General features: G+C 32.0%; 1 protein-coding gene across 2 annotated transcripts; it reads left to right on the forward strand.

The window, feature by feature from the left end:
- The first annotated feature begins 5905 nt into the window (after nt 1-5905).
- On the forward strand, nt 5906-112590 carry LOC118185838 (activating signal cointegrator 1). 2 transcript variants are annotated; one of them, XM_035355757.2, is made up of 9 exons: nt 5906-6192; nt 15760-15974; nt 27784-27965; nt 43291-43579; nt 53207-53376; nt 74976-75094; nt 88408-88502; nt 111950-112046; nt 112385-112590. In XM_035355757.2, the coding sequence occupies exons 2-9, from the start codon at nt 15774-15776 to the stop codon at nt 112441-112443; spliced, it is 1212 nt and encodes a 403-aa protein (XP_035211648.1). In that variant the 5' UTR covers nt 5906-6192; nt 15760-15773; the 3' UTR covers nt 112444-112590. The 2 variants fall into 2 exon arrangements, 1 of the variants encoding a protein (XP_035211648.1); XR_015043025.1 differs by lacking the exons at nt 5906-6192; nt 15760-15974; nt 27784-27965; ... (3 more) ...; nt 88408-88502; nt 112385-112590 and adding an exon at nt 99476-103734 and having other exon boundaries at nt 111950-111996.
- The last annotated feature ends 2580 nt before the right edge of the window (nt 112591-115170 follow it).

Raw genomic sequence — 115170 nt, forward strand, 5'->3', positions numbered from 1 at the left:
ACTTTCAACTCTTTTCTATAAAAGCATTCCACGTTTTCTGTTCAGAACCGTGCGGGTACTCCATGGTGCAACATGCTTTTTCTCTCTCTACCTCATTTGCATCTAGGATGTTTTTCCTTCTTCAAGAAGTGGAAGTTTTTGGGAATACCTTACAATTTCACGATCTAGCTGTTTCTTATATTTCGAGGAGATTTCAATGAAATTGTTTATAGATGTCACCTATTGCAGATGGGGAAATAGTCTATACTGGATCGCTGGAGACATCTCATCCAGATAGGTCACGTTATATTTTTTCCTACACCTAAATAAATTGGACATGAGCCATCCTTTTGTTTTCTCATCCAACAAAGATAGACACTGCAGACCGTTTTGGGTTTTCACTCTTCGCGAACCGAGACGAGCCGCAGCCACACTTTGCGTTTTCTATGAGCGCAATAATGGATCACGTGAGCAGCCATTTTGTTTCCCATCTCATCCAGATAGGTCATGTTGTATTTTGTTTCATGCACCTAGCCAATTTTGGACATGAGCCATCCTTTTGTTTTTTTTTTCTATCGAACCAAGATGGACTCTGGAGACAATTTTGTTTCTCAACGGAAAAGTAAATTTTCTGAATGGGTACCGGTGTTCGAATACTTTTGTGACCGACTGTACCTCAGGGTTTAGAGTTGAAAGTAGGGTGTGTTAAGAGGTCTCGTTATGTTGAATTTTAACACGTTAGTGTTTTGATTGTAGGAGGAAGTGTGGCACACGTAGACAGAAACACATTCGTGTTTTGTGTTCTTTTACAACACATGTCAGAGAGCACGGGGAGAGATAATTAAAATAGTCATGAATGAAATAAGAATGTTAAGAGAAATATATTCTATATGTTACTTGCCATGTCATTGTGTAACATTTCATTAAACTAGTTTTCCTTCCAGATCTCTGGAAGAAACCAGAATTGAATAAAAGCTCCTGGTTAGATGCAGTACAGATGAAAAAAAAGATTGTTGTATATCCTGGGAGCTGCTATTGTAACAAATTTCTTTCTTTTAAATTTCTAGTTTCTAGCTAAGTTATGTTTGTAAAAGGTTGGCCTCGAGTTAGATTCTAGAGCTAAAAGTTTTCAACAAGGTCGTTTTAGACCTCAGTTTCAAACTAATTAACTCTGGCGGGAAGTATGTAAGGATCTTAAGTTTTACTAACGTTTATTTTATTTTAAATCTTTACTATCACTTCTTATTTTCTACTTCCGGCCAGAATTATAAGCGTGAAGGTTTTTATGCAAAGTTTGTCTGGCGAACGCCAAGTATTTAAGTGTGGCCTTTTTGCCAAGCGAGGGGAGGAAGCAGTGAGTTCGAAGCAGGCCGCTTACCTTAGAAGTTACGCAGTTGCTATTTGCCTTCCAGGCCAGAGGTTTTAATCCTCTTGATAAATTAAACGTATTGTAGTGTTCACAGTCTCTGTGCTACATACGCTTCCTGTTATTATAAGGCCAATCTTCCACGTGTATTATTCTAAAGTTGAATTAGAGTTTAGTTTTATTTTTTTACTTTTACGTTAGACCCCGAGTGGCGGGTCATTGTATTCCGAAGTACGGAAGTTATTGTATATAGAGAAAAATAAAGGGTTTTGTATACCCTTCGTCTGTATCCTGTCTACTTACTACAATTAGTGAACATAGCTTTAGTAAGCTCTCTGTTCCTAGTCAGGTCCTTGTATGTTCCCGAAGAAGGTTAGAAGGAACGTTGAACTTGTAACTAAAGAATCTTGTTTAACACATCACATTGTTTGTCAGATTTTAATGAATCTACTAATTCTAAACATGTTTGTTTTAGTTCATTCTTTCTGTGTTCTCAGGGGCATAGCTAGAGGGGGGCATCTGTTCCCGGGCGCAGAATCCAAGGGGTGCCAAACTGATGCTACGACATTTTAGAATTAAATCTTTTCCATTCTTGGCGAGCAGTAGCGGGCACGAAATCTTCAGTTGTCTCTGGGCGCTGAAAACCCTAGCTACGACTCTGTGTGTTCCAGTGAGAGTGTCTGCGATTTTTTTTTTCGGCTACTTAATTCAAAATTCATTTTCATCATCTATAATAAGTGGATAATTCATTATGTATTGTAGTTGTAGTATAAGTAGCAGTATTTCTAGTGTGCTGATGTAAGTAATGTATTTAATAAGTAACAGTATTTCTAGTGTGCTGATGTAATTAATGTATCTAATAAGTAGCAGTATTTCTAGTGTGCTGATGTAAGCAATGTATTTAATAAGTAGCAGTATTTCTAGTGTGTTTGCACATACTCCACCTAACTTATAAGGTATTTCTCCCGCCTTCTTGGTGTGGTGGTCTGCACACTGGGCGCATATTCCGGAGGTCCGTGGTTCGATTCCCGGCGAAGGCATTGCTAATTTTTCAATCCCTCTTGCTTCCAATGTAAAATTCTAATGTCTGTACAGTGGTGCCCGAACTAAAAGGGTGTTAGATGATTGTTCTCGACACCCAGGATTTGGCGATTAGGTAAAGTATTTCTCCCACCTTCTTGGCATGCCTTCATGGTGTGATATGTATCCAGAGGTCCGCGGTTTGATTCCCGGTGAAGGCGTTGCATATTTTTCATCTTGCCTGCTTTCAAAAAAATACCTAATGTCTCTACAAACTGATGAATCGATACAGCTGCATATATGTCATTGAATGCATAGATTACACACAGTGCACTGTATGTGACATGTACAAGTTTTGTTACTTTTATGTATAGTGTATATTTCTGTATGTATTGATGAAACAGACCACCCATTCTCATTCTCTATTACTTATAAACATAGTGTTTCAATTGTTTTATGTCTGATTCTTAAAACCCAAATCTTACTTGTTAATTTAACTTTATTTGCTGTAATTAAGCAGTTAATCATTTTATCTCTTACAAATCTCATAATACCATGTATAGTGTTATCCAATCTCTTAACATTTTTTCCATGAAGATAAATATATTTTAATGTTCGGTGAATTCATTCGATGTGCATGTTTGTGTTAACACCACTGTGAAGTCTATAACAGTATGCCCAGCTAGATGTATTTTATAAATAATACGTTTCAAAGTAATTTACAAATTCAATAGTGTCAGGATCTTCTTTAAGTAATTTTATTGCTGCTTCTGTCAGTGTATGAAAAGTATGAATGTCTTGTTCTTCTAAGAGAGATCTAATAATTTTATATGTTTTTGCCTGTTTTTCAACACCATTGATTTTCTTTTTTTTTTAAATTGTTTGTCCAGGCTCTATCAATATGCCATGCACAAAAAAAGACGTTTCTGTAGTGAACCCATTTCAGACATAAATATTTGTGGTTGTATTTGCCCAACATTTTCTTTAATACATGAAAAAAAAAATGATAGCACTGGCTGATCACATGGATTAGAAATTAAAAATGCACACGGGAATCCTTGGCACAAATCATCTATTGTAAGTAAAGTTACGAGTTCAAATCTGTATGCATTCGCCCCATGTGTACCATCAATACATATACAAGTCAGAACTAAATTTTTTCAGTATCTCTCTTTGTGCTTCTGTCATCATTATCAAAACAAAATCATTTCCTTTTAGAAATGAATATTGTGTACAATATTCACTCATGCTATGTTGATCCCTGGGTTTTATAAAATGAAATGCATGGATGTTCAGAATTTTGCATTTCAGGTACCCACGTATCTACACAAACCTAATCATTTTCATGTTTAACAGAATTAGAAGACAAATTGAAAGATTTTTTGGTGTTATGTAAATCTTGTTTTGTAAGTAAATGAACCTTCTCAAGCCCAGCATCTCATAGAGAATTTCTAATTTCATCTAAAATATTATCCAGAGAAATTTTTGCTGCTATCTTTGATGCAATATTTTTTATTTCATCTGTTGTTAAAAATAAGTGACCTAAATCATTCCGATGCCCAATATGTATTTTCTGATATGTGTGTGTGCGTGAGATTATGGCAAAGCCTTGAGGGCTATCTGCCTAAGGGGAGGGATGCCTTCGTGGAGCACTTTCGGTTTAATCCTAGTATCCGGTGCACACGGAATTTGGCTACTTTTGGTGACTTTATGATGAGCAGTAAAAACGGGACATATACGATGAGCAGTTAACGGGTCATTCAAAGAAAATATACAGTTAAACATAGTATATACTATGTATATAGTATATATATATATAGACGTTCTTTGGATCATTTTTGGTGTTGGCGATAATTTTCAAAGTTGCGCCAAGGCTGCACTGTATACTAGGACTTTACCGCACTTTCTAAGGGAAACTGGTTCGTATACACGTTACGCATGGGGAAAACCATGAAAACGCCCATGCAGCCAGTCCGTTCGCGGGATTCGAACCTCAGACCGAACTACCAGTGTTCAGCGACTTTACCGCTCGGCCGCTGGTGGGCCATATTTTTCTGATATGACACTACACATTTGCCATCTGTATGTTCTGTTACTTTTAATTCAGCTGGGCAATATGCATTTATTTTATTGCTATCAAGGATTTTTAAGTGACGCAAACCTTTACTTTCTGATATAAAATTTCCTGAACAGTGGCATTACACCATGTATATTAAATATGCTTACTCCATAAGAAATTTTGACTTCGTATTATTTTCAATTTCTGCCTTCTATGGCAAAAAATCATCAAATGAATTAAATTCCAGCTCAGTATGATTCAAATCAACATCATGAACATTATTGAAATGAAATATTATTTCTCGCTTTTCAAAATTAGCATAACATACAGGACACACATAATTACCTGTTAGAAGTATGAATTTTATTTTGATGGTATTTCCAATTTTTTAGGTCACTAAATTTCAGCTAGCAGTCCTCACATTTGTAGCTTGGTGATCGACCACTTTTTAAAGAATAAATAATGTAGTATTATTAGAGTGTAACGTGTTGGTATGGCGTTTCAAACTGCATTTATTTTGGTACGTTTTTAAGCAATCAGAGCATACAAAATTATTCTCAGCCACACTAAAATTATTTGCACAATCAACCATACTATTAGAACTTAGTTTTCAGAGACTCAATTAATGTAGTATTATTGTAATGAAATTTATATGCATGGCGTTTCAAATTGTATCTATAGTTGAAAGTTTTAAGCAATCACAGCAAACAAAATTACTCTCAGCTATACTAAAATCATTTGCACAATGAACCATATCACTCGCAACGCAATCAGAATTATCAGACATACCACAATTTGAATTATCGCACACGGTTATTCCTTCCTGATTTTGATTCGATTTAGAATCAAAAACACCTTCTGAGGAAACAGAAGTGGGCAGTTTTTCTTGATTTTGTGCAGAAGATATAATAATCGAAGCAAAATAAAAAAAGAGAACTGTATCAGCTATCACACGCTACCACAGCAGTCAAAGAGCAGAGTAAATAACAGTAAATACGAGGCGCCTTCAGGAAAATGACGACATGCGCAGTAACCTGCGCAGATGTTCAGGGAGGAACCAGGAGGAAACTAGCGTCTGAGGGGCTAGACGCTTGTTTCTCCCTAGCACCTATACTCCACATGATATTTACTTCCGTTGGCATAATGAAATGTCGCCCATATCCTTAAAGGAGCCAAGTTGGCGCAACCAAGGCTGAGACATTATAAAAATTAAGAAACCTTTTTTTTTTTTTTTTTTTTTTTTTTTTTTTAATATATTTTAGCTTAGAATTTTTTTCACTATTCACTATTTGGGAACTATTGATTCACTGTTCACTAGTTCAGAACTATTGATTCAAAATTACCTTGATAGCATAGATTCAGTTAGACAGCTTTGAGGCTTGAATTTTTTGTGCGTGAATCTCTTCAAAACTTAAATTAAAAAAAAATTACTATATCTCAAATAAGTTACTTTCCAAAATATTTCATAATGCATTCACAAATTCTTCTTTCTCGTAAGCTACTTTTCAAGCTATTATGTAACCAAATTAAATAATTATGATTATAGGGCTTCAAGGATGATTTCAGTTAACGAAAAATCATGTAAACCGCGTAGTATGACGTCTGCTAAAAAAGTGGAAGTTCTTTAAGAACGAACTCAAGAAGAAATATTATTTCTATGCTTCTCCAATATTCGTTCAAATAAAAAGGGTATTAAAGATTCAGAAGAATTATTTCCTTTGTTTTAACTGCCTACCAATCGGAATTAGCATATAAGTTGTTTAAAAAGGTAAGTTTACAGAAGTAAAGCTCTTTCGACCTCCCACACTTCAGTGTTCATTCATATCGCTCTCTACATAAAGAAAATTTCTTCCAAACGAAAATTTAAACAATTTAAAGAGAGCTTAAATGAACACAAATTTCATGAAATATGGTGTAGAAGAAAGTTCAATCGTTGAATTTTGAGGATGAATTTTTTTTTTGAGGTGATATATCTGGCGCTTTTCAGATCGGTATGGTGTTTTTTACGGCCATATTTTGGTTCTTTTGATTATTTGCACCCCACTAAGAAAGGAACAAAAATATATGTGGATGATAATTACATTTTTACAGCAGGTGGATACTATTAAGTTATGGCCTTTATCATTTTTCTTAAAAGCAGTTTTTCATTTGCCTGTTTGATCTTCTTAAATTCAGCGAGTTAAAATGGAAGATTATGTCTTGAACCTTGTGTTTCTCCACTTGAATGAATCCCAAAGTTGTTTAACATGTCTCGTATGGATCCCCTTTTTATGCTGTCAGATTTATGTCTGTGGTTCACTTTCCAGTGCTTGTAGTGGCTTCTTGCTGTTAATCACTGCTGTATCTCCTTCAGCTATCAAAAAAAAAAAAAAAAAAAATCTGATGTACCTTTGAATGTTTGCAGTGCTTTTTATTTGGAACGGATGATTATCAGGAGAGTTTCCAGTATTACTTGGTAAATTTATCCCAAAACCTATTACTGGGAGAACTCCTCAAACACTTTGTGCCTAATAATAAACACTTTCCTATTTAGACAATGCATCTAGTGCTGCTTTTATTTTTTCCCTCCAGCAAATGAACATTGAATTTGACTGATGGCTTGTGATCAAGGGGGGTTCTTTTCTCTAACGATTAATAAAGCAAATAGGTGTTACTAAGGAGATAATATCTTCAATCTTCCAACATGCATTCTAGTAGCTTGCTAATAGTTTTTAATTAAAATTTTGTATATTGTATCTTGTCATCTGTTTTTAGTGAGAAATTTCAGGGAGTATTGGAGTGGAATTTAAAGTGGACGAATAGTAGGTTGAGATATTGTTCTTAACATAGGTACTGGTCAAGGGGACAAAAACTGGCTCGATTCAGGAGTAGTTTTTGGCTTTGACTATATTAGCAAACTGGAAGTAATTTATTAATGATACTATTTTAGATTGTATAGAGTTGTTATCAGAAAAAATGGATGGTATTGTAAAGATAGTGGAAATAGGAGAAAATTCGGCTAATCTTTGGAATATGGTAACAGGTAGTTTGGCGACATTTTGGTAAGGCGATAAAGGTTACTAGCTAGGACTTTAGCAGTGTATGTACGTCGATAAAGTCAAGAGTGTGCACAATGCCATTTTTGTGCAATTCTGGAATTTTTTTTAAGTGAAAATAAGTCGACGTGTACATGGATGATACCGTGAATGTGCAATTCTTAAAAACGCGGCAAGCAGTGGGCGATTCTGCACTTTCTCCCAATTTCGCACCTAATCTTCGTCATGATTAAGCACTTTTGTTCCATGAAAGTTGTAGTATAAGCGTAATTCGGTTAGCAGATTGTTGGGAAAAAATGTTGAGTAAAAAAAAAAAAAAAAAAAAAAAAGCCTTTACTTCGTGAAAATAAAATGGCGTCCAAACAAAAACTAGCAGGTTGCTGTAGCAGGGTTGGTCACCAAATTTTCGCCAAAAAAGGCACCAAGTTACCATAATCCGAAAATCAACCAAAAATGAATTTGGCAAGCATAAATGTAATATAGGATTTTTGATTGAGGGGCTGAGTGGGAATTGAGAAAGCATTTTTGTTGGTGCTTCATGATAGGAATGAGAGCATGTTATTGGGCATTATTAAGGAATAGGTTAAACATGCAATTATAATTTCAGAGAGTTGGAAAAGCTATGACTGCTTAATCGTTTGATGGCCATCAGTGAGCTCTCATTCCAATTATGCGCCGCAGTGGGTGCAAGTGAAGACGACTTGTTTTACAAATATAAGACTGACAGATATTGTGCATATTTGGGAAGGAAGAGTTTTGTAATCTCGCAATTGGCGAAGGGTTAATTTTAAAAGTAAATCATAGCTTTAAGTTTGTTGATTCAGTTACATCAGTTCAATTTGGTGCATTTTACATCTTCATTATATCTTTCAAGGAGCAAAACATTGATGGCTTTAACAAGTTTCTAGAAATTTTAAGGAACATAAAGTAGACTTAAAAATTCTTTGCAAATTTATTATAAATTACAATATTTTAGTTAATCTTTGGATTATGTTAACTTGGCGATTTTTTGGCGACCAACCCTGCTACAGCATGCCTGCTAGTTTTGTTTTGGACGCCATTTTGTTTTCACAAAGTAAAGGCATGTTTTTTTTTCCCCCTCAACATTTTTTTCTCCAACAATCTGCTAGCCGAATTACGCTTATGCTAGAACTTTTATGGAACAAAAGTGCTTAATCATGACGAAGATTAGGTGCGAAATTGGGAGAAAGTGCAGATTCGCAAACTGCCTGCCGCGTTTTTAAGAATTGCCCATACACAGTATCCATGTTCACGTCGACCTATTTTCACTTAAAAAAAATCCCAGAATTGAACAAAAATGGCATTGCGCACACTCTTGACTTTATCTATGTACACTGCTAAAGTCCTAGCTGGTAACCTTTATCGCCTTACCAAAATGTCGTCAAACAACCTATTACCATATTCCAAAGATTAGCCAAAATTTTTCCTAATTTCCACATTTTTTTCGGTATTTTTTTGGGGGGGATGTGTGTGTTTTTTTTCCCTTAAGTCCTCTGAGGCTTTACTTGTGTACTATTGGGCTTTTGGCCTGTAAAAGAGCTTTTCTAAGAGCAAACCCATGACCACTGATAGACTCTGAAAGGAGTGGAAGAGGAATGGAAATCATTCTTCTATCATGGAAATCAGGATGGAAACTCATAGTCTCCCCTAAAAAAGCTATCAGAATAAACATTAAAAAAAAAAAAATCAATCTTTACATTTTAAACATTAATTAAATGACACACATTTGTTCAAAATGTTTAAACACCCTCTGTATATTAGGGCGTTTCATTTTTCAAAAGATGTGATTTCGTATGAATCCCAAGTCTGAGTGATGTAAAATAAATACAGTCAAAAGTCGTTAATCCGGACTCGTCGGGACTTCGGCGATTCCGGATTATCGATTTTTCCAGATTATAGATCATCAGTTTAAATCTAGTTAGATGGCATGCAGAAATTATAAAATAAAATATGAAAACATAATTTATGAAATAAAGAACAATTATGATCTAAAGGGTATCAAAATTTACAAAAAAAAAAAGCTTAATATTTATATGTTTATTAAACATTTCTTTCAATGTAAGTTGTTTAAATTGCTTCGTTTTATGTGATAATGCTTTCTCTTTAATTCTATAAACAGACATAATTTCTTCTTCAGTTACAAAGTTCCGCTGTTCAAGTCCTATAATTGCTACGAGGAATTTGATTTAAATTATATCAAGGATGGAGTACATCAAGATGAAATACTACATTTAGTAAGGAATTATAAGCCAAATAAAATAAAAGCATCTGCCCTGAATAGAAGGATAACTTCCTGACAGATTAACTTCCAATTCATTGCGTACCGCGGCGTTTCCTCTCTCTCCCCCCGCCGCAGAGCAGCGTGAAATTAATAAGCAGATTTCAGGATGGTTAGAGAAACAAAAGATATGCCTTTATCCATGTTTTTTGCAGCAATTCCACTTTTTGTTTAATGGACTTCAAAACATGCTTTTGCTTTGTAGATCCTTTACATATTAGTAAATATATATCGGAAATTCTATTTGACATAATCGAAAGTTCAAGCGTGCTTTTATAAAACTGCTTTAACAGTCTGCAAAAAATAATAAGCGGGATCCAATTCGAAGATTAAGGAACAACGCAATCTGCAACATTAACTGAATTAATTTTAGCTTAGCTTATACTGTACGTTATACATTAGACGCGCAAGCATAAACGTATTATGCGCGTGCGCACACGCATATTTGCAGCCGTAAAGGTCTTACTCGCATGCGTCAACACGATGCATGCGCAGAAAGTTTGTAGCTTTGAGGTTCGGATTATAGATCATTCCGGATTATGGGTGTCCGAATTAACGACTTTTTACTGTATATGGGAAGTTTCAAGAAGATTAGATAATGCTTAGAAGCTGCACACATTGATCACTTTTATCTCAAACTAGTGAAATTTCTAATACAGTCAAAAGTCATTAATCCGGACTCGTCGGGACTTCAGCTATTCCGGATTGTCGATTTTTCCGGATTATAGATCATAAGTTTAAATCTGGTAAGATGGCATGCAAAAATTATAAAATTAAAAATATGAAATCATAATTTATAAAATAATGAGCAATTATGATCTAAAGGGTATCAAAATTTACAAAAAAAGAAGCTTAATATTTATTTGTATACTTTATTAAACATTTCTTTCAACGTGCACATGCGTAAAGCATACATTACGCATAGCGGAAATTAGAAAATTGCAACCAGAAAACTATTTGATTTGTATTCGTGATATTTATAATGACGAAGAATTTGATTTAAATCATATCAAAGACTGACTACATCAAGATAAAATACTACATTTAGTAAGGAATTATAAGCCAAATAAAATAAAAACATCTGCCCTGAAGATAACGATAGTGCTGACAGATCAACTTCCAGTTTACTTGCGCCGCGACGTTCCCCCCCCCCCCCCCCCCCGCGCAGAGCAGCGTGAAATTGATAAACAGATTTCGGAACGGTTAGATAAACAAAGGATATGTCTTTATCCATTTTTTTTGTAGCAATTCCACTTTTTGTTTGATGTACATCGAAACATACTTTCGTTTTGTAGATCCTTTGGGAGCTCCAGCATCGGAAATTCTATTTGACATAATTGAAAGTTCAAGCTTACTTTTATAAAATTGCTCTTACAGTCTGCAAAAAATAATAAGCCAGATCCAATTCGAAGATTAAGGAACAACGCAATCATCAACATTAACTGAAATAGATAATTAGATAATTTTAAACAGCTCTGTATTCATCAAGCAAGTTCTTCATTTATAGCAACTGCAAAGAGCCTTGGCCATGATGTTTAAAATATTTCCATATCTCTAGCTGATGTTCAATGAGCTAGGGCAATCCATAGTAGTAAAATGGCAAAGAAAATTGAAGAGTCATTCTTAGAAATCCTCCTCACATGGTCTTTCATTTGCTGGCTGTTGCCTTCAGTTAGTAAACTGGTGCCCTTAGTTGCCCTTGGGAGTGTCAAAAACTTTGGAAGAGTTGTAGTTCTGGTGAGTGACAAAGATTTTGAGCATTTGCTTGGCGAACCTGTTGCCCTCAAAGGCACTGGTGAGCAGATGTCTTAAGTAGTTCTTTGGGAATTGGACCAATATGAGCCACATGGCAATATCATCAGTGTGTCTTTTGATACTATAGCATCTAATACAGAACTACTGTAATTTCCGGAAGAAAGGCCGCATCAGCGTAAACGCCGCACTCGAGAAAAATGGCGGGGAAAAAATTAAAATTACACAGAAATGCCGCAATAGATTAAATTGCGCGTGACATCGTCGTGGGCCGTATAGATGCAAAATCTCAACCTATGTCCTGATATATGACATATCAGTTAAGAGAAATGCATGAAATGAAACCATAATTCAAAAATAAATTAAAGGTAAGAAATGTTGAAAATATATTTACTTTCATGAATATACTTATATTTAACTACTAAAGAAGTCCATATTTGTAATACTCAGACTATATTATAAAAAATTTTGCAACAATGAAATATTAAATTTGGATGACAAAAGGAAATTTTAAATTTTACTTACAAAAGGAATTACAGCAAACTATACATCATATAAAGCCATCAAAATCTGATTCTTCGCTATCTGAATTAAAAAGATTTAGGAACTCCTGATCTAAGTCTTCCAGATCGTCACATTCATCCTCTTGGTTTACAGTCTCTTTATCTAAGGATATAATTTCAGCTTCTTTGAACCCTGCTATTATTGACGATGTTTTTACTGATTTCCAAGCACTTCCTACCCACTTTGCAACTTCTTCATAAGATGCTCTACGCATTTTACCACTTTTGGTATACGTATGCAATCCTTCACTCATCCAACATTCCCACCGCTTTCAGACTTCAGCTGTGAAGGATTTATTACCTGGCAAACTAATGGTTGTAAGATTTTTGTCAAACCACCAGGAATTATTGCTACAGTTGTAGACAGTTTTTGACATCTGGTTTTCACTGACTCAAGTAAATGAGCATGCATGGAATCCATTATCAATAATTCCTTTGGTTGGAAAAAAGATCACATACGACACTGCGAAATTTTTTGTAACCACTCGTGCACGATTGTTTTGCACATCCAGCCGTTCTCGTTTGCACAAATAATTACATCATTAGGAAAATCTCCCTTCGGAATAGTTTTTTGTTTAAAAATGATCATCGATTTTAGCTTGTCACCATTTGCGGCACAAGCTAACACACATGTAAATGATGTTCTTTCATGCCCTGTTGTAAGCACAGATACAGTTTTTGCACCAGTTTCATCAACAGTTCTGTTTGCAGGAGAGTCGAAAGCTGACGACGTTTCATCCATATTTATTATTTGTGACCAAAGAAGTTTTTTTTTTTTATCAATAATATCTGTCACATATTTTAGAAAAGATGCCTTTTTATCCTGCCAGTCCATTGGTAATTGTTGCCCGACTGTTGTTCTAGTACGCACAGAAATATTTTTTTCTTTTCATAAATCTGCTACACCAGCAAGGCCCTCCTTTGAAATCATTTATGTTAATTTGTTTTGCTATAAATTTTGCTTGTAAGTGAATTTTTACTGTCAAAATTGCCATTCCCTTTCCTCGTTGCTCCTTTATCCAGTTTGCAAGGTTGTCCTCTAGATTTGGCCACCTTACAGTACCACTTTTAGCTCGTTTCTGTTGTGCATATTTTTAAGTTCTTCTTTGTCAGTTCTCCAACATCGAATACATCTCTCGTCCATTTCAAACTCTCAAGCTACTGCTCTATTTTGTTCAGCACATGAAATTATATTAAGCTTAAAACCAGCAGTATAGCTTCTGTGCCTTTCTTACTTAAAAACTATCGAACAAGTACTTTTACCCAAACTGATGGGATCTGTTTCTGGTAGAATGCCAATAAAAATCATTTCATGCTGAAGGGAAAATACCTCAGAGTTCGTTATTGCGAGGCAGGTGGAGTCGTGTCCGCCTTTGAAAAAAATTTCAGAAAAGGCAGGGGGGGCAGAGAGGAGGGGTCCTGGAAGATTCATCGAATGGCAGAGGAGAGAGACTATTCAAAATGATGAGAATGCTGAATTGAAAGGGGGAAGAATGTTATTGTTCTTAGATTTCGTTTAGGGTGAATAAGGCATGTAGGTCTGTTCAAGGGAAAGAATGTAAACAAAATAAAATTTGCAAAAAGCAACTAAGTGGTCTTTTGTGTGGAAATAGCACCAGTCTATGTACAATGACAAGGCCATCCAAACTATGTACAATGACCACCATAGGAAATATTTTATTCTTAGTGCACCTAAATGCTGCATTTGTAGAAACGCCGCACCCGCTGAAAATTTAAGTTTTAAACACGTAAATGCCGTGGCGTTTCTTCTGTAAATTACGGTAATCCAAGGGGCATGTACCAGTATTGAAAAGGAATTTGGGTGAACATTGTTGTAATTGGCTTACCTTCATTACACCCATGAACTAATATTGAAAGGAGTGTTCAAGTACACACTATCAAGTGGTCCTGATGTCCAGATTTTTCTGGAAGTTTCAAAGTCTGTGGGCTTCACTTCATAAAAAGTCATGTACAACAATGCTGGATAAAGAAAGTTCCTTTCAAAACTTTCTAGAAGAGCCACCATTGAAAATGGTTAACTACATCCAGAATGCCCTAAAAGATGGAAGTCATCTAAGAGAAGACTACAAAGAATTGTTACAACTCTCACTCCTGTATCTAGGAGGTTGGTCTCAAAACGACTTCATTTTTCATTATGCCAAGGGCTCTGCATCAAGCAAAGTGGATGATGGATGGCAAAGGCAATATATGGACTTAAAACTGTCCTCCTCACTAAGCAGTGTAATATTCCTCAGTGAGAATTAAAAGGCATGAAACAGGTTGTACATTTTATCAGCCTCGTATAAGTTCGCTTTGGGCACAAGGCAGTAAAGTCAATCGGCTTCAAAGAACGATTTGGTTATGCTATAGCTTCTGCAGATGCAGATGTTAAAAAAAAGTGTGTTCACAGTTGCTAAGAAAAACCTTTCATATGTGTTCAGCAACAAACTTAGGATCAGCTTTTATGGATGAACGTATTACTCGGACTGATAAAGAAAATATGACTCAAAATTTAGAAGCCAAACTTGCAAAGAAAAAGGGGCTAATCTTTGGATTATGGTAACTTGGCGCCTTTTTTGGCGAAAATTTGGTGACCAACCCTGCTACAGCAACCTGCTAGTTTTTGTTTGGACGCCATTTTATTTTCACGAAGTAAAGGCTTTTTTTTTTTTTCTTTTTTTTTTACTCAACATTTTTTCCCAACAATCTGCTAACCGAATTACGCTTATGCTAGAACTTTTATGGTACAAAAGTGCTTAATCATGACGAAGATTAGGTGCAAAATTGGGACATAGTGCAGAATCGCCCACAGCTTGCTGCGTTTTTACGAATTGCACATACATGGTATCATTTATGTACACATCGACCTATTTTCACTTAAAAAAAATCCCAGAATTGCACAAAAATGGCATTGCACACACTCTTGACTATATCCATGTACACTGCTAAAGACTTAGCTAGTAACCTTTATCGCCATACCAAAATGTCGCCAAACTACCTGTTACCATATTCCAAAGATTAGCCAAAAAAGGAATCGAAACAATTAGTGTATAAAAATCTAGTTTTTAAATGAAAATACCTAAGCCAATTTGTTACTAATAAAACAAAAATGTTCTTTGAATTGTTTGGGATTTATGATATGCCCGAATACTGCAGTGATTCTCTAAGAAGCCATGTGAACGCTTTTAAGGTGGTCAGGTGTTACCACAGAAAGAGGAATTGCTCTAATGAAAACATTTAATGAATAGGTCAGGGATGAACAACAAAAAATTCTTTTAAAGGGTAGTCCATGATAGAAAGTTTTTGAAAAACGAATAAAAGAAGGGATTGCATTGTTAAAAATTGATTAATATAACACATTTTGCCTATCATACTGCCTATTAATAATAGTGTCTAGTTTTAATATTATTTTAGTTTGTGATTTCTAGTTTTCCCAATAAAAGTAATTAACATTGAAAAATCATATTTTTTTGCTTACTTTTACAAAATTAATGAAAGTGTGCGACCTCTAAATATTATCCAGTCTTCATGAAATTTGGCATATATCTTTTACATCACTGTCTGCAAAAATTTTACATTTTTTGCTTTTTTACAGAACAAAAATGATTTATTAAGCTTTATAGTATATTTAACTGTTATCATTTTAAAATGCATGATCATTTTACTTACAATTTATAATTTTGTAGCTGCATAGGTAACTATGAAGAAAAGCAGTGGGAAACATCAAAAATTTCTGCCAGTGACCAATTATGATTTAATGAAGGGTCAAATATTAATCCCTGGTAGGCATGTTTGCCTGTGTGAGGCCACAAAACATGAACTGATAAATAACTGCATTCATTGTGGACGCATTGTTTGTGCACAGGAAGGTTCTGGACCATGTTTTACATGTGGGGAATTGGTATGTATTTATATATCTGCAAATTAATTTTAATTTACTAAATTAATAATAAGGGTTCCAAATTTCTTAGTAATTAAAACTGCCAACTATGCCATTCAACATTTAGATGCTAATTGCTAACTTTAAAGAGAAAACTAAAATCGCGTTTCGTTTCATTTACATTCAGTTCCTGTTGGAATGTTTTTTTGCATGGGTGATTTTATGATTTTTCTCTTGAATAATCTATATATGAAGCAGTTTCTGTTGGCAAATGCTTTATAAATATACAGCACCCACTGCTTATTAAACTCGCTGTTTAATAAACTCAGTTACTTATATTCAAATTTCTAGGAACTAAAACAAATACATAGTAATCAATAGAAAAATCACCATTTATTAAACTCATTTGTGCTGCTGATTAAACAGATCGGCAAAAGACCAATTTTTCAGAGCTAGAATATCATACTAATGAAGAATCTGCTTAAATGTATGTATGTTTCTCACGTTGTGATAAAACAATAGTACCTAGAGCCATCAAATTTTGAATAACGTATGTCTCCACCTGAATATGGGCATTTGGAAGCCCAAATTTGGAATTTCTTTTATTATCTATTTCATATTTTGTAACACTTCAACGAATTTTTGATTAAAAAACTAAACGATTTCAAAGCGAGCAATGGCAAAACTGTACGAAAAAACCCATTTTTATTTTTAGCGCGTGGTACTCTATAAAGATATGCTAAATGGAAATTCTAAAGATACGCACATTTTAAAATTATTTTGAGATATTGCTGTTGAACTGAATTATGGTTTGGGCACGTAGAACATGATATTAATAAATAAAGGTAATATGCAAAACGTTAAAAACATCCCATTGGATGTAGTTTAAAATTTGAAACCTTTCAGATCTTTATTTATTAGTCCGAAGGGGCTTTGTCCCTGAAGGACTATTGTATTCGTTTTGCAATTTTATGTTGAATACTTTAAAAGGCTGTATCACGTTTCAAATCGTTGCCACCAAATACTATCGCCCTGTGTTATATTTGAAGAAATTAAATAAGGAAGAATCTTCATAAATGTGTGTATGTTCCTCTGCATTGTGATAAAACAATGGTACCTCGAGCCATCCAATTTTGAATGACATAATCCTACTGCGAATATGGGCATCTGAAAGCCTAAATTTGAAATTTGGAGTTTGTTTTTTTATCGATTTCATATTTTGTAAAACTTTAACGAAGTTTTGATTAACAAACTCAAGGGGTAAAAGTATAGTTTAGGGTACCTCTTGGCGATTTTTGGTACATGGATACCGATTTTGCGCAATTCTTTGACTCGTTATTTTGGCTTGCAAAGAGGCAATTTTTGCGCCAAAAATCGCCGCTACACAAAGCCAAAATAACAAGACAAGCAATTGCACAAACTCGGTATCCATGTACACAATGACTTATTTTCACTTGAAAAAAAAACCTCGAATTGCACACAAATGACATTACGCACTCCTTTGACTTTATCCATGTATACGTCGACCTATTTTCACTTAAAAAAAAAAAAAAAATCCCCAAATTGCACAAAAATGGCAAAATGGCACACTCTTTTAACTTTATCCATGTACACATCGATATATTTTCAATTAAAAAAAAATCCCAGAATTGCACAAACTTGCATTGCGCACTCCCTTTACTTTGTCCATGTACACGTCGATATATTTTCACTTAAAAAGTCAAAGAAGCATTAAAGTCTACAATATAGGCAAACAAAAAATACATAATCTCAATAAAATACATTTTAAATCAAACAATAAAATAACATAAAAAAGGAAAAACATGTTATACGTTTAAGCCCTACCAAAAGCAAATATTCACTTACCATGATTTTCGAGTTCTCTTCGTACACCCAGAGCCACATAAAAATCAAAATATCAATCATCTCAAATGACTTTTTTCAAACCAGGTATTCTTTCTGATCAAACGCTTCCTATAGTGACCATCTGAACCTTTCTTCCTACAAACCCATTCAAATCCATCTAAACGGTTTTAACACACACCACAAAAACGCTTACAAAACATCGTATGATTCAAAATTTCCCAGAATCATGCACCCGATTATGTCACAATAGGGTTTCCATAACATTCAACTACTCAGGCTACCATAAATGAAACAACTTGGCGATAAATCGAACAACAACTTCGCCATAATAAAAGGGGTACCTTAAAGTCTACTCTACCCAACTCAAGGATTTCAAAGCGAGCGATGGCAAAGTTGTACAGAAAAAAAAAAGTTTATCTACAGCGCATGAGACTGCGTATCGGAAATTATAAAGATATGCTCAATTTTAAAATTATTTTGCGATATTACTGTTGAACTGAATTTTTTGTCTAAGTGTGAAGAACTTGATATTTAGTAAATAAAGGTAACACACAAAATGTTAAGAATGTATGGATGTAATTATAATCGGAAACTTTTCAGATCTTTGTGGATTTATTTATTTTTATTGTTTTTTGAATGCATGTTGGTGAATGATGCAGTAGTCATATAGAATAAGCAGGAATAATCTGTGCTTTTTTTTTTTTGAAATGCATAGAATCCTCTAAAATAGTAGCATTCTTAGATTGAATGTTGTCTAACCAGTTGCAATGATATTTTAACTTACCACACCAAACAACATATCAAATACAGTTTCTGTTTAATTTAAATAACTTCTGCTGTCTGAAGCACTTTTTCGAATCATAAGACTTTTAATAAAATTTGTAGTAGTCCCAATTTTTATAAATATTCCGAATTACTGAAATAATAAAAGCTAACCTTTTTAAAATTTCTTTATCAAAGTATTACATCTTAGGTCAGCAAGACCTGATTAATAAAATCTGGGAAAGGATCTGAGATTTATAGACCTAAGCAGTAAAAAAAAGCTTGTCTGTGTACAGAAAATTGTCACGTGTGTTGGAAAAGATTTTGCAAGACAATATTTTAGCCCAAACATGATTTTTTAAATTTAATCTCTTGTATTGGAAATGGTTTTCAATCCTTTTACCATAATTTTATTTTCACATGTGCAGAATTTATATATTTTTCATTGATTGCTGTATTTTATCTTCCATAGTATAAATTAAAAAAATACACAAAAAAACTTCACCCATAAACAGATGACTTAAGAGAAATTTGATTTGACATGTTATGCGAAAGACAATAAATATTAAATGATTTTGCATTTATGTTACATGACAGTAATTAGAAAAGAATAACTGTAGATGTGTAAAAAGAAACCTGTACTTATAACCTACTGTATTTCTAAAAAAACTACAAAATTGTTCAGAATAGCAGATGGCTTTGAGATCATTCAATAATGCCATCATAAGTATATTCTATTCACATTTCGAAAGAATTGCAGCAGTTCAGATTTGTCATAAAAGAGTAATTACACCCCTGGGGATTGGCGTACTTATGGAACGAAAAACAAGTTTTGAAACATGCGTATACAAAAGTCGTACCTTTTCTCCACAGATAAATGGCAGTTGTGATAATTTGAACACATGCTTTCAATCAGTTGTTTCCTTCTAACAAAGCGTGCTTGCGCCACTAGCAGGATCCTAGCAAAGTCTTGTAATAGTCTCGTGTTTTAAATATGCTGTGTTCGAAACTTAAATTCAAAGATAGGCATTTAAAAATTTTATTAATGCTATTTTTTATATTCGATGATTCAATATTTGTTAAAATATTAAACACATAAATAAACTTGCATAGCAGATCAAAATTATGTTGCTGTGGAAATGTTCCATCAACAGTTATTTCTTGTAGTTATAACAGCATAACTAAATAAGCCCATTTCGAAATGTGGATGATATTGCATTCATTATTTTTTAATTGAAACAATATAAAGTTGTTATTACTAGTTAAAATGGCTTAAAAATAAACTGACACATTATATGAAAATTTTTAAAAATGAAAATTGTATTCACTTTCTTTCACATAATTTCTGATCAGTTCTTCCAAAATATTTGAAAGCTTACTTTACTACATAATAGAAATGTCTCCACGTTTATTGTTTTTAGTTAGTAATTTTAAGTTGGGGCTGTTACATAAGAAGGCTATTTATCTTTGTTGTTGTGTTACAGTACTTATTTTATTGTATAACACAAATTTTGCTCAATTGGTTGATATTATAATGCATAGAGGTACTTAAAAAAGAACAAAAGTAATTTTCACCATTATAATATATTTTTAAATGGTTTCCAATAAAAACATAGTTAACTAAGTAGTGTACTACATTATCTATTATTTAATTTAATAACCAAATAGCCAAAACATTTCAAATTTGAAATCCATCTTTTTACTAAGTACTTTTTTCAAAGAATAAAAATTCCAATACCTTTGTTGTTTAAATTAAAACTAAACAAAAAATGTTGGATTTTCATGAAATGCTAATTTTATGTTATTTGATAAAAACTTACAAATTTAAATTACTAACAGAAGGTAAATACAGAACTTGAAATCAGCATCTTTGGAAGAAGCAATAAATTTAGAATTTACGGCAGCTCCATTTCTTGTCATAGTTAACAAAATGAAAGAACTGTGAAAGATCAGAGTTATAGATAGCAGATGTTTTTTTTTGTCCTTGCAGAAAGGTAGTTGTCTTCCATATAAAGTAGAAAATGTACAAAGATGGAAGCTTTTAGTTCAGTACCCCTTGGAGGTATATTTATGTTGTAGTCAACTTGGAGATTCCGCTATCAGGTGTTTTCTTTGAAAAGGGTAATATCTTTTTCAGCACATAATCAGAAATAAGAGTTTATGTTTTCATTTCTTAATGTTCAAAGCTGTATGATATGGAGCATCTGCTCGAAAAACTGTTAACTTATTTTTCACCATTCATGAAAAGAATACACACCTGAGTAATTGTTTTGGAAAAACAATATCATTAATAATTTTGCTACAAAGAATTTTTTTTTTGGTTTCTGTTAGCATCTGCGATAATGCGCATAGTATATAAATAATTGCATTTGAACTCTTATGTAGCTAATAACAAGGAAATTGCATTGTAACTCGAAAATACATTTATTTTCTCAAGAAGCTCCTTTAAGAGAAGATATAAATTTAACATAACATATTTATAACATATTACAGCAGGGTGTCCGCCGATAACATCGCGGCAAAAACGTCGTGGAGAAAACAACGCAAGGCGAAAACGTCGTGCTACAAAACATCGTGGGAGAAAACATCGCAGTTCTAAAACATCATGGCACAAAACATCGTCATCGAAAATAAAGCTGTTCAAAAACATCGCAGTTTAAAAACATCATCGTCGAAAATATCGTGGTAAAAAATAAAGTATCTACAAATCATCGCATGACGATAACATCGCAGACATGCTTTTCAGGTTTTAATAATTGTAAATGGATATTCCCATAATGATTTGTGAGCGCAAGGTGTAAAGAAGGATAAATTTTACTTTCACATTTTTTATTAACTAATAAATTTTTGCTGAAAACGTAAGAAGGAAACTTAAGCATAGAAAATTAAATGTAACTTATAGATTATACTTTTCATGAAATATTACCAGTAAAAACTTTATAAAAATGATTTATTAATGGCCTTTGTTAGTTAACTATGTCAGTTTAAAATTCTATTAAGTGCTATAAGTTGCATTAATTTTCTATGCTTAAGTTTCCTTTTTATTTTCTCAGCAAAAATTTATTAATTAATAAAAATATGAAAGTAAAAATTATCCTTCTTTCCATCTTGCGCTCACAAATCATTATGGGAATATCCATTTACACTTATTAAAGCATGCCTGAAAAAAGCATGTCTGCGATGTTATCGTCATGCGATGATTTGTAGATACTTTATTTTTTACCACGATAATTTCGACGACGATGTTTTTAAACTGCGAAGTTTTTGAACCGCTTTATTTTCGATGACGGTGTTTTGTACCATGATGTTTTAGAACTGCGATGTTTTCTCTTTACGATGTTTTCTCCTACGATGTTTTGTAGCACGGCATTTTCGCCTTGTGTTGTTTTCTCTGCGACGTTTTTGTCCACGATGTTTTTGCCGCGATGTTTTCGGCTGTAACCTTACAGCAGTACTAATATCTCTGAATACTAGTATTTCCAGCCGGTGTCTAGTTCTGGCGAACAGGCAGACTCCATGGACGTTTTCATGGTTTTCCTTATGTGTTAATGTCAATGCCAGCCATTTTCCCTTGGGCAGTTCTCCACGAAGGCATCCCTTCATTAGGCAGATAACACTTACTTACTTTGCCGTAATCAAATAAATAAAATTAAGCCTAAAACATTTATGTGTTTTTGCCATCTTTTAAAGGAAGTTTCACATGCAACATCTGTAACAGAAATGAGATAATTTTACTTGATCACATATTTTAACCGTTCCAAAATTCAAGAGGATAATTACAACGCTATTTTTGCTGATCGTAGAAGATTTAGAAATGGATTATAGAATAGATGAAAATAAATGATAGAAATGGATCTTTACACAAACCTTGTGCAGTTGTTACATTGTGGTTGAACTGACTGCACATAATGTCAGGACTACTGTTCCTTCTAATTGCCTTTGGAAACATAACTGGAGTCCTGAGTAGAAACAGGGAATTTACTCAAAGCTATGTTCGTGTGTGTGTGTGTGTGTGTGTGTAGAAGATGCAACAAAGAAGGATTAAATTTACCCTTTATTTCTTTCAACGTACAGCCATTCCTGCATTTTGAGATATAGAGACCAGTACTTATGATCTAAAACGTAGAAAATGAGAAATAAACTAAATCAGAACTAAGATGCTTTACAGACAGTAGTAATGAGAAGTTTGGCCTTTTAATACTATGTATGTAGTGAGTGGAATGTAAAAAACTACAATGTCTTCAAATGTCAGCGAGAACTAAGGCAGCGAAAAGTCTCTCCCCTCTCTTTTGGCTAAAAGCCATATCTTAAATACTTATACAGTTGGCAACCTCATTTGCGTATACAATTCTACTAGTGCTTATTCTGGCCGGAAATGAAAAATAAGAGAGGATAACAAAGTTTTAAAACAAAATAAACATTAGTAAAACTTAAAATCCTTACAATAATATATACAGGCAGATAACACACATTTAAACATATCAAATTTACAAGTAAAAATATTACTTTAGAATGAATATTACACAAATATTTTTTTGAAAAACAGTTTAAGGGGGAAATATTGTGCAATATTCATTCCTAAACAATATTTTCCTCCTTAAATTGCCTTTCTGAAAACATAACTTGTTTTATATGTAATATTTTGTAAACAGATTTAAAGGAAATTTAGTCAATTATTCTTTAATTTTTCTTTTAAAAGGAAGTGTGTTTGATGTGTTTCTTAAGGTATGCTATTTAGATTATTTGTCTTCCTTGGAGAATACTTACAAACAAATAAATACCATATATTTGAAATCATTTGAAATATCAACCATATATTAATTAATTAATTTGCAAACATTTAAAAAAATTATAATAATAATTTCCTTGTAGGCTTAACAAACTAATCACATTTTTGCTGCACTTCATTTAAACTTATTTTGTTTGAAAATGAGATATGATCTTCCAATTCAAAATGCCTTTTAGCACTGCTGATTGCAATATAAAAGGGAGTTGCACAACTAGATATTATAGTAGCTCCATACAGAAAGTTTCAACATTATGTGGCTAATCGTTTTTGAATTATGCGAAATACATACATACATATGTACATACACACGTCACGTCGAAACTAGTCGTAAGTCCTTAACATAAGGTTTATATTTTATGACGAATCGTTTTTCTAAGTTATGCGACTTACGTATTGACATCACAACGGAACTTGTCAAAATGGATATTTCCAATGAAATCTGAAAATTGAAATTTTTCAGGATTACATTACTTTTTCTAATTTGCGCAAGGACTTAGAAATAGTTGGATCACTCATATATGTGAAGCTAACTTGTATTCAGGCCAACACATTATTTAATTTATTTATGAATGTAGCATTGACGTGCAGCATATAACATTAGTTGTTCGCTGATAGAACTTTTATAAGAATTGTTAGCTAAGGGGGGATTCAGTGAACAAGTTCAGCTATTCTTAAATTGCCAGTGAACACATTTGCCAGCAGATATCGATATTTGAATTAATCTGACTCCGTTTTCTTAATTATTAATAATAAAAATTGTTATTTAAAATAATTTAAGTTATCGAAAATGATATCACAAATAATTAACTATTAATAATTTTATAATGCAATATAAAGAATTATTTAAATATAATAGTTTAATCTGAAATAAACTTAAAATATTTGAAAATTAAATTAAAACATCATATTAAAATAAGTTGCGCATAATATATATTCGAAAAACTGGAATGCAAGGGGGAAAAGTTCTTATATAATTCCTTTGACTATGTATATTTAAAAGTATTTTCACAGAAAATGTCTGTAAAGAATGCAAGATTAATTTCTCACCAGTATCGAAGCAATTCCTTAAAGAAACTCGAAATTTAAAACATATTACGTAGTTTCTATTAATGATGCAAATTGACTATATTTCTGCATTCGACACATATCCTGATTAAGCTACGAGGTAATATATAGTGTAGATGTTAGTATCAAAAATATAAAATAGCCAAACACAAGCTAAAATATCATTCTGGCAACCACGTGTGTTTCGAAGATACCATAGGGAGAAAAACTAATTTCTCTCGCTAAATTCAAGGGAGGGGAGAAATACCTTAATTATTTTCGCATGTGGGGGCACCCGCTTTTCAAGTAGTTAGAGTCCAAATACTTGCCGTTTTTGCGAAAGACCAATCGAGTACACACGATCATTTTTAATGCAGTTTCCAGAAAAAGCCTTGCCACTCAGAGGGTTAAGTATCAAAATTTTAAATGTAAGAAATAGCAATTAAGAATGGAACAACTACAAATTATATGAATGGAGCAACTGTTAAGTTAAATCTTCCATTTAATTTATTTCCTGTTATGCAGGTCATAGCTTGTATGCAATTTTAATGCACTGTGAAAATACAGAATAAATATCTTGGTAGTGGTTTTTAATTTTCTGTGCTACATAAATTCACTAAATTTGGAACTAGATAGTTTTAAAACTTGGTAAGGGTAATATTGTATAATTCACAAATTTTTGGTCACCCTTATAAATTTAGCATTGTATTTTGAAACAATTAGTCTTCTGGTTAGTTTCATTTTTCAAATGGGTAACAAAATTTCGAATTTAGTTAACCACTTATTGAATTTCCAAATGCAAATGCAACTGAATGTAAGGACAAGGAGGAAGACTTAAAGAGCTGCAGATGATTTTCATTTTCATGTGCAAAGTTGGTTTATCATGTGGCTGCAGGATCCAAAACAAAAATATTCAACTGTGTATTCAAAAATCATTCTGTGCTTGTTTCATCCAGTGGCAGAAGAAACAGGTGACTTTTAACTTGCAAGGGTGCATGCTAGTTTTAAGCATGAAGATTCACGAACTCAAAAATCTTGAATACTCTTCATATTTAAGTTATTATAAAAGAATGGAACATGAAAAGTGTTTTAAATTCTGGGAAGAAAAGCCCATCTGAAGGGTTGCAATAATGATACAGCATAGGCAAATAAAAGCTAGCCACATTTAGCATTTCATTGCCTCTTTGGTGGTTTTTAAATTAAGCATCAATATAATCAACAAGCAGCTTAGGGTCTTAAAAGGCAGAATTTATGATTAAGGAATTTATTTTATAAAAACAAAAATGTGTCTTTAAAAAGAAATTTGTGGAGCAATTATATAACTCTATGCTGTGTTGAAGGTAAAAAATGATAGTGTAAGTTATTAGATTTTTTTTTTAGTAGGTACCATCTTACTGACTGTTATAAGCAAAAAATTTTGATAAGCTTTTACTTGAAAAGGAGGAACTGTAGTGAAGTAGCAATGTTCATAAGTTGTTGAATTCCTGGTAAGAATATATTAAAAAAAGAACATACTAAGTAAAAGAGATAAAATAAAAATATTTTTTATACCTTTTTTTTAAAAAGGATTATGAAGGGGAAAGCTAATTAAAAATGATTTCTGAAACACAGGTTATTATAAAAACATTACTTATGGATTCTGTTTCTTTAAACATTCATCTGTTTCTTTAAACATTCATCCTTGTGTATGATTTCAGTTACAAATTTTCTTAAACTAAGGAGCAAAATTTTTTGAAAACCTTACAACCTACAGTGAAGTTTTTCTGTAGCAGAACCATATAGTAAAACCATATAGTAAAACTGTTGTATTTTCCATACAGAAAAATCCTGTAAATAAAGCATTTATTAATTTTAAAAAATTACAAACCTATGCGGAACTCGCAGAGACTGGCCTAATAAATACTTAGTATAATAAATATAGTAAATAATAATAAATATAGTAAATAGTAATAAATATAATATAATAAATATACCTAATAAATACTTAGTACTAAATAATATCAAAAAATAAAGAGTAAATTGTGAATTCAGTTATTAATTTTATTGCTTAAAGAAACAGAAAGGATAAAATTATACAGTGTATGCTGTTTCTGAAGAGATGGCTTAAATGTGCACATTATGACACACAACATTATAGTATTACATATTTCAGAGAAATTATCAGTTTCAATAATATTCTTTTTACTTACATAAAATGCTTTTCTATTTGTACATACATTTTACATTGTTAACATGAATCAAAAGTTTTGAAATAATGTTCTGAGAAAACTAGAAGGAAAATATGTGAGAGGGAGAGTATATGAGTAAGTATGGTATGTCAGTTGCAAATTTTCTAGCTCAACTTCTGTACACTGTTTGCTTTCCGCATCCAATATAAAATCGAATGATGGTGATAGGATTTTGTAATAATTAACTGATTTTAAATCTCTTTATAATTTTTTCTTTCTCTCACACTAGCATTTTTTTTAATGTTTAATTCTATCCATACTTGTAATATGCCTTTTCAAGATTTTAATAAATGTCACAGCTTTTAAAACTGAAATTAATTCTGAATTGAATTTTATTTAAGGAACAAAATGATACATTAAAAAATTTTTGATTAAAAAAATTTCTTATTTTTTTATTATTCACACTCAAATTAAAAAAGTTAAGTATCTGCTGCTGACTAATTTTTCTCCAAGATAACATGGGAAATGCAACATCAATTTTCAAAATAGCAGCATCAAAACACATACTTAAAAGGAAAAGAAAAATCTGCCTCTCTGATCACTAAGTCATTCCATCTACTTAGTGATCCATTTTTATTAAAAAGAAATTGGAGAATTGCATAAACGTGACATCCTTTGGCAGGCTAGCCGAAAAGTACATGTGCAACATACATATGTGGGTTGCCATATAACTATTTTGGCAACATACTGCTTTGCTTCATGAATACTGTTTTGCAACTTCTCAGCGGGGCACAAATAATCGTAAAGTACAAACATTTTTAACAGTAAACTCTTCTTTGAAGTATAATCAGAAGTTTTCAGATCACAAATTAATTTTTTCCTTTCTGGATTTATATCCTTTTTCTTTTCTTATCTCTCTCTCTCTCTTTTAAATTCAGCATCTTATTTCTTTTAAAGAACTTTGTAATTAGGAGTACATATCTGGGTCCATGTTAAAAGAAATATAGCTGTTACCACCTTTTAAAAACAACCCGTATCTTGCATTCCAGTATCAGAGTAGTCTTTGACAGTGCTTTGATTTTATTATAAAGGTGTATGTGAATAGTTTGTATTTAAAAGTTAAATTTTGCAGTGTTATTATTTTTCATTTAGTTACTTAGTTTTTTTATTTCTATAGCCATACAAATTTTTAAAATTATAGGTATGCACACCAAAAGAACAAGAAATTATTATTCGCAAGTCTAAAGCTGGATGCAAATTGTATAACAAGTTAATGAATCAGGATTCTGATAAAGACAATATTGATAAATCAGTAGATATTGATTCAGGATTACAGAATGCTTTGGCACACAGAGACAAACTGCTTGAATTTGACCGCACTGTGTAAGCATTATTATTTAATTGTATTTGTAATTATGCATAAATCTGATATCTTAAAAATCATGGAAATATTATTTTAAAAGGTATTTTACTTGATTTTATTTTGGAATAAAATTTTATTTGTTGATTGGTTTGCATAATCAGTTGAAAAGGATTTTTCCTTATGATGTATTATCGTACTTTGATGTCTCAGACATGGACACATATAAACAAAGTAAGTGTTAATATCTATTTTATGCGTCAATTCATAAAGTTATTAGATGTCAGTTTGTAAGCATAACTCAAGTAGAACTGTAGATATAAGCTGAAACACTTGTACTGTGGTGCTTGGAAGCATTAGGTGATTTATCCTTAACATGCCAATGTTCTGGAAGTTTCCAGGCTATAAATTTTTGAAGCTGCTGGAGCAGTTATTCTTGCAGCTTCCAGAAGTGCTTACTCTTCCCTCGGTCAACTTATAAACAGGAAACTGGGAGTGGCCATGGTTCATTTGGATTGAGATTCTCGATGTGCAGACTTTTTTGCAAGTGATTTCAGTCATCAGCAATGATCCTTGCATTTTAAGAAAAGTTTCTGTTTCTATTCTCTGCAGTGTCATTTGTTGACATTCATTTTGCTTGTAACAGCTCTTATTTTATTATGTGCCTATCTGTGCATTATTATCTGCTAAAAAGTTCTGATGAACCAGTAGCATGCTGCTATATACATGTATACTATGTTTACTATTTTATTTACTTAGTATAATGGCTGCTGTAATTTGATTTAATTACTACCATAAGTAATTTTGTGGAAACTACAAATTCAGTTTCATTTCTGCTAATTAAAAATATTCAATTCAGATAATACTATATTCGAACTTTTCTGTTACTTGCCATTTCTTTCATGTTATTTCCTTGGCATTAGGTAATCCCAATTTGATGTGGCTTTTTTCCTGGCAATAATTGTTTTTATATCATTGTTCAAGAAGACACATTTTTCATATAATCAGTTTTTTTTTTTTTTTTAAACTGTAATAAATTTAATGACTAAGGATTTGCCTAGAGAGATAGAGAGACAGAGAATAAAATGAGCATTCTGGTTCTTAAAGAAACAGAATTCTTCACAAACAAAGATTCTGTTTTAATAAACATATTATGAAATTAAAATGTGATGCAAAGCTGAAAAGCCTTATAGCCTTCATTCATGCTAGAGAGAAAAAAAAATTTTGAAGCACCAATGTAGTTTGTTGAATCATGCATTCCTTTCGTTACTGCCACATGATTAATTTACATGTGGTATTAGAAGTTTAAGTCTACTAAGGTTTACCAACGAAAACTTGCTTTAAATGAATGCGTGGTTGGTTGGAATAGTTACTTGAGAAAGGTATGTGCCAGTGCTTTGTTATCTTGTTCGAACATTAAGTGTGATAGATGCTACAAGACCAAGGAAATTGATAAAAATGGCTTTAAAAAAGAATGTAGGCTGCATGCTAAACTAACTTAGGCCACAACTTTGGGTTTTTGGAGGATTTTGTTGTGAAATTGGAGAACATTACTTTGTCCTTGATTTTCCATTTTGTCTGGTATTGAACCAAAGGCGTGGGGAAAGATATAAGCCAAAAGGAGACAATATGGTACTAAAAATGCATGCTATGACTTTAATGGAAAAGTATTAAAATGTTTTTTCTTTTTCTTTGCTTGAGTTTTACTAAACGATAAATAATTTATTTTGTATCACATCTTGCAGTAATTTAAATGCTTGTGAAATATTTTTTGTTATACGAATGTGTTAAGTTTTTATATTGTGCATTATTTATAATTAAGGTCATGGTGCAGTCTTTAAATTGTGAATTTTTAAAACTTTTCTGTGTAGCAATGATAACTATTACAAAAATAAACAGCACAAAAATTGTTTGTTTCTAATGGTTTTAAGTTTGTTAGGTTAAAACAATAAATGTCAGAAAACATATTGGTTGAAGAGGATACTTTTCATTAATTTAAAATTATTCTGATAGTTATCATCAAGCTATGAAAGCTATGAACTAACTTATAGAAAAATTTTTTATTTGTTCTAAGTTAAATATATGGCTAGATTAGACTAGACTGGAGAAGCTTGTCAAATTATTTCTTGCAAAAATATTAGCATGTGTACAAATGCTAAATCTTGTAGTGATCTCGAGAACAACTCAATGCTCGCAAATTTGAAAGAATTGGAATTCTTGAACCTAGCACAACGTAGCTCTTTTTGGCTAGCAGTAGAGAATTTGACTCTTAATAAATTAACCCAGGTTTGGGTCCCGCTCATATGATGCAGCACTTCTCACCAGGGTTAATAGATGGTGACACAAGCAAGCAATTACCAAGGCTTCACCAAAACATGTGATCGCTACAATTTCTTTATTTGTGCAGACTTCTGATTTTTGACTTAACGTAGAAAAGGACCTGTAAAACCAAATCCTGTTTTTGAAAAAGCTCTAGCAGCATTCGCTATGGATATTGGAAGATTGTCCATCACCTGATTATTCTGTGTTGAGAGTGTGTTATGCATTTCTGATTTGAATAGCTGCTTGTGCATTAATAATCCAGTGTCTCTGCTTGATTTCTGAGTGCAGCATATGTATTTTGTATCCATATTTATAGTGACAACATTATATTATCGATTCTGTAATGTACTGAGTTTACTGTGTGATGATTTTCCTTTTTTAAATGAGTTTCTCTACTGAATTCTTGCATTTGCACTGTATTGATTATCAAAAAATGATCTAGAGCTGGCTATCTTATTTGGAGAAAATGCGATTTCATAGTCATGTTTAATCATCATCTGAGGTGGATAGTAAATCTAAGATGCCAAGCAATAATGCATAGGAGCTTTATCAAAGAAAAATTTTTATGTACCATTTTCTCTGTCATGTAATTCTTAATCACAACACTACGCACAACAGTTCTTTTTCTCTCTTAAATTTCTATTACTTCCGAAGCAATATGTTTAGCTGAATGTTTAGAGCAAAAACTATCTTTCTATTCAACCAATATAGACTGTATCTCCAACATTTGTCTTACATGTTCAACCAATATAGACTGTATCTCCAACATTTGTCTTACAACAAACACTTTGTTGACTTAAATCTACTGACTAAATCAGCATGATTATCTTTTCCTCTGTAATGATTCCAAGACCTAGGAACTGATTTTTCCTGTATTTAACTACTTTGCAACTAACAAACTGTATCCACTGTTTCTCAGAAATCTTATTCCAGTACAAAACAATAAAAAAAGTATATCCAAAACACAAACTTATTAAAATCATTAAAAAAAATTGACAAGGTATCTTCCCGTTCAAACTCCTATGATCACTGCCATTAGTTTTAATCATAGTGATATCAGTTTCTTCAAAGCGGCTATTCTGCTTTTTGAAGTAACAGATACCACTGAAATGTTGCTCTTATTATTAAAGTAACAACAATATGCAACAGCGTCATGAACAAGAGAATATGTGTAGCAAAATATGTAGACTTTCATTCGTGAATTTAATTTCTTTAATTTTGTGAATTAAATTCATAGATAATTTTTTTGGAACAGTAATTTGTCTCGCATATCTAACTGTAAAACACCAGTTACTCCACTTGAGTTTAAGGTAATCTGGCAACTCAGTGTCCCAGCCAACATCATTTTCCCAAATTTCCAGTAGCAAACACTTAATACTGATTACAAATGGAACTACAAAAAGTACTGGATAAACCATTGCTGTAGTTTGCCGTAATGATCATTTTCTACAGTTTAAATTCTTTTGGTTCTTTATTGTTGTATTTAAAAAAAAAAAAAAAAAAAAAAAAAAAAACTATCTACTGGGTTCTATTTCAGTCTTACTGTAGTTAATAATTAGAAATGTTACTATCTTCAAAAAAAATCCTTTTTTGCACCCAAAATTACCTGATTTTCTCAATGAATTCATATGTGCATCATTCAAAACCACACACAGCTTCGAAAAACAACTAAAAAATGTACAATGAAGTTCAAAGCTCCAACGGACTAGAGGTTTTTTCCCTCTTTAGTTTTAAGTGTCCTTTCATCTCTGTGCTTAGCATAAATGGCTATTACAAACAAATGGCGAATACCGAGTTCCCGAAAAATACATAATCAGAAAATAACCCTAGTATGGTTTTTCAGGATATTCCTATTATAAGCCTTACCCCTAAAATAAATCCTAATTTAGATCGTCAGATGGGCGTCTTATTGCCGAATGATCAAGTGCAGATGCAACATACATGCAGATTTGAAACAAACGGGCATGGGTGCAACAAATTGAAATTTTCATTATTTAATACATCATGTTAGCAATGGATGTGGAGCACTATATTTATTAATAAATTTTGATGCTCAAATAAAATGAATGTGTGACAAAAGAGCCATTCCGTCGAGTAGTCGTACCAAAGTAATTCACTACAATATCTCTTGACTTCTTATTTTTGAAATTTCTCCCAACTTTTATGTCACCTTGCTTAATATTTCATTGTTTAAAATATGATTTATGGAGTCTGCAATCACTTTATTTTGCTCTATGTGGCTTATAAAATGATTAGATTATTTGGAATATGGTAGAATATATGAGAGTTATCTGCCAAAGAGGGCTGAAGTTTACTTATGTACCTGAAAATCAAGGCTGTTTCCTCAGTGATTTGCAGGATACCCTGTCAAGATTACCCAATTTTTGCACAGCCAGATTTCTTGCTTGGAATGCATAAAAAATGCCTAAAATGCCCACCTGTATGACCCGTGGTTTTCAAGATGATGCGAAAGAAAAGTGTGACATCATATCCAGTGCAAGGTAAAAAAAAAACTTTATTGGAAACATGAACATTAGTATTTCAGGGTTCGTACGGTCCTTAAGAGTTCTTAAAAGTCTTTAGGTTTTTGGAATCGAATTTTGGTCCTTAAAAGTCCTTAATTTTGGCCCAAATCAGCAGAATGCCCTTAATTTTAATTATCTGAAATTTCTGTCTGTTTCTATGACGGCCATTTTGAGTGTGGATTATCATTTTGGATGAATATTTTTTGGCGATTCACTGACATATATGGTTATCTTTTGAATGGTTTCATGGGTTATAATTTGTTTCTATTTCTAATATAAATGATGGGACACTTGAGTTTCTAAGCAAGAAGTGAAACATAAGCATTTCAAAATTCATTTTTTCTAATAAAGAGCTCTTAAACAGCTTTTCACTTTTGGAGATGTGAATTCTTTTATTAAACGGCTCTAAATTTGGCGACTTATCAACATGTTGGTGATTTTAAGATCAATTTCAATAGAAAATTTTTAATTACGAGATCTGGGAATTTTTTAATGTTTTTTTTAAAACATTGTAACATTGATAAATTTCATTAAAATAATGGTAATGTATTGAAATTATATTTAAAAAATAGCATTAAAATAAAACATTTTTATTATTCGCTGTCATATTATAAAGTTTCATTTTGGCAACTTATACAGTATTTTGAATTTGAAAAATAAACAAGTTATATTGCTGTAAAGCAAAATTGATGATACAGCTCTTAGCAAAAGCAAAATTAGCTGTGTAATTAATTAAAAATGTCTTCTTTTTAATTTTTTCATAGTAAGATTTTTTCCCATGTAATTGTCTCAGAATATTCAAAATTCTCAGAATATGAATCAGTTTTTTCTATAAAATTCTGTAATTTTTCTGTAGGATTTTAGACATTGCAGCTTGGAAAGTTTAGAAGAATTTGAAGATTTATATACCCATGATTCTGGAAGAATAACGAAAAACTAATACAATACAAAGTCTTTAATCCAGACTTGTCGGGACTGCAGCGATTTCAGATTAGGGTTTTTTCTGGATTATAGGTCCTCAATTTAAATCTGGTAAGATGGCATGCTGAAATTATAAAATTAAAAATATGAAACTGTAATTTATGAAATAAAGAGCAATTATGATCTAAAAAGTATTAATATTTATTTGTTACTGTATTAAACATTTCTTTCAATGTAAGTTGTTTATAAGTTGTTTCGTTTTATGTGCTAAAACTTTCTCTTTAATTCTATAAACAGACATAATTTCTTGTTCAGTTACAAAGTTCTGCTGTTCAAGTCCTGTAATTGCTATGCCGAGAATACCAACTAACTTGTCAATCGAAATTTGTTCATTTTCACTAACCTCTCTCACACTTTCTTCATGCCTTTATCCATTTTCTGCAGCAATTCCACTTTTTGTTTGATAGACATTGAAATATGCTTTCGCTTTGTAGATCCTTTGGCAGCTCGAGAATCAGAAACTCTTTTTGACATAATCGAAAGTTCAAGCTTACTTTTTATAAAATTGCTCTAACAGTCTGCGAAAAATAATAAGCCGGATCCAATTAAAAGATTAATGAACAATGCAATCTGCAACATTAACTGAAATAGATAATTAGATAATTTTAGCCTAGCTTACACCGTCCGTTATACATTAAACGCACTTGTGTAAATGTATTATGCACATGCATAAATGCATATGCACATGCATAAAGATATTATGCACATGCGTAAATGCTATGCACGTGCAGAAAGTTTGTAGCTTTGAGGTCCAGATTATAGATCATTCCAGATTATGGACGTCCGGATTAAAGACTTTGTACTGTATTTGAATGTTTTACTTCTGATACTAGAAGTCTTTTTTTTTAACATGTTTATTTTCCCTTTATTTTCTCTACTTTTCACTAGACACAAGCATGGAAAATATCAAAAATGCTTCTGATCTTATCACATGAGCAGGCATTATAAGCCCCGTTCACATGCAATGCTCCTTCCCACAGCTGCCATTAGCAAGAGGAGAAAAAGGAGACATGAAAGAGTTTCGTCTTAAGGACCCATTCAGAAGACTACCGTCTTCCTTCCCTTTACACCTAAGCCTCTGTGAAGAATCACGTCTCCATATTGGCAGATTTCTAATACTTTTTACACATTTTTAACGTTGTTAATTTTGTAATTTGTACTTTCGCAACTGGTACCTGAACTTTCGTAATGGTTCCTGAAAAATATATGCTTTTTAATTATTATTATTTTTATTTTATAAGCTGTTATTTAGTTCACTCTTGGTGCTTGTCGCTATGGTTAAAAGATGGTCCTGGATTTTTAAACTGCTTCCCAATAAGATATAGAATTCAAACTTTGTACATACACTGCTTGTGGATGTGGTGTCACACTTTTAATTTTTAGAGGATTAGATTTTTTTTTTTTCAAATTTAAAGTTTAAACGATTTTTTGCAAATATTAACAAATAAACTGAGAATTTCAGAATATTATACTAGTTTGCACCATAACACAGTGTGGAGGGAAAAAAAATTAAATGAAATTTTTAGCGTAATTTTTTTAAAAAATATTTTGAGAGAATTTTTGAAAATCGTTCATATTTTTAGACTTTTTGACGCCCATTAATTTTTAAATTTCATATCTAAAAATATATCGGTTACCGACATTTTCACAGCTTATTAAAAAAAACTTCTCGCATTTAAAAAAAAATGATAAAAGAAATTAATTGGATGATTTTTTTACTTTTTAGAAAGATATGCAATGAAGCAGAATGGGAAATATTGGTTCTTGGGCATCAATTCGAAACATCAATTTCAAAGTAATAATCTCATTATACCACACTATTTGTATGGCAATATTTATGCTATATAAGTTTTTATTGTTGCCAGTTGTTAGTTCAGCGTGAGATTGGAGATATTTCTGAGTTAACTTTCTCTTAAGATGCGTTTTGCATTCCGTTGTGTTTAACGTTCTTATTAGATTGAAGCATAACTACTGATTATACTTAGTGATATTCTAAACACTTGTATGAGTATTTCTGTGGAAAATTCCAGAACTTTGAAGTGTTTCTGTTGATAAAATAAATTTAATTAAGCTATCATCAGATTTGAGTGCAATGACAATCATTTACGAATTATTATAAATCTATTACCAACCCATACGCACGGAACAATATTATAATTAATTAATGTATTAAAATTGTTTGTGTTTTACAAAACAAAAACAGGTAAAGAAAAATTCTGCTTGCATTTTATGAGTTTTCGCAATTTTTCTGGCCACATAAGGTTTTAAAAAAAGGTTTGTAATTTATGTTTATATTTACCAATTGAATAAATAGCACTTGATTTGATTTATATATATATACGTGTATTGAAATTCAGTAATAAAATTTTAAAGATTTGAAATGATTAAATGACTATTTAGACAGTTTGTATTCTTTAAAGTGCAAATGCAAACTGAGAAAGCGTTTGCATTTTTTTTTTTCAATAAATCCTTTTACTTAAAGTCCCAAAACATATACAGGTATGGACTAATTTTTTTATTATTTTTACTGCTTATTTAAAATTATACACTTTATAGAAACAAGTATGGGTTTTGCAAAATACTGAAAGGAAAAATTATTTGAAATGAAAATGTGACTGAGATCATATTTGTTTTAAAGATTTTAGATCAAAGTGTATTTTTTATTTTTTTTCTCAGAAATTAATTCATTAACTGCAAAATCTCATTAACTGCAAAATCATTCCTTGAAGTTATTAAGAACTCTCTAATAAATACAATAAAAAAACTGGGGGGGGGAGACATTGAGAATTGTAGGAGAAGAAAGACATTTTAACTGTAAAATTTTTCTTCAAAAATTTAAATTAAAAAAAATTACTAGCAAAAACATTTTTCAGCTTAAAATTATTTTGTCTCACAAAACCATTTAATAATATTCATAAAAAGTAGATGAAAATGCTTAAATTAAAAAAAAAAATAATTCAAAAGGTACCGAGTCCCTTGTCGCATTGAAGCCGATATGCACTTGTCTTAACTTTAGTTTTAATTTGAACGATATTTCTGGAATATCAGATAACCTTGTCTGTCTTTGTACAGTTCTATCTAATTTTTTGGGGGATCCTATCACATCCCCAGACATCTATCAGCGCGATTGTTTCGCTGACAGTCCAGTGAGCAGTAACTAAAATTAAGTGAACCTCGCAGCATAGTACGGGAAATCTCCCCATTTGCCCTGCTCCCGAGAGGTAAGGGACATTCAACCAAGTTCTACCTCCAATTCGGCGAGACAGTTAATGCTTGTCCCATGTGAACGGGACACATTGAAAGAACCGGTTTTCGCTACCGGTCGAATCTGTTCTTGTGAATGAGGCTATAGAAAGGGATTTTTTTATTAATAAAGAAATTGAAAACTGAAAATTTAAAAGATTCATATAATATGTCGTAATGCATCATACACAGAGCTGGCACTAGGCATTTCCCCATCTGATGCAATCTCTGTGGATCCTAAATTTTGCTGTCTAGTGCCTTTCTAAATTCTGCTTCCAATGTCCACTCTAAATTCTAAAAGTTTTGCCATTTTGAGATTTTGTCGTTTGATGTGTTACTAAATTCTAAAAATTCTGCCACACCAGCTCTGTAACTGGCCTGCTTTACCATATATATTTGATATTTCTTCTGAATGTTCATATTACTAAAGAAATAAAATTAGCCACTTTTTCTATACATTCTAAATGCATTTAGTGTTTTTTAGAATGACAGAAATCCTTAATTAAATCCAAAAATTCTAAAATAAAAAGGAAACATGTTGAAGAAAGAAACTGAATACGTAAAGAAAATCATTCTTCAAAGATATATGCAGTTATTATTATGTAAATTACTCAATTGTTTATGATTTAAGAATCAATGTCAAAAATTGCATGTATTTAAACTGTGAAATTTTAATAGGGCTTTTTTAACAATATTGTTAAAAATAAAATTTAATAGCGGCCATGTAAATCCATAATGACTAAGTTTATCTAACTACCTAATTTAATTATTTATAACTAACTGCTTACACTTAAAAATTATCTCTACATATTAAAGTGAGTTATTGCCTTTCATTAATACTCACTATGGTCACAAGATAAAACACAAAAATGTAAAAATTCAAGTAAAACTTATTCTTTGTATCTAGTGAGACTTAAAATAATACAAAACAACTTATCACCTCTGGTGCTTTAATGGCTTACTGGAACTTTAAAGTATATTAACTGGGTTACAACCCCTGGAACTTTACATGAAGCTACGACACTAACTGCATCAAACAGAGCCTGGCTAACTTTCAATACTTGCCAACCGTGCCTACATCAGGCCTTTCAGGTTAGTTCTAATCAGCAGGTCTCTCTGTAGACAAGCAGGAGTAGTGACAACATTCATTCTTTATGAATATGCTGATTATGAATCATTCTGATTATGATCTTACTTCTCATTTTAACCTATGCCGTTTGACATAAAAATCTACCTGCTACTTACTAAACCTCTTGACTGACCAAGTATGTGACAAAATGAGACATAAAAAAAATCAACATAAAGCTAATTGTTAATAAAATGTAAATGTCACTTATCTTCTTTCAAATATGTCCAACTATTATAAGTGTAAAATATTAAATGCTACTTGATAAATTGCATAAAGTTTATTTTATTCTCAAACTTATTAATCATTATGTTAATTAATTCATGTTTAGTAATAATGCATACTACTTAGTGATCTATTTCATTTTTAGGATGGTATTACAAAAGTGAAATTCAGGCATAGATAATATTTTTCATTAAATTTATTCAGTTCTCATTTCCTCATAGGCCCTTAATTTTTTTCATTAATGGTCCTTAAAAGCACTTAATTTCTGCGTGCAGAAATGTGTAAGAACCCTGTGTTTGCTTATTTTTAAATAAGATGTTCAAAATGTCCACTCCATGCATTAAGACATGCATGCTCAATCCATAGAATGGCTTACTTCACATGGTGCAGCAGAGTGGTGCCCATCAAAGTATAAGCAGCATGAAGACAAGCAGCTAAATTGTGTTTCATTGTAACTAAGTCTCGAAAAAGCAATTCCTTCATAGGAAGAAATCTATAATTATCAGATTTGGTAGCTTTAAAAAAACCGGATCCTTACATCCAATCCAGTGGCTTGGGTATTTCATATCCAACCAATAACGTACACAATACATTATTACTATGCAAACTGGGCTACTAGATGCAGCCTTATAAATATGAAAGATGCATACATGCCTGGATATGTACAATGGACATTTTGAATGTTGCTCTGTATATACATATGCAGTTACCAATGTTTGTGTTTCCAATAAACTATTGTTTTTCACCAGATATGACATCATACATTTCCTTCGCATTTAATATTAAAAACTGAGGGTCATACAGGTGCAATTCTTTGAACATTTTATGTGTATTCCAATCAAGAAATCTGGCTGTGCAGAGTTTGGGTGATTTTGATGGGACACCTTGTAGTATGGTGAAATGGTGAATTACATTATACACATGAGGATAAATATTTCTGAAAACATCATGTTCCCCAAAGAGCATTAAATAAGGCTGTTGGCTATATTGCTTGTATTTGCCAATGAACCTAAAGCAGTACTGAGGTTTTCTTTGTATTTTCTGAATCACATTGATTTGTTAATCGATGTGATTTTCACAAGCCCCAAGAAATGGTTTAAAACTTTACGATCTTATCTTACTTATGTGTGCAAAAAAGTAAAGTACTCATGTAATTTTTAAAAATCATTTTGTATTATATTGTTCAGAAAATATTATATACAGTACAAAGGCTTTAATCCGGATGTCCATAATCCAGAATGATCTATAATTCAGACCTCAAAGCTACAAACTTTCTGCGCATGCGTAAACACATTGTGCATTTACGCATGCGCATAATACATTTACGCATGCACATTTAATGTATAACAGATGATATAAGCTAGGCTAAAATTATCTAATTATCTTTTTCAGTTAATGTTGCAGATTGCTTTGTTCCTTAATCTTTTAATTGGACCCGGCTTATTATTTTTTGCAGACTGTTAGAGCAATTTTATGAAAAGTAAGCTTAAACTTTTGATTATGTCAAAAAGAGTTTCCGATTCTGGAGCTGCTAAAGGATCTACAAAGTGAAAGCATGTTTTGATGTACCACTTCCTATAGTGAAGAAAGTGACAGAGAGTTTATTGAAAACGAAAAAATTTGGATTGACAAGTTAGTCGGTATTCTCAACACAGCAATTACAAGACTTGAACAGTGGATCTGAGCAAGAAATTATGTCTGTTTATAGAATTAAAGAGAAAGTATTAGCACAAAAAACGAAGCTACTTAAACAACTTACATTGAAAGAAATGTTTAATAAAGTGAACAAATAAATATTAAGCTTTTTTTTTTTTTTTTTTTGTAAATTTTGATCCCCTTTAGATCATAATTGCTCTTTATTTCATAAATTATGGTTTCATATTTTTAATTGTATAATCTCTGCATGCCATCTTACCAGATTCAAATTTATGATCTATAATCCAGAAAAACCCCTAATCCGGAATCACTGAAGTCCCGACAAGTCCGGATTAAAGACTTTGTACTGTACTTGCAATGTATACTATTTATCATCGCAATTTTTTGATTTTGCACAGTAGAAAGGTCATTGCTGTTAATCTTAGCATAACTTTTATTAGCAAAAAACATGGCCTAAATGGCAATTGCTGTAAACAAAATTAATTTCTTAAAGAAAGTGAAATCTGCTGTGGTTGTTAATAATTATATAAAAACTGAATAAGGTATTTAGGAGAGTATTAACAGGTATGCATGATTAAAAAGAATTTGTACTATTTGCCTCAGACATTTATTAGATATTATTTCAAGATAAATAATTGGGTACTTGCATATTATCCCACAGACTCTGAAATTCTTGTTAAGCAGTGTCATTAAGCGCCGATTATGGATAGGCGTGATGTAACAATACACTTGTAATATCTCTGCTTTCATTTGATGTAACCCTGATTAGTTCTTGACAAGCCAAGAATTCTTGATTTTTAATTTTGTGCACAATTATATTAATTACCGTATTTGATGGCATATAAGACGCACCCTTATTTAGATGGCCACACACAAGGTAAAAAAATTTCAATAGCGTGGTTTCTTTTAGTTCTCACGTTTCGTAAAAGCCAAATAAACAATTATTGAATGCAATTACCTTCACGTATAAGACGCAGGTAACTTTTTTGAGACCAAATTTAGGAAAAAAAAGTGTGTCTTATATGCCGTCAATTACGGTAACTGGATTAATTAACTAAAACACAAGGCTTAAATAATTACTATGACATTATTTTTGCTTGCATTAAAAAAAAAAAAAAAAAAAAAAAAAAAAAAAATTGGGATCTTCTTCATGGCAATGGATTATTTTCAAAGTTATGAGATTCTACTATAAAAAAATTATATTAATAAACATGATGTCATCTGCTGAATATGGTTGACAGAACAGTAATAGTTGACCTGTGAAAAGTTTCTCTAGCTCTAAAGAAAGCTTTGGAAAAATATAACAAAACAGAAGAAATCAATAAAAGTCTCTTTACAAAAGGCAAAAATGAAGCAGGTCAGATACTGATTTGTTTATTACATAAGAAAATGTCAGTTCCTTCAGAATTTGGAATAAATGATTGGCACAACTTTGGTGTTATGTTTGCAGGCTTTCATTATTTGAAGGTAACCAACTTTCACATTCGGTAGAATAATGTGTAAATATTGTTAATGGTTTCAAAAATGATTTCTTTATGTGAGTTTTTGTCTTCAAAAATCATTTTTGTCACTTAAAACATTCTCCTGATTTCTTAGAAAATTCATCTGATTTTTGAATTTGGTAAGCTGATACCTATGTTTTCATAAAAAACATTCATTTATTGCATAAGAATTTATTTGGTTTATTTTTATGATATAATCAATATGTAGAAGTTGACTGTGTTGAGGACATTTTTATGTGCATGTATGTATGGTACTATCATACCATAGCCCCTGACTACTGTTTTAATACCTACTTGAAATTCCTTTGACAGGACATACTATCTTTGAAATTTCTTTGAGTATGCTACTATATTCCATTCTTTTTACATGGAACAATATGTGTGTTGATATATGCAAGAATACAGGTTGATAATTTTTTCCCTATTCATCCTGCTTACAACTTACAAATAATTTTTTAGTGTTTTTTTAATTAATTTTTATATTAAAAAATCTAATTTGAGATCTTTCATTACAAGTGATTGTGAATTCATCATATATGACTTATTTTAATAAGGTAGAAATTTTGAAATTTCTCATGCTGTAGCAAGTATTGTTCATATTTCAGCACTGTTCTGTTTTCATATAATTTTATTTACTGCGTATGTGAAGTATTTAGATTATTTTGGGAGTACAATTTAATGGAATTCAATTATATTCTGAAATGGTTATTGGCTATAAATTAATTACAAAGCTTTAGACAAGAAAATATTTCTGTGCCTAATATATGGTAAGCAGTTTACTTTAAAACTGAAAGGCCTTTTACTGTGCATCTTGTAACATAAAGGAAAAAGCATCAGTTTTCTCCTTGTTATTACAACCCATGCTCAGAAATAATTGGCATCCTTTTTGCTTGAAATAATGTATAAACTCTTGTTTGGAATGATTTAATTCAGGGTTTTTTGGCTGTGAGTCAAAATTGGCCAAAAAACATGTATTAAAAACATTTCGGGCCAGTGATATTTTCATTATAGGAGTCTTTCTTGGTAAATAATAAGATAAATATCATTGAGAAAATAATTACAATATGCTTTAAACTTAAAACATAAAAATAAAATTCTAATTCTAATTATTTAAAAAAAACACAACTGAAGGAACTTTATTTTGCTTTTTGATATTAGTGGCTTCCCTGATCCTGAACGTGTGATCTCAGTTTAGTCAAGTGTTGCTTATAATTAGACATCTTAAAATGAATACAGGCATCTGAGTTTTCAGTAGCAAGCTGCTCCTGTAATTACTTATTAATTTTACTGAAAATAAATTTCATGTATGAAAATTGTTGCTCGCTTTTATATAAGTTGAACTGAAAGCAGACAAAATGGCAAAGCCATTTTTTTTTTTTTTTTTAATTATGGATTACAGATTGCCAATGCCAAAACCTTTGATTTTTCCTTAAAATTATTTAGTCTTTAAAAATGCATGTTAGTTACTGCAATTTCCTTACTGCAATCAAACAGAAATGTTATTGTTATTATTTATTTTCACTTTATTTTTGTATATATCATTCAAGTGCTTGTTGCATATTTATGTTTTATAATTTATTTTTATATATTATATTTCATTTTCGGAACTCAAGTGGGTTACTTCTAGTAATTATGAAATGGGTCATTCAGTGACCTATAAGTTGCTGAAGTGTGGTTTAATTATTATTTATGTATTGATTAATGAAATCTCTTTTAAAAATAAATATTAAAATAAATATTTTATAATTTGAATTTTATTTTAAAACAGAGAAAGAAGAGCCAAAGTAATTGATGATGAAAATGATTATTTTCAAGTGGATTCAAAGTGGTTAAGTGCTAAAGAAAGAAAAATTTTAAAAGAAAAGAAAGAAGAAGTAGATAATTTGCTTCTTAATCGTCAAAAGCAAAAACTCACATTTGACTTTGCTGGTAGAAAAATTATTGAAGAGACACCAGAAATAAAAGTAGATGTTGAAGAATTGCTGAAGTCGGACACTAGTATTTTTGAATGTAAAGATGCCTCATCTCTAAATATAGCTTTAGACCTTCATCCGGTTGTAAGTATAATTTAACTCTCTTATGTAATTATTATGTTTATGTGCTTATAAATGCGTGTGGTAGATTAAAACATTAAAACGTATTAAACTGAAGTTGTATTTGGGTTATGTGCATAGCCTAACATAAGAAAATTATGCAGTACAAAGTCCAAAATTCAGGCATTCAATAGCTGGATCTCCACACCACCAGCAGTTATTTTCCTTTTAGAAATTTTTATGTAAAAAGGGAGAAAGAATTGCAGTGGCTTACATTTGTTTTTGGATACTTATATTTTTTAAATTTGTATGCTTAAATCTTGTATTATTTATTGAAACATAGAAATTTGTTTCCTAATATATTATTTTTTTCTATTTTTAGTCTTGCTTCTTGCAAAAATAAATACCATCAAAATATTCTATGTAATAAAATAATTTATTCAAAAAGTGTTAATCGGAAAATGGCATAATAATTAGGACACTAAAATGTTTTGCTGAGATGATGTTGCTTGTCATAATTTCTTTCTTTTAAATGAAAATATATCATCTATATTTGCAAATTGTAACTTGTGTAGTAAAATCAGTGATTATATCTAGCATGAACATGGCAAGGTGCTGCAAATTAAGACAAATTCTGTTAGAAATGAAATTTTTTTAGTATAAATTCATTTTAAAAACAGTAGTATTCAAAATATCCAAAACAATCTTAACACTTTGTGGATCCCACATTTACCGAAGTGCCGTTACGCCGGTTCACGCAGGTTCTACTGCTCGCCAACAGTGATATTTACACAATTTTTTGAAACATAAGTAGTTGGTATATAATTATTATTAAAGAAAGCACTAAAATAACTGTTACACTATTTTTATTCCATTTTATTCAAATTATATTTCTTAATTAGTACTAAAACGTTTTATTTAAAAAATTTAACTCCTAGGATCCATAGTTCTTTTTAGTATGATAATTCTGAAAACATTTTCCAACATACAGAGAAACGTTGCAGGAAGAACCAATGTATGCAGTGGAACTTCTTTTCTTGGCGGCAGTGCAGACTTTACAGGCCCTTCACGGGTTTTGAATTCTCCCATTATCACTATTACATGTTATTCTATGTTTTCTCATGTTCGTAGTAAGTCTGCCTGGTGGATCAAACCTCAGCGATCTTTTATCACATTGAGCAGCCGATCTTGATTGTCACTCCTCTTCATTCCCATTAATCCATACTAGTGCAAGATTTAGTAAAAATTGTTTGAATCTAATAGGATTTTCAGAATTTTTTATGTATATCTGGAACACGTTGAGTAATGCACAGTTTATGAGATATAAAACCATTTTTTTTTGTCCATTTTTTTGTTTTGCAAAGTATGGAATAACACGATCGGTGTGATCAACACCTTTCATAAATTTATTATACTTGTGTATGCAAATTGGTTTAATGCACTTCTTTTTGGTTCTTTTACTCACACATTCGAACATGTCTGCTGAATGTATTGTAGAAATCATCATTATGAATTGTTTGGCTGAATTCCATTTTTATACCATAATTTTCCCTTTCCTACGAAATGCCATTGACTTATTTTTCAATGTAGCAGATTTTAAACAATTTGGCTTTCCTCTGCTTACTCTAATTGTGCCACAGGTGTATGTTTTATGCTTTAGTAACTTCTCTGCAACCTTTACACTGTTGTAGTAGTTGTCCATATTATACATCGTGCCATAAATTTAAATATGGCGATGGCACGGACAATATTGTCGCAATTAGCGATTCTCCTTGCGAGCAATATATTTCTAAATTGCATATATAACCAGATGTCGCCTCACACACCATGCGGACTAAAATTCCATATTTTATAATTTTCGCAGTATTATATGTACAAAAAGATAGCCTGCCTCTCCATGGAATGATACCTTCATACAGCGATAATTCTTTCTCGGGTTAATATTTTTTTTGAAACTTTTCTACCAGGTACGAGTAAACTGGTTTTATTTTATCAAGCCTTTCTTGGCAATGCTCATTATTACTGAAGTGCCAATACTTCCATAACTGCCAAAATCGGTTCCTTGGCATAGTATCCCCAAAAATAGGTGTATGTAATCCAGGGTGAGTAGACCAATAATCGTCTTGTTCTGGTTTTCTTTTTACATTTTCACATTTCTACAACATTCTGGTTTTTACATTTCTACAACTTTTGTATCAATCCAAGCTTTTCTTTGTTGATGCATTGTCGTTATCATTATTCTGCTGATTATGATACAAGTTTGTTTGTGTGGCAAATAAATTAAATAAATCGGCCCCGATGAAAAATTCCACAGTTGATAATATATCTGGTGTGTATGGTAACCCAAACCGTTCCGGGAAAGCATGAAAGTTTAGAATCAACTTCTGACCAATCATTTGTCACAGAATTCTCTTCATCACTTTCAGATTCATAATTATTTCTCTTCCCTTACTTTTGAATCGTCTCACAATTATATCGCTCCCACTGTCCGAATCACTTTCACTATCAGAGCAATTATCCTCTTCTGATAACAGATCAGCATATATTTCCTCATCGAAGAGCATTTTGAAGGATATCTTTAAATCTAGCGTAAGTTTCTGATATTTGAAGGAAGCAAAAGACTATCTCAATTGGGAGAGGAAAACAGCTGAAGCCAATGTTTCCTGATCGTCAAATGTTTTTCTATGGTATGTCTATCTATAGAAACGTCGATGTAAAGCATGGTCATTGGCGAAAATAAGTCACGCATACGTGACAGCGGCCAATAACTGTTGGCGAGCAAAAGTCACGCCAGCGTGACAGTGGCCCTCAAAGTTTTTAATGTAAAACATTTAACTATATTTAATATTAATAAAGTATTTGAAACTGCACAGAACTGTTCAAAATGCACTGAAGGTAACGAGAAAAATTGGAGATTTATCCTATGAAAAATCAAATAAAACTCAAGCATTAGTGCTGTTAAACTTGCAGAGGATTTAGAAAAACAGTTTTCAATAAAAGTTAATCCCGAAACTGTTAGATGAGTCATTGAAGGAAATGGATACGATGGACAGTCAGCAAAATGGGAATACTTCATCAACAAGGAAAATACATTTGGCATCCGCAAAATGTATGGTAAGCAAGCAGTTATCATATTGGAACAATGTTATGCTTTCAGATGAGTCAGAATTTAATATGTTGTGGTTTGATGGATGAATTATTTTTGATTTGAATACAAAAAATCTGTTGCCAAGCTTGGAAGTTAAGACTTTTGATCTAGGGATGTTTCGCAGCTGTCAGGTAGGAAATTTTGTTTTTATGGAAATAATATGCATTGGTATAAATCTAGAAATACTCTCAATGGAAATTTGAAAACATCTGGAAGAAAACTTGGAATGTAAATTACACTTAAGTTTTATCAGGATTATGATCCTAAACATACAGCCTTTTAAATGTTCATTTGTAGTCAATATGTAACTGTTCTGAAGTAATTAAAACTCCTCCATAACCTTTGGAAATAAACTCTATCGGACATGTATGAAGTGAGTTGGAGAAAGAGTAAGGAAGCATGATATTTCTTTTAAAGATCTACGAAAAGTAATTCTAACAGAAGAATGGAACATTCTAACATGAAAAATTACTTGAATCCATGCCAGAGTGCATGAAAAACATAATTCTACCTATGAGATACTCAGTGAATTATTGAATGCCCCATTATTTTCATGTTTTTAATATATATAAATTGTTTGTTGAAAGTGTCCGAATCCTTATGAAAATTCATTTTCAGAACTTCTTGAATAAATCCAATATTTAGTAACTGCTATTTGCCTATAAGACTGAGAAACACAAATGCCCAAAAACAAATATGAGCAAAATACGTTCCAAAAGTAGTGTTTCCCTTTAATAAATGTTTAATGCTTCATTCTTGTTCTGTAAACATTTTTTCATAGTGAAATATGTAAAATTTCCTGATTTTTAATTTCAGTTCTGTGCTAAATACACCTCCATATTGAAGAAACACAATCATTTATTAGTTTAAATTTACACAATCAATAATTTATTGGTTCTGTTGCAGGCTTTTTGCTTAGCAATGATCTCACTCTGAAACATTCTATGAAAGTTCATCACTGATTTTACTCCTCTTGAATAGCTTATATTCCTGACACCAAACTAGTAATAATTTTTTAATTAATTTTTGGTTTCATCATCACAGACTTAATGCAATTCATGGCAGCTTGAGAAATGATTGCAGAAGAGATGCCTAATATATATTAAAAAAATATTAGTAATTGAACACCCAATGACATGGTGTTCATTTACTAATATTTCATTGGTGCAGTTGTACAATATTCTAATTCATTTGGTGCGATTACAGACTTGAACCAGTTGCTCTGTGAAACAGTCATGTATTAATGAGCAGAAATTTAACAGAAATTTTTTCCTATATGCAAAAAGAGATTTTGTAAATGTTGCCAGGTAATTACATTTAGTGCTGTTTGAATTAAGAATAACTGATTTGTTATTCTGATAAGCATTAAGTATATATAGGAATTTATTTATTTTGGATTCAGGTAAGCCATAAGCACGTGTGGGAAATAGGCATAATTTTAATAAGTAACTAAACTAATATTTACTAATAGTTAATAAGTCACCAGTAGTGTATAGCAGATGCTAAGTAAGCATTAAGGTGTGCTGAAATAAAATTCTATCTATAGTATATATGTATGTATAGTATGGTTCTAAATACAGAAAAGTGAATAGTGAAGAAAGGGAAAATGAGGTTGCTGAGAACGAAAAATTTTGATTAACAATATAGTAGGAATTTTTTACTTGGCAATTAGAGGACTTGAACAATGGAATTTTGTAACTAAGCAAGAAATTATATGAAGTAACTTAATAACTTACATTGATAAAGAAACGTTTAATAAAAGAAATAAATAAATATTTAGTTTTTTTCTTTAAATATAAATTTTGATTCCCCTAAGATCATAAATGCTGCATTGTTTCATATACAGCTACTTAATAGTTAGACATCATATCCTATAATATTTAACTGATGATCTGAAACCCAGAAAATTCCAAAATCTGAAATTGCTAAAGTCTTCACAAATCCAGATCCCAGACTTTGTACTGAATATGTGCATGTGATACTATTTTGGGACTTATCCTTGAATTGTAATGTATTTGCTTAGATTTACTTCAAGATATGATAGTAACCACTTATTTATCTTTCTTGCAAGACACATTCATATCAAGTGGAATATGTGATATATACAGTCAAAAGTCTTTAATCTGGACTCGTCGGTACTTCGGCGATTCCGGATTATCGGTTTTTCCGGATTATAGATCATCAGTTTAAATCTGGTAAGATGGCATGCAGAAATTATAAAATTAAAAATATGAAACTGTAATTTATGAAATAAAGAGCAATGAAACCATAATTTATGAAATAAAGAGCAATTATGATCTAAAGGGTATCAAAATTTACAAAAAAAAAAAGCTTAATATTTATTTGTTTACTTTATTAAACATTTCTTTCAACACGTGCATGCGCAAAGCATATATTACGCATAGTCGAAATTAGAACATTGCAACTAGAAAACTATTTGATGTGTATTCGTGATATTTATAATGACGATTAAATTGCTTTAAACGATATCGGAGTACATCGAGATGAAACACTACATTTAATAAAGAATTATAAGCTGAATAAAATAAAAACATCTGCCCTGAAGATGAGGATAGTGCTGACAGATCAACTTCCAGTTCATTGCATGTCTCGACATTTCCCTCCCCTTCCGCAGAGCAGCATAAAATTGATAAACAGATTTCGGAATGGTTAGAGAAACAAATCACCTCTCTGTCACTTTCTTCATGCCTTTATCCATTTTTTGCAGCAGTTCTACTTTTTGTTTAATGGACATCGAAACATGCTTTCGCTTTACAGATCCTTTGGCAGCTTGAGCATCGGAAATTCTATTTGACATAATCGAAAGTTCAAGCTTACTTTTATAAAATTGCTCTAACAGTCTGCAAAAAATAATAAGCCGGATCCAAGTCAAAGATTAAGGAACAATACAATCTGCAACATTAACTGAAATAGATAATTAGATAATTTTAGCTTAGCTTATACCGTCTGTTATACATTAAAAGCACATGCGTAACGCATGCGCAGAAAGTTTGTAGTTTTGAGGTCTGGATTATAGATCATTCCGGATTATGGGTGTCCGGATTAACGACATTTGACTGTATCATGTAGAATATATGACAGTGTCTTATGCATAAGACTTTTTCATCCTTGCAGGCCTTTCTTATATTTGAGCCATTGCAGTGCCGTAATTCAATCAGAATAGGATGATGATCAAAATTTACTCACTGAAGACTTTTTTATTATATATAAATGTATCAAAACTTGAAAAAAATTTACACACTAGTGTAAGAAATTCCATTTTTTCGTTAAAGCCATACCATCTGTTTTTGGTTATTTGTTTTCTCATGCCTTTGACTCCATACTAGATATTCTCCCAAAAATGTTTCTTCCCTTTTATTAAATTTCTGTTGGTTTCATCCCTGAAACCATATTAAAAAAAAAAGAGAAATACAAAGAAAAGAAGGGCAGGAGGAAAAAAAAAAAAAGAAAATCTGAAAGGTTTCAGATTTTAAATTACACCCAAAGGATCCTTTTTTTAACATTTTGTGTGATAACTTTATTTATTAAATATTATGTTCTTTGCACTTAAACCATAAAATTCGGTTCAAGATCATTATGACAAAATAATTTTAAATTGAGCATATCTTTAGAATTTCCAATACACAGTCTCACGCGCTGGAGATAAAAGTGGTTTTTCTGTACAATGTTGCCATTTCTCGCTTTGAAATCGTTTAGGTTTTTAATAAAAAAATTTTTGAAGTGTTACAAAATATGAAATTGATAATAAAACAAATTTCAAATTCAAATTAGGGCTTCAGCATGCCCACATTCTATGAAAGATTACGTTAATCAAATTTTGATGGCTCTAGATACCATTGTTTTATCACAATGCAAAAAACATATATACATCATCATCATCATTATCGATATTGCCGGCATATTGCCGCTTCTGCGCAATGTTTCCGGCTCATGATACTTATGCCCAAAGGGCGCATGACGGTAGAAAGCAGTGACAATTGAAAGGAGGCATATATACATTTAAGAATATTCTTCATTATCTAATTTCTTCAGATATAATACAGGTGGGTAATATTTGGTCGCAACGATTTGAAACGTGATACAGCCTTTTAAAGGTTTCAATTAAAAATCACAAAACGAAAACAATAGTCCTTCAGGGAAAATTGCCCCTTTGGACTTAAAAAAAGGTACAGATGAAGTTAAAATACTCAAATGACTAAATAAAATGCAAGAAACTAAAGTAAAATAATAACAGTAAATATTGCAATAAGAAGAATCATACGTAAGACTAAGCAATAGATACACAATTAAAATGTGGTTATGCAAGGAATGTTTATAAAGACAGTTGTTGCCAGGAAAGAAACCAAATAAAACTAGTGATGTTTAATGCTGAAGAAATATGGCAAAACAAAAAATATGCCAGTTTGTATTATTTTAATGGAAAAATAATATTTTATATTTATAAGTGTTTTATTTTAACCCTTTGAGAACGAATTTAAAAAAAATTACCGTTTTCTATCTAGGTGAACAAAATATGTCATAAATAAGGTAAATTTAGCATTTGGGATTTTTTTGACAAACAGTTTTCAATGTTTGGAAAACTGATTGAAAACTGTTTGGATTATAATAGTTAATGGTGGGATGCATATGTCCCACACATAGCGATCGACTTACTATAAGTACACCTATCATTCTAAAAATTTACATCGTATGGTACAGGGTAAAGTATTCTTCGCATAATCCAAAATTACACATTGAGCAATTCATATTTGTTCTTTTCTCTCTGTACATTTGTGTACAAGAAGCACAGCGGCGTCTTGATTTTCCAACTATTGGAAGATGATCCCCTTAGCATTCAGGGATTCTAAGTACTTTCAACCTAGCAGTTAATTTTTAAACTTTTAGTGGGTATTGTTAGTAGTCAAAGGGTTAATGCAAGCTTTCATTTAGGTCATGGTAAAGTATTTCAAATGCCTTTCAGTATTGCATGGATAACCCTTGCATGCATGCATGCCTATATCAAAATAAACATACATACATACTGTAGTGTCTTAGATTTTATTAGCTTTTATTCTTCCTTCTCTCTCATTTTGTAGCATAAACATACGGTTAATTAAGGGAAACTGAACATGTCTTTATGAACAGTAGCAAGAGTAAAAACTATTTTGGGTTAATTTTCATCTGTTTTTTAAATAATTAAAGTTTAATTTTTTTTTAAAGTTTGTTTATCTCAAGTGGAAGATGTTATGTTGTCCCAATGAAAACAAAGAATACCTTAAAGGAACTGCTAGCTCCATTAATTTAGATATGTGTGTATAAAGCAAATAATGATAAAAATTTATGAATTAAAAATCCAAAATGATTAAGATTTAATAAAAAATGTTGACATATGTGAAATTAATCTTTAAATATAATGACAAATTTAGAGCAAGAAAAAAGGGAAAAGGAAGAAAAATGGGGGAATAACTTGTGTATGAAGGGTACAGTGATCTTGTAGCAGATTTTAAATAACAATTTAAAGTAAAATTTTAATTTTTTTAGATATTGATACAACAGTTATATCTATTGGGGGTCCAGTAATGTATTCTGTCATCAATTCATGAAAAGTTTGATGTTAAATGTCTCTGGTTGAATCATCTGTTTTATTTTCTGTGCCGTGGGGTGTTCTGATATTCCATCAAATGTGGCCTTTATTACTGCATTTCTGACACATTAGAGTCAGTTTGTTCTCACTACTTTTCTGTATCAAAGCATTGACTTCTCTGCAAACATCTAAATGAGCCATCCACTGGCTCTTGGACTTGAGCAGCTCTGATTGGGTGTCGATCTCTACAACTTGCTTGCTGTGCTGCCTCGAATTTCATGACGTATACTAGAGTGCTTTTCAAGTCCTTGACATCCACCATTCGCTGAGCTTTCTGTATTTTAGAATAGTGGATGCCATCAATGAAGTATTGCAGGTACAGAATTTCCCTCGTTTTTGTTGGGCACTCGGAAACTGCAAGATGATACAGTCTTTCAGCATCCATGGCAAATTCCTGGAGTGTTTCCATGGGCTTCTGCTGACGGGATTTTAACTGAAGCCTGCTGTAGTCTTTTAAGCATTTCTCCCCGAAGTGCAACTCCAACACCCCAGTATATTTTTATAATGAATATCTGTAATATTGCAATATTTCTTCATAACCAGCAATATGATAGTTAATATGCACAAATTATTACACAATTTTTGCTATTTTATTGGTCAGTTTAGTTGCATAATTTTTAAAATTGTTATAGTAATTGCAATTTTCTGATTGTTCTATCATTAAATTTTATTACTGTTTGAAAAAAATGCATTCATATTTTGTGAATAAAGAGTACTTTTTTGGGTACACTTTGATTTTCATTTTTAATATCCATAACTGAATTATTTTTATTCGGAATGACTGATATTAATTTACGTATTTTCATCGACTACCTCACTTTTTCCTTTGATATTATCGTGTGGTTCTTTTCCTTTTCAGTACGAAGAACAGAATTCTCCTAAAAAGTCCTATACATGTAATGATATTTCAGATGATAAACATCATCATATTCGAATACAAGACAAAGAATTACAAGAAATGTCAGATGAAGGCATGTGTTTAAGCCTTCACCAGCCACATGCATCTCTTCTTGCAGCTGGAATAAAAAAGTATGTTATTGTAATATTTTAATCTATGTATAATTTTTCGAATTTGCACGTTGATACAAGAATCAGGATAAGAACTTTCTGGTCTTATTCTGATTCTCTTGATTGAGTTCTGGATGCATTGTGTTAAAGCCTATATTGAAAATGATAAGAATATTTTCTCACTCTAATGCTTGCATTCAATATTGGTATTGAAGAGAGGGTTTGTCAGACAAGTGAGATAAGTCGCAACAACACACAAGGTGGGATAATATGCAGTATTTCAGTTAATTTATCCAAATTGAAACAGACAAATGTCAAATACATGCTTAAAAATAAATAAAGAAACATTCTTTAATCTGGATAAAATGTATCATACAGATATTTCAAGACTGATTTTACAAATCACAAAATAAATAAATAAATAAAGCTAGTGTTTGAATAATGGGCCTGCCACAGTACATGGAAAATGTGCATCAAAGGGAGGGTATTAAGAGAAAAAATGAAATGCAAGTGCAGTTATGACATCAGACAGGGTTGCCACGCTACCTGGAAAACCTGGAGAACCGGGAAAAGTCAGGGAATTCGAAAATTGACCAAAATATTCAGGGAATTCAAGTCAGGGAATTTAAGTATTTTTTTCAAAATCTGGAAAAGTCAGGGAAGTTCATACAACGATCCAGCCAAAAAAAGCGATTTTTGCGCCGACGTCGGAAGAGGTAACTTTTTTGGCGAATTATGTATCACGTGAGTGTCATTCGGGTAGCTGCCATAGAGCCAATTTTCGCAGCTCCAATTTGATTGTCTTTTAGAAAGGCAAAGCAACTTTTGGTTTCCAATATTCTCGAGAATCGCATGTGCAGTGTATGAACTAAAGAAAGTACCTGTTCTCATATAAAACAAAATGGGTTTAATCCTAGTATACAGTACCATGGAGGTTAGAATCAAAGAATATGTATTGTAAAGAAGGAAAACCTCTCTGCAACAGACGTGGCTGTGGCTCCGTTCCATCATAGAGGGAAAACAGCTGTGCATGTCTGATATATCTGTTGCCAAAGCTCGAAACCGGTGTTGAAGTTCGAAGGTCACGTTATCAAGAGTTCATAAAATGAATATCGTTTAAAATTTCTTTAACCACTTGCGCTAAAAAGACGTGCCACGCACGTCAAGATGCTTTTGTCTCAAACCGCGAGCGACGTGAACACGTCGATAAGCATTTATCGCAAAAATGAAAATAACGTGGTGCACACGTCGCCTAACAACGAGATTGTTTATTTCTCGAGTTACAGCTCTGGATTGCACTCGCAGATGCGGAGCGGCGTAAATGAGACACTTTACCGCTTGTTATATTGTAGCACACGGCACCGCAACCGTGAAGTTTAGTCTTAGCACAAGTGGTTAAACTCTAAAGGAAAAGAAAATATTTTTTGGCGCAAGTAAATTAATTCATGCATTAGTTATTTTCAGGGAAAAAAAAAAAAAACTACGAAAATCCGTTTTTAAAATTATTGCGAAAAATCCAAGAAGAAACGTCCTTTGATAAAACGTTTCTTGGATTTTTCGCAATAATTTAAAAACGGATTTTCGTAGTTTTCTTTTTGTCAAAAAGCATTTCTTCTTAACACGTGTTTCTCAATTTCCTGTACACATCGCGGAGAGGGAAATTCTGGCCGCTAGGTTCCGTTGCCAAATCCCTTGGCAAATTTTCCCTCCGCATTCTATCGGCGTAATAGCATTTTACTGGTATGGAACCTTTTCTTCTTTACATAGACATTCTTTGGTTAGAATAATTATGGGATTTGGCGACATCTTGATGCGCAGTAAACGGGTCATTTTGGTCTTGGCGACAATTTTCAAAATCGTGCCAAAGCCTTACCGTATACTAGAATTTTACCGCAAAATCTTTTTAAACCTTTTTTTTTCCTTTTTAATAAATACCTTGCCGTTTTTCAGTAAAATAAAAAAATAGTAATCAGTCATCTAGGCTAGCCATGTAATATAACTATATTCGCTAAAATATTGTTGCTTATTCTAATTCAATTTTTAAGTAATTATTTTTATGTTATTCATATAATTTAATGTCGCTTCTTCCCTCTAAATTTATTTATTATTAGTAAATAATATTTCCAAATTTCAGGAAATTTTCTCTGGCATAATCCTGAAATTAATTATAGCAGTATGATGACATACCAAATTTTATACAAATTTAATGCACACATTTTTTCCTTATGTATGCTGCGAAATAAATATAAAATACCTCAATTTATTAAAATAGATTTCTTTCTTTCGTTTAGCTGCAGAATGTCTGCAAAAAAAGCCTTTTTTTATTCCAGATTGGGAAGATTCTAATTTCAATCTTCAGTGGAGAAAACAACAACTATTATAATTATATTTGTGTTTTCAAGTGTTAAGGTGCCTTTTAAGAACATACCGCACGCAAATTAAATTTACCTAAAATCTAACCTAACTATTTAGCATTGCATTGTGATTTATAAGGACCGGATTAGCCTTGTGTTGAACTGGTGATGATCATGAGTAATAATTAAATAAAACATACATTTGTTATCCAATATATATATCTTAAATTTTATTAAGTTTAAGTGGAAAACTAAACAAAATTATCAAACAAAGTATACCAAGAATAATTAAGAATAAATGTCCTCTGGGATTTATTAAATAATTAAGTGAATTTGCTACACAATACAAGTAATAGCATAATTAATTTACCTCTTAGTACAGCCAATGTACATTACGCGGATAGACTGGAATTTTCTTGAAACACACCTGGAAAACCTGGAAAAGTCAGGGAATTTCATTCTCCTGTTTGAGTGGCAACCCTGATCAGAGTACCTATGACTGTGAGGATGATTTGGTAATGGATTTATCTAAAATTGTGTGATACTGAAAGAAGCTGTATTGATGAGTTCACAAATTTTGTTAATCTAGTCAACCTATTGTTCAGCGCAAGGGCTTGCTCAATAGAGGTCTTAGTATTAGAGCTTTATGTAAGTCACACTCTGGAAAATCTTGCATTGTACAGGCAGTGAGCAGTAGATCTTCATGATACAGCACTTGTGCAGACTTCATGAACAGCATTAAGTGTACTTCTTTCTGCAAAAGTCATGACTGTTTGAAGTTTTGCATGAGAACGGATATGTTAAAAAAGAGGTGAGTCTTTTCTTTGAAATTTGGAGGCAATTTATTATCCTTTTTCTCATTAGTTAGAGAAAGTTCAAGATAAGTGTTTGGTTGGTAAATATTAGTTTATAGTTAATTTGACCCAAAGGTGAATTTAGAGGTGGTCTGTTGTTTAAAGTTACCGAGGTTTTAAAAGTTGTTGAACAAGAGGCAGGAGCAGATTTTTCCACCTTATTGAAAATTAAAAAAAGGGGGGGTGAGAGACAGAGAATAATAAGATTTCAACTGTAGCCCAGCGACCATGATCTGAGAGTCTAGTTTTCCAGGTGTTAAGGAATTTGATGGGTGCGTTTCTTCACAGCTATCCTGGCTACATGTGAATAGTTGCATGTGAATAATGAGTTTCCATAGACAAGATGAGCTCTTTTCATGCTTGAAATTTTGGGTTAATCATGGCCTCCACAGCTGCTAAGATATACTACTTTTAAAGCAAGATTCAGAGTGTTGCTAGCAGGAGACTAAGAGTGAAGAAGATTTGATTTGGCAATACTACATGAAACTCCTTTCCTTCCTTCAGAGACCGATGGACATATAGGAATTTCATTAACAAAACTAATGGTGAATGAGAGTTGATTTGAGACTTGAGACAATACAGCATACAGTTGAATTCCTTCCTTCAGAGACTGATAGACATATCATTATTTCGCTTAGAGAACAAATGCTGAATAAGATTTGATTGGGACAATAGAACATGCAGTTGAATTCCTTCCTTAAGAGACTATTGGGCATACTGAAATTTCACTAAGAGAACAAATGGTGAGGAATATTTGATTTGGATACTGCAGCAAGCAACTGTGTTCTCTCCTTCATAGACTGATACACATCTGATCATCTCTTTCCAGGCATATCAAGTGGGATTATTTTATGTAAGTTCTCTTACCAGGCTTGTCAAGTGGGTTATTAAATGCGAGTTTTCTTTCCACTATTTTCTAATCTCTTTGCTTATCTAGTTATGACCATTTTATTTTATATTAAGTTAATCAGTAGAAATAGTATTTAAAAATTTTAAATACAGAGAACAGGGTTGTTGTGCCAAGGTGATTTGAAAGTTTATGCATGAAAAGATAATTCGGCTCTTATAATTTCTTGCAGTAATGAAAAGGATTTGTAAGGTTAAACATTGATATGGTGTAGTTGTTGATATGTGATATTTGAATATGTGAAATTTTAAGGTTTAAAATTCAAATGAAATTTAAGAACAGCCAATATCTTTTAAGTATTAAACAAAATATTGTACTCCAATGTTTAAATTTGTAATTCCTCTGTCCCATGAATATCGCTTGTACTAGAAATGATTTGAATGTCATTCGAGCAATCTGATGTAGGGGCAGTCTGACCAGCTATTTTAATATATTTTGATCCTACATTAATAAATGTGTTTTAGTTGTAAAGTTTGCTTATGTTTATTATAGTGGTCTATTTTTGTCACCCATGTGATCCTTATGGAAAACATTGATTCTTTCTAATCGAACTTAAGGAGTAAATTTATAGAGGAGGTGTAAATGGAAAATTAATTTCATGTGTATTTGAACTATATGATTGAATTATTAATTTTATTTGAAGTTGTGATTGAATCTTACTTGTGTGGTGAACCATCCCTGGTGTTCTGAGGTGTTCTATGTTATTATTTAACACATTGACAGCAGCACGGATATTCATTGTTCTTTTCGTGTGGTGGCGCTTAAATTGGCGGCCTATTGCATGGGGCGGTGCAGCACCAAATTATGAAATACCACTGGAATTGTGAATTATCTATGAGGTGCGAGGTCAGTGGAGTTCTGTCATAACGATTTTGTGAGCACACATTTCTTCCGGTAAGTGTAATGGTAGTAAAAATTTTCTTTCCTTCTAAGAAGGCGGTTAGAATTTTTCATTTTTTAATTTCTGCTCATCTAAATATTAGATGCAATGGATATGAAAATCAGTGATTCATCTGATTAATCCACATCTGTAATCAGAAGAAACACACAATGAGTAAGACTACTCTCAACATCATCAGACACGGCAAGTCATGGAAATACATTGCAGGAAGAAGATTTGGGGTCTGAGGTAGAGGAGTAAAATCATGATGCATAATGGCAAAAAATAAGAGGGAAAAGTACAGCAGAGGAAGAGTATTCAGAGGAAAAGCAATTTTGATTGAAGAAACGGACTGTGACGATCCTGTTGCATTATACAAACAATTCTTCACCGATGACACATTGGAGATGGTCGTTGAAGAGACAAATAAGTATGCAGTACAGTGCATATCCAATGCGCCATCTGGCAGCAGAAGTCATCAAGAAGCCTGGAAGCCCATTATAAAAGTGAAATGAATACTTTTATTGGTATTTTACTAATTATGGGTGTAGTGCAGTTACTCGAAATTAGATTTTACTAGTCAAAGAAGGAGATGTATGCAAATTCATGTGTAAAAAAGCAATTAAACGCAATTGGTTTATATCAATATTCAAATATTTGCATTTTACTCATAATGCTACTGCTAAAACCAAGGATCGGTTGTATAAACTTCAAAACATTGTTGATAAGATTGTTCATTATTTTAAAAGTACCATCAAACCCGGTAAAAACATAGTAATCGATGAAAGCATGGTTCCATGGAGAGGATGCCTCAGTTTTCATCAATATATACCAGGTAAGTGACACAAATATGGGATAAAACTACTAACAAACTGTGCTTTCCAGAAGGTTATATGTACAATATGCATATTTATTCCGGGAGGGATGAAGCAAGAATTTAAAAAGCACATTCGGAAGATGTAGTTATGAAATTGATAGGGGATTTATTGTTCGCGGACCGAATATTCTTTACTAATAGTTTTTATACAAGTGTTCCCTTAGCCGAGGAACTTGTGAGGAAAAATATGTACACTGCTCAAAAAAAAAAAAGGGACAGTGCTATATCTCCAGTTCTACTGGGCCGATTGACAAAATTCAAACTGCGTTTTTCATGTCTCAAAAGCGTGACTAAGGATATATATTAGATTTATATATAGCACTATTCTAACATAGGTATTTTGACACAAAATCGGACTTTTTCTGAAATAATATACCAATTTTTTCCCATATTTCGATTCTACGACTCAAATTTTGCCAGAATACCAAGTTTTGTAAAAATCGTACGACTAGTTTTTAAAATATTAGCTCTCAAAATTTTAGCTCCTCAATGTTAATTGAATTTGGCAAATATTTATTAATATCTCTTTTTTTATTAAACTTTTTTTATTTTTTCTCTCACATTTCGAAATTTAGGTTCATTCCAAATAAAATTTACCCATTTTTTGTGTTTTAATTTTTAAATAATTTTTATAAATTTTTCGAAAAACATTTTGAATTATAACCTATAAAATTTTTACCATCATCATAAAGTAGGTGTATTTTTAAGCATATCTGCAAAAAATTAGAATTTTTTATTCAAAATTTTCTAAGATATACACGAATTTACGTATTTTCGCGTTTTGAAATTTGGCATCTTTTTTTTGAGCGATAATAACGCCAAATGTGGTCTATGGATTTTTGTTACACTGAATTGCCACAGCTATTTTTAACCTTAAATTTCAAGTAAAATTTTACGGAGAATTAATTATATGAAATTTTTTCCCTCAATAAGGCATAATAAATATTTATTAATACTATATGAAAAGCTATTTTTTTAAATTATAGATATTATTCAAATTTTTAACAATTTTTTTAAATTTCTCTCTTTCTTCCTTTAAAAAAAAAATAAGAGTACATTTTTCTAAGAGTAAATTTTTACCTTCAGCGTTTTATCGTCTGCTACTTTACTTAGTTTAAATCGAATTGTCTAAAACTGAGAATTTTCGTTTAATGTTTATTTGAGTTTTATCAAAATATTTTATGACATTAACTGCATAATTTATTTCTAAACAAACTGTTGCTTTTGAAGTGACTGAAAGAGCGGCAGATACTATCATCCATACTTTTAAAGCACAGTATATTTTTATAGAAACATAAGATTTAGAATAATCATTTATACAAGTCAAATTATGATACGTATAAACATACAAACCTCTAGAGACTGAATTAGTGTAAGTTCAGTGGGGTTATGTAGAAATGATCTGCAGCTACTACTTAATGGCTGGATAAGTCAGCAGCTTCTGTGGAACAAGTAAGAATAATTATATAAACGACACACAACATTCTGTCTGGATTCAATTAGCAATGAGGATACAATGTTTATTAAATGAATTTAAAAAGTTTTAAAACGTAAAAAATCAACTCATTTTTTATCCTAAAATGTATTTTTGTGCGTAGCGTATTTTCATTATAACCTTAAAATTTTAATTTAGAATGTAATTGTTAAGAACTGAATACTAATCATCAGTAATATAATAAGTAATTATTACGGTTATTAATAAATCCTTCTTATAAAGTAATTACAAATATTTCAAAAAACTTTCTGTCTGAATGCAAATATTTTTCTATGCAAAATTTTTAATTTTATATTAATCAAGATTGCACACGATATTATTTATTTGCACTTCAATTTTTACCGTCAGCTCTAGTAGAAGTTACAAATCAATTATATTTAATTAAGGATTGGATTGGATTATTTAATTTTGGCAAAGCACACGAAGGCTATCTGCCTAAAGGGAGGAATGCCTTGGTGGAGGACTTTCTAAGGTAAACTGGCTCGTATACACGTTACACATGGGGAAAACCACGAAAACGCCCATGCAGCCAGCCTGTTCGCGGGATTCGAACCTCAGACCGAGCTACCAGTGCTCAGCGTCTTTACCTCTCGGCCACTGGTGGGCTATTTAATTAAGGAATGACCATCTAAATTTAGAAACAGCGTACCGTAACAGCAATTCAATTATTGGCGCCGTATCTTTCATGTTACTCCCGATTGGCAAGCTATATGATTTTTAATGAGTATTCGGGTTTTGCTAGTAACTTCACTTGGAAATCGCGCTTAAACTAGGTTAGTTGGTTATTTGAACATAGAAAGAACATGAGAGCTATTTGGTTAAGATGCTTTCATAGAGAACCTTTGTAAAGAGAACCTAAAAAAACTACGAAAACCAACCATGCAGCCTGGGTTAGACTTCGCAACAAACAATTAGTATTTAACAATCTTCAAATGCTAGGCAACTGGTGAGGCTCCAATTAAATCTCTAATTTAATATTTTATTTGTAAATATTTAAAATATTGTTGTATTCTTAGACACAAAAAAGAGAATTTAAGTTTTGTTAACTTGTTAGTAAACTACCAAGCCGTAGTGCAAATGAATATTCAATTTCTTTTGCAATAATTGTATTCACTTAATATTCTTGGAATATGAGCTAATGAAGGAATGTTCTCGGAAGATTAAAGAAGCGTTTAAATCCAGTTGATATAAGGTTTGTCTTACAAGCTCAGGATCAAAACGATTCTGCAATTGCCCCAGTGGTTGACTTGTAAATGGCTGTGAATTAAGCAGATGACTTTTAATCTTACGTTTTTAGTCAGACAACGTATTCCAAATGTTTTGTATTGCATGATAATGTATCTTTTCATTATAACTAATCGGAGAACTGCTTGTGTTCCGAAAATAAGTATGTGTACTCAATCGTCCTGCATGTTTTTCAAATTTGTCTTCTTGTGATATTTTTTCTTTCCTCAAAACTAAAGTTGCCTCTCAAAGGGAAGTTTTTTCATATTGAAGAGACAAAAGGAGTATGACATCTACTTTTAGAGGCATGTCAAAAACAGATCTCTGCAAGCCTTCTCTTCCATTACATGTGCAGTCAGACAAAAAGTTGCTTCAGCGTAAATTCTATAATCTATTTTTATTACACTTTGATTACTTTATTAACATACAGTGAATATATACTAAATCTTTTACTTCAGCTTAAATAATTCGGAATTTTGATGGAATTGTTGTCGGAACTAGGACTTAGAAGATAACCCAATAAATTCAAGGTCGAATTTCAATATTTTATTTTTGAAGGGAGGGGAAATATTTTCAGTTTTGGCCCATTATCCTAAGTATATTTGCTTCGATTCTTTATTTTTCCATAAAAGCAAAAAATTTACGTATAGTATACATATAACGCATAGCTTCAAATTAAAATTTAATAATATACGGAGTGGTTATGAAATGGTCATAAAACAAAAACTACTGGATCAAATGTTATCAAACCTGGTAATCGTGTAAAAGAGGTCACAGGAATTTATTTTCTGCCAAAAAAAGAAGTTCCAAACCTCACCACCAGGGAGGAAGTGGCGCTGTATGCAATATTTTTAAACGAAATATGGGTCAGAATCTAACTTAGCTTTTTGTTACACGGGTTTATATGTTGTATACCCTTAAAAAATTTTGAAGTAAGCAAATTACCATTTAAAGGCGTTGAATTCGATAAACGTTGAGTGCGCCATCTGTGTAAGTGAGAAATTCATCCGTGAAAACCACGAATTAGCGATTAGAAAATGTGAGATCGCAAATCACTCGCACAAGTGCGTACAATCTGGAAATCGTTTTCTTACAGATCGCTAATTTGTAATTCTTGAAGTCTGAATTCGGCCCTAAAACATGAAGATACTGATTCAAAACGCTTTTAATCGATTTGGGCCAAAGAAATCCCTCATGTTATGTATCTAGTTCCATTGCATTCTCCTACTGCATTCGACTGCATAGCAGTCATTCCACACCGTTTAGTGTTGAATGACAGTTACTTTTATAACTGAACCATTTTTCTCTAAAGAGCAGTCGACAGCTGGACCACTGTGATTGCAGCTCACTTAGAATCAATGTTAAAATGTTTTGTGATACATGAACTGCAGTAACGTGGCATTTTAGATACTCCGATTTTTATGCAGGGCTGGGCCCCACCTCACGTGTGTCGCACAGTTACTTAGGCAACATTTCACGAATGAACGTCTTATAGGCCAACACTTCCCCTCTTCCCACCAGACCTCAACCTCTGTGTCCTCAACCTCTGGTTTTCTCAAAAGCGCTGTTTATGGTGATATGGTGATAATCTAAACAATTTGGCAGAAATGAAAAATGTGATACACTGACATGTCCGTAACATTCCTCCTGATATGCTAAGAGCTGCTGTTGAGAATGCAGTAACAGGATTTAACTTGCTTTTGGAAAATGCTGGATGCTACATTGAACATGCTTTGTAACACGTTTCGGAAAATATTAAACACATTTTAAACAGATGTTTTTGTGTCTTATTTCATTTAACAATCTTGTATGCAGCGCCATTTTTTCCCTGGTGGTAAGTTTTTAAACTCTTTTTTTTTTTTTTTTTTTTTCCCCGCAGAAAATAAATTCCCATAACCTCCTTTACACGATTCCCAAGTTTGATAACATTTGGTACGGTAGTTTTCCTTTTATGACCATTTCAAATTGGAACTTTAATTATAACCACCATGTAAATTAAACTTTAAAAATTTGACAGTTTGGTTCAAGTCCCAGCTTTAAAAATATATATATAAATATAATCTTTTGTATTAATTCTCTTAGAAAGAATGTTTTAAGAAGCTAATTTTTCTCTCGTGTTATAGATTGTATAAAAAAACATGATCTTTAATATGATTTAGATTGTTTCAGCCGATATAAGAATCGGGTTACTCGGTGGTACAGAATAAACCCTGCTGGACTGTTTTATTTCTTTGTCATTTAGCAAAAATATTTTAATTAAAATATTTATCCTTTGGACTTCGCTTTAAACTTTATTTATAGTTAAAATGACTAGAAAATGAAAAGCTGTCTTCAGCTGAAACACAATTCATGTAATTGATATTTTAAAAAATTGACAAGAATGCAAAATTTATGGAAGTCTAGCAATCCAAAAATCTTAATTCTCTTGTGTGTGCACTGAAAATAACTGTAGAAGGAAAGAAGAAAATTAGGGAGAAAAGTAAGCAAAAATTTGCAGGGAAATTTGGCTGTCAGACATACCAAGATGTTTAGAAAAGTTGGACGCTTTTGAATATACTTTCAGGATACTTCAAAGAATTTAGATGTTCAAAGAAAAAACACTTGGACGTGTACACCAGCAAATACCATCAATTGAGTTTGTGGTTAACAGAAAAGACAAAAACGATATCATTGCAGATTAAAGTGAAGAGCGACTGGTTTTAGACTATATGTTTGTATAAATTTAAATTAAGTTATAGAACATCATATCGTATCATAAATGGAGAATACCATGATTTTCTCATTCGAATTATTTGAAGATTCAGGAGTTTATCCAGTGATGTATGTGGATGTCACCTAAAGATCTTTTTTTGTCCTCCTGATGAAACAGCGGCCGAGCGATAAAGTCGCTGAGCGCTGGTAGTTCTGTCCGAGGTCCGAATCCTGCGAACGGGTTGGCTGCATGGGCATTTTCGTGGTGTTCCCCATGTGTAATGTGTATGCGAGCCAGTTTCCCTTAGCAAGTCCTCCACGAAGGCATCCCTCCCCTTAGGCAGATAACCCTAGTATGCTTTGTCATAATTAAATAAACCAAAACCTCTTGATGAAACCAGTCTTTCCTTTCATCTCATACCTTCAAAATGTTTAGCCGCTAAAGACTGATAAAGGCTCTGACCAAATATTGATGAAATGGATTGAATTGGATTATTAAGTTACGTAAAAGCAGGGCTATCTGCCTAAAAGCAAGGATGCCTTTGTGAAGAACTTTCTAAGGGAAACCAGCTGGCATACACGGTACAAGTGAGAAAATCCACGAAAACGCCTATGCAACCAGCCCGTTTACCGGGATTCGAACCCCGGAGTGAACTATCACAGCGATTTTAACACTCGGCCGTTTGTTGGCCTTTATGAAATGGAAGGCGATAACTTTATTTAAAATGATTGTCAGAAATATCAAGATATTTCGAAAATTTGGATGCTTTTTAATATACTTGCGGAATGCCTAAATAAAAAGAGCAAGAATAAAGTAGAATGCCTGAAGAAAAAGAGAAGAAAAAATAAATTTTTGGGTAAAATTTAGTGTTTGTATTTTTTTTAATTTAAAACTTTTTAATCTCATGATATTTGATTCTTACGCTTTCAAAAATAAAATATTTGACTAAAATATGAATAACATTTAAGAAGCCAAATGTAGGATAAAATTGCTTAAAGCAATGGGCACAATGATAAAACTGTTTAAAGCCGTGTATGCAAGTCATCCTAAGTTAAAATGTTGCAATCCTAAAAAAAGTCCTCTCTTATTTATATATATCTTTTCTGAACGGAACGTTGAAAGGTGTGTTAACTGTGCTTTACTGTATTTTCTCTTTTAATATATGCAGTTTTCAAACGCATCATAGTCTGGGTTACAAAGTATTCCTCTGAAAGAAACGCAATTTCAAATAAATAAAATCAAATTCTAGAAAATTTATATTAAAAAATATATTTATAATGCTCAATTCGAAGGAATAAATAGAAACTTTTAAAACAATTTTCTGAAGAAACAATGCAACACAAACAATTAAAATAAAAGTATAAGAATTTAAAAATTACCTAAAATAATAACTATGACAAAAATATATATAAAGAAAACTATTTGAAAAAAAAAATAAACGCTGCACCTTTATTTACGCAGTTCGAATAGGTAAATAGAAATTTTTAAAACAGTTATTCGAAAAAAACCATGCAACTTAAAGAATTAAAATGAAATTTGAAAAAGAAAAAATTACTTAAAATAATAAGTTATAATTAAAAATATAAAGAATATTATTTGGAAAAAAGGAACGATGGTGACTTTTTTTCCTCTCACGGGAAAGGAAACTAGGTTGCCATATATTAAGAAGTTCGCCAAGTGAACTATTCTTGGCGCAAACTGACAAAAAAGTGCCAACATAAATTTGTGAATTTCTCCGTAAATTTCGCTCCAAATTTTACAAAATTTCATATTTAGGCGTAATTTGAGTTGTAGAATCGAAATATGTAAAAAAAATTGTATGTTATTTCAGAAAAAGTCCGATTTTGTGTCAAAATACCTATGTTATAATAGTGCTATATATAAATCTAATATATATCCTAAGTCACGCTTTCGAGACATGAAGAACGCAATTTGAATTTTGTCAATCGGTCCAGTAGATCGGGAGATATAGGACTGTCGCATTTTTTTTTTTTTTTTTTTTTTTTTTTTTTTTTGAGCAGTGTACATTTGTGATACTGTAAAAATGAATAAAAAATTTCTACCACCATAGGCAAAGCAAAAAAGGTGGGGGGGGGGCGACATTATGTTGTTTGAAAATCAGAGCAGGGTAAAATTTGTAAAGTGGACCGATACAAAGCCAGTGTACGTGCTGGCTACTTCACCAAATCACGTGTGTATTATTATTCATGGAAAAAATGATAAACTGATGCAGACACTTTTTTCGTACAATGATGCTAAAAAGGGAGTTGATCTATCTGACCAAATAACTTCATATTATAATTGTTTACGGAGAACATAGAAGTGGTACAGGAAAATTGTTATACAGTTGATATGCAGAACTTCTCTCGTGAATGCATGGTATGTTCATAAAAAATGAGGAACTAAGCATATCAAAATTTAAAAATGTACAGAAAAAATTATTGATTATCTGTTGATGGATGTTGTGAATCCCCCTAATGAAGTAATAGTAATGAAAAAAAAAAAATAAAATTTGTATGAAGGATCCGCGAGGAAGATGAGAAAGCGATGCAATGAATGCTATAAATGCTTAGCAAGCATAAAAGATACTGTTACAACTCTGATATACGCCCTAATTTCACCAAATGTGGCAATATGTGTTCTGCGCTGGTTTTTGGCACAATTGCGTGTTGTATGGCAACCCTGTTGACGTTGAAAAATCTTTCGCTGGAGCTTATTGGTTCGCGTCATGGTTGTTGGTTCGCGTCTGTGTCTTAGAAGATAGGGGAAAAGATAAAATGGTGGAAGTTATTGAAGTTCAGCAAAAGGAAATATCATTGTAGCCATCCTGTTGAGGGGCAGTGGGTGTTTGGAGGAGTGGAAAGAGGGTCTGGGAGATCATTTTTAGTGGCTGTGCATGATAGAAGTAGGGATTTGTGATTATTTGTGATTTTATTTATTTTTGAACCATAGTATGAATTTTCTGGATAGTGTGTCTGGCTGTCATATAAATACGATAGTGATTACGTGGCGGCATGTTAAAGGCGGTATGAAATTGGTATTTCTGCTCTTCGAAAAAGCATTATTTAATGGTAAGTGCATTTTATTTTATTCCCGTTCTTATTTTGTAGAATGTTATGTTCATTGTTTTTTTTTTTTTTTTAGTATGAATTTCTGTCGTTATTTTTGTTTTTTTGAATTGTTTGAAATTTATTTTAGTTATTTTAGTTTATTTTGTTGATTTAGTGCATAGTGTCTAGATTGTGTCTAGATTTTCGTAGATGTTTTTTAAAGTTGAAACATAACACTGTGTACATGGTATTCTTTGAAATTTATTGTTGTTATGTTAATTTATTAACGCGAGGTGTGAGTAGTTCGTAGATTTGTTCGTTGCCTAAATTGTGCAATTTGTAGATTTTTTTAAAAGTTAAAACATATCGCTGTGTACATATGGATTCTCGTCAAATATTTTTGGTTAGAAACTTTACGTTTTTGCTATATAAGTTTTTTCTTTCGGATTTTTAGCTTAAATTGTGTGTTCAAAACGTGGTTTTTGGAGACATTTTAAAGTTCGAAATGTAAAAAAAAAAATTTAGATAGTAATATGGCAGCGTGGAGTTTCTCACCAAAAATGTTTGCCGAGAAATGTGGCGACTTGAGGGAGCATATCAGAGTAGTTCCATGATACTCAGTTCGCCACGAATAGAGCAAAGAAAGTAACAATATACTGCAATAATTGTAAAGGCAAGTCATCACATTGTTAAGCCAGCTTTAAAAAATTGCATAAAAAATTAATAATTATATTTCATTTGCAAGTTACATTTTAAGTTATTTGTTTTGTACAGAATGTTTGATTGTAATGTTGAAATGTTAATGTATACTGTTGAATAATTAAAATAAAATAAAATTTTGTCCTACGTACTTTTTTATATATAAGCATGACCTATCGGTGAGTCGTGGGTCATGCTGCCCCATGGAAAAGACAAGTATGACCCACTGGTGGGTCAAGATGGCATCAGCGTGTTAAATGAAAAGAGTTTATGGCTATCTCTAGAGTTTAAGAACTGTTGTACTGAGATATATATGTGTTTTCAGGAAAGACAGAGGATATAGTTTTATTGTATTGAGAGATGGCATTTGTCGAATTTAATAATGAATTGCATTTTTTTGGGGGGGATGAATAATCTTTTGATTTTATACCAAAACACTAAAGAGGATATTATCTCTTTGGAGTTGATTTTAAAAGTTTGAGCTTTGATGCAATAATATAACTAATTTTATAAAGTTGATGATTTATGTAATTTAGTTTATCTTGAATTACCAGTCTTTAGATTCAGATGTTATGCAAGTTTATTTAATTTTGTTGTCCGGCACCAGTTGTTCAGTTGTTCTCAGTGATCCAACAATAAGGTTCAAATATGTGCATAAAAGCGTACCCTTTAAAATTTCACTTTTTACTTCCTTGTACGAAGTAAAAAGGAAGTACAGTCAAAAGATGTTAATTCGGACACCCATAATCTGGAATGATCTATAATCTGGACCTCAAAGCTACAAACTATCTGCGCATGCGTCGCGTTGACGCATGCCCGTAAGACCTTTACGGCTGCAAATATGCGTGTGCGCAAGCGCAAAATACGTTTACGAATGCACGTTTAATGTATAACGGACGGTATAAGCTAAGCTAAAATTATCTAATTCAGTTAATGTTGCAGTTTGCGTTGTTCCTTAATCTTCGAATTGGATTCGGCTTATTATTTTTTTGCAGACTGTTAGAGCAATTTTATAAAAGTAAGCTTGAACTTTCGATTGTGTGAAATAGAATTTCTGATATATATATACTAATATGTAAAGGATCTACAAAGCGAAAGTATGTTTCGAAGTCCATTAAACAAAAAGTGGAATTGCTTCAAAAAATGGATAAAGGCGTATCCTTTATTTATCTAAACTTTAACGTTTGTTTATCTAAACTTTAACGTTTGTTTATCTTTAACGCCGTGGCGCACAATGAATTGGAAGTTGATCTGTCAGCACTATCCTTATCTTCAGGGCAGATGTTTTTATTTTATTTGGCTTATAATTCCTTACTAAATGTAGTATTTCATCTCGATGTACTCCGTCTTTGATATGATTTAAATCAAATTCCTCGTCATTATAATTTGCTTCCGATATAGCGAGAAAGTGACAAAGGTTATTGAAAACAAAAAAGTTTCGATTGACAAATTAGTCAGTATTCTCGACACAGCAATTATAGGACTTGAACAGCGGAACTTTGTAACTGAAAAAGAAGTCTGTTTATAGAATTAAAGAGAAAGTATTAGCACAAAAAACGAAGCAACATAGACAACTTACATTGATAGAAATGTTTACTAAAGTAAATAAATAAATATTAAGCTTTTTTTTTTTTTTTTTTTTTTTGTAAATTTTGATACCCTTTAGATCATAATTGTTCTTTATTTCATAAATTACGGTTTCATATTTTTAATTTTATAATTTCTGCATGCCATCTTACCAGATTTAAACTGATGATCTATAATCCGGAAAAATCGATAATCTGGAATCGTCGAAGTCCCGACGAGTCCAGATTAACGACTTTTGACTGTATTGTAATTGCGAAAAGTTTCAGGCAGCATATTTCAACTCAAATATCCATTTTCACTGCTATCAAACGCAATTTAATGATGTTTTTCATGACATCTGTACGCAAGGACAGGATAAAAGACTTCCCCCCCCCAAAAAAAATTGTAAAACTAATTAAAATTTTTATTTGCGTCAGTGCGTACGTACGTATGTATCTCACATAACTCAAAAACGAAAACCCTCAGAACGTTAAAATGTTGCATATAGGACTACTATAACATGTAGAGGTCAACCTCATATTTTGGTTGCAATCGGCTGCACCAAAAGTATATAAATATATATATATATCCACTCTGTTACTCGGCTCGGTGATCTCAGTTTCTTTATTCTTATATGTTTGCAAATTGTGCATTTTTTGCTTTAAAAATGATTGAATTATGTTGTTCTTATCTTCCGATTAAGGTTTTTATGCAATATTTTTAGAATTACCAACAATTTAAAAGTTGTTTAAGTGCCGCTAAGCCTAATAGTTTTTTCCATGGCGGCCATTGCTTGTTTGCATTTGAAACAAAATAGTAGATTTGTTGCCAATCTAGAGAAAGTAAGCTTCGCAATAACAAAGATGATGCCTTCTTTTATTATTTCAAATTAAATCATGCTTAATCTATTCTGGAATTTATTCGAGGAAATAAGTGTTTAAGATTTACTTCATAATTTTCAATACAGACATCTTGAGTTTTAATGTATTTTTGCTTTGTTGCAAAGCGAGAACTGAAATAATTGAATGAGCAATACTGAATCGTCTGTAAAAAACTGTTTCTTTTTTTGTTTTGTTTGCTTAATTTCTTTTGTACATCATTTTAGATTTATTATAGTATTTGAATAGAACGTGGCTACGATTAGATAATTCTTAAAGGATATAAATTTTGTGCATTCTGAGTTAAAAAATGAATGAATTGTAATGCTGTTAAGTGAACCTAGGGCCAGAGTATCACTATGGTAAACTAATATAGTGAATTTTAAAAAGTGCTTTTATTCTGTTGTGGTTTATTCGCTATCAACAAAGTAAATTTAATTCAATCCAGTAAGTTTGAATGAAATGCAAGAAAAAATGGGTATAATTTAATATTCCGTATAAGGAAATCATGTGGTGCACACATCAGATTTTTTTTCTTTCTAAGTAACACAGTTGTACAACGCTTCTGAAAGAATGGCTGTATGATATTACTGCCTTTGTATTTTGTGTTCACCATAACAAGATAACTTATAGATGAATTTTTTATTTCATCATGTCATTCTATCACCGATGGATTAATACCAAATAATGTTTGTTGCATTTGTTTATGGTGTCTTCACTAAATAATATGGAAATTATGTATAATTAGTTGTATTGTCTTTAGCTACTGAGACTTACAAGTGGGTACAAATAGTTTTCACATATGTATCTGGATACAAGCTGGCAAACCAACCAGTGCTTGGAATTTGCCTTTGCTGTAGAATTTCATTTGGCTGTTACATGAAGATATAATGCTTGGAAAGCCATTTCCTGTGAGAGCCAGATACTCTTGGTAGTAAACAAATGAACCTTCAATATTTTTATACTGCACTCATGATAGCATAGTAGTATAATGACTATTTTTTGCCACTATTTTTATCACAATATCCCCAGACCATTTTTCCAAAAATATCTGGCCTGGGCACACCATGCCACAAAGGGCTAATGACTGCCAAATTAGCATGTATTTGGACAGTCTGTTTTGATTGGCTGTAACATACAGTATCTGAATATTGCCATCTGTATCTGCAGCAATCTTCAGCCATCAAATTCAACTGTGATTTCAAAAATTCCTAATTTGCAATGCCAGCTTATCTTTTGGAAGCCAGTTTAGTAAGCATTATGATCATTTATTTGTAGTGACATTGAGCTTAATAGGCCAAAATTTTAAAACATAATATGCTATAATGTAATAGTGACCTTTATTATGAGCCACTTGTGATTGCTTTGGGGTTATATGTTATAAAGATTATGCTAATTATGCCATTATTATATTAGAGAAAAAAATATAAATTGATTAAAATTAAGAATTTGAAATTATTGATTATATTAATAAAATATTATTTTTAAATTTGTATTTTCTGGGACAAACTTATTTTTTTCTCTTTTTAATACTTTAATTTTAAACAGAAGCAAAATATAAAATGCAACAATTTAAAATTTTCGTGCTAAAACTTTAAAACTGCAGCACTTAGGAGCAATCATATTAATTGCACTGACAGCTTTATGCATCGTTACAGTTACTATAAATTAATTCAGAATAAAGATTACAGCAATTAAATTTTAACAATTTTTGGAGGAAAGCAAAGAGTGACGTAGAAATTGGCAAAAAGCTAATAAGATAAATCATGTGTGAAATACCTTTGGTACATAAAAACTATCAAGAAATGAAGTAGAATTTTAGTGGGAAAGATTTGAAAAATTACAGTAGCTCTAAACATGAAATGCGACAATTAACAAAATCAAGGTAATTTTTTGCTTCTAGTAATAAAGTACCATCTTCCTGCGTAAGGTTTTGAAGATGGATTGTCTATTTTCAAATGTAGAACCATGCAGCAACAATTTATGTAGACCTTCCAACTTACCATTAACTAAATCACTTGTGGTTTTCAGTGCAAAGCGCTTTCATACTTTAAACCAGTGATTTTCATCGAAGAACACAGTTAAGTTTTAAAATTTTTAAGGAATGCCTCGGGAAATTTTAAATATAATAAATGGTACCACACATATTAGATAACCAAGATAAACATTTATTTGAGTTTTAAAATTATATCTATAAATGAAACATTTCCAGTTTTTAATGTTAAAAAAATAACATATTTCAGTATTCATTTGTTTTTGTATTATTCCATATGTCTATAAAATATCAACAAACAGTAAGGTCAGGTTTCAGATTATCATCATTCCTAGTTTAGAACTCAATGCAATTACAATGGTTTTACAGTGGGTGTTGTAAAAGAATTAATAGTTCTAAATTTTGCTGTCTCTATTAAAATATGGATTTCACTGATAATTGCAATACCCAAACTTGGATGTTCATTGTTTGTATCTATGGTTTCTGGTAAATAGGAGAATTACCCAAATTTTTGTAAATTTAATAATTTTCTTGCATTTCATGGACTTTTTTTGGGGGGATTGCATTGTCGTATTTTTAGTCCGAAAGGCGTTAGCCCAGAGGGGCTATTAATTTCGTTTTGGCATTTTGCTTTGAAAACTTCAAAAGGCTGAATCACTTTTCAAATTTTTGCTGCCAAGTATTATTGCCCTGCATTATATTAAAAAAATTAAATAATAAAGAATCTTCTTAAATGTATGTATGTTTCTCACATTGTGATAAAACAACTGTACCTAGAGCCATCAAATTTTGAATAACATATGTCTCCACTCGAATATGGGCATTTGTAAGCCCAAATTTGGAATTACTTTTATTATCTATTTCATATTTTTTAAAGTATTTATGAGTTTTTGTTTAAAAAACTCATAAATGCCATGTTCTTTGCGCTTAAACCATAAAATTTAGTTCAATAGCAATGTCGGAAATAATTTAAAAATGAGCATATCTTTAGAATTTCCGATACACAGTTTGACGCGTTGGAGATAAAAAGGCCCCCCCCCCCTCCGTAGAGTGTTGCCATTGCTCACTTTTAAATCGTTGATTTTGTTACTCAAAAATTTGTTAGTTTTACAAAATATAAAATCAATAACAAAACAAATTCCAAATTTCAAATTTGGGATTTCAGATGATCGTATTCGCAGTAGGATTACGTCATTCAAAATTGGCTGGCTCTAGGTACCGTTGTTTTATCCCAATGCAAGAAACATACATACATTTATGCAGATTCATCATTATTTAATTTCTTCAAATATAATGCAGGACTCTAACATTTTGTGGCAACAGTTTGAAAAATGAACCGACATTTATAGGAGTCCGACACAAAATGCCAAAATGAAAGTAATTGTCCTTTGGGACTCAAATCCCTTTGGACTAAAAAATTTTTTTTTGTTGCTTCCAGCATGCTAGACTGTGTGTCGGAAATTCTAAAGGTATTCTCTTTTTAAATCATTTTGCTGTTAAATTGAATCATATGGTGTAAGTGTGAAGAACATGATATTTAATAAATAACGGTAACATATAAAACATTAAAAAACACCCATTTGGGCATAATATAAAATCTGAAAGCTTTCAGATTTTTTTAAAAAAGTTTTATTAAATCTTTTTTCAAATATTAGATTTTTCATACAGTTGAACACTTCTTGTCATGCTTGTTAGATTGTTTATGCATCGTAATTTGCTACAGGTAGGTAATTTAATTTTTAATGCGCTAACAATTTGTGTTTGTTTTTGTTAAAATGATGTAAATAATTAGTTTTTGTAATCTTTATAATTTTCCCTTTCTAATTTACAAGAGGTAACAGTTAATGCATCTGAAGATAATATATAATTAATTTAGTAATTACTAGAGATAAGTTTAATGAAAGTCATATCATAATGAAGGTGAAAATTAATCAAGGTATTTGGAATTTAATATGTAAAAATATGCTATTAACAAATAAAATATGGTAATATGGTAATAAAATATAAATTTATTTTGATAACACTATCTGTATGTTCTAATAATGTTACTCAAGTTATTTGCATTATATTATTTATATAAAATGAATACGGACATTTAATGTCAAATTTCATATTATGCTATGGATAAATAAGTAAAATTACTTACTTTAGGCATGAAGGGAGAATATGGTACACAAGTTATAGAGGTCGATTATGGATACATTCTGCTGGTAAAGTCCCTACTCAAAGAGAAATAACAGAAATAGAAAATTTGTATCGTTCAATTGTTGGTATGTATAATGTATGCCTAAAAGCTCAAAATGAATCTGAGCAGTTTTGTTTTATTGACTTATGCTTAGTTACTGAATATGGTATGATAATAGATGTATATATGTATCCCTTTTTGCTTGCATGCATACATAATGGTCTCCAAATCAATTTAAATTTGATATGGTACATGTCTGAATTGTAAATTAAGCAACTTATTGCATTGAATTCTCCCCCCCCCCCATTTTTTTCAGATGCTATTGGTCCTTCTGCTAAAAAGGTTATGCATCCCTAATAAAGAGGGACGAAAAGTATTCCTTTATGTCAGGGAGATTAATTGATCTCTCTGTATTTGTTGAAGCTCATTAAAATGTTTTAGCATTATTTGTGTAGATAACGAAACACAAACCTCTTCTAGATGTAAATCTTCTGAAAGCAAGTATGAATTCTTCTGTCGTCATAACTGGAACTAATTCAAGATGGGTTGCTGATGTAACAGCGCAAGTGAATCAAAGTATATAAAATGTACTCATTGTTTTTCACAAAGAGTGAACCACCAAAGTCTACTCCGTTATTGCAAAAGGTGGGATTTTTTAACTCTGCCAACTGGCAATGGTGTTGTAATTTGCATTTCAAGATGAGCATTATAGCATTTACATGTTATAAATCCTTTTAGAATATACTTTATGCATTGTCTTGATCTTATAAACCCAATTACTTTCTCGAGTTTTGACTAACATATCAGAAATTTCTGCATGGTATACTTTCTCATGAGCATCTTTAATAAGAAGTTCAGTGAATCTGTGCTTTGCAGGGCTTCATCATAAAAACTTTATTTTTGATTCTTGTATTCTCCTGCCAACTACAATGATTTCATTCTTATCTAAAGTTAGGTTTAAATCTCAAATCTTTGATTCTTTCAGAATGCATTTTTGGTTTTTTCAGATTCTGTTATTCTTCCGGAAAATTTTCTATTCTCCAGGTGTCAACTCGTCAAACTATAGAAATCTCGGATAGTTTCGATTGGCTTCCACTACAGAAATTTGTAAAAAAGCCTTTTCAGTATCAGCCACAAAGGCAATTTTATTTTTTCTGTAATTTAGAGTGCCAAAATGTTAGGATCTATTTTTGGTGCCTTTAAAAAGATTGTCATTCAAAGACAAGCTGTTTACCTCTTTGCCCAAAGCATCATAAGCAACTCTTAATTGTGTAGTTTCACTCTTTTTCTTAATAACAGGGCATATAATACATTTTGTTTCGAAATACTTCTTTTCAGAATTCATTTTGTCTATAATAATTTCACCTAACTCTTCATTTATAACCCTTTTATATTCACCATAAAGATATAAGTTGCTATTAAATCTGTTCTTGAAAATTAGTAGCCTTTGTTTTGCAATATTAAAATTATTGTTTTTGGTTCCCCTTTAGATGGTAATCTAAATTCGTATCTTTTACCATTAAATTTAATTTCTGTTTCAAATTGTTTTCTAACATCAGAGTGATTCAATGAATTTTCCCAAACCTTTTTTAACTGTGTATTTATTTGACAGTCAGTATACACATCATTAGTTACCTTTTTAATTTTTATAGCCGTATTCAAAGACTGTCAGCATCAATATTACGCAAACATTTTTGAGTAATTCACTAGTATGACTATTCATTGATATCTGACCCTGAACACAGATTCCAGACAAAGTCTTCAGTGCAGTTAGTTAGATTCTTACTTATCTGTTTGCATCCACCTGTTTGTTTCCAAGAAGTATTCCATGGCTATCAAAATTTCAAGTTGTTTTATGCTGTCAGCAAAATATTGATCGGATTAATTGTAGTAGCATTTTAACATGTTCTGTGCTAGTCTATCCAGGGCACAAACGTATGCATTTGTAATTTTATCTGTGATCTTTATTCAAAGTTCTGTTTCCTTTTTAGAATCATATTGTTATTAGTTTCTTGTTACTCCTAATAATTTTTACCATGGATTGTGATTTCCAAATATCTTCTCGTATAATTGGAAGCTTTAACTCATCCACTGATGATTTCACTATAAAGGAACATATTGAAGCATTATCAAATAATACTCTGATAATTTTTTATCTACAAGTTGTTACATTTCTCACGAGGCATGTTTGTAGTGAAATTGAATTTATTCTCTTGCTTGCAGTGTGACAGAGATGAAACTGTAATTTAGGATGTACTCTCATTCTCTTTTTTCGTAACACTTTCATTTGGTGAACTTTTGATTTGAAAATTTATTTTTTCAAAGCATACATTTTCTGCATGAATTTAATTTTGACCTACAATTAGCACTCAAATGTGATTTTTTTGGTAGCTTAGAACAATGACCGATTTATAGCTTGCTTCATTTTTTAGCAGGCAAAAGAACTTTGCATTGAAATGAATTGTGGTTCGCAACACAGAAACACAGTTAAATTTTACACTGGTTGAAAATGCAGCTGTCAGTTGACTATATGCTGAAACAGTTTTTTTATTTATTTCAGTCTTAAAATAATTGCAAAAATCATTATATTTTTAGATTTCTTCATATTGTGTAATAAGCTGGAAGCTTCGTGACATTCCATCTCCATTTTTAAGAATTCAATTAATTTTAAAACATCATATTCCGTTTCTGATTTCCTTTTCCTGTTGTATTCTACGAGTATCTCTTCTGGAACTAGTTTCATTAAAATTGGACACAATAAATGACCATAGCTTCCTGTAACTACATGTAAAGTTTCTAGGGATCAAATATTAGTTTCTACTTCATTGTATAATTTCTGAAAAGCTATATCACTCACATGCTTACTGGATCTGTGCTTAGTAGCTTCTTCATATGCTTGTTAATTATGATGTTGTTTCTTCTGAAATGTTCTTTTAGCAAAGTGATCTTTTTATTGTAATTTTCACTCATTAGAGCAAATCCTTTAATTGCATATAGTGCAATTCCCTTAAACAAACTTTTCAGGTATGAAAATTTTTCAGCATCAGATAAACTTTTGTTTTCATGAATGGAATTTTTACTCCAAAAATAAAGCCAAATGCTTTCATAACTGTAATACTTTAAGCTACTTAATATCAGAAGCTTCAATAATTTTAATTGAGAAATATGTTATTTGTGTTACTTTCCTGTTTATCCAAGTTAGTATTTACGCTTTCATCTGATTTAGATTTTTCTTTCAAATACTAAAGACTTTCAATTTCTTTTTAATTATTTTTCCGCATATTCTTTGCTTCGTATTATTTTGGTTTCAGGCTCTTTTTGCTTATTGCTTGACTCTATGCTAATATTTAAAACTTTTAACATAGCATTTTTATAGGACAGTTATTTTTTTAATTCATTTAGTTCATTAGTTTTTTTTTCCTTTTATTCTCAACTGTTTGTTTTAAAGAACGGTTTCTATTTTAAGTTTAGTCATAAGTTTTGAAACACACCTCGTTTTTTCCTTAAAAATTCAATCACCATAATGAAAAAAAATAAAGCTTACTTCAGGCTCTCAGTCATGGGCATAAAAATGTTGAACTCTTGCAAAATCTTTTTGGAGTGGGTTCTTTCATAATAGCTGCAGAATTCATGAATAAATGAGTCATGATTACATTCATAAAGCTTGAATTCAAACACAGTTACAAAACACTGGTCAAGCACTTGTGATCCTGTCATTACAGACCAGAGGTTTTTTTCACATTGATCAAACTTTATCTGCAGCTAGCACCATCTATACATAAAAATTCTCTACACCATAATACTTATGCTACCGTGATCTCTGCACCACTGCAACCTTTTGTGTAGCTTGTCAGTTATTCAAATTCCTATAGCTCCAATGGCTTTCAATTCGGACTGCCATTAGTTGTCTATTTCTTTTAGCAGTTGTTGTCAAATAGCAATTAACATTCCTAAGAGCCTGTTGTGGAATATTTTAACCTTGACCTCATTGTCTGTTAGTATCACCAGTGTCTTAAAACAGTTTCCAATTCTTCACTTGGCACTTTTGGCTACTTTCAGATTTTTAGAGACCTATGTCAATATCTGGCAGGCCATTCTCCCAACTACACACCATTTCTTACAATCTGTTAAATTCTTATCAACAACATGTTCCACATTTCAAGCATAAAAATTTTCTAGTTGTGCAATCCTAGAATAGGAAGCATTCTTTTGCACTTCTTTCCATCCATCCCCCCCAAAAAAATGGTGCAAAAATCTGTCTTCTACTTATCCATAGTCCAGTCTCAATGTTCCCGTGCCCCGTAGTTGACTATGATGCATGGTCAACAGAGGCACATAACAGTACTGAGCAGGTACATCTGCTCAGTCCCGTATCAAACAGCGTCTGCTGAACTGTGTATTGTGAAACACTTGCACTTAGATCTGCATTATATTGGGCTGTCAGCTGAGCCACAGTCTTTTTGCTGTACGAAGCGGGACAGTCTCCAATGTCTTTTTTCTTTGATGCCATGTGGACATTCAACACCTTGGTGTCTACTGATTTCACTGTCATTTATTGACTTTGTATAAAAGCTAACAATATCAGATCGCAAGCAACCTACCAGTTGTGCAGTTTTGGAGATACTCGTTCTGAGTTTTCGGTCATTGCAATCTGCCTTCTATTAAATTCTCTTAGATCAGCAGCCTTTCTCATAACTTACAAAAGTAAGTGCAAGAATGATTCCTTACCTTCTTCAGCAGCAGTTGAGTACCATTCCCGCTTAATTACATGCCCTCCACATTATCCAGATGAGTTCACTGAGAAGTGTGAGGATCGTTATAATGTTTTGTCTTGTCAGTGTATGTTTATAAACATCATTTTTTCCATCTAATGTATTTTTTTAAGGTTGCAGAACAAAATGTCGACACTACCGTATAGAAGAACCTTGAGTGATATTTGGTGTCAATTTGCCTAACGAGGTAAAAAAGGAAAATACTAATATTTTCCGCATTTAAAGAGAACAACAAATATAACAGTGCATTTGAATGGTCATGTTTAAGAAGCCACCCATGGCATCAGTCAGCTGGCAATCAAACTGGAGCAGAAGTTAGCAAAATCCTTTCTTATCAATCTCAAGTGTTGGCTTTGGCTTCTTCTTTAACATCCAACTTAGCTGAAGACTTCCATCCAAGATTTGACTGTCGCTCTGAATTTGGATCTTAATCTAGCTTTTCTTTACCCCTGATCACTTTACAACAGTCTATAAGTAAATTCATGAATGTAAGAAAGCTGATCGCATTAAGCAGGAGAAGATAAATCATTGGACATGCAGCTTTTGAAAAATTATACCATCTGTTTTCTATAGCTGAAGTTGTGGAATTTAAATTCATTCACATGTTTTCCCAGAATTATAATTTGCCAAGTCAAAAAATTTATCAAATTTGTTATTGTCCAGTTTTTATAATGAATTTGTACTTAGAATTAGACTTTGGATTGGTGGACAGATTTTTATAACCTTAGTTTTAATGTGTTTACAGTGCATGTTATAGGCGAAATTAAAATCATATCTATTGATTACTCACAATTCGAAGATGGCATGCTGTGACAAATATTTCCAGTTGGATCAGTACTGCTGTAAGAAAATCTGTTATATATTTAAAAATTACAACAGTAGTCACTGGCAATGCTTCAAATATGAACAGAAAACTGGGTACATAGTTAAACAGATAATGATATACAGTACAAAGTCTGTAATCTAGACGTCCATTATCCGGAATGATCTATAATCCAGACCTCAAAGCCACAAACTTACGCATGCGCGTAATGTGTTTATGCATCCGCGTAAAGCGATTACACATGCACGTTTGATGCGCGCATCCACTACGCATGTACGTAAAGTCAGTAAAGCATTTACCCATGTGCGCTTCCAATAGTGAAGAAAGTAACAGAGAACGTTATTGAAAACGAAAAAATTTTGGTTGACAAGTTAGTCGGTATTCTCAACACAGCAACTACAGGACTTGAACAGTGGAACTTTGAACAAGAAATTATGTCTGTTTATAGAATTAAAGAGAAAGTATTAGCACAAAAAACGAAGCAACTTAGACAACTTACATTGATAGAAATGTTTACTAAAGTAAATAAATAAATATTAAGCTTTTTTTTTTTGTAAATTTTGATACCCTTTAGATCATAATTGCTCCTTATTTCATAAATTACGGTTTCATATTTTTGTATAATTTCTGCATGCCATTTTACCAGATTTAAATTGATGATCTATAATCCAGAAAAACCCCTAATCCGGAATTGCCGTAGTTCCGACGAATCCGGTTTATGGACTTTGTACTGTGTTTTAAAAAATGTTCATTCTCTTTAAGAAAACTTGCTGAAATGCAGGAGACTTTAAAGAAAGATAAACTCAAATTGAAACAAGATGTACCTACTTGGTGTTCTCTTTTTAACATCATTTATGTTAAAAAAAAAATTTATAAACAAAGAACCTATAATTTCTTCTTTTGCTATATTAGGTGAAAAATAATTAATTTTGTTAGATCAAGATTGGAATATTATGAAAAAGGCGACAGAAGTTTTAAAAGTTTTCAGTGAGGTAACATAAGAAGTGTTATCAGAACTAGCCATTTCTCTTTCCAAAAGAGGCATTTTTAGTTTAATTAATGACAAATCAGATGAAAGCGTACAAGGACAGAAATAAAGTCATGAGGTTGTTATAATTTGGTGTATTTAATTATGGCAAAGCACACTAGGGCTATCTGCCTAAGGAGAGGGATGCCTTCATGGAGGACTTTCTAAGGGAAACTGGCTCGTATACACGTTACACATGGGGAAAACCACGAAAACACCCATGCAGCCAGCCCGTTCGCGGGATTCGAACCTCGGACCGAACTACCAGTGTTCAGCGACTTTACCGCTCGGCCGCTGGTGGGCTGAGGTTGTTATAAAAAAATAGAGTTGTTAATTAATGATGTACTGAAAGGGTTGTCAAAAGGGTTTAGGTTTACTTCTAACAAAGAGCTAGTGATACAGGCAACTTTCATGAATCCTCATGTTAAAAAAAAAAACAGGGTTTTGCTGGTGATCTAAAATACCCAGAATGCTACAATAATGTTGTAGTAATAATGAAAACTTAATATCAGATGCCATAATATCAGCAGCCAAATCAAGTTGTAATATATATAGGGAGAACTCTTCCATATGGAAATAGAAAATGAAACTATCAGCAAACTTCTAGGGACACAGGGCTCGGGATCTGCTGCAAAAGTGGAATTAAATAAACATTTATAAGGGGGATTATTTACTTAGAAGTAATGATACCTTATTATGTTGGGAGTCCACAAAACTAATATATCCCATTTTGTGAGCTTATTCTAAAACGATAATGCAGCCAAGCTACTTGTGCCCTGCAAATTGATCTTTTCAAGAGCAGGACAGATATGTATTGAGAAAAGAAACTACTTCTCATCAGGAAATTTAACTAAAACTATATTTATAAATCAGAACTTAGTTTTATGGTAGACCAGTATATTTTATTAAATTTTTAGTGTTAAGTATTTTTACATTGTACATTTTATAGTGCTGGTAGTTCTGGTGTTAGATATTTTTTCGTTGTGCTTTACAGTAGTGACAAGATACAAATTATAATAATAAAATAATGTAATCTTTAACAAAAGGGAGGTTAGTTTTCATTATTTAAAAATTTTGTGAGCGTTTTTTTTTTTTCCAGAATTTTATTGTTAATTCTATGCAGAAAGGAAATCTCAAAACTACAGTTGAAAAAAATCAGTCCAGGAAGTGAGCAGTTTGATCGTGGCCATTGAGAAACAAGGCCATCCAGCTTTCTAGTAATGTCACCATGAGTATTGCGAAGAAACCTCTCTTCTCCCTTTTACAGCAAGTCAACCCAGAACATGCTTATTTATCAGTAGAAGCTAATTTTATGTTATTCTGATGTAAATTGAATAGGAGAGTAATATTAATAATACTATCTTAACATTTATTTTATATTATGCTTTTAAAACTTCAAATATCTGAGCTTATTTTTCTTAATGCTTGATAAAAATTTTTACCAGGGTGATCAATAATTATTTATTTTAATCTCATTTTATTTTCTATAGTTTGGATAAACTTTCCAACACCTATGCACAACATGAAAATGTTAAACTTTAGAACTACAAGCAAAACATTGCAGATTATTTTTCATTTATATATAAGCATGAAAACTATGAATAAAAAGAGAATTTTACAACAACCAACTTTTTCTTACAGACTTTTTTAAGTAGTACATAATTTTCTTCAGTATGACAATAAATAAAAGAATGAGCATTTTCGATTATTACATTTATTTTTTAAAACAAAATTCAGTGTAAAAGATCTTTTATTAAACTAAATATTAAAAAGGCATATTTCATTATTCATTTATCGATATAAATACATTAAAATTTAATTTTTAATGACAATTTTTAATGTCAGTATTGTTTTAAACTGACAAGTCAAATGGTATTATGTAAATACATCTGTTATCATTAAAATAATTATTAAACTTGCAGTCATCCATATTCTCATAGAATAAAAACCAAAGATCTATTTTTAAACTTTCGCAGAAAATCATTTTGCTTTAGTTTTGCCTACTGTCTTTATTAAATAAATTTTTAATTCAGATATGAATTCTTATTATTCTGTATTAATCTTTAGTGAAATCTTGATATGTCTGCATTAGAATTTATGAACATAATAATTAATTTCCAAGTTCTCTAGATCAAAAGTAACTATGTCTGAGTTGGAACCCACTGCAGAATTATGCTTTAAATTTTGAATTTGTGAGGTAGTTAGCTGAGGTTCTTATCTTACATCTCGTTACCGAAGTAATGTGGTAGAGCCTATATCATATCAAGAAAGTGCAATGACAATATAGGATACCGGACATCCCTTGCAGAAACACTTCCTTTTTTTAATTGTTTATTCTACTGCATCTATTTGAAACACCATATACTCTATAGCTCTTCAAAAATTTAGCATTTTGCTAATGTATGAAGTTTAATATAAAAAAAGTAATAGCAAATTTTTTAAAATTGAATATTTTAAAAAATAATTCTAAATTTTATAAGCAACTGGTGTAACTTTAAAAAAAATATTTTTGAAAAGTTTATTTAAAGATTTTTTAAAAAATATAGTATTAATTATAATTTTCACAATAAATTTGAAAATATGACAAAAAAGTTGAAAGGGTAATGTGCCCCTTTAAAATATTATAAACAAACAAATTTGAGTTTTTAAATGAGAAACATTATTACTTTAAAATTTTTAAAACTATAATGACAAGCACTTATAAAATAAAACTGAAATAAATTAGATATTACAAATGCTATTTTAAGTTCCAGTTCTGTGTATTCTCCTGAAAATTTCTTTATAGTGAACATTTAATTCTATATGATTGATATATAATCACAATGCACATGCATTTCTGCAATATATGAAACAAAATTTTGTATGCATTAAATAACCTTATAGTATTATGCACTTAATTGACCATTACAATATCTACATGTAGTTTATGAAGCAAAATGCATTTCTTAACAAAATTATACAATTCACTTTGAGACAAATTACAGGAAACAAAACTTATTGTACCTTATTTACATTAGCAATGATTTAATGTTTACTTTTGCATTTTACACTAGTTATTGTTTACTTTTGTACTTTTACACTAGCTTTTCAATGGAAATCATTTTGGTTTTAAAAACAGACATATGAAACATAGAATATTTAGTCTATTTAATTTTTCTTTAAATATCAATGAAGTAATAGTAATGAAAGCTCACCCTGCTTTTTTTAGTTGGAATAAAGTCTTTTCTTTTATTGAATGTATCACTTTTCTTTCAGATCTGCATCATTAGGAAAAGCAGAAACATGTACTTTAAGTCCAGATAATTTCTATCACATTGTGACACTGAACACATGTAAGACATTGTACTGTTTCTGGAACAACCCACAAATTGCCAAAAAAGCTAAAATTTAACATAGCCAACGGCAAAAAAAAAAAAAAAAAAAAAAATCATGGTACATACCAAAATTTTAGGTCAATAATTGCAGTTTAACCTCTTCTCTCGCAGCAATGGTGACTAAAAATAACCTTTGACCCAGTGCTGCCCTTGCCCCCAAAGAAGGGGCGCACTCTTTGTGCTTACGTCACACGCTTTACATCGCTAAGCTGTAAGGTCTTGTTCTCGAAGGCCACAGTTTGATTCATTAGTTCTGGAATATGACTTTTGTCCACTCATACATTTACTTTGTAAACTCTATATTTGTTGACAGTCAAAACAAGAACATATGTTGATTTATATATTCAGTATGGTTTCACATCCATTACAGTTCATAGAGAAGAAAAACCTCCATGTGTTATTTTCAGCAAGATTTTGACAAATGATTCCTGGAAACCAACCAAGCTTGGGCAACATTTGCAGAATGTTCATCTTCAACACAAAAATAAGGCCCCCCCTTTTTTTTGGAGATGCATGAAAATGCTTTTAAGACGAAATTAGAATCAGCAGGAGCATTACAAGGGGGGGGGGCCCACAAGATTATTGAAGCTTTCTGTGGGTTGGCACTGGAGATAACAAAGCAGAAGAAATCGCTTACAATTGGAAACTTTGATCAAATCCCGTGCTCTCAAAATGATGGAAATCATCCGGAGAAACGAATGGAGGAAAAACTTGTGACAGTTTCACTATAAAAGAGTACTGTTCGAAAGGGAACATATGATAGTACATCATACTGTGTGGAACAGTGACATGGCAGTTGATATCAAAGATCAAGTTATGCAGGAGATTAAGCCTGCAGCATTTGGCTTATTTTTAGTACGACTCAATGAATCAACTTAGTTATAAATTCTTCTCTTCTAAAAACAACCACTACAGCCTCAAATATTTTTAAAGATTTAATCTTTCTGTGAGTCAGAAAATCTCTTGCGGGATAATGTATACGAGTGCTGCACGTTTCAAATACTAGATATGTTGGGCACAAAATCTGGATTTCAAGAGAAAAAACTGTCTCCCAAAAGTGAAAGGCATTCTCTATATGATCCATCGCCAAGCACTAGCTTCATAAACTCTCCTAGCTCCATTAGGGATGGTTTTTGATCAAACAGTTTAAATTATGAATTTTATCAAGGGTGGAGCTCTGAGTGCATAAATTTTCAAGCAGTTATGATTGATTTGGATGCAGATTAACATTTGCTTCTTTCTCAGATGGATATCTTTTTCTTTCAAAAGTAAATGTAATTGAGCAAGTGTTTGAGCTTAGAATGGAACTTAAATAATTTTTTGAAAATTAAGGAAATGTATAATTTATGGGCTGGACGAGAGTAATGGAGTTTATTTTTTTGCTATTTTTGAGGAGCTGAATAAATTGAATTTTCATATGCAAGGAAGAAATACAAACATCATAAAATTAATTTATTCTTTAAAAGCTTTTATGAATAAACTAGAAAACTGGAAGAGAAAAGCTAACACGAAAAGTGCTGTTATGTTTGAAAATTTGTTATCATTTCATGTTACCAGTGCTAATGTTCAGGTAGATTCAGAATTAGCAAAAAATGAAGTTTGACAGCATGGCAAAACGAATTTAGAGGATATTTTCCTAAACTTTCTGACAAATAGTTGGACTTAGTTTGAAATCTATTCAAATTATCAGTTGAAAAAGTCTTGGTGTTTTCCAATATAAATTTGAGAAAAAGACATATTTAAAAAGAAGTCAGTCTGAGAATTTGGGCTTTTGATGTGCAAATCATAACCAGAGTGCATGCAATTCTTCCATTCATGTCGATATATCTCTGCAAATCTGGAATTTCATCTCTGTTGCAAATGAAAGCGACGCAGTAAAGTAGATTTGTCGGTTGAAAGTGACTTGCATTGTGCCCCTTCGGGCACTCTTCCACGTATTCAAGAACTAGTCAGGAAAAAACAGTTGCAGGTTTATCATTGAACAATTAGGCATGCTATTAAACATTTTATTAATTGAAGTATGATTTATTTTATTTAGTTTTACTTTATGAATGTGAGAAACTAATTTTATTTAAGTTCTAGTATTTATCAAAATTTCTTGTACTTCTTGTTTGACTGAAAAAACATGCTACAAAGTAATCTAAATTTAAATTAATTGTATATATATTTTTCTTTCTTTTTTCCTTTCTTTCCCTCTCTTTTTTTGGGGGGGAGGGGGGAATGGTGAAAAGGGGTGCATGGGGCAAAAAAAGGTTGATAACTCCAGATGTAAAGGGTTGTAGAGTGCATATAAATAATTGTAGTATGCATATAGCTATAAAATTTTATTGTTATTTTTGAACAGACTAATAAAAACGTAAGAGAGTTAAAGAAAAATTCCATAGCAGAGTTTTATAATAATTTATAATTTCAAGAAGATTTATTAATTATGCTAAGGATATGCATTGTTATTAAAAGACTGAGTAGTATTACAAAGGGCAGGCATTCTGTTTGTAGCCAGTAAGGAAGTTGTTGCTTGTTCAAATAACAAATATTACATTCATAATTTTTTTTGCTATTAAAAATTATATTTTTAAATAGCTGATATTTGTTTCCTAGGCAGATTTTGTATTTGTAGAATTTGAAAGATAACTGATATGTCCTTGTGCTACAAAGACTGCCAGCAGCTTCTTTGTATACTTATTTCTATTTATTGCATAGGATTTTATGCATGTTCTGCTATCACAACTATATTTTGTAGATGATAAAAAGCATATTGTGAGAGATGTCTTTTTTGATTTTTAGAGACTGAGGTTTTTATCTTTTAAAATATTTTTTCAAAATGAAAGAGATGAGATTGCATGGGTTTCTGTCTCAAAATGTATTGAGTTTTTTAATTTGAAATTATTTATATTTAAGTTTGAATTTTGTTAGATTTCAAAATTCAGACCTGCAATAGAGTGTGACAGTTGAGTACGGAAATTATTATTTTTTGAATTTTTACACCATTTTTCAACAGAATTATTATTTTTTTCTCTGTTATATTCAGAAACATTTCTGTTGTTTTAAGTGTTAGTAAATCTTGTAATAAAAACTGCATTCTGTTAAAGTTTAATGTAGTTTATTTTCACAATTAAGTATATTTTGGATATAGACTTTAGCGAAACTCCTGTTTTCTTGAAAGCATTTCTTCTCGTAGAAGTCTAATACATGTGATCTAGTTACATCTGTCTTGTAACAATAGAATTTGAGAGTTCTGATGCTTAAATTGTGTCATGTCATCCTTCCTGTATGTGTTTCTGCTTTTAATATGAATTATATTTTTAATAAATATATAATGCAATAAAAATGTATTGTACTTTTAAAATGTTTAAAATTTTTATTAAATAAATCTCACAATAATAAATATGATCTATTTAATAGGCAATTGTGCTTTTCCTGATAGTTATCCAACTGGATGCTTACTAGGCTGTGTGGATCTTGTTGACTGCTTACCTCAAGAAGAATACAAGATTCAAGTAATATTTTTCAGGAAAATTTATAATAATAACAGTAAAAAAATATTTTAAAATTTAAGCAAAAGACCTTTAAAATTATCTGGAACGTCGAGGAACCTTTTTTTTTTTTTTTAAATTTATTATTATTATTATTTTTAAAGCATCTTGGATTTCTTCTGGACATCTGTCATTGAAAACTAATAGAAAATACTTATCGGGATCAGTGAATGTATATCAGTGTCATTAATGTTTTCTAAATAGTAGATAGCTTCTTGACAGTATTTCTTTAAATATGTCTAAATGTAAAATTGATGTACCGTATATTCTGACATATACCGCGCACCTGTAAGTTCAGAGTACAATTTTTAATTTTTAGGTATATTCGCTGTGTGACAATCTTCCTTTTCTTTTAAAAAAAAACCCTGAAAGATGCCTATTATTGACCTACAAAAGCAAAAAAAAAAAAAAAAAAAAATATTTACTGTTGCATATTGGAAATATGGATAAAACTCCAGGAATGTTTGTTATGATAGGAAATAAAAACAACTGATCTGAAAGGAACAAAAACAGTCCACATAAGAACAGCAGGTCACAAAAAACTCATTACACCATAATGCTTTCCTGTTTAGCAGACTGTAAAAAGTTAAAGCCCATGGTTATTTTTAAAAGAAAGACTTTGCCGAAATGTAATTTCCCAGATAGTACACTGCTGGCCAACCAAATTGCAACACCAAGAAAGACAAGAGATATCACTACAAAATTTATTTAGTAGATAACATGTTAACCAAGTATCAAATGATTAAATTTATAGACTTCCGTGAAGTGTGGTTCCTTTCACAATCAGTAGCCAGAGTAGCCGCCATTGTTGGAGATCACCACTGCCACCCGCCTCGGCATTGATTCAAAGAGACTTTAGATGTGTTCTTGGGGTACAGCAGACCAAGCAGCTTCCACACGTTGCAAAGTTGATGTGGTGTGGCAGCTTGGGATGTAATCTGGGTCAATCGTTCAGCAACCATGGACCACATGTTTTCTATCGATGAAAGATCCAGAGAGCGAGCCGGCCAGGGAAGCAGTTCAATCTGGCGACTGACGAAGAACCCTTGGACAATGTTGCTATGTGTGTCGCGCATTATCCTGTTGAAATATGGCTGTGGGCAAGACCTGAAGGTAAGGAAGGACAACTGGCTCCAACACCTCAGAGATGTAGCGCTGGCTGTTTAAAGTACCGGCAATGCAAGGAGTGCTAGAGTTCTATCCAATATAGCCCCATACCATAATACCCGGTACAGAACCAGTGTGGCGGTGCATAACGCAGCTGTTCAGCATCCTCTTTCCACGGTGTCTCCACGCTCGAATCCAACCATCGTGGTGTTGCAAACAAAAGCGTGACTCGTCAATTTCATTCCATTCTGCCGTCCACATCCTTCTTTCATCGCACCATTGGCGGCGGAGACGTCTGTGGTTCTGCATCAAGGGTAGACGAAGCAATGGATGTCTTGCAGACAGACTATTCTGCTGTAAACACCGTCGAATGGTACACGCAGACACTGGATGATACATTACAGACTGAATGTTGTTCATGATGTGACTAAGCAATCTGTCACTGCCATGCACACAATGTTCCTGTCATCACATGAAGTGGTGCACTGAGGTGGATGCGATCAAACATGTCGATCCATCGTTATCTCCTGCATCCAACAGTCACATATCCACATTACAGTTGTTTGGTTTCGTCCAACATGAATATCAATTTCCCTGAAAGATAATCCACACTTTCAGTAGGCCCCTATCCTTCCTCTGTCGAACTCGGATACTTAATCAAATGAGGATACTGTTTACTACGAGGCATAATTGATCGTTTTTTTGAAAAAACCCACAAGAAAAACACAATTGCCGAACTTGAAATCGTCGAAAACTCCAAGCCTTAAATAGTGTTTTGAAGTGGCGCGATAGGCGCCTGTGATGTGCGTCTGCACTGAAATTCTAATCATTTTCATATCTCACCTCCGCTAATGCATGTTGTAAATTTCATGTTATTTGCATGCTTCCTTCAGGGTGTTGCATTTATGGTGGCCAGCAGTTTATTTTCATTTGTGTTCACAAGAAAGAGTGTATGGACAAAAATGGTATGAAACCATGGCTAAGAAATGTTTGGCAAAAGCATCCTGTTACCTTACAGGATCCAGAAAGCATTTTAGTTTGGGACATGTTTAAATCCCATCCAATGGATAATACCAAGAAATTGTTGAAAGAGTGTAATACAGACATAGCAGTTATTCTAGGCTGATTAACGTCAATAATTCAGCCTTTAGATGTGTGAGTCAACAAATTATTCAAAGAAAATTTAAAATGAGAGTAGAATACATGGCTGCTAGAAAGTGAAAAAAACATTTACAATAGGAGGTTAAATGCTTCATGCCAGTCTAAAAACAGTGAGTGAGTAGAAAATAAAAGCATGAAATAAAACTGAACCCAACATAAATCAAAAGTCATTTAAAAATGTAGTGTATTTAATAATCTAGATGGAACGAAAAATGATTATTTATTTATGGAGCAGAGTAATAGTGATGGTGAAAATGAAACAAAATTCAGTGATGTTCCTGAAGATATAACAGGACGAATATGATGAACTTTTCATATATCTTATGAAATAAAAGTTTTTTTTTATTTTATAAGACATGTCATTTCTTTTAAATAAACAGCATTTAAATATGTGTAGAAATCTAATTTTTGTATCTCATCTTTTCCTTATTTTTAAATCTATTACATGCACTTGTAAATTTTGATCTAATTTTTTGTATTAAAATTGCATGTTCTATGCCAGAATATATGATATATAATTAGTTGGAAGTTGTAGTTTTAATGTTTATTTTATGTATAACTGGGAATAATTTCCTTGTATTTCCAGAAATTGGTGTAATTAAGTCATAGCAAATTATTAGCTAATGAATTGATCTTATTCTTCATTAAGTTTGTGATACATACACAAGCCATTTTCATATCCATAAACATAAAAGAATGAGAAAGCATTGACAACTTCAGTATATATCTGAATTTTCATCTGATGTAGTCAAAAGTCTTTAATCCGGACTCTTCGGGACCGATTTCGGATTATCGATCATCAATTGAAATCTGGTAAGATGGCATGCAGAAATTATACAATTAAAAATATGAAATCGTAATTTATGAAATAAACAGCAGTTATGATCTAAAAGGTATCAAAATTTACAAAAAAAAAAAAAAAAAAAAAAAAAAAACTTAATATTTGTTTATTTTATTGAACATTTCTTTCAATGCGCACATGCGTAAAGCATACATTACGCATAGTCGAAATTAGAATATTGCAACCAGAAAACTATTTTATGTGTATTCGTGATATTTATAATGACGAGGAAATTGATTTAAATGATATCGGAGTATATCGAGATGAAACACTACATTTAGTAAGGAATTATAAGCCGAATAAAATAAAAACATCTGCCCTGAAGATGAGGATAGTGCTGACAGATCAACTTCCAGTTCATTGCGCGCCGCGACGCCCCCCCCCCTCCCCGCAGAGCAGAGTGAAATTGATAAACAGATTTCGGAATGGTTAAAGAAACAAATCACCTCTCTGTCACTTTCTTCATGCTTTTATCCATTTTTTGTAGCAATTCCACTTTTTGTTTAATGGACATCAAAACATGCTTTCGCTTTGTAGATCCTTTGGCAGCTCCAGAATCGGAAATTCTATTTGACATGTTCAAGTTTAAGCTTACTTTTATAAAATTGCTCTAACAGTCTGCAAAAATAATAAGCCGGATCCAATTCAAAGATTAAGCAACAACGCAATCTGCAACGTTAACTGAAATAGATAATTAGATAATTTTAGCTTAGCTTATACCGTCCATTATACATTAAACGCGCATGCGTAAATGCATGTGCGCAAACGTTAACGCATTATGCGTTTAGCATGCGCAGACTGTTTGTAGCTTTGAGGTCTGGATTATGGAGGTCCGGATTAAAGACTTTTGACTGTATTCATCATATTTATGGCAAAGAAAATTTAGTTATAGATGCTGTGTCATAAATTGATGCATTCTCAGTCATTGATCATGATGAAATAGCAGATGCTCAAGAAAATAATGAAGACTTGTAACATTTAATGGCAGGCAGTACTTCCCTAAAATTTAAATCATGTACATTGCCATCTGGAAAACATTATGGTATGACAACTCAGCAGCCAATATCAGAACTTCTATTCCTAAAACATTTCACACAGCAAATATTTTGCAAAAATCATAATTTTGTTTGTCCAAGTATCAGGACAACTGTAATACAGATAACTGAAAAATTTATCTGTCCAAATATGAAGAAATAAATTCGTGAGTGGACAAAGACTGTATTAATTGTCAAAAGAGCAAAGTCAAGAAAAATACAAAATCTGAATTTGCTGAGTTCCAAGCATCAGATCTTAGATTCACTGTTGTGCATGTTAATTTGATTGGTCCATTATTACCATCTGATGGTAAGATGTAATGTCTGATATGTATTATTGACTGTTTTTCCTGTTGGGCAGAAGTAGTTCCCTTACCAGACATTACATAAGGAATGGTAGCCTAAACATTTTATTTATGAACATTGGATTAGCAGATCTCGCGTGTCTGGTTCCATAATCTCAAATCACAACTCCATATCACCCACAATGAAGTGGGAAAGTAAAGCAGTTTCACTGAACTTTAAAAACTGCAATAAAGGTTCACAGCAATACCAGATGGATAGAAATCCTACCTACTATTCTTATAGGATTAAGAGCAGCAATATGTCCTGCTATTAATCACTCTCCACCTCGAATGGTATTTGGTACACATATAAGGTTACCAGGTGAGTTTTCTGACCAACCTACCACCAAAACTGAATCTGAGTCATTTAACAAATTTACAAACTTTGGTATTTTTCCTTTATCTGTCTGCAAATCTGGCAATCGTATCTCATTATGCTTTAAAAAAGAAATATAAGAACAAATAATATGATGTAATAGTCTATAATAATTTATAATAAGGCAATGAGAAAAATAATTTAATTACAAAAAGAGTAGAAGGGGCATTGCTCATGTCAGTGAGGGTTTACTTCAGGTAGAAACTGTTTGCCTATTGCATCTATAATGCAATCAAAATAATCTTTTTATAATTAGAATGTACCCTTTTTATAATTAAATTAATTTTTCTCATTGTCTTATTATTAATTATTATATCATATTATTTGTTCTTGTGATTTTTATGAAACTGCATGCAGATAAATGAAAAGTATCCAAACTTTTATGGATCAGCTTAATACCAAATTAAATCACCAACTACTACAAAATAATCTGTGTGTATCCAAATTAATCACCAATCTGCTTTAACAAACAAATATAAGAACAAATAATATGATGTAATAGTACATAATAATTTATAATAAGGCAATGAGAAAAATAATTTAATTATAAAAAGGGTAGAAGGGGCATTGTGCATGTCAGTTAGTGTTTACTTCAGGTAGAAACTGTTTGCCTATGGCATCTATAATGCAATCAAAATAATCTTTTTATAATTAGAATGTACCATTTTTATAATTAAATTATTTTTCTCATTGCCTTATTATAAATTATTATGTACTGTTACATCATATTATTTGTTTTTACATTTATTAAAAAACATAGAAGGGGCTTTGCTCATGTCAGTTAGTGTTTACTTCAGGTAGAAACTGTTTGCTTATTGCATCTATAATGCAATCAAAATAATCTTTTCATAATTAGAATGTACCCTTTTTATAATTAAATTAATTTTTTCATTGCCTTATTATTAATTATTATATCATATTATTTGTTCTTGTGATTTTTATGAAATTGCATGCAGATAAAGGAAAAGTATCCAAACTTTTATGGATCAGCTTATACCAAATTAATGCTCTGCGGCAGGGGGGGGGAGGAGAAACGCGGCGGCGCACAATGAATTGGAAGTTGATCTGTCAGCACTATCCTTATCTTTAGGGCAGATGTTTTTATTTTATAATGGCTTATAATTCCTTACTAAATGTACTATTTCATCTCGATGTACTCCGTTTTTGATATGATTTAAATCAAATTCCTCGTCATTATAATTTGCTTCCGATAGCGAAGAAAGTAACAGAGGTTGTTGAAAACGAAAAAATTTTGATTGACAAATTAGTCGGTATTCTCGACACACATTTATAGGACTTGAACAGCGGAACTTTGTAACTGAACAAGAAGTCTGTTTATAGAATTAAAGAGAATGTATTATCACATAAAAAAACGAAGCAACTTAAAACACTTACATTGAAAGAAATGTTTAATAAAGTAAACAAATAAATATTAAGCTTTTTCTTTTTGTAAATTTTGATACCCTTTAGATCATAATTGTTCTTTATTTCATAAATTACGGTTTCATATTTTTAATTTTGTAATTTCTGCATGCCATCTTACCAGATTTAAACTGATGATCTATAATCCAGAAAAATTGATTGGTAATTTTTTAAAAAAATATTCCAGAAGACCTATATGATCTGCAAAATATTTTTTCTCTCTATTCATATATGAAAACTAACTTTTCAGTGTGTAAGATTTTGATTACTTTAAGATCTTGCAAGTATTTATGTTATAGTAACTGTAGAATGCCAAGCTGACTATCATATTTATTCCCTGCACAAACTATTTATGCGTTTTGTTTATCTTTATTTTATGAGCATATTTTATAATCTTTCGTATAGGTTTGCATCATTTTCTTCTCATTTTTAAAATTTATATTTAATTTGTTGTCTATTATAATTTTTAAGTTTTAATTACCATATATACCCATGTATAAGTCGACAATTTTAAGAAAAAAATTAAACTTCGAAGTTGGAGGTTGACTTATACGCAGAGCCTAAAGAAAGGGATCGGCCACCGCCGATCGATGACACGTTGGTGAACTTGATTATTAAATTTATCATTCATACAGAAAAAACACAAAATTTGTATTTTTCTTTCCATTTTATTTATTAGTTCACTTTTTTTTTAATTTTCTGTTTATTAGAAAATGCCCCCCATTTCATTTCATTATCTGGCATCATAGAGCAATTCAATCTACACAATGTATGTGAGGCATCTTTGATTATGATAACCATATCACATCAGTAACTGTAACTATACCGAATGTCTATCTATTTATTTCGTACACGTGCTTTTTACTTTTCCTGCTTTTCGTAATGTCTGATTTAGCGGAATCTACAGGAAACTGCTCTTTTCAGAGCCACATACTTCCTGCAATAAATTGTGTAAAATAAAAGAGAATGACCTACACTGGGAAATAAATGGAAATAAACTAAACTTTACTAAAGTGTGAAGGTAATTTTATCAAGTACATCAGCATGCTGTTTTATCGGCAGCAGTGCTGTCGCTCATGCAACAAATTTATATTTCTGAACATTTTTCTCAGAAGTTTGGGGATCGACTTATACGCGGTTATATACGGTAATAATTTAAAAAAAAATTAATGTGTTTTATGTTTCCTATGTAATTCATTCAATGTATAAACTTACCTAACGGTGAGCTTACATCTGTAAATAAAGATTTTGCCTGGATTTTGAGAATGACTTGTAGATTTTGTATTAAATGATGTTTCAAAAGTGTGCATAGTAAAATTTAGATGATGAACCTTTAATAAAGTAGCTGTTACAAATTCTGCAGTCTTGACTTCTGAGTGAGCAGATACGTACGCAAAACCTGAAAAAAGAAAATGTTTATAATTAAAAATTAATGTGTTTTATGTTTCCTATGTAATTCATTCAATGTATAAACTTACCTAACGGTGAGCTTACATCTGTAAATAAAGATTTTGCCTGGATTTTGAGAATGACTTGTAGATTTTGTATTAAATGATGTTTCAAAAGTGTGCATAGTAAAATTTAGATGATGAACCTTTAATAAAGTAGCCGTTACAAATTCTGCAGTCTTGACTTCTGAGTGAGCAGATACGTACGCAAAACCTGAAAAAAGAAAATGTTTATAAATGTAATAACATGAAAAATATTTTTTCATTTATAGCTAAATTCTTGAAATTACAAATGTATTATGAAATTATTTTTCTCTTATTTGATATGCTGTGATTGTTAAGGCATTATTTCTGCAATTACAAACATATTATGAATTTTTTTCTCTTATTTGATATGCTGTGATTCTTGAGGCATTATTTCACATTTTTGTTTACCATTATTATATTCATTTTATTATCATAAAATTTGCTATTAAAATTGAGACATCAAGAAACAGTTTTTATTTGTGGTAAGAATTTTCTGTACTCTCCTGTGTGAATTATCTGAATTATGTTTTTGTTTAAGCTGTCATTTACCCCTCAGGGGCTCATTCTTGTGAGTATGGGTGTGGCAATCCCGAGGTACCCTAGCCCTTCAGGGGATCATCGTCTTGGTGAGACAGGTGTCACGATCCTGGAGCCCCAGTGCTCTTTCCTCTTTTCCCTCTCCTCTCCTCTGTCCTGATACTTTTTTCCTTCCATTCTCCCTTGTGGTTTTCCTCTTCAGAGGTTGGGGCTCGTCACGAGAAACTAAAACAGCTCTTGTTTCTAGTTTTCGAGTGGCGAGAAAACTGCCCATGTGTTTTCCGTGCGTGAAGACCCGTGTCGCTGGAAAGGAGGGTCCTGGTAGTTGAGGGGCAAGGTACTGTCCCCAACACACTGGTTTGGCCTCTGCTTCAGCTAAACGGAAGGCACCTCACGGGTGTCAATCGGCTGGTCAGTATTCCTTGTGTCAGTGGCTTGGGATAAGCTCTTGGGAGTACCTGCTTTCGGGAAAGCTGACTGTGGGGCTTCAGTTTGCGTATAGGTCCGGCTAGTCCTAACACAGGAATCTGTGTTCCCTTGTTGGGCTTCATGGTGGGCGGGGCCGTTGGACCCGAATCTTTTCTTTCTTAAAGATGACTTCAATGTTTCTTCTCAAAACAAACGAAAACGACCAAAGTATAGAAGTAATTGATAAATTTCTTACTAAATGCCAAAGTAATTACTGATAGTCCCCACGCTTCCTTGTAGTCTCGAGTCCCTCTGGCGAACTGCAAAAGATGTCCCCTTTCGTAATAAGCAAATATAGCCATTCTTACATAGGTGAACTAAAGAACATAAAGTGTCTCCGTTCTGGAGACTTGCTTATAGATACTGTTTCGGCAACCCAGTCTGCTTCCCTTTTGTCACAAACCAAACTTGGATATGTAGCTATAACTGTGTCAGCGCATAAAACTCTGAATTTTTGTAGAGGTGTGATTTCAGAAATCGACCTTCTGTATGTTTCAGAAGAAGAATTTGTTTCCGAGTTAGCTGACCAAAAAGTCTGTGGTGCTAGGCAGATCAAGTTGCGTAAGGAAGGTCAGTTGACTGACATGAAACACGTGATCCTGACCTTCAAATCGCCTGATCTGTCGAAGAATATTAAGGAGGGATATTTAAGCTGCCCTCTAAGACCATATATTCCTAACCCCATGTGATGTTTCCTGTCACATTCTTGCCACTAGGTGGCGGGCATCTCTTCCTTTACTTTGGCTGTAATTAAGTTCCGAGAAGCAGTCGAGATTGGAACCGCTCGGAGGAGCGTAAAGACTCAGAACTAAAAATGTACTGTCTTAAAATAATTATCACTTACCTTGTAAATAGTGTATATTAGCGTTTTCTTTGAATAAATAATTAAAAGACAAGATGGCCTGCTAATTGTAATAGAAACTCTTACTGGAAAACGTGATTATTAGAAGCCTGGAGTCGAGAACACTGAAGATGCAGCAGGTAAGGAATTTTACATTAATTTTATTGTAAATAGAAGAACCTGATGCAACATTTTTATGGCGCCCGAACAGGGACGCCAGGTTTTTTGAAAAGGTCTAATAAAGTGAATTCAAAAGCTGAATATTAAAATTGAAGATTTTAATACTTGTTCTTGAAGTATTCAGCAAAAGAATAATTTTGTTTTCTAAGTAAGAGTTAAATATTTGTTTTTCATGAGACGTATATTTTTTGTGTAAATGTTTGAATCTAAGAAAGATAATGGCTGAAGTAGATAAATTAAAAAAGAAAAGAAGTATCTTAAGAACTGCCGTTACAAAACTATTTAAGAAAATCGAAGTGAATTAAATAAATCTGAAGGTAGTATTAATGAACTCGAAGGATTGTTAGAACAGCTTAATGCTAAAACCGAAACGCTATCTAATGCCGATGTGGAAGTTGAACCAATTCTGAGTGTAGATGAATTCGAAATTACAGAACAATATCGCGAGAAGATAACGTTATGGAAATTCAGGCTTAAGAAACAGATTAAGGAACTTAATCATGACTTAAATGCACCGAACACACAGCAAAATATAAAAGATACACCTAATGTTAAATTACCAAAACTTTCGATTCCCGTATTTTATGGGAACAGTAGTCAATGGCTTACGTTTTGGAATAGTTTTGAGTCCTCAATACATAATAACGAATCATTGAACAAAGTAGACAAATTTAATTACCTGAAAGCATATTTAGGAGGAACAGCTGCGTTCAAGGATTTCCGTTATCGCCGAAACATTATGATTCAGCAATTCAAATCTTACACGACCGTTTTGGAAGGAGAGACATTCTTATTAATGCGCACATGAATAATTTGCTGAATATTGAATCGTTAAAAAATGCGAATGACATAAAAACATTTCGTAACTTGTATGATAAAGTACAAACGCAGATTAGACGTCTCGAAGCGTTAGATGTTGTATCGGAATCTTACAGCGCTTTGCTGTGTCCAATGATTTTGAAGTTATTGCCTTCAGAATTAACGCTTGAATTTCATAGAACACAAAATGTTGGCACCGATTATAACATAAAAGATTTAATGTCATTTTTACACGCAGAACTTTCATCCCGTGAACGCACAAGGTCAACGGTTTCGCAACAGCAAAAAGTATCCGATCGGCGACAGTCTTCTTCCCCCCCTGCAACGAAAAGCGCATATGGTCTCTCAAATAGACATAATAAACCAAAGATTCCGACCGCTACAGATTTGTTTACAAAATCCGAATGCAGAGAGGAAAATATGAACTGCGTCTTCTGTAATCAATTTCACAAGACTTATGACTGTAGTTTCGTTTCCGGCTTATCATTACAAGAAAAAAGGGACATTTTAAAAAGAAAATGTGCTTGCTATAAATGCCTAAAATTACACCATTTGGCTCAAAACTGCAGAACAAAAATAACTTGTTCTATTTGTAAAAAACAACATGCAACTATTATATGTAATAAACAAAATCCTTCTGTCGAGGTTTCGGAAATTAAAAAAGACGAACAAATAGAAAATAAAGTACTTTCAAATTAAGCAGGATGTTCAGAAGTATATTTGCAAACTTTAGTTGTTCGCATATATGGAAGAGGGAATAACCAATTTGTTCGAGCGATAATTGACACCGGAAGTCAAAACTCATACATAAGCAGGTATGCAGCAGAAAGGTTACAATTAAGAAGCTTAGGTGAACAAAGTGTAACCCACGGACTTTTCGGTGGCATAGAAGTTTCGGAAAAACATAAACGTTATAGAATAAAATTGGGTAGCGTAGATAAACGGTATAATTGCGAAATCAATGTATTGGATGAAAGAAAAATATGTTCTTCGGTCCCTAAAATCAAAAATATACACTGGATTAGGGAACTTAGAAGAAGAGGAATTTACGTCAGTGATGTTTTTGAAAATGGAAATTGCAGATTATTCCAGGAGAACCCCCAAGAGATTCATTTGTTGTTAGGGGCAGATGTTGCTGCAAATTTATTTACAGGTAAAATCGAAGTTCTTCCTTGGGGAAGATTAGTTGCTGTAAGTACAAGACTTGGGTGGACAGTCATGGGGAAAGCGAACACTGACAATTATGAAATAGAAAATTCCTTTTCCACGCTTTCATTATCTTTACATATTTCTGATGCCACGTTGTCAGAACTGTGGAGGCTTGATGTTATCGGAATAACAGATCCAGTTACAAAAAAGGCTAGAGAGGAAAGGGATTTGCAAGCAAAATTGCAATTCGAAAATTCTGTATCTCTAAACGAAGAAGGGCGTTATGAAGTCGCACTTCCGTGGGCGGAGAATCATGTACCACTCTCCACCCACAAGGATTTAGCGTTGAAACGTCTACAATCTACCACCCAGAAACTTTTATCTCAAAATTTATTTTCTTCATACAATGCAGTTTTTAATGACTGGTGTAACTTAGGAGTGATCGAAGAAGTTAAAGAAAATATTGCGGTTGACTATGGACATTATTTACCGCATAGACCGGTGATCAAAGAAAATAGCTCAACACCAATTCGACCGGTGTTTGATGCGTCTGCGAGGAAACAATCGTCTCCTTCTCTAAATCAGTGTTTGGAGTGTGGACCAAATTTGATAGAACTAATTCCATCTCTTTTGTTGAGATTTCGGGAAGGCAAGTTTGCTGCTATAGCAGACATTGAAAAGGCTTTCTTACAGATCAGTGTAAGGCCTCAAGATAGAGACTGGCTTCGGTTTTTCTGGTGGAATGATGTGGAAGAAAGGAAAACGAAAATATTTTGTCATACTAGGGTAGTATTTGGGGTTAAGAGTAGTCCTTTCCTTTTGGCAGCTGTTATAGAATTCCATCTACAAAAGTACATGAAAAATTCTTCATATGATACGGAGATAATAGCTAAACTCTTGCGTAGCTTCTACGTAGATAACGTTGTTGCCAGTTTTGACAAAGAATCCGAGATGATTCAATTCATCGAAAAATCTCGAGAAATAATGAATGAAGGAAAGTTTAATCTTCGAGGTTGGTTACATAATGGAGATAACCTGAAACAGGAAACTATTTCACCCGTATTGGGTCTGTTATGGAACTGTCAGAAAGATAATTTAACTTTGAATCTGAATTGGCTAGAAGATTTTGAAATGGGTATAATAACGAAGAGAACAATTCTCGCTGTAACACACAAAATATTTGACCCTATTGGTATTGTGAGTCCTGTTCTCTTGTATCCTAAAATATTGTTGCAGAACCTATGGAAAACAGGAATTTCTTGGGATACTGAAGTTGACGAGAGTACAAAACAAAATTTTGTGAATTGGCATAAAAGCCTTTTTCTTTTAAAAGAAATATCCCTCCTACGTTGGATACATTCCAGCAAGGACAATAGGAAGTTCTGCAGCATTCACACATTCTGTGATGCCAGTAGTAATGCGTATGCTGCTGCAGTTTTCTTGAGAACTGTGACGAATTCTGGAGTTGAAGTTCATCTGTTGGCATCGAAGTCTAGGGTAGCTCCCGTGAAATCTATTACGATCCCTCGTCTGGAATTGATAGCTGCCACGATAGGTGCCAGACTATGCTCTTCTGTTTTAAATAGTTTACAATGGCAAAATGTGGAAACGCATTTTTGGACGGATTCTACAACAGTTTTGACATGGATTCAAAGGGAAGAGATTGTCTGGGCTGTCTTTGTGGAAAACAGAGTCAGGGAGATTAGGAAACTGATGGATCCAAAAACGTGGAAACATATTGCTGGAACAAAAAATCCAGCTGACCTTCCATCAAGAGGTTCCACCGCCAAACAACTTTTAGCAGTTAGATGGTGGGAGGGCCCCGACTGGCTGAAGAAAAATCAGGAAGAATGGCCTATACAAAGGGAAATACCGGACATGGAAATAGTGAATTCAGAAAAAAGGAAATCAGTCATTTCTGCACTAAATACGCAAAGGGTAGAACATTTTTTTTGAGAAATATTCATCTTACCATAAAATGTTAAGAATAACTGCTTGGATATGCAGATTTATCAACAACTGCAGAAGACCAGATTCTAAACAATCAGGAGAACTCACAGTCCCTGAAATAGAAACTGTAGAAAAGAAAATATGCAAGATAATACAAATAGAAGCATTTGGCAAAGAACTTAAAGTTAGCAACCTTTGTACCTTTTTTGACTCAGATGGCCTTATTCGGTTAAAGACCAAGATTACTAGAAGAGAGGAAGAAAAACAGTACGTAAAGTTCTTATGAAGTGTGTTCGCTGTAGAAGATATAGCGCAAAGAATATAGAGACTGTTCCAGCACTTCTTCCTGAAGATCGAGTTAGAGATGCTCTGGTGTTTGAAGTGACCGGAGTCGATGTAGCCGGTCCTCTTTATTTACGAAAAGGGGAAAAGGCATGGATCTTGCTCTTTACTTGCGCGGTCTATCGCGCGATACATCTTGCACTGATAGAAAGTTTATCAACAAATGCGTTCATCTTGGGATTAAGGAGATTTATTGCCAGAAGAGGTCGTCCAAGTATTATTTACAGCGACAATGGCACTAATTTCGTTGGAACTGAAAATCTTTTAAGATTGATAGATTGGAAAGAAATAGAATGTAATTCAACTAGTATGAGAATACAGTGGAAGTTTAATCCCCCAACTGCTTCATGGTGGGGCGGTTGGTGGGAGAGGTTGGTACAAACAGTGAAGAAGATGTTGAGAAATGTTCTCGGCAAGTCCTGTGTCTCTTATGAGGAAATGTTGACTATACTTTGTGATATCGAATCAGTAATCAACTCAAGACCCCTTACGTACCTTTCAGAAGATCCAAATGATCTTACAGCACTAACTCCTTCAATGTTTCTACAAGATGTGCACGACATCGGAGTACCAGACTTAGACTACCTGGATACCATCAATCTGACAAAAAGATACAAGTTCTTGCAGAACGTAAGAGAACATTTTCGCAAAAGATTTCGTGATGAATATTTAGCTATCCTAGTGCAAAAACCATCTAAACGATCTACTTGGACTATCAACAAAAATGACTTGGTGTTTGTCGGCAGCGACAACAAGAAGAGAATAGATTGGCCAATAGGTCGTGTTGTAGAACTATATCCTGGGAAAGACAACGAAGTACGTGTTGTCAAAGTGAAAACTGCAACAGGTGAACTCCTAAGACCTGTGAAACGTATTTATCCTCTCGAACTTGATAGACCTAACTTGTTTAGTGACTTCACCATGAACACAAAAAACTCTGCGGATAAGTGTTACAGTGATATGAACTATCAAACTAGATATGGACGTAAAACTGTAAAACCTCTTACATATTTTTAAATTGCTATACTAATTTTTGTTTCTTTTCAGTATTTTAGAAATTTAATTGTCCTAACAGTTGTCAATTGGAACATGTTATCTGGATATGGTATGAATGTAATGCAGAAAATGTTTAGATGTGTAATCCTTCTTTGTAAGTATTAATTTTAGAGCATTAGTTACTTTTCATATTTGTGAAAGTTGTACTTGAATTTTTGTTTGATTATTCATAAATTTTGTTTTGATTTTCCCATCTTATCGAGGTAAAATCAAAAGGTGGGAGGATGTCACATTCTTGCCACTAGGTGGCGGGCATCTCTTCCTTTACTTTTGCTGTAATTAAGTTCCGAGAAGCAGTCGAGATTGGAACCGCTCGGAGGAGCGTAAAGACTCAGAACTAAAAATGTACTGTCTTAAAATAATTATCACTTACCTTGTAAATAGTGTATATTAGCGTTTTCTTTGAATAAATAATTAAAAGACAAGATGGCCTGCTAATTGTAATAGAAACTCTTACTGGAAAACGTGATTATTAGAAGCCTGGCATCGAGAACACTGAAGATGCAGCAGGTAAGGAATTTTACATTAATTTTATTATAAATAGAAGAACCTGATGCAACATTTCCAATGCGAGCGTTTTGGTCACTCTAAGACACCCCATCGTGGCAACCTTACGTGCGCTCGGTACTCGACGGTTGGTCATGATAGTGATAAGTGCACCGCTGTACCGTTGTGTATAAACTGCAAGAGTGAACACCGAGCTTTTTCTTGTTCATGTCCAAAATGGAAACTGGAGAAAGGAGTTCAGACAACTAAAGTGAATAGAAACATTTCGTTTACTGAAGCTAGGAAAATAGTGGAAAATTTCCAACTGTGCCCAAATACAACTTTTGCCAGTGCAGTAAAATCGACAAGATCTATTGCAACCCAGACATCTATCGGTGCACACAACATTCCGTCATTAAAAATAAAAATAACAAAGAACCCATTCATTCGATACACAGGAAGTAAACCGTAGTTCAAACCAAACAGAAAAATATCCCTAAAAAAAGCACTAATAAGATTGATAATCAGAATAGTAGTTCTGTAGAAGATATGATGTCAGAATCTTTTGACTCAGATAATATGGAAACTGAAGATTGCCTAGAAATTCCAAAAAATGTCCTCCCGCGAAAAACTAAGAAACAGCACCGCAAAACAAACGTCAGACATAATGGCTACTTTTATATCTTGAAACTATTGCGGTTTCCACCAAAATCTTAGTAACATCAAGGTAATGATCGGTGTTCATCAACCAGCGGGCTTTGCACTATAGGAAACAATGCTAAAACAAGAACAACATGCAAAGCTTCGGAAATATGTTCTGGCGAGGAAAGATAATCCGAATGGTGAACGTGTGGTGTGGTGGTGCTGGTGTTTTGTGTGTGTGGTGGTGCTGGTGTTTTCACTTCACTTGAATACCCATTAAGTACTGTCCATTTAATCACATGCCTCCAAGCTGTCGCTATAGAAATTAATTTTAGTATTTTAATTTCAGTCTGTTCCAGTTACTTGCCTCCGAATGAACACATTGATCAACAAGATTTGGATGATCTCATACAGCAGCTACCTGAACCTTTTGTACTTCTAGGAGACTTCAAGGCTCACAGCCCTTATTGGGGAAGTAAAGATTTTAATGCACGAGATAGACTGATTGAAAAGCTAATTGAAGATCATTCTGTATGTTTGCTTAATAATGGTCAATCAACTTACTTCCATCAGCCAACTAGGACCTTTCACGCCATTGAACTTGCCATCTGTTCACCTTCACTCCTGCCACTGTGTTCTTTTAGTGTTGGAAACGACCCCTTAGATAGCGACCACTTTCCTCTATTCGTGTCGTTTACAGAGCTTGGAGACTCATCCAGTCCGAGACCTGCACGCTTCATTTTAGATAGAGCCGACTGGGAACTTTTCTTGTCACTTTCGGAAATCATTGAGCAAATGGTGAACAATGTGCTCATCAATGAAGCAGTGGAGAATATTACACATACAATCATTCAGGCACCTACGATTTCTATACCTCTCACATCTACAAGTCTCCGGAAATACTCAAAACCATGGTGGAACTGTGATTGTCAGGAATCACTGAGACAACAGAGAAAAGCTTGGGGAGTCTTTCGTAGATACCCCACTTTGTTAAATCTTATTGCCTTCAAGAAAGCTAAAGTAAACGCAAGATGGGTAAGACAGCAGAGCCAGAGGGATTCTTGGATCGCCTATGTGTCATCAATAACATCTTGTACGCCAAGGAAAAAAATTTAGGAAAGAGATAGAAAGGGATGTGGTATATATAAAGACCATTCACTCTCTCTTCTGGAAAAAGATGGCCAGATGATTAGCAACACTGCTGAAATAGCAAATGCCATCGATGAGACCTTTGTTGCCATTTGCAGTGGCAGTAATTACCCACCAGCATTTCTTTCTTTTAAGTGTCAGTCCGAGAAGTTACTCATCCGTTTCAATTCTTCCAACTTGGAACCCTATAATGGTGATTTCAGCATGTTTGAGCTAAAGAGAGCTTTCTCCCATACTCATAAATCTAGTCCGGGTCCAGATGGTATAAGCTATGAAATGCTGAAGCATCTTTTCTTTAAGTCACTGACTGCCCTTCTTGCTGTTTATAATCTAGTGTGGAAGGAGAATACCTTTCCCAGTGCCTGGAAGAAAGCTATAGTTATACCCATAACAAAGCCAAGAAAAGATCCAAAAAATCCTTCCAACTACCGGCCGATAGCCCTTACCAGTTGTCTTTGCAAACTGTTTGAAAAAATGGTTAACCACTGTCTAGTGTATTACCTTGAAAGAAAAACAACATTATCTCCCCATATCAGAGTGGTTTCCGTAGAGGCAGAACTACCATCGACAATATGCTCCTTCTGGAAACCTCTATTCGTAAAGCCTTTGTCAGAAGAAACCACCTGGTTTTTGTCTTCTTCGACATAGAAAAAGCTTACCATAAAACGTGGAGATACAGTATTTGCGTGATATACACACTAGTGGCTTGCGAGGCAACCTGCCTATCTTTATCTAAAATTTCTTGAAGGTGAGGACCTTTCAAGTAAAAATTGGCTCGGTACTGTCAGATGCCTTTGTACAAGAAGAGGGTGTGCCTCAAGGCTGTGTTCTGAGTGTGACACTTTTCAGTTTAAAAATAAACTCTGTTCTAAAGGAACTTCCTGTAAGTGTCTCAAGCTGTTTATATGTTGATGATCTCCAGATAAGTTGCCAAGAGGCAGATATGAGGTATGTAGAAAGACAATTGCAGATCGCTCTCAACAGGATACAGGCATGGTCCTCAAATCATGGATTGCATTTTCAGAACAGAAGACTGCTTGTGTACATTTCTGTAGAAAATGAGGTGTCCATCCTGAGCCAGAGCTTTATATCAAAAGCTCACAAATTCCAGTCATGCATGAAATAAAATTTTTAGGGTTGGTATTCGACTGAAGGCTGACTTTCCTTCCACACGTTCAATATTCGAGCAAGAAGTCTTTTAAGATACTAAATATATTAAAGGTGTTGGCGAATAACACCTGGGGTGAAGAACGTGGCTCAATGCTTCGCATTTACAGAGCACTTGTACGCTCTAGATTGGACTACGGTTCAGTTGTGTATAGATCAGCACAGCCTTCCGTTCTATTAAGACTATATCCAGTTCACCATCAGGCATTGCGGATTTGTTCTGGAGCTTTCAGAACTTCTCCAGTTCAAAGCCTATATGTAGATTGCTATGAACCTTTGCTAAATTTAAGGCGTGAGCAGTTGTCTCTGTGCTACTATTTTAAGATATTATCACTACCTGACCATCCTTGTAAAGTGGATCTGTTGGATGATATATGTGAGCGTCTGCTTAATGCTCGACTTTCTTGTGTACCTTACTTTCTGCTGAGGGTTCACTCACTACTTGAAGAATATCATATGACACAGTTGAGCACCCAGGTAGTAAACTATTTTGAAATACTACCTTGAGAAAATATTCAGTTTCAAGTCCTCGATATTTTTCAACATCTTGGCAAAAGAGAAACTAACGAGTTGGTGTACAGGGAACTTTTTCTTGAGCACAGGCAAAATTACAGTAGTTATATTCCAGCATTTACTGACGGATCAAAAGCAGCTGGACATGTTGGCATATCTTTTATTATTGGAGACCACATTGTAGGTAGACGATCGCCTGACGCTTGCTCAGTTCTTACATCGGAATTGACCGCTATTTATTGTGCGCTTTCATGCATATCCACTTTAAGTGAGAAAAAATTTGAAATATACACCAACTCGCTTAGTGCCTTAAAAGCATTACAAGTATTTAGTGATGCCCAGAACCCTGCCATAGTAGATATCATCATTCTCAATCTAAAGTTAAGGCAGTGTGGGTATGAGGTCTTGTACTGCTGGATACTCGGGCATGTAGGCATAAGAGGTAATGAGCTAGCAGACGCAAAAGCAAAGTTGGCTATCGATATGTACAGTTGCGCTGCCCCCTAACGATATCAGGAAAGTCACCAAAAAGAAAATATTAGATAAATGGCAGAAATACTCAGACGGTCAAGTAGATAATAAGTTAAGAAGTGTGAAAACTAGAATTGAATACTGGGATACTACTAGGAACCGGAAAGAGGAAGTTCTACTTACTCGACTTAGAATTGGTCACTTGCGAATTACTCACATTTATTTACTAAAAGCAGAGTGTGAACCAATTTGCTCCCACTGTGATGCAGTCATCTCAGTTCATCATCTTTTAGTTAAGTGTCCATATTTTAAAAGACTGTTTCAAACATTTTAAGGAATATGACTTGCCTCTTGACCATTTAATTGGGAAAGAGGTGAATACTAATTTATTTCAATACCTGAAAGAGTCATGTTATTATTATTTAATTTGATTTTGTTTTGATGTTGTATCTTCTTACCTTAAGAATATCTATTTTAACATATTTCATGTTTTAGGATTTTACACCTGTACAAATCCCCTGCATGATAAGAGAGTTCACCTTAGCATCCATCATTTTTAGCTTCTTTGTATTTTATGAATTTCCATGGTTTTAATATTGTCTGTTTTGTCTAAGCCTCATTTGTATAAGTTTTCGGCGCAGATAACCTTTAGAGTTTTGCGCCGGTAAAACTTACTACTACTACTAAGCTGCCATTTATTGTCTTTAGCTAAACATATCACTGAATGTTGCATTTTAATCATTAAAATAGCTGCCATTATATTATATCTAGAACTGATGTGTATGATAATTAAATTAAGAACATAGTCTGTTATTGCATACTTTTTTTAAATGTAACAAAAGTATTTCTCCAGCTTTTTCTAAATTATTTGAAAGTGCTCTAAAATTGAATAAATCAATCTTATTAAGGTTGTTTTGAATGTTATTTACTTCTATTGTTTACATGCAAATTTTCATTTAATATTTTTTCTGAATTTAGTATTTGAAATTCAGCTGAAATTGATTCCACGAAAAGAGAAAAGAAAATTTTCTTTTTATGTTGCAGTAATTTAAAATGTATAAATTTTAAATTCCTATATAAAATTGAATCCTTGAGTTAAATAAATTTTTTCCTCCTCCTTTTTCAGCTCTTGGAAATTTAGTACTTTAATTGCATGTATTTATTTGCCAGTAAATTCGATAATTATGTGACTATAATAGGACTTTGTTTCATATGCAGCAAAAAAAAAAAAAAAAAAAAAATGTAGTGTAACAAACTACTTTTAATGCATTCCATTTATATAAAAATTAGTGTAATACATATTAAAAATTGATAGCTAATAAACCATTAACTTATATACTTCTGGCTTTGAAATTTCTTAAAAACATTATTTAAATTAATTATGTTTTTGAGATGTACTCTAGTTTTTATATGAATGGAACTAATTTTTACAATTTCAGGAAAAAATAATGTATTGCTTATTATTTACTGTAAATATACACATTTGGTTACTGACACTTATATTTCTTAATGGGAAGATCACTGAAAAAAAAAATAATTAAATAAAGACATTTTAGACAATAAATTTATTACATGTAGCGTGAAGAAATATATATATACAGTATAAAGTCCGTAATCCAGACTTGTCGGGACTTCGGCGATTCCGGATTAGGGTTTTTTCTGGATTATAGATCATAAATTTAAATCTGGTAAGATGGCATGCAGAAATTATACAATTAAAAACATGAAACCGTAATTTATGAAATAAAGAGCAATTATGATCTAAAAGGTATCAAAATTAAAAAAAAAAAAAAAAAGAATATTTATTTGTTTACTTTATTAAACATTCTTTCAATGTAAGTTGTTTAAAGTTGCTTCGTTTTTGTGCTAATACTTTCTCTTTAATTCTATAAACAGACATAATTTCTTCTTCAGTTACTAAGTTCCTCTGTTCAAGTCCTGTAATTGCTGTGTCGAGAATACAGACTAACTTGTCAATCGAAATTTTTTCATTTTCAATAAACTCTCTGTCACTTTCTTCACAATCGTAAGTACGCATAGGTAAACGCTTTACGCGCATGCAATACAGACATACGCATTAAAAGCGCATGCGTAAATGCTTTACACGCATGCATAAGTTTGTGGTTTTGAGGTTCGGATTATAGATCATTCCGGATAATGGACGTCTGGATTACGGACTTTGTACCGTATATATATATATATAGTATGAAATGAATGGAAAGTATTCCTAAATGAAATCAAGTCCTCTTCCCTATCCCCACAAAAAAGTAAATAGTTTTTTTCATTCTTGAATTGAAGAATTTTCATTCTTGAATTCTTGAATAGAATTGTGCTTTTATTCTTAATAGTTTTTTCTAATTGATGATAAAGAAATGGAAAGAAGAAGAAAAAAATCAGGAAAATTATTACTCTGTTAAAAGTTGACCAGTAAATGGTTAAGCAAAACTGTTCTAACATGAACTTACAAATTACAATAAATTTCATTTTTGTTCTGAGTGTTAAAATATTAGAATATAATTTATATATATTGATAATTGCACTTAAAATCAAGTAGGTAGTATGGCATTAGGCTGAAGTTTGACATTATGAACAACATTTTTTTTTTTTCGTTTCTCATAAAATATATTTCTTTAGCAATGGTGTAATTCTCGAATTAAATATATAAAAAAAATTTAAATTACATTAAATAAATGCTCTTAAAAGTGAAAATTTTTTTTGTATTTATCTATAATTCTTGGTAATATAATGTATGTATGGTATGTAACTAAAATAAAATTATGGAGCAGCTAACAATGGTAGATTTTAAATCAAAATTTTCAAAGGGAAATTTTGATATTAAATGTTATTCTTATGTATGTCATTTCTACACTATTGTTGTTATTGTTCTTTGAAATTTTGTGCTAAAACAATTTATTCAAGGAATATTTGATTTTTATGCACCTGTGATCAAAAATATTATGTTAGCTAATGAAATTACTTTTTACTTTCTAATTCACTTGATTAAAACAGTATAGTTTAAAAATGTTTTATACATTTTATTTAATACCTTTTAACTTCTTTATTGCAGTAAAGTAATAAACGAAGCCCACTGTTTCTGACTATGTGAAAGTTATTCTTCCTAATCTGCCATAAAATTTTATTCATTTAATTAAATTTTCAATTTTATTTAAAAATTTAATTTCATCATACGTTAAATCTTGGAATTCCTAACAACGAAGGATTAAATTAAAAAATTCATTGTTAGCAACTGCACAATAATTGAAAGAAAATTAAATAACATCTGATAAGTATATTCAGTTCAAACTGTATGTGAAAGTCTTTCTAATCCAGAAGATTGTATTATTTATTTAGATTTGATATAGAAGTCTAATTTCATAGTCACTTAAAAGTCATGGAGCTACTATACTAACAGTGGTTGATTAAAATATTTTTATTTATAACTCCATCATTGTTAGCAGCAGTAGAATAGGTAAAATATGAAATATTATTTGAAAATTGCTAAAATTTGGCAAATTATATTAGAAGTTGCATTAGTTATTTGAAAGAATAATTTTCGGTTTATTTAATGGTGTAGAGATTTAAAAAAAAAATATCTGTAATGATTAGTGAGGCTATTGAAAAAGGATTTATGAGAAAAATTCAACACCTTAAGGGGGGAATTGAAATTTAAAAAAAAATCCATATTGTATTGCCGTACATGAAAATTTTAAAGAAAATCAGATCTATTGAAGGCAAATAAAATTAAATTCAAGATTTGACCCAAACATACAGAGAACTCAAGCCAAATAAAGTAGTTAAAAAATAATTTTCATAACTTAGTTTTATGATATACTTTTTCCCCAAATATGATGCCATTTTAAATTTTTTTTCATTATTTACAGTTTCCATATGGTGAAATTGCATCTCCTTATGTTTTAATATGTGAAAATGCACAGCAGCTAATCATCAAATTTCCTATGACTGGGAAACACAAAATATGTAAGTACATTTTAAATAATTTTTAAAAGAGAAAATGAAAAAGATGATTAAAATAATGTATTTGCTAATATTAAATGATGCATTTCATTTGATTATGTCAAAAAATTATTTTTCATGTAATGAATGCATTATTATATAATTTTTATGATTAAAATGTAATGAAGGAAAACTGTTCTTAGAAGAATAGTTCTTAACAGTTATGCTACTTGATAAAATTAAAAATCTTTAAAGAATTTCTAATATTCAGTTTTAATTTCTCATATTCAATTTCATATAAAAACTTAAGTATATTCATTTTATTTTAAGTAATAAAATATCATATGCATGTTTCTTTTTAGTTAAACTGGATGCTAATATTCATCAGGCTGCAAAGAAGACTTTAAGGAAATTAATATGAAAAACTATTGCTAATAGTCAGAAGCTTTTTTATCAAATACTTTTCAACAAGATGAAAACTTCATGAATTGTAATGATTCCGATGTAACTTATCACCAAATGATTTTTTTCTCTTTAATATAATATTAAAATCTATCTTCTAAATAAATGTTGTGCTTATTTCTGTGTTTTTAGAATCAAAACATTTTATAAAATAATCTCATATTCTTTCTAATTGCTTTAAAAGTGTTTTATATCACTACTAGATGTTCAGAAGTTATTCATAAAATGATCTCCAAGAAAAATTCTTACAAAATTGAAGATTTTCCCCCTCTTCATGTACTAGTTTTATATGTTGCTTACTAAAATATACTTATTTCTCATTCTAAAATCTGAAGAGTTTCATAAACCAGTTAGATAGGCTATATAAAATGATTTTGATTTGGTATAATACTTCTTGATTAAAACCATGTATTCCGTAAAACAATAAATTCATGTAATGCGTAAAATTCAAGATACTGATGACAATCAAAATGAAAAGAAATATGAAATAATTATAAATATCAAAATATTTTAAAATACAAAGATATTATTTATTTACATAATTCTATTCACTTGCTTATCTTGTAAACATCTAACATTGCTAATATATTTTCTATCTAGCATTTTTATAGTTTTAAACTGAAGCTAATGAAACAACTCTATCAAAACTATATTGAATAACTATTGAAGGATATTTGGAGCTATAAAAAATGGTCAGCTTTCTCATAACATTACCTTTACAAATTGTTGGTTTTTGCTAATAATATAGTCTAAAGAATATAGTGCATGAATAGAAAATAATAGCTTAAGGTTTTTTTTATACTTCATTTATAAATGTTACCACATTTACATTAGTAATTTACCTTCATGCAATTGACATGCCTGAACTTAACATTAGGTTAAAAATATGTTATCCCAAATATTTCAAGAAGCTTATATTTTATATTTTTTCAGTAAGGAAGTATATTATTATTTTGATATCTGAAAATCTTTATTACATACTAGGAAATTCAATATGAATGGCCTAGGTTTTTGAAAAGCTATGAATACTCTTCAGTTTTTAACTTCTGTTCAGATTGGTCAGATAAAATAATAAACAAGTATTTTACTATGATATAACATATTCTATTTCATTATCAGATTTATTGGGAAGTACACTGATCTACTAAAATACTATTATGGCTACCCTAATATTGTTATAGTCTCCTTTACCACTCGAAACAGCTATAACTCAACAGTATAGAGTTTTCAAACTCTTGGACAAAAGAAAATCATATAAAATTTGCAAACACGGGTCATACAGTTTCTTTATCGTTTACAAGTTCTGAAGTGATACTGTGCCACATTTCTGATGTGTTCAGTAAGGATAATATCTGAGTTACGAGGCCCAGATCTCCCTTAGAATTCATTATTATGCTTTTCTAATCACAGAACAATAATCCCCTTTCCCGAAAAAAAAAAAAAAAAAAAAAAAAACTCTACCTTTTAAACAGATAATTATTTTTATATTTTCAATTATTATGGTCACATGACCATGACAAGTTCATGATTATCTTCTTGGCTCAATTAAAAGTGAATGCAAGTGTCATCTGCTGCACAGCTTCATATTTAGCAAACTAGAGCAAATTCTGTACTTAGAAACACCAAAACTTTGTTTTTGCATGCTTCTGTTGTCAGCTTAGCCAAACAAAATGTTCTATTTTACTTCACCATGATGTTAATTGAGCCATAATTAGATGCCTTCACCAGATGTGAAAAGTCTACAGTATTGATCTTTTTTGACAAGGCCTGGATGTTGACTTGTATTGTTGTGCGCGTATTGAGTTTGTATAGATTGAATATACGCAGAACAGATGATAGCTTGATAAAATTTATTTTACCAAAAGCATACTTGTTAACCTATGATTTTAAAAAATCAGGTGAATTTTCTCAATGACAAAAAAAATTTTTTAATAATGAAAATATATAAAAAGGAAATATATTTTTTAATAATGAATTAACTTTAAATACTAACTAATTAATATCTGAATTAAATGCAAATAATATAAAAACACTTGCATGTAAAATAAAACATTTATATTATTAGTACCTTTTAATAGAAAAATACTTTAAACAGTTTCACTAATCATTAAATAATACTTTAACCAGATCACTAATCATCGATTGCAAAAACGTGTTAATGGAATTCTTCGCTGTAGAATTGTGTTAAGGTCGAATGATGGTAAAATGGAGCATGCAAAAAAGCAAAAAGTTCTGTTAAGTTCTGAAACAAAAACATAAATATTCGTTTTTCACGAGATACAAGACTCACAGTAATCAGAAAATATGTCCTTTGTTCAAGCAATTTCTTTTAATTTTGGGAGAGCTTTTTGCTTATATTTTGTATTATTATTTTGAGAATTAAATTGCTCACAGGTGCAGAAATTACTTAATGTTTCTCACACCTATTTCTTAGAAGAAGTAACTACATCTCTGTTTACTTTAGGTATTTTATAACTTTCAACAGAGCCTTTTGTCTGAATTAAATGCAAATAATATAAAAACACTTGCATGTAAAATAAAACATTTCTATTATTAGTACCTTTTAATAGAAAAATACTTTAAACAGTTTCACTAATCATTAAATAATACTTTAACCAGATCACTAATCATAGATTGCAAAAACGTGTTAATGGAATTCTTTGCTGTAGAATTGTGTTAAGGTCGA

The sequence above is a fragment of the Stegodyphus dumicola genome, chromosome 9 (genome assembly GCF_044657685.1).
Source record: "Stegodyphus dumicola isolate Sdum_Otavi_A_Nest chromosome 9, ASM4465768v1".
NCBI classification, from domain to species: domain Eukaryota; kingdom Metazoa; phylum Arthropoda; class Arachnida; order Araneae; family Eresidae; genus Stegodyphus; species Stegodyphus dumicola.

Bases quoted from the DNA above. Each gene is read 5' to 3' on its own strand.
- LOC118185838 (XM_035355757.2), top strand. From the start codon at position 15,774: ATGAAGAAAAGCAGTGGGAAACATCAAAAATTTCTGCCAGTGACCAAT. The intron at 43,580-53,206 runs GTAAGTATAATT...TTTCCTTTTCAG, and splicing joins CTTTAGACCTTCATCCGGTT to TACGAAGAACAGAATTCTCC. The intron at 88,503-111,949 runs GTAATATTTTTC...CATTATTTACAG, and splicing joins AAGAAGAATACAAGATTCAA to TTTCCATATGGTGAAATTGC.